The 121,896-nt window shown below is 32.5% G+C and overlaps 19 protein-coding genes across 30 annotated transcripts in view; 7 read left to right on the forward strand and 12 right to left on the reverse strand.

Moving 5' to 3' along the window:
• The window catches only part of LOC108469068 (GDSL esterase/lipase EXL3-like), a 3,509-nt gene extending 1,568 nt beyond the window's left edge, over nucleotides 1–1,941 (reverse strand). Inside the window, exons 1-4 of one of the 2 annotated variants that reach the window (XM_017769964.2) lie at nucleotides 1,592–1,941; nucleotides 766–896; nucleotides 438–671; nucleotides 1–182 (exon numbers count right to left, since the gene is read on the reverse strand). The exon at nucleotides 1–182 is cut by the window's left edge and continues 80 nt beyond it. In XM_017769964.2, the coding sequence (XP_017625453.1) occupies nucleotides 1–182; nucleotides 438–671; nucleotides 766–896; nucleotides 1,592–1,865 (821 nt within the window). In that variant the 5' untranslated portion in view covers nucleotides 1,866–1,941. The remainder of the gene's footprint in view (nucleotides 183–437; nucleotides 672–765; nucleotides 897–1,591) is intronic. The other variant, XM_053023271.1, reaches the window with a different exon arrangement.
• An 8,463-nt stretch (nucleotides 1,942–10,404) lies between these two features.
• On the forward strand, nucleotides 10,405–11,465 carry LOC108486333 (heavy metal-associated isoprenylated plant protein 27). Its single transcript, XM_017790337.2, has 2 exons — nucleotides 10,405–10,804; nucleotides 10,889–11,465. Exons 1-2 carry the CDS (start codon nucleotides 10,724–10,726, stop codon nucleotides 11,273–11,275), a joined length of 468 nt encoding a protein of 155 aa, XP_017645826.1. The 5' UTR covers nucleotides 10,405–10,723; the 3' UTR covers nucleotides 11,276–11,465.
• A 1,295-nt stretch (nucleotides 11,466–12,760) lies between these two features.
• On the forward strand, nucleotides 12,761–15,958 carry LOC108489663 (uncharacterized). The gene is made up of 3 exons (XM_017794349.2): nucleotides 12,761–13,142; nucleotides 14,555–14,900; nucleotides 15,014–15,958. Exons 1-3 carry the CDS (start codon nucleotides 13,062–13,064, stop codon nucleotides 15,562–15,564), a joined length of 978 nt encoding a protein of 325 aa, XP_017649838.1. The 5' UTR covers nucleotides 12,761–13,061; the 3' UTR covers nucleotides 15,565–15,958.
• A 391-nt stretch (nucleotides 15,959–16,349) lies between these two features.
• LOC108489670 (rac-like GTP-binding protein RHO1) lies at nucleotides 16,350–20,021 on the reverse strand. The gene is made up of 7 exons (XM_017794358.2): nucleotides 19,577–20,021; nucleotides 18,249–18,336; nucleotides 18,052–18,161; nucleotides 17,874–17,937; nucleotides 17,240–17,304; nucleotides 16,888–16,953; nucleotides 16,350–16,811 (listed from the first exon to the last, which is right to left on the reverse strand). The coding sequence occupies exons 1-7, from the start codon at nucleotides 19,679–19,681 to the stop codon at nucleotides 16,719–16,721; spliced, it is 591 nt and encodes a 196-aa protein (XP_017649847.1). The 5' UTR covers nucleotides 19,682–20,021; the 3' UTR covers nucleotides 16,350–16,718.
• A 304-nt stretch (nucleotides 20,022–20,325) lies between these two features.
• Nucleotides 20,326–24,407, reverse strand: LOC128285586 (protein ALTERED PHOSPHATE STARVATION RESPONSE 1). The gene is made up of 4 exons (XM_053023276.1): nucleotides 23,479–24,407; nucleotides 23,238–23,407; nucleotides 22,926–23,149; nucleotides 20,326–21,426 (listed from the first exon to the last, which is right to left on the reverse strand). The coding sequence occupies exons 1-4, from the start codon at nucleotides 24,104–24,106 to the stop codon at nucleotides 20,658–20,660; spliced, it is 1,791 nt and encodes a 596-aa protein (XP_052879236.1). The 5' UTR covers nucleotides 24,107–24,407; the 3' UTR covers nucleotides 20,326–20,657.
• A 4,926-nt stretch (nucleotides 24,408–29,333) lies between these two features.
• On the forward strand, nucleotides 29,334–32,914 carry LOC108489681 (probable L-ascorbate peroxidase 3). Its single transcript, XM_017794381.2, has 9 exons — nucleotides 29,334–29,647; nucleotides 29,718–29,842; nucleotides 29,940–29,989; nucleotides 30,088–30,153; nucleotides 30,270–30,318; nucleotides 30,552–30,634; nucleotides 31,053–31,132; nucleotides 31,910–32,015; nucleotides 32,090–32,914. The coding sequence occupies exons 1-9, from the start codon at nucleotides 29,535–29,537 to the stop codon at nucleotides 32,321–32,323; spliced, it is 906 nt and encodes a 301-aa protein (XP_017649870.1). The 5' UTR covers nucleotides 29,334–29,534; the 3' UTR covers nucleotides 32,324–32,914.
• LOC108489188 (proteasome subunit alpha type-7-like) lies at nucleotides 32,588–35,183 on the reverse strand. The gene is made up of 3 exons (XM_017793568.2): nucleotides 34,865–35,183; nucleotides 34,173–34,587; nucleotides 32,588–32,949 (listed from the first exon to the last, which is right to left on the reverse strand). Exons 1-3 carry the CDS (start codon nucleotides 35,035–35,037, stop codon nucleotides 32,788–32,790), a joined length of 750 nt encoding a protein of 249 aa, XP_017649057.1. The 5' UTR covers nucleotides 35,038–35,183; the 3' UTR covers nucleotides 32,588–32,787.
• Nucleotides 35,184–35,811: 628 nt separating this feature from the next.
• Nucleotides 35,812–42,557, reverse strand: LOC108471699 (histidine kinase 1-like). Of its 3 annotated transcripts, none has more exons than XM_017773293.2 (13): nucleotides 42,179–42,557; nucleotides 41,010–41,246; nucleotides 39,320–40,117; nucleotides 38,998–39,245; nucleotides 38,760–38,919; nucleotides 38,555–38,681; nucleotides 38,389–38,478; nucleotides 38,119–38,313; nucleotides 37,966–38,035; nucleotides 37,850–37,892; nucleotides 37,615–37,755; nucleotides 36,432–37,493; nucleotides 35,812–36,355 (listed from the first exon to the last, which is right to left on the reverse strand). In XM_017773293.2, exons 1-13 carry the CDS (start codon nucleotides 42,470–42,472, stop codon nucleotides 36,137–36,139), a joined length of 3,684 nt encoding a protein of 1,227 aa, XP_017628782.1. In that variant the 5' UTR covers nucleotides 42,473–42,557; the 3' UTR covers nucleotides 35,812–36,136. The 3 variants fall into 3 exon arrangements, with proteins under 3 accessions (XP_017628782.1, XP_017628775.1, XP_017628769.1); XM_017773286.2 differs by having other exon boundaries at nucleotides 41,004–41,246; XM_017773280.2 differs by having other exon boundaries at nucleotides 39,320–40,120; nucleotides 41,004–41,246.
• Nucleotides 42,558–49,627: 7,070 nt separating this feature from the next.
• Nucleotides 49,628–53,786, reverse strand: LOC108451348 (protein EARLY-RESPONSIVE TO DEHYDRATION 7, chloroplastic). Its single transcript, XM_017749072.2, has 4 exons — nucleotides 52,653–53,786; nucleotides 51,717–51,883; nucleotides 50,521–50,605; nucleotides 49,628–50,207 (listed from the first exon to the last, which is right to left on the reverse strand). The coding sequence occupies exons 1-4, from the start codon at nucleotides 53,741–53,743 to the stop codon at nucleotides 50,018–50,020; spliced, it is 1,533 nt and encodes a 510-aa protein (XP_017604561.1). The 5' UTR covers nucleotides 53,744–53,786; the 3' UTR covers nucleotides 49,628–50,017.
• Nucleotides 53,787–55,014: 1,228 nt separating this feature from the next.
• On the reverse strand, nucleotides 55,015–63,277 carry LOC108481262 (alpha-mannosidase). Its single transcript, XM_017784422.2, has 28 exons — nucleotides 62,918–63,277; nucleotides 62,742–62,825; nucleotides 62,573–62,661; nucleotides 62,308–62,482; nucleotides 62,105–62,224; nucleotides 61,953–62,036; nucleotides 61,796–61,867; nucleotides 61,594–61,707; nucleotides 61,374–61,474; nucleotides 61,193–61,286; nucleotides 60,937–61,104; nucleotides 60,757–60,846; nucleotides 60,618–60,683; nucleotides 60,477–60,533; nucleotides 60,169–60,388; nucleotides 59,956–60,086; nucleotides 59,806–59,871; nucleotides 59,661–59,720; nucleotides 59,467–59,586; nucleotides 59,221–59,340; nucleotides 58,373–58,438; nucleotides 58,102–58,214; nucleotides 57,914–57,998; nucleotides 57,711–57,821; nucleotides 57,535–57,630; nucleotides 56,681–56,728; nucleotides 56,461–56,529; nucleotides 55,015–55,262 (listed from the first exon to the last, which is right to left on the reverse strand). The coding sequence occupies exons 1-28, from the start codon at nucleotides 63,128–63,130 to the stop codon at nucleotides 55,071–55,073; spliced, it is 3,024 nt and encodes a 1,007-aa protein (XP_017639911.1). The 5' UTR covers nucleotides 63,131–63,277; the 3' UTR covers nucleotides 55,015–55,070.
• Nucleotides 63,278–65,281: 2,004 nt separating this feature from the next.
• On the reverse strand, nucleotides 65,282–69,294 carry LOC108465495 (26S proteasome non-ATPase regulatory subunit 4 homolog). Of its 5 annotated transcripts, none has more exons than XM_017765856.2 (11): nucleotides 68,957–69,294; nucleotides 68,725–68,838; nucleotides 68,466–68,571; nucleotides 67,778–67,892; nucleotides 67,447–67,656; nucleotides 67,049–67,349; nucleotides 66,723–66,822; nucleotides 66,272–66,375; nucleotides 66,101–66,169; nucleotides 65,581–65,662; nucleotides 65,282–65,473 (listed from the first exon to the last, which is right to left on the reverse strand). In XM_017765856.2, exons 1-10 carry the CDS (start codon nucleotides 68,966–68,968, stop codon nucleotides 65,609–65,611), a joined length of 1,185 nt encoding a protein of 394 aa, XP_017621345.2. In that variant the 5' UTR covers nucleotides 68,969–69,294; the 3' UTR covers nucleotides 65,282–65,473; nucleotides 65,581–65,608. The 5 variants fall into 5 exon arrangements, with proteins under 5 accessions (XP_017621345.2, XP_052879261.1, XP_017621415.2 ...); XM_053023301.1 differs by having other exon boundaries at nucleotides 65,282–65,486; nucleotides 66,723–66,873; nucleotides 68,957–69,271; XM_017765926.2 differs by having other exon boundaries at nucleotides 65,282–65,486; nucleotides 68,957–69,270.
• A 378-nt stretch (nucleotides 69,295–69,672) lies between these two features.
• On the reverse strand, nucleotides 69,673–73,061 carry LOC108456509 (receptor homology region, transmembrane domain- and RING domain-containing protein 1). The gene is made up of 6 exons (XM_017755072.2): nucleotides 72,725–73,061; nucleotides 72,379–72,606; nucleotides 71,883–72,269; nucleotides 71,350–71,447; nucleotides 70,169–70,237; nucleotides 69,673–70,068 (listed from the first exon to the last, which is right to left on the reverse strand). Exons 1-5 carry the CDS (start codon nucleotides 72,846–72,848, stop codon nucleotides 70,214–70,216), a joined length of 861 nt encoding a protein of 286 aa, XP_017610561.1. The 5' UTR covers nucleotides 72,849–73,061; the 3' UTR covers nucleotides 69,673–70,068; nucleotides 70,169–70,213.
• On the forward strand, nucleotides 73,030–77,262 carry LOC108456499 (rRNA (cytosine-C(5))-methyltransferase NOP2C). Of its 2 annotated transcripts, none has more exons than XM_017755063.2 (10): nucleotides 73,030–73,209; nucleotides 73,297–73,441; nucleotides 74,368–74,458; nucleotides 74,785–74,982; nucleotides 75,055–75,293; nucleotides 75,401–75,532; nucleotides 75,677–75,744; nucleotides 75,857–75,918; nucleotides 76,051–76,189; nucleotides 76,272–77,262. In XM_017755063.2, the coding sequence occupies exons 1-9, from the start codon at nucleotides 73,097–73,099 to the stop codon at nucleotides 76,182–76,184; spliced, it is 1,182 nt and encodes a 393-aa protein (XP_017610552.1). In that variant the 5' UTR covers nucleotides 73,030–73,096; the 3' UTR covers nucleotides 76,185–76,189; nucleotides 76,272–77,262. The 2 variants fall into 2 exon arrangements, with proteins under 2 accessions (XP_017610552.1, XP_052879266.1); XM_053023306.1 differs by having other exon boundaries at nucleotides 76,292–77,262.
• Nucleotides 77,263–79,142: 1,880 nt separating this feature from the next.
• On the forward strand, nucleotides 79,143–82,425 carry LOC108485605 (protein NUCLEAR FUSION DEFECTIVE 4-like). The gene is made up of 3 exons (XM_017789467.2): nucleotides 79,143–79,550; nucleotides 80,699–81,516; nucleotides 81,916–82,425. Exons 1-3 carry the CDS (start codon nucleotides 79,224–79,226, stop codon nucleotides 82,400–82,402), a joined length of 1,632 nt encoding a protein of 543 aa, XP_017644956.1. The 5' UTR covers nucleotides 79,143–79,223; the 3' UTR covers nucleotides 82,403–82,425.
• A 1,182-nt stretch (nucleotides 82,426–83,607) lies between these two features.
• On the forward strand, nucleotides 83,608–86,852 carry LOC108481925 (calmodulin-lysine N-methyltransferase). Of its 2 annotated transcripts, none has more exons than XM_017785014.2 (7): nucleotides 83,608–83,851; nucleotides 83,937–84,090; nucleotides 84,322–84,401; nucleotides 85,261–85,321; nucleotides 85,474–85,589; nucleotides 85,712–85,844; nucleotides 86,242–86,852. In XM_017785014.2, the coding sequence occupies exons 1-7, from the start codon at nucleotides 83,752–83,754 to the stop codon at nucleotides 86,519–86,521; spliced, it is 924 nt and encodes a 307-aa protein (XP_017640503.1). In that variant the 5' UTR covers nucleotides 83,608–83,751; the 3' UTR covers nucleotides 86,522–86,852. The 2 variants fall into 2 exon arrangements, with proteins under 2 accessions (XP_017640503.1, XP_017640497.1); XM_017785008.2 differs by having other exon boundaries at nucleotides 83,616–83,851; nucleotides 83,934–84,090.
• A 1,182-nt stretch (nucleotides 86,853–88,034) lies between these two features.
• LOC108470492 (thaumatin-like protein 1b) lies at nucleotides 88,035–90,377 on the reverse strand. Its single transcript, XM_017771823.2, has 4 exons — nucleotides 90,242–90,377; nucleotides 90,091–90,157; nucleotides 89,318–90,008; nucleotides 88,035–88,561 (listed from the first exon to the last, which is right to left on the reverse strand). Exons 1-4 carry the CDS (start codon nucleotides 90,326–90,328, stop codon nucleotides 88,438–88,440), a joined length of 969 nt encoding a protein of 322 aa, XP_017627312.2. The 5' UTR covers nucleotides 90,329–90,377; the 3' UTR covers nucleotides 88,035–88,437.
• An 8,526-nt stretch (nucleotides 90,378–98,903) lies between these two features.
• LOC108481463 (chaperone protein dnaJ 11, chloroplastic-like) lies at nucleotides 98,904–99,738 on the reverse strand. Its single transcript, XM_053023315.1, has one exon. The coding sequence runs from the start codon at nucleotides 99,677–99,679 to the stop codon at nucleotides 99,218–99,220; it is 462 nt and encodes a 153-aa protein (XP_052879275.1). The 5' UTR covers nucleotides 99,680–99,738; the 3' UTR covers nucleotides 98,904–99,217.
• Nucleotides 99,739–107,987: 8,249 nt separating this feature from the next.
• LOC108483948 (transcription factor bHLH121-like) lies at nucleotides 107,988–110,889 on the forward strand. Of its 3 annotated transcripts, none has more exons than XM_053023325.1 (5): nucleotides 107,988–108,036; nucleotides 108,416–108,546; nucleotides 109,436–109,563; nucleotides 109,669–110,136; nucleotides 110,215–110,889. In XM_053023325.1, exons 2-5 carry the CDS (start codon nucleotides 108,429–108,431, stop codon nucleotides 110,260–110,262), a joined length of 762 nt encoding a protein of 253 aa, XP_052879285.1. In that variant the 5' UTR covers nucleotides 107,988–108,036; nucleotides 108,416–108,428; the 3' UTR covers nucleotides 110,263–110,889. The 3 variants fall into 3 exon arrangements, with proteins under 3 accessions (XP_052879285.1, XP_052879279.1, XP_052879286.1); XM_053023319.1 differs by having other exon boundaries at nucleotides 107,992–108,216; XM_053023326.1 differs by having other exon boundaries at nucleotides 107,992–108,216; nucleotides 108,416–108,537.
• A 406-nt stretch (nucleotides 110,890–111,295) lies between these two features.
• Nucleotides 111,296–116,617, reverse strand: LOC108479348 (calcium-dependent protein kinase 28-like). The gene is made up of 12 exons (XM_017781924.2): nucleotides 116,026–116,617; nucleotides 114,848–114,978; nucleotides 114,678–114,719; nucleotides 114,481–114,592; nucleotides 114,314–114,392; nucleotides 113,983–114,152; nucleotides 113,266–113,392; nucleotides 112,964–113,079; nucleotides 112,766–112,873; nucleotides 112,617–112,679; nucleotides 112,363–112,536; nucleotides 111,296–111,738 (listed from the first exon to the last, which is right to left on the reverse strand). The coding sequence occupies exons 1-12, from the start codon at nucleotides 116,362–116,364 to the stop codon at nucleotides 111,574–111,576; spliced, it is 1,626 nt and encodes a 541-aa protein (XP_017637413.1). The 5' UTR covers nucleotides 116,365–116,617; the 3' UTR covers nucleotides 111,296–111,573.
• Between the last annotated feature and the right edge of the window lie 5,279 nt (nucleotides 116,618–121,896).

Here is a 121,896-nt window from a genome sequence, read left to right on the forward strand (position 1 = left end):
TAAACAGCTTTAAGAGAATCTATCACACCAGAGAGCTTGGCATTGTAGGCAATTGCCAATTGGTTCTCAGCCTCATAGCAATCCCTGTTTTTGCCTCCACCTATGGTTCTTTGAGATGGCACACACCCTATTGGTGGCAACCCCAACAACCCTATTCTTCTTGCTCCTAATCCATATAAGTCCTGCAACATAAACCACCCATGGTTTTAGCTTCAAATTTTTGGCCCCTAGCTCATACAATCAAAGCTTAAGACTTCATGTATGTATGTAGGTATGCATGTATGTATGTATGTAGGTCTTGCATATGCAGGTCCTGCAAGATTTTCCCACGGTTTTAGCTTCACATTTAATGCCTCTGGCTCATACAATCAAAGCTTAAAACTTCATATGTATGTATGTATGTATGTATGTATGTATGTATGTATGTATGTATGTACCTGCAAGAACTGATTAGCATAGCGGGCGTTGAACTCTGCATAACCATTGATATCATAATGAGGTCTCCTAAACGGAGTAGAAAAATAAGTATTTGAAATATCATTACTGCCAGTACACACTATATATATAGCTTCTGAAATTATAGTTGCAGCTCTCTCTTCACCCACTCCTCCTTTTATCTTCTTTATACATTCCTTGAACAGCTCTAACTGACCCGACATCGGTATTACATTCTGCAAACATCAAAAAACAATGAGATCCATACGTATACGTATATGTATACATATACGAACACGCACATGTACGTGTATGTGTGTATGTATATACCGCGGTTTTTGCAGTGAGAGGATCATATCCTGCAGCACCAGAGGCAAAACTAACACCAGTAAGGAGATCTTGTAGCTGTGTTTTTGGATCAAGATAAGCAGGTACCAATCCCTTAACACCAAATTCTTCAGCTGCAAATAGAAATATTATTTTTTAGTCCCTGACAATTGTAAACACTAAGCTGTTAAAGTACCATGGAGGCAGGGGTTTGATTGAATTTTGCCTCATCTACTCGAGATGGGCAAATTAATTCTTGTAAGTTAGAATAAAGAGTAAATTGGTTATTTTGTTAAAAATTCTATCTATTTTTACTGCTATAAACTGGTCCATGTATGTAATCACATGTAACAATCTAATTATTCCATCAGTCATGCCAGTTTTAAACAGTAGAAATAGATGCAATTTTTAACAGAAATGATCAATTTGCTCTTTAATCTAATATACAGGGACTACTTTGCTCTTTTTTTGAATAAAGGGGCAAAATGTGAATTGATTCCTAGTACAAGGACCTCTATGATACTTTTTCCAACACTAAACACATACATATGCAAATCAGGGTATTATTTGGATACTCTTCAGGGTTGGTCGGTTTCTTCGAAGTGTCGTTCGTTACACTACTCATTCGAACTCCTCAACAATTGAAGATATTGTCTCCTGGGGAGGGTTTTGTCTTCACTATGGTTCTCGGCATAGCATGGGAGACAAAACCCTCCCTGGGAACAATAACTTTAGTAGTTGGAGGTCAAGTCAGTTGTACAATTGATGACATTTCAAAGACTTCTCTCAAAGAAACCGATCAACCCTCAACAAATATACTTGTTTTTACCTATAAGATCAGAAGGAACTCTGCCATTCGAGAACCGTCCAGTCGGTCCATCCTTGAAATCTCTACCGTAAGGTAAGAAATTGCCTTTAGCTATAGTTGGGAGATTGTTGTTGTTACCTGGATCAACAATTGAATCACCAAACACAAAAACTGCAGATACAGTTACATTCTTAGGCAATACCAAAGCTGTTTCATTTACATGACAATTTAGAACCATAAAAAGGAACAAGATGATGGTCCAAAAACATGTTTGAAATTGAGATAAAAAACCCATTGATTTTTTCTATCTTGTGGTTCCATAATCTCACTTCTGAATTTATAGAGGCAATTTCTATGGCAACCATTTCTTAGCTTGCTTATATGCTATCATGGTAGTTGTAGATAATAATGTGATATCATTTATTACAAAATACCATCTGCAAAATTATGGAAGATATTTTTTAATATCCTTTTAGCTTTTACCTTTATTTGCTTCCATAAGTATGGAAAATGTAATTATAACTAGACTTCATTATTATCCGGTTAGACCTCAATAAAATTTTAGGTTCATTTTTTAAGTATTAGTCAGACTCGATCTAAGAAATAGTCTTGAAATTTTATAAAAATATATATTAGTATATGATAAAATTACATTTTAATCTAAAAAGTGGTAAATTTTAATTTAATTCTTTAAAAACTATAAAGCTATATCTATATTTTGGACATGAAAATTTGAAGAAAAATAAAAGAAGTATGATGGTGAAGTAGGGGACAGGGTGTTATTTGTCAATGTCTAATTTAGAAACATCAACCAATAATAATAGCATTAAACTCAACCCCCAACCAATCTCAAAGTAGTGTATGCTTATGTTTAACATTTGACTTGTTGGCTGCTGGGATTTTCTGCTTTATTATTATTATTATTATTATTATTATTATTATTATACATAAAAAAATGAAAAATATTACTTGGATCTGGATTTTTGAATTTTGATCTACTTATATATATATGAAATTATTATAGATATAATTTCAGTGATAAAGAAAGTAAATCTTTCTAGCTTTCTTTTAACACATTAATATATATATATATATATATATATATTAATTTTTAGGTTGAGTTGATTGAGTTTTAATTTGATTGGTATGGGTATTATTGTCAGTACAGGAGGACATGGATTCGAGTGTGTCAAAACACATTATCTTTCTATAAAAGGAGGGTTGGTGAGGGGTTATGGGTAATTAAAGACATTATGTTCTCTTAAAAAGAGCAGACATGATCAACCCTAAAATGAGATGTTTATTAAAATTAAACCAAAGATGAATCTAGAGGGAGCAAGCAAGCAGAACTTGGCCCTTATAATAAAAGTTAATATATGATAAAATTATACATTGACTCTTCAAAAATGAAAAGATTTTATTTAGTCCCTAAAAAATTAATAAAACTATAAATTAATACAAGACAAAATTACATATTCACCTCACAAAATTTTTTATTTAATAGTAAATATAATAATTTGATCCAAAAATATAAAATCTTTCACCAATTATTATGATTTTAAATGTCAATAAATATCCATAAATGTAAAAAAGTTAATTCTAGCTTCTTCTTCTTCTTTTCTTATTGAACTAGTGTTCGATGGTATCGGTATTATTGTTAGTGTAAAAAGATGTGAGTTCGAGTGCGTTGAAACATATTATCCTCCTATTTAAGAATTGAGGAGGAGTTATGAATAATTCTAAATATTATATCACAAAAGCAGATATAATAAAAAATTAATGTTAAAAAAAAAGTATATGAACAAAATTAAAATTAAAATTAAAACACAACTCATTGAAAACTATCTAACCAAAATTTTGGAAAAAGTGATGATATTAAATTCAAACAGCTTTATTGATTATTACATCTTAATTAGTATTTAATGATATCTTAAATATAAAATTAGACACCTCAACTAACTTGATTCGGACTAAACTGTACAAAAGACAAACATTTATATTTTTGCATTTTCATGCATATGGGCGAAATCGAAAAATTTTTTGGGTTGAAATTAAAATAGAATTTTTACGATAGTAAAATATAATTTTATCATTTTAATAGCCTCTATCTTTATAATTTTTAAAGGATTAAATCAAATTTTTATTATTTTTAGGGTAAAATATAATTTTACTTTTACTAATTTAAAATTTTAAAAATTTCAAAAGATCTAAATAAAAAATTTACCATTTTAGGATACCGGGCCTACCGGCCCCCTGGTTTCACCCTTGTCAATGCATAAAAGAAAATTTCTTTAAGATTCTATTCTGTCAGATAGTAATCTCAAACTTGTTAATTTTATCATAAGATTTAGTAATTTTATTAAAACTAACAAATTTATGGTCTAAAAACGCATTAAATACAAAGTCCCCTAATTTTTGAGTATATTTATTGTAGTTAGTGAGTTTATTATAGATTAATGTATTTGAGAGGTCCCTATATTATAAAGACGGATTAATTTAGTCCTCTATTATTAAATAGATCGATTTAGTCTCTATAATATTAAAAAAATTAAATAAGTTTAAATTGTAATATAGTTAACATTTATTGTATAAAAATGCCTTGAATTTTTTTCAATTATGGTTCAAATCCAAATAAAACATTTCATTTATAAAATCAGGTGCGAGCAATGGCAATGGCCCCGGCCACCCCTAAAATATAAAATTTCACCTTTAGTCGTTTTATAATTTAAAAAATTTTAAATTAGTATATAATAAAATTACACTTTGGCCCCCAAGAATGAGAAAAAATTGATTTAATCTATTAAAAATTATAAAGATATAGGTTATTAAAATTCACCAATTTCACTTTTTCCATCATAAAAACATACAACTTTATTCTGCCCCCCAAAAAAAAAATTCTGGCTCTGCCCCTGTATAGAACCATAATTTTTTTTTAAAAGAAAATATTAACTCGTTAAACAATAAATGGTATTTTTTATACAATAAATATTAATTCTATTTCAACTCGGTCTTATTTAGTTCTTTTTAATAATATAAGGACTAAATTGATCTATTTAACAATAGAGAGAATAATTTGATTAAATCCCTATAATAGTGAGACCTCTCATGTACATTTACTTTTTATTATATCTTACTAATGGACGTCGAGTCGAATAGTAAGAAGCTTGATACCTTTAAGCAAAATCTCAAGTTCGAGCCATATAGATGTAAAACCAATACTAAGAGAATTTATCCTATTTAAAAATTTGACTTAATTAGATTTTAAATTTAATCGGAATCTAATATAAAATTACTAAATATATATCCTAATTGATTAGACCTTGAATCCATTTACTTTTTTTTCTTCTCATTATTACTCAAAACCTGGCCCATTTATAGAAGTTGGACCATAGTAAGCAAGAGTGAAGCACTGTATCAAAAATTAAGATGAGACTTTGACTCGATCAAACATTAATTTTTAAGCTTGAGACATAATAAAAATATTCAAAGTTGATTAAACTTATTCATTACATTTTATATTTAAACTCGATTGTATTTAAGTTCAAGTTCATTCGTAACTTAAGTTTTTCAATTTTTTTATCAAAATAATATTAAATAATTAAAAAACTACAAAAATGGTATAGGATTTAAATCATTTACGAAAATGGGATACTTTCCTTAGTAATATTGGGTGCCGTCAACTTGTCAGGCAGCACCATCCTAAATTTAACCCAATCATATGCAAATCATTCTTGGGGAAGGAAAAAATATTTTTACAGTGGTGCCGCTTGATACATTGGTGACACCAATATGATTTTTTTAAAAATACATGTATTTTTTATTTTACACATGATAAAAAATACACATTACAAAAAAATTTATAATGTTGCCAACACATTAGCGGCACTGTTTAATTTTTTTACAAATAATGAAAGTCTACCAAGTAAAAAAAAAAGTAGAAAAAAAAAAAACAAAGGTCAAACACTTTGTTTTGGATATTATTTAGATATTTTCGAGGGTTGGTTGGTTTCTTCAAAGTGTCATTCGTTGGACTACTCAATTGAACTTTTCAACAATCGAATGTATTGTCTCCTAGGGAGGGTTTTGTCCCCACTATGGTTCTTGGCAGAACATGGGAGACAAAACTTTCCCCCGAAAATAATAACTATGGTCATTAGGGGTCAAGTCAGTTGCCCAACCGACGACACTTCAAAGACTTCTCTCAAAGGAACTAATCAACCCTCAACAAATATACTTATTTTTACCTATAAAATCAGAAGGAACCTTGTCATTCGAGAACTGTCCAGTCAGTTCATCTTTGAGATCTCGACCGTAAGGTAAGAAATTGCCTTTAGCTATGGTTGGGAGATTGTTGTTGTTACCTGGATCAACAATTGAATCACCAAACACAAAAACGGCAGTTACAGTTACATTCTTAGGCAATACCAAAGCTGCTTCATTTACATGACAATTTAGAACCATAAAAAGGAACAAGATGATGGTCCAAAAACATGTTTGAAATTGAGATAAAAAACCCATTGTTGTTTTCTATTTCGTGGATACATAATCTCATTTCTAAATTTATAGAGGCAATTTCTTGGCTTGCTTATATGCTGTCATGGTGGTTGTGGATAATAATGTGATATCATTTATTATATAGCTGCACATCATCATTATCTATTGGGCCTCAATAAAATTTTAAGTTCGTTTCTTAAGCATGGGCATGATTCGGTCCAAAAAATGAGACTAAAATTTTGTTAAATTCGACTTAGATAAAAATACTAAAATTCGAGTCTGGTTCTACCGTATTATTTTTTTTATATAAAATAAATTTAAAAAATATAATAAATCAAATACACTAAAATATTAAAATAAATTTTTCCAAACAAATTGAAAATAAATTTAAAAATTATTTTTACTTAAATAATAGCAAAATTAACAATAAAATAAGATTTATTCAATATCTAAATAATAACAAAAAATAGTAGCAATATAATAGCAAAATGACACAAAAACAACAACAAAAACAGTGAAAGCAACAATTTTTTTTTTTTGCAAATTTAGGCTGGGCCCAAACAAAAAAAAAGCTTACCCAAGGCCTGTCCCATTTAGAAAATGGGTTTATATTTTTGTCTCAACCCTTTCACTTTTTAATCGGACTTTCGGTCCGAATCGGGTGACTCGACCCGTAATTAAGTCTAATTATAATAGATTCATAGAGCAATTAACAAATAATTCCACTAAGTTCTAAGCTTGGGTTTAAGTGTTACAAGGCCGAAGTTAGAAATTTGCTTTAAGAGCCAAAAATGAATCATAAATTTTACGGAGATCAAAAAACAATTTTATTATCATATTAATTTATAATTTCATAAAATTTAAAGAGATTAAAAGACATATTTACCATCTTTGGGAAGCCAAGACCATTGCTTGTTCCCTTATCTACGCCCATGTATATGAGCATGCATGTGGCATGAGCATGGAGCAAGGGACTGGCCAACCTAAAGTTTGACCCATTAAATTTTATAAGGTTATTTGTTAGTATAACATAAAATTACAGTTTAGTCTCAAAATGATAAAATTTTAATTTAATTTTTAAGAATTATAAAACTATAATCCAATAAAATAGTGAAATTCTATTTTAACTTTCATAAAATCATGTAATTTAATTTTGGCCCTAATTTCACCATTGGTATAGAAGATTTATAAAGATTATATCTCTTATCTGTGCTTTTGATCAGAGGGGGCTGGCAGAGGACCCGACCTCCTTAAAATGGAAAAGTGTTGTTTAGGTCCTTTAGAAATTTTTAAAATTTTAATTTAATAAATGTGAAATTACACTTTGGCTCTTCTAAAATTATAAAAATTTAATTTAATTCTTTAAAACTACAAAGATATAGACTATTAAAAATTAAAATTTCATTTCAGCCACTGAAAAAAGTTTCTAGCTTCACCCCTACATCTAACATGGATATTTAAAAAAAAAAAAAAAGGGTTGGAATGACATAGTGAGTATTATGGTGAAGTAGGGACAGGGGGTTATTTGTCAATGTCTAAATACCAACTTTATATTAATTTAGGAACATGTTAACCAATAATAATAGCGGAAATTTATTGAAATCAAATCAGCGATGAATCTAGAGGGACAAAAGTTAATATATGATAAAATTATATATTAACTCTTCAAAAATGAAAAATATTTTATTTAATCCCTTCAAAAAATGATAAAACTATAAATTAATAGAAAATAAAATTATACATCCACCTCACAATTTTTTTTATTTAATAATAAATATACTAAGTTTACCCATGCCCATAATAAGATGATAAATTGCTAAATGTATTTTAATTTGAAGGTTCAAATTGAGTGTAATTATTGATTTTATTGATTTCAATATATATATATTTAATAATTTAACTATAAATTGTATCATATCTGCTCTTTTTGACATAATGTTTAGAATTATTCAAAATTCCTCCTCAACCCATAAATAGGAAGATAATGTGCTTTAGTGCACTCGAATCCACGTCCTCTTGTATTGCCAAAAATGTACATGTCAATCGAGTTATGACTCAATCGGCATTTTATATATATATTAATTGAATATAATTATAGTTAATTATAATCTTGAATAAAACTATCTTTATTGATCATTACATCATAATTAGTATTTAATAAAATCATAAATATAAAAGTACACCCTCACCTAACTTTATTTTGGACTAAATTGTAGAAAAGATCAACATTAATGTAATAAAAAGAATTAAATAAGCCTAAATTGTAATAAAATTAACATTTATTGTATAACAATGTCTTGAAATTTTTTTTCAATTCTAGTTCAATTCGAACAAAATGCTTTATTTATAGTACCATGAAAATTTTAAAAATATTAATTTTGTTAAACAATAAATGGTTTTTTCAAACAATAATTGTTAATTCTATTTCAACCGGGTCTTATTTAGTTCTTTTTAATAGCATAAGGACTAAATTGATCTATTTAATAATAGAGAGAATAATTTGATTAAATCTTATAATAAAGAGACCTCTCATATACACTCACCTTTTATTATATCTTAATAATGGACATTGAGTCGAATGTTGAGAAGCTTGATACCATTAAGCAAAATATCGAGTTCGAGTTATATAGATGAAGAAAACAATATTAAGAGAATTTATCTCAATTACAAATTTGACTTAATTCGATTCTAAATTTAATCGGATTCAATGCTATAACTAAATATTAGAAGATGTGACTAATATATATCCTAATTGGACCTTGAATCCATTAACTTTTTTCCTATTAGTATTACTCAAAACCCAACCCATTCATAGAAGCACCATACCAAAAATTTAGATGAGATTGTCTCGATATTCAACTTGATCAATCATTAATTTTTAAGCTTGAGACATAATGAAAATACTCAAAGGTGATTAAGCTCATTGATCAAATTGTATACTTAAACTCGATTGTATTCAAGTTCAAGTTTATTCATACTTTAAGTTCTTTAGGTTTTTTTTTTCATTGAAATAATATAAAAAATTAATTAATTACGAAAATAGTATAGGAACTAAATTATTTTAAAAATGGAATGTTCTCTACAGTAATATTGGGTGCCGCCAACTTGTCAGTAGAGGTGTGCATGGGCAGGGTCGGACCCAGGCAAAATTTTAGGCACGTTTTCTAGGCTCGAGACCAGCCCAGCCTAAAATATGGGTCTAAAAATTTGTCCAAGCCCGACCCGAAATAAAATTGTTAAGCCCGAGCCCTGCCCGAGCCTATATTAATTTTTTTAGCTTATTTCATTAAATAAAAAATTTTAAAATATAATAAATCAAATATATTTAAAAACATAAAAACTAACATTAAAACAATAAACAAATAAAAAATGAGACTAAAACAATTCTTAAAACAATATACAAATTGAAAATATAATAAAAAGTGGTTATATTAAAATTAAAAATAAAATGTAAATATGATTAAAAATAAAAATATATATATTTAGTATATAATTCGGGTCGGGGCGGGCCCTGGCCAAAAAAGGTTTACCAAAGGCTTGGCCCGTTTTTCAAACGGGCCTCATTTTTTTGCCTAAACTCATATTTCGAGCCTATATTTTTACCCGAACCCTCCCATTTTTCAGGCAAGCCTTCGGGCCTAGCCAGGTAGCCCGGCTCATGCACACCTCTACTTGTCAGGCAGCACCACCCTAAATTCAACCCAATCATATGCCAATTATTCTCGAAGGAGGAAAAAAATAATTTTTAAATGGTGTCACTTGACACATTGGCAGCATCAGTATGATTTTTTTTAAAATATATGTATTTTCGATTTTATACATAATAAAAAAACACACATTACAAAAAAAATCGTAGTGCCATCTGATATACTAGCGGTATTGGTTTGATTTTTATAAAAAACAATAAAAATCTACCACGTAAAACAAACCCTCTTTTTCTCTCTTTTGGGTTTGGAGTTACAGGGAGTTACAGAGAGTTACAACAGATGATCTTTAAAAAAATGAAATTGGTATCACTAACATGTCAGGTGATATTATAAAATTTTTTTATCATGTATTTTTAAAAAAATTATATTGGTGCCGTTAATGTGTCTGGGGACACCACATAAAAGATTATTTTTTTGTCCCTGAGAATGATCGACATATGATTGAGTTGAATTTAAGGTGGTGCCACATGATAGGTTGACCATACTCGATATTATTGCAAAAAAACACTTCAATCTTCGTAAATAATTTAGATCCTATATCATTTTTGTAATTAATTATTTTTTTATATTAGGCTAATCAAATAAGAACAAACTCTGTATACATACTATTTCTCAGTCCATAATTCTAACTGAGAACTTTACCCAAAAATAAACATCTACTTCATTCAATAATTGTAAGTAAAGCTAAGCAGTTCATATTGTTAAACTAGAAAGTTCCAAATCTGCCGATCAAGTTTACAGACTCCTGTGGCAAAACTTTTATATATATATAATAACATGGTGGCTCTAAAGGCAATCGAAGTAACCAGAAGATCCCAGGTTCATCTTTCTTCTCATAATCAATCATAAGCCCCAGATTCCGTTAAAAACCTCAAGAAAACGATTTCTTCCACCATATCTTTCACTACAAATATAAGCACACGTCGTAAATTTTTAGCATTCAAATGCTTTAATGGGTTTCCTTGATTCTGTCTTTGAATTCTTCGACTGTGATTGGCCAAGCCATAAAAAGCTCAAAAAGAAGCCACTCCAGGTCTGCCATGGCGATTCAACTTCAACTTTCTACTTCTTCTTTTTAAATTTTTTTTGTTAAAATATTCGTTTTTATTTTTTGCAGACAGTGGAGATAAAAGTGAAGATGGACTGCGAAGGATGCGAAAGGAAGGTGAAAAAATCAGTGCAAGGCATGAAAGGGGTGACGCAAGTGGAGGTGAACCCTAAACAAAGCAAGCTCACGGTGGTGGGTTACGTGGATCCCGATAAGGTATTAGACCGGGTCAGGCATCGGACGGGGAAGAAGGTGGAGTTTTGGCCTTACGTGCCTTACGATGTGGTGCCGCACCCTTACGCACCGGGGGCGTATGATAAGAAAGCGCCGCCTGGGTATGTGCGGAATGTGGTAGGAGATCCTCAGGCCGGTGAGTTGGCCAGGGCTACCTCCTTTGAAGTGAAGTACACTACCGCGTTTAGCGATGAGAACCCAAATGCCTGTGTCATCATGTGAAATATTATGAACCTCACCATTGTATATGGTTGTGCTTTTTTTAATCTTACTTTTTGGACGAGTTTTTATTTATTTATTTAATCTTTGTACATTATTATTAGTGTGCTTTTGTTAGGAAAATGTTGGATCCCGCTTTGCATTTTGTATATTATATTAGAAAACGAAAATATATTTTTGGTATATTTTATTATTATCGATACCATGTTGGAATTGTGGTGGTTTGTGATGGTTTATATAATGGATGAGGAGTCGTAAAAGATAGTATATTCGGGTTTTCTAATAGGTTTGAGCACGAGAAGTGAGAAAGTGATGGTTGAGGGTATGAGTATAGATAAAGATTCATTTTCTTGGTCTCGAATAGGGATAGCAATGGAATGAGATGAATAATACTAAATTTACTATTTTCTATATTAGATTTTTATCTTTTTAATAGTTTATATATATAAGGATAAAATGGTAATTTTATATAGTGAAACAGGTTAAGATGGGGCAAATAACATGTTAAGACAATAGATAAATGTAATGTACGGATGACAGATATTTATCATTGTCACGAGTGTAGTCCCAGTACGTGTTTGTCATGTTATAGGTTTACAAGGTAAAGGACTTGCAAAGTCTTGGCCTCACAACTTCTTTACTAGCTTCTACCTCGCAAGCCTATAACATGGATTAGTAACATCTAAAAATAGAGAAATAACATTATGTCAAATTAAAGTATAAAAACTAAATACCAAATTTGAGCATAGTAAAATAACCGTACCATATTTGGACCTTTGATTTTGTATACAACTTGTTATATTAACAAGTTGTTACAATACAACAAATGAAAAGTTTGGACCCACAAGATCCAAAACACTCGGCATAACCAATTGTATACAAGAGAACAAATCAATTAGTAAGGCAAGCAGTTGTCAACTGCATTATTAGAAGGTGTTCTGTTGCTCAACCAACAAACTGATCACTAGTTAGATCAATGAACCAACAATATCAATCAAACACACAGACAAACAACAACAACAAAAATCGAACATTCTGAAATATCATAGATATCTTAAGTACACCTTCCTCTCTTTAAACTTCTCACTCATTGCATTTAAGCTTAATTTCCTTGCTTTTATCTTCTACCACATATGTGCGGAATTAATTATTGTCTAGAAATATAAATTTTCACACATTATTATGTACTTATTATGAAAGAACATAGTTAAACTAAGTTTGGTCCAGTAAACACAATTAAAACATAATATAAAATAATATAGATAAATAATAGGGCATTTTAAAATTTATATATATATAAATTATTTAAAAAATTATAATATGAGGAACAAGAAATCTTATCCATTAGACGGTTCAATTACGGTAGTAAATGAGAATAGTTTCTCTCTTGTTTCCAAACAACCTCCTAAAACGCTTTACCTAAAAACGCCGTCGTTTCACCGCTAATTTCCCTAAAGAAGGGGTCAAATTCCCTATAAATACCCCTCTTGGCCGTTTCCTTCACGTTTTGGATCCAAAAAGCCTCCCCTTCTCTCTTCGATTAGATCTAGAAAAGAGCGTCTTCTCTCTTCAAACCCTAATCTGTGAATCGTCCCTCTTTTAATTAGCTTTTTTCTTTTTCAAATATTTTTCGGGTTTTGGCGGGATAAATTCGGGGTTTTCATTAATATCGCCCAAAGATTTTAGAGTTAAAAATTATTATTTTTTTTCCGTTTCTTGATCCGATCCCGATCTTATTCGAGCTAGGGTTACGTTTTTCCGTTTATTGTTGTTGTTGGTGAATCAACAGATGTCTCGGTGTTTTCCGTATCCTCCACCGGGGTACGTAAAGAACGGAATCCGCGATGAGGCACTAATTGAATCGATTAAGGTTTGTTGAGCAAAATCCCTCAATCGGGTTCAATGTATTGTTGGGTTTTTTTACCCCTTTTTGCTCGACTACTACTGCTGTGTAATTCGATTCCCTCGGTAGCTTTGCTTTTTGATTGTATAGCGAAAGGACCAGAAAGTTTGTATCAGAGAGTTCTAAATTCTGATTAAGATGTTTACTGTTATGTTATGGATATGAAAGCTGTAAAAAGATTGTATAAATGATCGAGAGAAATTTCTTATGTAACCGTTCCCTTAGCGCACTGGCTGTGTGTTGGTTTTCTGGGTTTCTTGTAAAATAAACGGAGATCTTTTAGTGAGTTAAGGTTTAACTATTGAGAAAATGAACCCAAATTATTCAAGAAACAAAGTGATGCTGATTGTTTATTATTAGTTCAGTATCAATAAAGGAACTCTGTGAATGTGTAATGAAGTATATTTATATTTGGGTGTGCAATTGTATGGAAGTTCTACTGAAGCTTAAATTTGAAACTGTGAAGATATAAGCTAGAATTTTGTGAAATTGTGTTTTGCACATGGTGGAATGTTGCTTGAAAATGAAACCTAGCTTGTGCTAAAGCTGCATGTAAATTTAAACTGGAGACTGGAACAAAAAATCATGCAAGTTATATAATGGGAATCATTTAACAGATTATGAAGCTTATATCTTCAATGAGTTTTTTATTCATTAGTAACAGTGAAAGAGTCCCTCTTTCACTTCGATTTGTTCTTGCTGCACATTGGTTCTAGGCCTGCTTGTGTTCTTTCACTACAGTTTAGCTTCTTCCTTTGTATTAGCTAGAATCTAGTGGAATTGCATTTTGCCCATGGTGAAATGTTGCTTGAACATGAAACCTAACTTGTACCAAAGCTGCATGTAAATTTACTCTGGAGAATGGAACAAAGAATCATGCAAGTTATATAATAGGAAATATCATTTAATGGATCATGAAGCTTACATCTTCTGACTTTCTTTTTAATTAGTAACATTGAAAGAGGGACACTTTAACTTCAATTTGTTCTTGCTGCACATTGGTTCTAGGTCTGCTTGTGTTCTTTCACTAGTGGTTAGCTTCTTTGTATTGGCTTCCCCTGTGTGCTCATAAACTAACACTTGCTCTTGTAATTTGAAAATGAAACCTAGCTTGTACTAAAGCTCCATGTTAATTTGCACTGGAGAATTGAACAAAGAATCATGCAACTTATATAATGGAATCATTTAATATACTGTGAAGCTTACATCTTTGATGAGTGTATTTTTTAGCAACAGTGAAGGAGGGACAACCTCACTTGTATTTGTTCTTGTTGCACATTTGTTCTCTGCCTGCTTGTGTTCTTTTGCTACTGTTTAGCTTCTTTGTATTGGCTTCCCCTTTGTGGTCATAAACTGACACTTTGTCTTGTAATTTGAAGATTAAGAGAGAAGAAGAGAAGGCCAAGAAGGAAAGGAAGAAAGAAAAGAAGGAGAAGAAAGAGAAAAAACGGGAGAAGAAAGAAAGAGATAAGTCTCGGGACAGTGGTGAAGCTGAAAGTAAAAAGCGTGGTCATAAGAAAAGGCATAAAGACGAGAGGAGCAAAGAAGATCAAAAAGGAGGAGACCGTCAAAAGAAAAGAGAGAACGAAGTGGAATGTTTTGAGAAGAGTACGCTTACTGAAGAACATGGTCAGGCGGTTGGACCACAGAACTCTTCCGATAGCACCCTTAACAGCAGTAAAAGACAGAAGCTGAGCTCGCCTCCCGACAGTGGGCAAAATCCTGGTGAGTGTGTTTGTATCTCTTCCTTTCCTGAGGGAGGCTGTTTACTTGTTGGGTTTGTTTGCTTCACATGGGCACTGATGTTGTGTATTCAAATTGTTATTATTAATGTGAAGGAAGCATTATCCGGATCCGATTGCCTTCCCAAAGGCATAAAGATCCTGAAGTGCTACCCAGCAAGGAACAGCCTTGCTCTACCTCAGGAAACACTGATGAGGCCTTTGTTCAACGGGTGCATGAGCATGCTCCTAGACCAGGCAAAGAACTGGAAGAACAACCTTGTTCGACTTCAGATATTAAACGCCCGGAGCTAACTTTCAAGCTCGGCAAAGAAAAAGCTTGCTCCTCTTCTCTCACGTCAGAAACTCTTGCTCATAATGCCAAGGTGCCAACGCTGTCAAACTTGTGTACCACTTGCCCTCCGAAATTAGCTTTACAATTCAAAAACCTTGTGGAGGATTGGGTTATGCCTACACTGCAAAGCGAGTCAACCAGTTCTGGCGATGATGACTGGCTGGTTCAGAAGAAGCAAAACCTCAACACTGAGGTTAAAACCCACAAAGATGGAAATCTTAACTCTAACCAAATGAGCTCGACAACTTGGCCACGTGCTTGCTTCTTGCCCGAGGCCGATATATACGCATTACCATTCACGGTACCGTTCTGAACTATATTTTGCACATGAGAAAAAGGCATGCAAAGTGTGAGAAACTAGAAAAAAAATAGTGGTTAATTTTAGTTCATGGTGCTGAAAGTGTGAAGGGTTTGTTGCCAGCATTTCAGCTCCTTAATTTCGTTTTAATGTTGGGAATTAGGACCCCCAATTTGAGGAGAGGATAAATTTTGTGCGGCGACCCCTTAGAAAAAAGTAAAAAAAGATGGCTACTGAGGGCTTTTTCTTTTTAAACCATTATTGGTGAAAAAAGAGAAAGAGGTTATTGATGTATTACAAAATTCAATTCTTTCTAGTAATATGGGTATCGCTCTTTGTTCATATGATCATGTTGAACTTAATTTCCTATTTTCTTGCAATTCATCGGGGCTTTTGTGCTTATGGTGAATATGATGCTAGTGAAATTGAATAGTTTTTTTATTAATATGACTAAATTAGTGTTATTTTATTTTGAAATTAAAATAAAAATTCATGTTTTAAATTGTGTATTAAAACAAAGAATAAAAATTTTAAATATGGATTTAATAAAAATAAGGATCATTTCTTGTTCACATTAGTTTTAGTTTTGATAATTTTCTAAAATACTTAGGATTGTTACAAGTTAATATATATGTATATAATTCAAAAACTAAAATAAATCTAATTGCCAAATTAAATTAATCCTAACAAAAGAAATTAGGTTTACGAAATATGCAATATGAAAATGACTTACACGAAAAGGATGATTAAAAAGAGGCATCAAAACAATCATACAACACACTGGTACTGGTGCCTGATGATTGTGCTTATAAATAGGCATAAACAGATCATATATATGCAGCAGATGAAAGGGACTTGTTTCAATCCAAAACGAACGATTTACAATAAACTGAGAATAGAAAAACGAAAAACACGAACATAAATCGATACAAAACGATCAAATTAAAGACTGCCCGAGCAGTTCCCTAACTAACATCGATCTATTTCATTTCGAACAATTAGAGATGACAAAGGAGTTGCAATAACATAATATACTACTGAACCATAAGATGCTTCGCGATGATCCTTGGTTGTGTCGGTTTGGGAGATCAAAATCCGGGGTACTTCTAATTTCTTCGAGTGCAAGAAAAGAAAGGGAAAGAACGGGGTTCTACATTTTCTGTTTCTACTCACATTATCGAGCATGGTTTATTCTTCTTTTTCTTCTGTTTAGGAGGTTGAAGAACGATTTTAATGGCTGAATCGAAAACCGACTTCACGTTCTGTAGTAAAATTGATAAATACCGTTAGTATAAAGCGTATTCTGTTATATGTACAGTTTATGAAAACAATAGATACCTGCTGTGACTTTGCACTGCATTCGATATAAGCGGGTGCATCAATCTGCTTCCTCAGTTCCTCTCCCTTGCGGATTCGGGAAGAAAAAAGGGTTAGTTTTAACAGAATATTTCTGGAAAAGTATGGTAAAAATACCATGGAGACCTTTATATTAGGGGTTGAATTACATTTTGCCCCTTTTACTCAAAAAATGGACAAATTAGTCCTTATACAATAGATCAAAGAACAAACTGACTTAATTCCATTCATTTTTACACGTGAACTGCCTGGAAAAAATGCAATTTGACTCCTACTGCAGGGAACTCCGTGTTATTTTTACCGGAAAAAAATGGATTAATACGAAGATTGTTACCTGAGCTGCAGAAATCGGCACAGCTCCAGGATGATCATTAAGGTACTGCTTATCGTCCCGGAGATCTAGTTTGTTCGGAAACAAAAATAAAAAAAAGAATGAACACTACAACGCACGTATAAACATGAGTATTCATGGACCATTACTCAACAATTCACTAAAATTTGCAGCACAAAACTATCGAGAACCGTTATAAGACTAATATCCTTCCTGTTGGTAAAAGTACCATAGAGGCCGTTGTACTAGGAGTCATTGCATTTTACCTCCTCTACTAAAAAAAGGATAAATTAATCCTTATATCTTAGATTAAAAAGCAAGCTAGTCCTTTCTATTAAAAATTTTATCCATTTTTATTGTTAAAAACTAATGTAACTAATAGAATAACCAAATAGTTAAACATGACATGCTACGTATACCTCATGCTGTCGTATAAGGACTAGTTTTAATAATAAAAATGAATGGAATTTTTAACAAAATCACCAGTTTGCTCTTTGATTGAACCTAAAGGGACTAAATTGCTCTTTTTTTGGTGGGGAGACAAAATGCAATCAAACTCTTAATATAAGAGCCTTTACCCCTTCCTGTTGCACGACCTTCAGAAGGGAGTTAAAGTGCACTTAATGTTTTCACCTACCAAGCTTAGTTCCAACAAGAACAATCAGAACGCCGGGGGCGTAATGGTTTAACTCCGGAATCCACTGCAAAGAAAACCAAGAAGACAATTATCAGGGAACAATAAATCGAAAGTCAGTATCCAAAAGCACTCCTCTTTGTTTGAAATTTTATATATCTGCATTGCCTTGTAGCCTAACCTTTTTAGAAACATTTTCGTAACTCGCCTTACTAATGAGGGAAAACGCCAATATGAACACATCAGCCCCACGATAACTCAAGGGTCTTAATCGGTTATAATCCTCTTGTCCTGTTGTCCGGAATTACAAACCGAGAATCACCGAATAGGACTGAAAATCTCCACAATGGTTCTAATAACGAAAAAAGTGCAAAGTACCTGCAGTATCCCACAACCCGAGATTAACAGTACTCCCGTTGACAACAACATTCGCACTGAAATTGTCGAAAACGGTTGGCACATAATCCTGTTTTACACCATAACGAAGAAATGTAAGAAAAAGGGTAAACATATCCTTGGTATATCACAGAAAAATCTTATAACAGATTATGAATCAAAAGTATAAAAAAGAGAGAACATTCATATTGTTTACTATCAAAGATCCGAATTCAGTACACTGTAAAGCCGAAAAAGTTTGACAAGGTTTTCTCAAACCGAATTCACTAATAAAATCAGCTCAACAAACATATCTTTTGGCCTAAGACCCCTCTATCCGGTAGCTACATTGGACTTGACCTAAACCCGGAGTTTAGCCGAATTAGACCCTTAAAGGGCAAGCTCTCCTAATGGTATTTTCTGCACTCGAATATCCTCATTTAGTCCAAAAATCAGACAACAAAACATTACCTTTCAAGACCCCCTATCCGGTAGCTACATTGGTCTTAATAAACCCGAAGTTTAGCCAAATTAGACCCTTACGAAAGCAAGCTCTCCTAGTGGTATTTTCAATCAAGACTCCCCCTATCTGGTAGCTACATTGAACTTAACTAAACCCGGAGTTTAGCCGAATTAGACCCTTAAGAAAGCAAGCTCTCCTACCAGTATTTTCTCCACTCAAAAATCGAAATCCTTTTCATTCAATCCAATAAGTTTAGGGAGCTCAACAAATATTTACAACACAACAATTGCATACGAAAAACCAATCTTTAATCCTCATTTAATCCAAAATCTGACAACAAAACATCACCTTTCAAGACCACCACTAAACCCGAAGTTTAGCCGAATTAGATCCTTAAGAAAACAAGCTCTCCTAGGGTTATTTTCTCTGCTCGAAAATCGAAATCCTTTTCACTCGATCCAACAGGTCTTGGGAACTAAACAAACATATCTTTTGGTCTAAGACTCGTCTATCCGGTAGCTACTTTGGACTTGACTAAACCCGGAGTTTAGCCAAATCAAACCCTTAAGAAAACAAGCTCTCCTAGCGTTATTTTCTCCTCAAAAATCGATTTTTTTTCACTCTATCCATCAAGTATTGAGAGTTCAACAAACGTTTACAACACAAGACTTGCATAGACACACACACAGAAACTTCAATCATAGAATCCTCATTCAATCCAAAATAAAACAACAAATAGAAAATTCCTACCCAATTCATAGAAACTAGTTCATACTAAAAACCCAAACTATAATTTTTCTTAAAATAACATAGTAACAATTAAAAAGAACAAAACATTAAATTACCAAAAAAAAGGGAAAAAAAATACCGTGGGGAAACTGTTGCTGGTGTAGGAAATCAGCAAACAAGTTTTACCAACAGCACCATCACCAACAGTCACGCATTTTATAAACCTTGCAGCGCTGCCACTCATTTTCTTCTTCTTTTTTTATTTTTAATGTTTTTTTTTTTAATTTTTAATGAAAAGATTAGCCTCAGATCTTAACACCTGAGGACCAAATTTCGAAATCCCTAATAAAATTATTCCTTTTTTTCTTTAATTAAGAAACGGCATTGCATATTCTTTTCACCGATTAACAGTAAAGGGAAGGAAAAAAAATGTTGAAGGAAACCCTAAAATTGAAAAATTAGAGAGAAAGGGGCAAAATTTTCGTTTTTGATTTTGATTATTTAGGACCGGGAAAAACATGCCGTTTGAATCGTTCATGGAGCTAACCAATCTTCTCCAACTAATTTCATTTTTTCCCCTGAATTTGTTTGGGTTAAATTGCAGAAGAAGTCCTCAATTTATGGTTAATTTTATTTCAAAATGTTCTAATTAAAGGTTTTTCTTTTTTATATATAAAAAATTCTTAAATCTCTTTGGACTTTTAGAAAAATTGTAATTTTAAACCCTCAAAATTTTTTTTTTTCAACTTGTAAACAAAATTTCCCACTAGATATGGATTTGCTTGTCAGAGCTTAATGTAATTACTGAATGCCGAAGGTGGCATAAAAGAAAACATTGTATTTCACTGAGAGGAACCATATAAACACATCCACATATAAAAAAGAAGATTTCGAGAAGGAGCCAAGCTTAGATCTCTCAAAAGCAAGCATAGCCCTTTTTCTGTAAAAAAGAGAACGAAGGCGGAAGCAAAGACGGAGGAGGAAAAGAATAAACACGAGAAGTCGCCGGCGAGTGTAACACGAGCAATGACAAAAATTTCAAAGCATTTCACACTTTTCCTAAAAGAAAAACAAGGTATACAATTCTACCTTCCTAATTGAATGCCATCTCGAAGCCCTAACACTACACCATTGCCTCTTTAAAAATGTCATTTAGAAGAGTTTGCATAAAGCTATACACAAAAACAGGTTCGTAATAGCATCGTTTTCCGCCTCGGTTTTTAAGGGAGAATTCTCTTGACATCGTGCTCTTGTTCGATACTCTTGGCTTGGTTGTATACGGATTCAAACGCTTGCATGCATACGCTCGAAAACCCTACCATTGCTTGAAACACATGCGGAAACCCCATTTGAAGGTTGTTCAAAGTCATTGCTCGTGTTACGCTCACCGACTTCTCATGCTTACTCTTCTCTTCCTCCGCTTTGGCTCTCGATAAGTCCACTTTTGTTTTCTTTTCTGCAATGGGGTCTTTGTTTGTTTCCAGTACAGAAAAAGGGCTGTACTTACTTTCGAGTGATCTAAGTTCAGCTGCCTTCTTCTCGAAGTCTTTAAACGCGGAATCTGCCTTCTTCTTTTGCTTATACTCCTCGGCTTGTTGAACTACGATGGCATGGATTACCGTCAAGAAGCTCTTGATTCCCTCAGACGCTACTTTATCCGGAATCCTATCGACTGCAAGATGCCACTCTTCGCAAAAAGAGTAAATTTTCGATTCTTGACTGGTTCTTAAAAGCGGGTTTTTGCTGAACTGGAAAAGGCTAAGCCGAAGCCAACCAGCAAGGGACTGAATGTAGTCTCGTTGAGCTTTGACTAAGTTGCAGAAAGACAAATGCCATTGCTGGACTTCGAGTTCGAGCTGGAGAGTTGATTGCCGGTGAATCTCGGATGTCGGCTCGTTAGAAGGGATGAAATTAAGGTACTTGAGTTGTTGAACTATGTGTGTGTGAACTTGGTGGATCTCATACATGCTTCTCCACATGCACATCAATCTGCATAACAAGCAAATAACATAGCATTATGCTTTGCAAAAGCACTTTTCAACCGCCAGGCTAAACTAGCGATAGCCAAATTCTTAGTTTTGAAAATTTGCAGTAAAACTACCTCTCCAGTCCCTCTCAATTTCAATATTGAGCAAATTGGTCCTTCTCAAAAAAATCAAAGCAATTAAGGACAATTAGTCTTGAGGTTAATGTTTTTTCCTGTCAATTGTACATAATTTCAATTAATTTAATAACAAATTTAGCTCTCAAAGTTTAGACATTTTATCAATGTGGTCCTGATTTAACAAATTTAGCCAGCAACATTTATATAAATGTGTAAATGTTGAGATTAAATTGGTTGAACTTCTTAAAATCAAGAACAAATTGACAAAACATGTAAACATTAAAGACTAAATTTATTGTTATACTAATCAAAATTATGTACAATTAATGAAATACATTAACATTATAACTAATTGTCCTTAGCTGCTCACTTTCAAATTGACAAGGACTAAATAGCTCTGATTTTTTTTTAAAAAAGGACCAATTTGCTCAATTTCAAAATTGAGCAGGGACCGGAAAATTTTTTTTGCCACAAACTGTGTACATTTAGGACCATAGGATTCCCTTCAAAGAGCCTAAAAAATAAAGGAATCAATAAAAGATTAAGGTTTAACTCTGCATTAGAGACCCCACTAGCCTATATAAGGATAAATGGTCCATTATCCCCTCAACCTCAAAACACAAGCAAAAGACAATAAGCAGCAGTAAAAGCAGTCAAAAGTAAATTCCATGTTAAGGCCATTTTAGCAAGCACTAGGCTTTGACTTTTTAGGCTCTTTTTTTTTTTTTTTATCTTTACTGCCATTGATAGTAACCATCCAAACTTTTGCACTGAATCCTGAATCTGCATTGCACATGCCTTAACAGTACAGTCCAAAACAAAACCCCATATGATTCAAAGTGAAACAGCATAGCATGCCTATGGGTCCCAAATGTGCCACAAGCTTGTCTTCAACTAGCAAAAAAAAAAAATGCAATGCAACACAGTCACATGGGAAGGAAGGAAGACTGTAAAAGTATTATGGAAGTCCTTGTACTAGAAATCGAATTTCATTTTACTTTCTCTATTCAAAAAATATGAGCAAATTAGTCCCTATCAAAGAACAAGCTAGTCCTATTTTTAATAATAGAAATGGATTAAATTTTTAACAGTCTTTGACTTATAGAGATAAAACGCAATTTGACTCCTAGCGCAGGGGCTTCCAAATGTGTCTTTCACCTATACCCCCAATGCAAAAGGAAGACAGTAAAAGTACCATGAAGGGACGGTAGATCAATTTTAGCAATAGAAATGGATGAATTTTTTACAGAAAAATGCAGTTTGCTCTATGAACTATCGTACATGCACTAATTTGCTCATTTTTTAGTAAAGGGGTAAATGCAATTTGACTTCTAGTACAAGGACCAACATAATAATTTAACCAAAGAAAGACTAAGTGACTAACCCCTTTACAAGCTCAAGTAATTGAGGGTAAAGCTCAGATTCTCTGAGTTTAATGATTTCAGCTGATGTAGTTTCAATAGCTTGTGAAGCAACCATCATTTGGGATTCTAATTTTTCAACTTCTTTCTTTGTTTTCTCAGTTTTCATATACTCAGCTCTCTTCACTTCAAGTTTCCTCATATGTGCCACTTTCTTCTCATGTTCTATCTTTATAGCCTCAGCATTCTAAAACCAAAGAAAAGGCCAATAAATTTGAAGAGGGCGTAATTGAAAAAAAACTAAAACTTGCATGCACTTAAAAAAAATTGAGTACCTTGACTTCCTGGTATAGTTTCTTCTCCCAAGCATATAACCTCTCTATGGTGGAACAATGGCTAGTATTTCCTGTATGTCCAACAATGGTGTTTTCCACTATTTTGGGGCTCCAATTCCATGTCCATGTTGTTGGCGTTAAGTTACAGGCATAGTTATTATACCCTTTGCCTATAAGGGACCAAATTGTTAAAAGTATAAAACAGTGAGGCAATGAAGCAAAGATCTGTATATTTCTATACCTGAAAGATTGGGATTTGAAGCTTCTAACAGTAATGAAAGATGGCTACCGGCATCAGCAGCTTTAAGGAAATATTCATCAACTTCTTTAACAATCTCCACTAGTTCTTTACTGTTCCTACAAACAACCATGGCTAGCTCACTACCACTCGAAGGCGGCGTTACCGCTTTTGCAGCTCCAGTAACGGCGGTGACAGCCGTTTCGGATGTAGAAGTAGCAGCTTCCCACTCTTCTTCAGTGACTGAACGAGAAGCAGTAGTGGCTGCTTGTGCGAATGGATCCCAAAAATCCCAGCTACTAGATGGTGGTGGTGGTGGAGGAGGAGGAAGAGCAGGGGAAGCAGTGGTGGTTGTACCCGATGTCCAAGTGTCTGAACCAGGACTCATCGGCGGCTGCTGTGGCGGCGGAGGCGGTGGTGGTGCCGGCACCGGAGGTGGACGGTGTAAAGTGGTTTCATTGTTTGAAAATTGAACCAGAGCTGAACCAGTACCTCGTAAAGAACGAAGATACATCGAATGTGAAGCTGATAATGCTTGTCTAGCTATAACTAATTGTTTTATATATCTCTTCCTTGCTTTACAACGGGAAACAGATTCTTCTCTATCAATCCTTGAATACCAACACCCCATTTTTTTTCTTCTTTCCTTCAAAATCTAAAATTTTCCAGGAAAATTTAAACCAAACAGCTAAAAAAGGAAACTGCTTTACAAAAAGAGAAAAGAAAAATGGGGTTTCAATGTTGTTTCTTTTTTACTTTGTCAAAAGCTTTGCTGCTTTCATTAATGGCAGAGGATTCTTTCATCTTCAAAGAAACAATCTTTGACAGCAAAAATTTGCAGTTTTTTTTTTAAACAAAGACAAAAAAAAACCAGCATTGAACAAAGAGCCATGAAAATGCATATTGTATTGCAGTTTAATGACGAAATTACCCTCTTGAAATGTACTTTTAATTGTTTTTCTTATTAAATACCACCTTGAACATGCAGCAGAGAGCACAAAGCTGCAAACAATTCTGATAATTATTATTTATTTAGTATAATTGGCTAGTTGATGATGTACGGGCATGGATGCTAGATTTGGAAACTTATGAGGGTGTTTATGTCATTTAACTACTTTCAACGGCCACTGAGTAGCTTGAGTTGGACATGGGAAAACTTAAAAAAGGATTTAAATCATATATAAAACTAGTACAGGGCGAAGCATAAAATTTTAAAACACCACAAATTAAATTGTAATTTTATATTTTTAAAATATTAAATTAAATTTTATTATTTTTAAAAGGGTTAAAGCGTAATTTTATTTTTTTTTTTTTTTTAAGGAGTCGAGGCTACTGTCAATCTCTTAACTACGCCCATGAGTTAATATAATTTTTCAGCCACGCTTTAGTTTAATTAATTTTGGATTAAATAATTAAAATTTAAGGATTATAATATTGTCTATTTAAAATTTAATTTCCACTTTTTATTTTTTAAAATAATTTCTCTATTTTTGAATTTAAAATTTAAGTTCAATTATTAATACTATTAAAATTCTTCATTAAAGTTATTGGTGTGGAATTCTAAATTAAAAAATTAATCACTCGATAATCATGTCACAAAAAATTAATAATGTTAGTTGTTCTTTAAATTTATGTCAGCATTTTAATTAAAATAAAATATTTAGATTAACTAATGATATTATAGACATTGAAGGACCAAATTATATAAAAATTCAATTATAAAGATCAAATCTCAAATCTTAACATAGTATAGGGACCAAAATTGGAATCAGACTATTTTATATAATTAGAAGGTAGAGGAACCAAAGTTAAAATTAACCATTATTGTTTAAGAATCTATACTACTGCATATAAAAGGATGTAGTAGTATAGATAAAAGCAGAGGGACCGAAATTGAATATTGACCATTATTGTTAAGAATATATATATATATATAAAAGCAAGCTAGGTGTCAAAGAAGGAATATGTAATAGTATAGATAGTGGTAGTAAATTTTAGGTTAAATATTCTCCAAGTACATGTACTTTTAATATATTGGGAATTTAGTCCTTTTAATTTTTAAAATTTCAAATTCAAGTCTAATTGTCAACAATATTAAAATTTATTGTCAAATTTACCAGTGTGATATTTTGAAATAGAAAAGAATACTAATTTGATAGCCGTGTAATAAAAATTGACTTGTAATGAATATGAATTTAATAGAAGAATTTTAGCGATATTCACAATTGGACTTTAAATTTTGAAAATTAAAAGTAAAAAACTAAAATTCTTAAAATAAAAAATAAAAGAATAAAATTTCAAAATAAGAAGAATATATAGATTTTGAGCATGTTTTAACTTAACATGAATTTCTTCGATCATAAGATTCAATCTCGAAACGAGAGGTCAAACTTTAATGAATTGTTAAAACATTTAATCCATTTACTTTTATTTCAAGGAATTTAGATTTTGATCAATAAGTCATTAAAATTTGATCTCTCGTTTCGAGATTGAATCTGGTGATTGAAGAAATTCATATTGGAATAACTTGCTCTTAAAACGGGCTTAACCTGACTTGATTCTATTTACATTTTAGATAAACAACGCTCAAAGTTCTAAACTATTAATAAGTTTATGCTTTGTGTCACTTAATTTTAAAAAGTTACAAAATGGTCAATGAATTATTTGAAAGTTTCTATTTAAGTCACTAAATTATTAAGTATTTAAACGTCGCGTTTAAAGTTGTTTCATAAATAATAAAAAAAAACTAAATTGTAAAATAAAAAAGAAATAAAAGTTTTCTATTGGTGTAAGTAGTGCAAACATAAAAGATCACACAACAATAATTTTAACAACCCGAGAATTTAAACAAAAACTTTTAAATAGTTCAATAGTATTTTGTAGCATTTTGAAGTTAGGTGACTAAAACGTAAACTTACTAATAATTTAATGACTATGAATATAATTTATCTTTATATTTTCAGGGTAAACTATATTTGTAATCACTCAACTATACTTTTTTAATCACCCAACTAATTTTTAATGTTTTTATTTTTATATTAAACAACTAATGATTTAAAAATAAAATTAAATAAATTTTTATAATTTTCATAATTAAATAATAAAAAATAAACCACATTTTTAATACCATAAAATCCAAACATACACATATTTACATAACCAAAGCAGATTTTCAAATTTAAACAAGCAATGAAAAAAAACCCAAGATTCTAGAAAAGGCATTAAAATGGTAAAATTATTTAAATAGTTTTAGTAGTGTTTTTTTAGGGAAATGTGACAGTGGAATTAAGTGGAATGAAGACAAGCAGAGAGGGGAACATAAAACATTACATGTCAATGTCAGAATCAAGCTAACTGGTAAAGAAAGAATATCATACTCTTGGGACAACATTGCCCTTGTCATAGTTTCAGAATTACCGAGAAAAGAAGGGCAAAGACAGGCAAGTTGTATTCTAAACTGTAAAGTGAATAGTACTATATAAAGAAGTAGGTGTACCAGGGTTGAGTTAGTCATTTCCACCATACACATGGGTCTTCACAGTTCACACTCTTATCAAACCAATCCATATCTTTCTTGGGTTACTACTAATTTCTATGTGCAGCGATTCAACGGCTGACCAAACTCTGCTTCTTTTTTTTTTTTTTTTAGTTTTTATATTATGAATATTAATCATATTCGGATTTTATAGTTGTCCCTTTCGATAATATTATCTTTAAATTTTAAATTTACTTTTTTGCATTGAAAACGTAATGTGTCTTACAGTTATACTCAATCACTTGATATCAAATTCCACTTTATTCATTCTAACTTATCTATTATATACGAATAAAAGATAATATTTGATAAAATTAAATGATAATATTTCAATAAATATATTTTGAATTGATTTTTTTTTTATTATTTTATAAAGTGAGTGTAAGATGGGAATAGTTCTGATAATGGGCCGAGTCAATTGTCTAGATTTGAAGGTCCGTTCAAAAAGTGTAACGGTTTAAATAAAAATATATGCCCAAAAAATAAGCTTTGTTTTTTATATAGGTTAGGCATCAGGTAGGATTTTCTTGGTCTGGGCACAACCTGGACCTGCCCGAATCAGCCTAATTTTTTTTTTTGTTGGCATTTCGTTATTATATTGCTACTATTGTTATTGTTTGGAACTATTGTTTTATTGTTAATTTTGCTACTATTTTAGAGGCATTTGCTTGCTAAGTTGCAACTATATTATTTTTATTTAAGTATAATGACTTTTTTTTAATGTATTTTCAATTTGTTGGGGACATTTATCTTAATATTTTTAGTGTATTTGATATATTATATTTTTTAATATTTATTTTTATATAAAAAATAATCTAATTTTTTTAATACGGACGAACTAAGTCGAGTTCAGGTTTAGTATTTTTAATTAGCGTCAGGCTTAGGTAAAATTTGAAGCCCATTTTAACATACCTATAATTTTACATTAGCTTGACCCATGATTAAAACTAGATAGGAAGGAATCAGAATGAATATTTTTAATGACGGGTATGAAATAGTTGTTATAATTCATCTCATGAATTGAATTAGGCCTAAACATGATTATTAATACACTTTATACTTGCTTAACCTTGGTTCGATCAGGAATATGACGAAAAAATTTGCCCAGGCTCACCGATATATATATATTATTTATTAAAATCTTATTTTGATGTTTAAATTAGAGTAGCATTATACAGGGTGAACTGCACCCAATGTCTTTAAACTATTAGTAAGTTTACATATCAGTTACTTAACTTCAAAAAGTTATAAAATGATCACTAAACTATTTGAAAGTTTTCATTTAAGTCACTGAACTATTTAAAAATTTTTATTTTTAAGTCACTGGGTTGTTATTTTTTTAAATCCAACTAGTAAGCTCCAAGTATCGATTTGCCAATCGGTATGGTAGATTGGTACTCATCAATGAGTAGAAGAACATATATTAGATCCAAATTGTTTTGAAGATCAGTGTTGGTGATTAAAGAAGAAAGCTGTTTGAATTTTTATTGTTTGCAGATTCATTATGTTTAAAGCTATTTCATAAAATAAAAAAAAACGAATCGTAGAAAAGAAATAGGAAAGCTTTTGATTTGGGTAGGAACAAATAAGGCATACCACAACAATTTTGATAGCCCATTGACTTAAATAAAAACTTTTAAATTGTTCAGTGACCATTTTGTAATATTTTGAAGTTGAGTGACCAAAATATTAACTTACTAATAGTTTAGTAATCTTGAGTGTAGTTTACCCTATTATATATTACTATAGCTTTAACTCTTATGTGTTATAAATTACATAATATATAAAATTAATATAATATAAAATATTAAAAATTTAAAAAATAGATCGGTTGAGCTCATGCATTGAATGTTCAAGCTCGAGCCTGACTCATATTTTAAACGTATCTAATCTTTCGCCTAAACTCACTTTTTGAGCATAATATTTTTTTCTCAAACCCTCAAAAATTTCGAATAAGCCTTTGAGTTTGATAGATAGCCCGACTCATGAATAGGTCTACTTGACCTATCCCGCTAAATAAAATTATCATTTTACCCGTGCACATAATTATTAAAATGGAAAAAATGTAATAATATATTATATAAAAACTCGTTTAATTTTTTGAAAAATATTAAAAATAACTAAGAAAATTTAAATTGAAAGGAAACAAATATAAACAATTATTTTACAGAAATAACTCGCAACACAAACAAATTCTAACAAATTAAGATAGAAGGATTAACTCTTCAATTTTTTTAAAGTACAAGGATGACATCCAAATTATACCTTTATTTTTTCTTTCTGAAAGAAAAAGTACCTAGTACCTTACTTGGCCTTTTCCCCCATATTCTTTCCTTAGCTTACAAAAAACCAACTCCTCAATCCATCCTTTAATTTTGATTCTTTCTTAACATAATCCCTTCCACTTACTTTGCATATAAAAACCCAAACCCAAACCTCTATTTTCCTCACCAATCTCCTTTTAGCTTGCCAAACATCTTCTTCTTCTGAGATATATATATATATATATATAAGCTTTGCTACAATGGCTGCCCCAGTAATGGACCCACAATACTTGAAAGAGATCGAAAAGGCTCGTCGAGACCTTCGTGCTCTTATCTCTAGCAACCAATGCGCCCCCATTATGCTTCGCTTGGCGTATGTTATTATATATATGCTTGTGTATTCATTTTTGGGGGTTGGTGTTAACTGTTATTGTTTTTTGAAGGTGGCACGATGCTGGAACTTACGATGCTAAAACCAAGACAGGGGGACCTAATGGTTCTATCAGACATGGTGATGAGTTACAACATGCTGCAAACAGTGGTCTCAAAAAAGCTGTTGATCTTTGTGGTTGGATTTTTTTGATATAATTTTAACTGCTTTGGTTTTTTTTTTTTTTTTTTTTGATCTTTCTTGTCTTCTAACTGTATGTATGTATGACAAGCAGAACAAGTAAAGGAAAGGCATCCTCAAATTACATACGCAGACCTTTACCAGGTATGTTTTAGTTATGTTCTCTTTTTTTTCTTTAATCATGTTTTAACATACACAAACACACTTTAGCTTTTATGATCAATTTTTTTTTGCATTTACAGCTTGCTGGAGTGGTTGCTGTTGAGGTCACCGGAGGTCCTACTATTGACTTTGTTCCAGGCAGGAAGGTATGTATGTATGTATGTATGTATGTATGTGGTCATGACTTGAGCTCCGAAAACCAACTCTAATTATCATATGTTAGGTAAATTAGTAACATGTTTCATCTTTGTGAATATGTCAGGATTCAATGGCATCTCCTGAAGAAGGGCGCCTGCCTGATGCCAATCAAGGTTTTTCTTATTCCATTGCTTCTAATTTAGTTTTGAGATTTTCTTCATTTCATCCTTGTATAAATCATGCAAGTTCGCACCCGTGTAAGTAAGAAAAAATCATGACCATGCATTAGCATTAATAACTTAGCTGTCCAAAGGTTCTAACTTCCAAATTTATGGGGGAGCTAACATATATATAATATATACAGACACACAGTTGCCCTTTTTTGAATGAGTTTAGTTTGTTGCAGGTGCAAAACATCTAAGGGACATCTTCTATAGGATGGGCCTGTCTGACAAGGACATTGTGGCACTTTCTGGGGGACATACATTGGTACCTTGTCTATATAGTTGAACATAGTAATTACGGGATCGGATTGTATTTTACTTTCTCTATTTAAAAATTGGGTAAATTAATCTCTATACGTCAGATTAAAAAAGTAAATTGGTTCTTCTGTTAAAAATTTCATCAATTTCTATTGTTAAAAACTAGTCCACAGCATGAGGTGCACATGGCACGTTACGTATTATTGCCTAGTTATTCCGTTAGCCACAACAGTTTTTAACAGTAGAAATTGACGAAGTTTTTAACAAAAATGACCAATTTGCTCTTATAATTAATGTGAAAGGATTAATTTACCTATTTTTTAATAGAAGAAACAAAATACAATATAACTCCTAGTAGAATCTTGATAGTACTTTTACTTAATCACTTGTTTAGAAATAAAAATTTTGTGTTCTGGATTTTGTAGGGAAGAGCACATCCTGAAAGATCAGGTTTTAAGGGTGCTTGGACAAAGGAACCTTTGAAGTTTGACAATTCATACTACAAGTAAGTAATTAATACTTGGTTTCAACTTTCAAGTGAATAGATATGATGAATGTATTTATCATCATGACTTGATTAAATCAAGTTTCTATACTATTAAATGAATCAATTTAATTTTTGTATTATTAAAAGAATAAAATTTAATTAAATTAAGTAAAAGTATCATAGAAGTTTTTGTACTAGAAGTCGATTACATTTGCTTTCTCTACTTCTAAAATAGATATATTAGTCTCTATATGTTAGATTAAAGAGCAAATTGGTCCTTTTGTTAACAATTTAATCTATTTTTACTGTTAAAAACCGGTCCCTATATGCTAGCATGAGGTACACGTGACCACGTGTCATTGTTTGGATATTCTATTAGCCACGCCAATTTTTAACAGTACAAATGGGTGACATTTTTAACAGAAAGGACTAGATTGCTCTTTAGTCTAACGCACGGAGACTAATTTGCCCATTTTTTTAGTAGAGGGGACAAAATGTAATATGACTCCTATGACAAGGGCCTCCATGGTGCCTTTACCAGTCAAATTGAAATAGAATTTATATTTATTGTTTAAAAAATATCATTTGTTGTTTAACAAGGTAAAAGTTTTTATAATTTTATAAATAAAATCTTTTATTTAGAATTAAACTGCAACTGAAAAAAATAATTTTTAAGACAATTTTTATACAATAGATGTTAAATATATTACAATTTAAATTTATTTGATTCTTTTAATAGTAGATTAATTTGATCCAAACCCTAAAATATAATAATCTAATATTATCTGTAACAAGGGAACTACTGAACAACGAGTCGGATCCCGAATTGTTAAAACTTCGAACAGACAAGGCTCTTGTGGAAGATCCCAAGTTCAAGCGCTACGTGGAGCTCTACGCGAAGGTAAGTCGGCAATTCAATTGCTTTATATCTTACTTGTTTCACGAGAAACTTAAAGTGTTGTTTTTAAATGACAGGATGAGGATGCTTTTTTTAGAGATTATGCAGCCTCGCATAAGAAATTATCTGAATTAGGGTTCATTTCACCACCATCAAAGCTATCTTTGAAGGTAGCTTTGGTATTTGTTATTGCAATTGTGGCAATTCTCAGTCACTACGAAGGTCACTTCTCATGGAATGAATTGAGTTCACAGTTCCAAAAGAGGTTCAATTTGACTGATTTGGCCTCAAAATTTCAAAAGAGAATGTAGATAAAATATCCTTCAATTAGATGGAATAAAAGCACAAATTTGTTGTGCCTAAAAGAAACAATTGGTTTTTTCAATTGTGGAAGATGCATAAGAAATAAATAAAATGGGAATAAATATTATAATTTGAGTTCATTTTTATTTTTATTTAAGTTATTCTTCTGTTTTTATGTTATTTTTATTTTATTCAATGATGATATATCATATTATTATTCATCAATGATGATGCATGAAACTTAAATCATAATAAAAGAGGCCAAATTCCTCTTTTTAACCTTAAAACCTTTTTGCAAGATTCATATTTGCATATTATCTGAATGTGATTGATACCTGCTTAAACTGAAACAACTAAAAAGCAAATAAAATGCCAACAATGGCAAATGAAACTTCAATTTCAGAAATTAAGCAGTCAGACCAGAAAAGAAAAAAGAAAGAAACAAATGATAGCTTAAACAGTTGATGCTTCATCATTTTTCCTTTGGAGGGGCCTTCTTTGCAGCCTCAGCTGCTTCCTTCTCTGCCTCGATCTCGGCTGCAATGGCATCGATTTCAGCTTCTTCAAGCTGCCGAAGACCATGTTCCTTCGTCATCACAGCAACTTCGATGTTCTTTCCCCCACTCTCAACAACCTACAAGGATGAGAAACACGTAAAGACAACCGGACATTGTTTTCTCGTATAACATACACCCTTTTAACGCATTAGCTAGCCATAATCAACTGCAGGTAAATCTGATGTTGGAACGTATTATTTGACGGTAAAACTACCGTGGAGGCTACTGTACTAAAAGTCAGATTGCATTTTGCCCCCTCCACTCGAAAAATGAACAAATTAATTCCTATACGTTAAATTAAAGAGAAAGTTGGTCATTTAAAAATTTCATCCATTTATAATTAATTAAAACTAATTTGATTAATAGAATAATCAGATAGTGACACATGATATACCACGTTTTTATAGTAAAAATGGATGAATTTTTAATAGAAGAATCAGTTTGCTCTTTGATCTAATGTATAAGGACTAATTTGCCTATTTTCTAAATAGAGAGGGCAAAATGTAATCTGAATTCTAATATAAGGGCCTCCATGGTACTTATACCATTACTTGACCTATGCAGACAAGTGTATGATTTCACCATGGAAGTCCTTATTGCAATCATGCCTTCGAGTAGCAAGGCAATGGAAGAAACAATTACTACATAATATCACACAAACAATATGCAAAAATATTTTACCATAGGTGTTTGAAATAAAGAACTAACACAATATATACTTTATCTGAAAACATAAATATAATCAATGTTCGAATTGCAAGTTCTTTTTTTTTTGCTCCGCTTCAAGATGCACAGGTCGTTAAGCTGTATCATCTCTGCAAAGGTTAAGAGTCCATGCAAGGAAAAGTTTACAAGTTAAAAGATAGATTTAATTTGGTAACAGTATCATGAAGGCTCCTGTACTAAGGGTTGAATTGCACTTTATCCCCTCTACTAAAAAAATGGGTAAATTAATAACTATATGGTAGATCAAGCAAACTGATTATTTTGTTAAAAGTTCCATCTATTTCTAATATTAAAAACTGATTCCTATTCGCTAGCATGAGGGACACGAGGCACGCCACGTGTCACATTTGGTTATAAAGCCACGCCAATTTTTAATCATATAAATCGATAGAATTTTTAACAAAAAGGACCAATAGGGATTAATTTGACCATTTTTTAAGTAGAGGAAGTAAAATTACTTTTACCATTTAATTCATATTTCTTTGGATTCAACAAGACAAATAAATACCGGACGGCAAACAATGGAAAACAAAATAAAATTTACACACATGAAGAACCAACAAATGGAACTTACCTCAAGCAATGCACGAATTGCAAGCTTAATGGTTTCTTGCCCAGAAGTTTCCTTATAGTTCTTCTCTAGAAACTCTCGTATCGAGTTCGAGTTTCTCCCAGTTGCATTAGCTTTCCAAGCTGAAAATGTCCCTGATGGATCAGTTTGATATAGTGCCGGTACACCGCTATATGGATCAAAGCCAACGATCAGAGTTGAGAGACCAAATGGTCTAACACCTCCACTTTGAGTATACTTCTGCTGAAGACCCGCAATGTAACGAGTAATATACTCGACGGTAACCGGATCTTCAACAGTCAGCCTATGGCTTTGACATTCGATCCGAGCCCTGTTGATGAGGACACGAGCATCGGCTTTGAGTCCAGCACATGCCAATGCAATATGATCATCCAAATTCACAATCTTCTTAACCGATCTACACAATAGCAAGCAGTAAAATGAGTAAAAAAAGCCCAATTTGAGGAAATTCAAAACCTCTAGTGTTCTCATTGCATGATTTTAGCATAAAATTCCTAAAAAAACAGTGTTCATAAATAACCCAATATAATCTATTAGTTCCGATTCCAAATCATAGAACCCTAACCCTAAATTTCAACTTGAACAAAAATTAAGCAGAAAGGATCAATTTTTGAGAGAGATAAAAAGGGAAAAATGAAATAGAAGGGGTAATAAAGCAAAGAGATGAATATAACCGTGAGTCCTGGAGTTTGGCGGCGGATTTTTTCTCGACGCCTAGAACGACGATGTCGGTGCCGCGTACGCCAACGGCGGCGTTACCTTTACGAACGGCTTCGAGGGCGTATTCCACCTGGAATAAATGGCCGTCCGGCGAGAACACGGTAATCGCTCTGTCGTATCTTGCCATTTTTCTTCTATTCCTTAGGATTTGCTTATGCTATTACTGAGTCTGATGAAGCTTTTTGCTCTTTGAGCGTCAACTTAAGCTAAAGCCCAACAACTAATAAAGGTTAATTTCACTAAATATCCTCAAACTATGACTTAAATTTTAAATTGGTCCCAAATCTCAAAACTTTGAAATTGAATTGTTAAAATAATAGTTAGATTATTTAATTAAATATCAATTTAAAATTTGAGCCCTAATTTGAGAATAATATTTTTTTTTATTTTTGAAAAAGTGAACAAAAGGTTTGTAAAGGAAACACAAATAAAAATTATTTTTGATATATTATTGATATACCTAAATTTATGAGTTCATTTAATCAGTTTATGATCCGATAAGTCTACACTTCTGATTAATTAGACACCTTAAGAGTTAAGATGTTTGCGAGTATAAGACCTCATGAGCTCAAACTGATAGAATCACACACTTGACACAGATAGATATTTGCTATTATTACGTCACACATATTCGTTCTTCAAACATGATAGCCCATATCTATGACGACAAGATATTATTAAGTCGACTAAATTTGAGGGAGTCCAAAACTAATGTACGGGCAACACGTGACACATTAGGAACTATCAAAAATAGCCCCCAGCACCGAATTAAAAACCTAAGACTCTCATTTCTCTAGCACTCTCAACTCTTTCTTATCCTCTCCAATTCCTTTCCAATTCCAATGTCCCAATCATCTTAATTTTTTTTTACGTCTTTCGACTCATCGAGAGAATCGTTAGATATTTACAATCTTCTCCTTATATTAATAATTAATGCGGTAAACATATATTTGGTCCGAATCTCCAAAGTGAACCCAAAATAATCGCATTATTCTTATTAGCCTTTGGGCTTTAATATATACAGTTATCACATTAACTAAGAACAAACTAAGCCGAAAGTTAGACTATAAATTAAAAATAAAAAATAAAAATAAAACCAGTTCCCAACTGAAGATTTTAAACAACAAAACTGGTTATAATCCTATGTATAGCAGACATTATTAAAACTTCTTGTTCTTGTTGTGTTTTCTTTTTCCTCAAGAAACTGCCATGGCATGCATAAACATTCAAGGTGATGACTGTTTAGTAAGTGAAAGAATGGTGGACACCATCAACTTGTAATCAATTGGCTTTGTTAAATAAGCATCCATGCCTACTTTCAAGCATTTTTCTTTATCTGATGACATAGCATGAGCCGTCAAAGCAACGATCGGAATATGCCAACCCGTTCTTTCTTCCAATTTTCTTATCGCTTTTGTCGCCTCGTATCCGTCCATCATTGGCATCTGTAAAAGAAAAGACAGAACATGATTGAATGTTATGCAGTTTGATTTGAAAAATGAAGCATTTTTTTTTTCTTACTTGGCAATCCATTAAGATCAAATCATATGGTGGAGAATCACATATCTCTGTTTCCACTTGGTTGTTTCTATGTTCGTTGTCATTATCGAGCACGGAATTGAGGGCTTCGACCGCTTGTACTCCATCTCCTACCGCGATTACTACAGCTCCCATTTTTTCGAGCATGATGGTTGCTACTCTTTGGAGAACTGGTGTATCTTCCGCTAGGAGTATCCGTAAACCTTGGAGAGATTTGGGTTCGTTTGTTATTCTGTCTTTAGCATTGCTTCTTACCGAAGGTTGTTCTGGGGAATCGGGATTTTCGGGTTTGATGTCTTCGGTGTTATGCAACTTTGGTCTGGTATTGCATTGATCTAAGCCTAATCGCGTGAACTCGACTAGGCAGTTCCTAAGTGTCGATGGACTGGATTTTAGTATGGTTCCTTCTCTCGATTCCTCTCTGATATGGACCGAACTTATAGAGCTAGCACCAGCTGTTTCATCGGAATCATCAGAGCTGCATGTCTCGAACTGAGTTGAATCGATTTCAAGACATTCGTGAGAATCACCTTCTTTTGATGTACCTTTCGTTCCATTCGGACTTCGGTTTTGAGGCTCAACATAGCTTTCTTTTATGACAGCTTCCAAAATATGTAGCATTTTGGCCTTATATAATGGCTTATTAACCATCAATATATGTCCTTTCCTACGGAGTTCCATCTTTATAGCATTGGACGTATCGTGATTCAGCATCCACGCGAATTTCACAAGGCCCGAGAATTTATCGAGGAAATTAAGCTGTTCTTTCCATATGTTGGTGCTCAAATCGAGCAACCCGAGATCGACAACTATGATGTAAACCGAGTTCTTCATCTCTTGTAAGCTTTGTACTTTGGACCTCATAGGTTCAGTCAGTGAATAATGAGTGTCGAAACCAGAATCAAGAGTTCGGGCATGGAATAGTTCATGGAGGATTTGTGTTAGTTCATTCCATTCCGATGCTTCCAATGTCGGGACTCCGTTTTTCGATAGCCATTTCAACATTGTCATTCTACCCATGCTACCATGTAATGCAAGGATTACCTGCATTCATATTTGCTTCGATCTCAAGCCGGTTTTCGAGCACTTTATGATAAAAAAAAAACTCTATGTACTAACGTAAAAGCTGTAAAGTCGAGTACTGAGATAATCAAACTTTACTCACAGCTACACTGTGCTTCGAGAAATCGATTCGTCCTTGTTGTTCTACGCTATCTGCAGGGGTACTAAGGAGCAAAAATAGTCTCATTAGAGTTCCGGGACCGTTCTTTTTAACAACCTTGATTTCTCCTCCCATTTTGTTAACCTGTCATCGATAATACGAGTGAAAGAACGATGTCAAATGGTAATGAAAATTTGTAATGGAATACGAAACTTGTTTGTCAAGGAACTTCATTTACCAAGGTTCTCACGATGCACAGTCCGAGACCGGTGCCACCATGCCTGAAAAGACCAAAAGTGCATTACATTTCTTAATCAGCTCGTTAAAATACTATTTTTTTCTCAAAGTACTTACGTTCGAGTTGTTGAAGGATCAGCTTGCTCAAAGCTTTCGAACACCGATTCCCATTTGCTCCGGTCAATTCCTGCAGATCATGGAGGATAAATTAGTTCAAGCTAAGCTACGTCGAAATTGAACCCTTTTTCCCTTTTCACCAAAGAATCATACCACAGCCCGTGTCATCGACTTCGAACCAAAGAATCATTTTGTTGTCTTTCTTGCCAGCCTTCTTCGTATGGTTTCCGTGTTGTTTCAACTTTGTCTTTAATGCAGACAACGGTTTCTTCTGATCAGGAGAAAACTTCCCGGAATCACTACACACATTCGGGTTCTCACACCATCCGCGGAGTACGATATGTCCCGCTGCAAACCATTCGAAAACAGTTAAGTTCTGCTCAAGTGTAACAGTTTCATCATCGAAATAAATGTTCATCTTACATGTTGTGAACTTGATGGAATTGCTTATTAAGTTAGCAAAAACTTGAACAACTCTAGCCGAATCTCCTCGAACTACTTTCGGAATATCATCTGTTTACGAAATTTTAATGTAACATAATTTGTATAAACATAAACCGATAATCATACATTTCGTTTTAAGTCATACCAGAGAGATCCAGAACTGTTTCCACATTATGGTTAATGCATTGAACAGAGAACATGTCAACAAGTCCTTCAAGTTCCCGTCCCAAATCGAACTCAGCTTCTTCCAACACCAATTTTCCCGATTCAACCTACAAAATGTAAACATCGTCCTCAATTTTACGAACTTTTTAAGCTTATATTCTTATTAGTTTGTCTTTGAATCTTACCTTGCTTAGATCCAATATGTTGTTAAGAAGCCGGAGTAAAGCCGTTGAGCATTTACGAATCTGAGTAACCATTGCGTATTGCTCGTTCGTAAGGCAATCATCGCAGATAAGAATGTCCAACAATCCGATGACAGCAGCCATAGGCGTTCTTAATTCATGACTGTTAAAACACAAAAGATACATTAACATGCATGCAAGGCAATAATGTCAAATGAACTGAAAAACCGAAATCAGTTACCTCATGTTCGCGAGGAATTGGCTTTTGTAATTACTTGAAGCTTCAGCTCTTCTTCTTGCATCGAGATGACTTATTAACTCAGCTCGGAGTTTCATTTCTTTGGAAACTCCATTCGTAAGTATCAAAATGCAAACACATCCAATAACTAAGATACATACAGATGCTGATATCAATATAACCAATGTTTTCAATGCCCTTTCATCAACTTTCCCCATTATATACTTTCTCGGAATTATAATAACCCCGACCTGCACCGGCAACATAAACGGTTAGTTTCGATGTTCGGGTTAATCGGAAAAGACGGGATAGTTTCGGAACTTACCATAGGTAACCTTGTTAAGTTGAGAAAAAACGAATCAATGTAATAATGTTGACCCCCAAGGTTAGCTTTTTCAACATGAACCACATGGCCAGGTGGGAACTTATTGCCATAAGCTTCTTGCAACCATTGAGCTCCCATTCGTATCACACGGTCGTCGGAGTCGACGGCCATCATTAGTTTCGGCCCTTTCGTCGTGTTTTTTAACAAAGGAGCATTAGTTGATGTCGCTAACAAGTAACCTTGTTGTGAAGTCAAATATATATACCCACTATGTACTTCAACCAGTTCTTTCATCAACTGTCCTACACTAAAAAGAGCGGTCGTAACACCGACAACAGCCACGATATTCGTATTCGTAGCGTCCCAAACCGGCAAAGCAGCCGAAAGCAACGGTGAATCGGTGTATTTACTAACCGAGACATGCCATGAAGCTACCCCATCGGGCACTTGAGACGGGCCTGCTATGTTGATAAGATCATCCGGTGGGATTTGTGAAGGCTTTCCTTTCTTTTCACCCGTCACAGGATCGAGCGGTTGGCGGTACCATATCGCCGAGACATTTCCGTGGATGAATTGATCGTTCCAACCTTTTCGGGACGATAACATCTCGTTATGGTACGATTCGGTGGAGCTGATCGAATAGTTTGCGAGATCGGAATAGATGTAGAATGTGTTGTTGCTTCTATGGTCCCTATGGAATGCTTGTACAAATCCATTTTTGTAGTTTATGGTTATGGCATTTAGAGCTTTACGGCTTGCAAATAGTGCCCATGTTATGTCTTTCATCATTTCATACAGCTGCTAAGATTGCAATAAATCAACAAAAACAAAACAAAAAATGGTTAAATTTTTTTCATGAACAAAGTTTATAATGAAGAAAATGAAGTTTTGGTCAAATTCTAAACAAGGTCCCTATATATGTAATTTTAGCGGATTTAGTCTCTCTATTATGGTTTGATCATTTCTAGTGTATTTTCAGTCCTGAAATTAACTTTTTTTTTTGGTTGATTTTGTGAAATAATTTGATTTGGATTATTTTTAAGCATTAATTGAGGTGATATATAAAAAAAAAATGTATATATCACGTCATCATATGCTGGGGCAGATGGTGATAGGAGCCCAGGGGCGTTTGCTCTCCAAAAGTTTTGAAAATTTTCATTAGAGCTCTTAATTTTTAAAAAATTCCATTTAAACCCCCAAAAGTTTTGAAACTTTTTATTAAGCCTTCCAAAATTTTAAGTAGACCCCTCAAAATTTTGGTGAATTTTCATTAAGCTCCAAAATTTTTAAAATTTTAAGTAGACCTACCAGAATTTTTAAAAAAATCTCAAAATCCCCCAACTTAAAAAAATTAATTAGACCCCTTTAAAATTTTGTAAATTCTCATTAACCCTCCAAAATTTTCAAAAGTTTTAAAAAGTTCTCATAAAATCTTCTTCCAAGTTTTTGAAAATTGTAATCAGCTCCCCTCCCCCTCCCCAAAACTTAATACCAAAATTTGCAAAACTTAATACCATGCGTCAAACTACTAAAAAAAACTAAGGAAAAAAAAGTTGATCTCAGGACCGAAAACCACATTTCGAAAAGTAAAAACTATAACAGAAGGACTAAATTTGCAAAAAAAAAACGTATAATAGGAGGAGCTTTTATAGAATTTGACCATTGAAGTTTTATAAGGATGAACCTCAACTTGTTCTGCCTGGTTGGTGGGTTTACTGTAGCGCCTAATTACATATTCAGACAACTTGACTTGAGCTGTAGTAATTTCCGAGGTAGAATTCAAGATGTTCCACATCCTTAAGATTGGTCTTTGAAGAAGCTCATAACGAAGACCAAATGCCAATGTGTTTAATGATTTTGTTGTGTAAACCTTTGTGAAATGCCAGGTTAGAACTGTTAGCAGCCCAATCAAAATAGCTAGCATCACCTGGAAAAAAAAAACATTTAATAGAGGGATTAAACCTATAATTTGACCCTTAGTTTTGGGCACGGGTGAGCTGAAAAGAAGCCATATTTGTTCCAAAAAGAAAGCTTCAATGAGCCAAGTAATAAATGAACTATGTTTTGATTAACTTATAAAAGTAGAAGAAATGACTTTTGTCAAATTATAGGACTACATCTCTAATTAGAGTATATCAGAGGGACCAAAACCATAATTTAACCCCTGGTTTTAGCTATGGATGAGCTTGAAGAAAAGCAATATTTGTTAAAATAAAACTTCAATCTAATGAGTAAGACACTAAAGGGATAAACCAATGATATTATAAAAGTAGAAAAACCAAATTATGCTAAATTATAGACACTAAATTAAAGATACTAAAGGGATTAACTAATGAAATTATAAAGGTAGAGGAAAAGAATTATTGCAAATTAGAGGGACTAATTCCAAAATTAGAGCATAATAGAAGGGCCAAAATCAAAATTTGACCCTGGTTTTAACCATGGATGACCAAACTACTATTTGATTGGAATTCTAACGATATTTTGATTAACTAAAGGAAAAGAATCATGCCAAATTATAAACACAATCCCAAATTTGAGCATAACAGAGGGACCAAAACCAGAATTTGACCCTCTAGTTTCAGCCATGGATGAGCAAAATACTATTTGATTGGAATTCTAACGATATTTTGATCAACTAAAGGAAAAGAATCATGCCAAATTATAAGCACAACCCCAAAGTTGAGCATAACAGAGGGACCAAAATCAGAATTTGACCCTCTAGTTTCAGCCATGGATGAGCTGAGAAAAAGAAGCCATTTTTGTTCAAAAAAAAAAAAAAACTTAAATCCAAACAAAATGACTGAAATTCTCAACCGAATAACGACAAGGGAGAGTTTCATGTTCATGTTCACTAACCATGATAGCAAGCCGAGCAACAAAGACACTGTAATAAGACGACAAGCAATGACCACCACCACCGCCACCACCGCTACCACCACCACCGTACTGAAACTCTTCCCTTTCAACATCCCTATGTAAAATCCTACGACCACGTGTGGCGGCTGTTTTTTTCCCACACGTTGAAGAAGAAACAACAAACTCTGAAATCCCATGTAATAGTTTCCTCAATGGCGTAGTGTCCATTGATGAAGCTAAAAGAATCGGTGAACTTTCAGAACTACTACTGCTTTCAAATGGTTTTTCTGCCATTTACTTTTCATGGAGTTTTATGCACATATACAGCAAGATCTTATGTTCTTGATTGTGTGTGAATGTGTTTTTGTAATGTGTGTTGGCACTTGTGTTTGTGTTTTATTCTCGGTTTAATTATGGATTCGATCCCTGTACTATTTTTGGAGTTTTTCGAAATTAGTTCATTCATTTGTCTGATTTAAAATGGTTAAAATTTGCCATAAGCCTCTATATTTTTATTTTTAGGAATTCGGTCATTCTAGTTTTTAGATTTTGAAATTTAATTCTAATTGTTAACACCGTTAAAATCATTCTATTAAATTCTGGGCATGGGTTGAGGGACTATAAGTAGTTCTAAGCATTGTATTAAAAAAGAGCAAATATGATCAAAACTTCTAATAAAATTATTCGGAAAAAAAATTTCTTGAAAGGCTCAAATTAAAAGTAGAGGATAAAATGTCAAAAATCCTAAGAGCATAGGGACTGAGAGAACAATTGAAACTTTATTTGTTGGAAGTGGGTGTGTGTTTTTAATGCACTGCTTAATTGTGTCATTTCCCACTTTTTCAAGGCATTGCACAAAGACAATGCAATTTTTCCTAAGTGGAGCTTTGTGGTGTGTTTTTATTCCTCATCCAAGAACATATTTGCCACATTTTTTTTCAACTCTTTTTTGTGATTAATTCTGTCATATCCGAGGTCCGACTCGATATAATAAAAGGAAATCCTAAATTTCAAAATGAGGGGTTCCTTCTTCAGCCTCCAATTTTTCTTTAAAACAAAAGGATATCGTTTTCCTCTTACTTTTAGAGCTCTATTTTTACTTATTCGATAAGATAGGAACAAATTATTATATAATTAATAAAATAAAAACGATCTGATCTGAAATTCAACTCGATATAATAAAAGGAAACCCTAAACTTCAAAGTGAAGGGGCTCCTTCTTCAACCTCCAATTTTTCTCTAAAAAAGAGGATATCATTTTTTTTTTGATTTTTGGGACCTCTATTTTTACTCCGTTAATTCTTTGTAACAATAAATTCTATTATCTTACGATGATTTTCAAAATTAAAACTCATGCAAACAGTTTTTTTTTTATCAAATAATTTTTTAAAAACGATGGATTATATTCCGATTTTTTTATCTGTTTGTGCTTTGTATTTACATATATTTATAATTTTATTGTATTTGTAAGAGTTAATTGCACCAAATATTTCCAAAATATAATTCTCATTCTAAATTGACTCTTAAACTTTAAAGCATTTTAATTACATCTTCAATCTTGTTCTGTGATGTGTGAGTTGACAATAATTTGCTTCTGTTAGGAGTGTGTAAGTCAATTATAAATATATCAAAAAATTTCTTGAAAAAATACGGATACAAAAATATAATGTTTTAAAAATTTTAAAAATATATTTATGTTTATCACTAACACCAAAATTCAAATAATATATGTTTGAGTCAATTGTAAATGTGTTAAAAAAATTTTCTAATTTCATTCCTTTCAAAGTTGATCATGGGCTGGGTCGAGTTGAGGAAAAAATTTAGGTCTATTTTTTAGGCTCGGGCCCAACTTGGCTCGAAAAATAAGTCTAATTCTTTTTCCAAACCTAACCCAAATGAAAATGTTAAACTTGAGGCCAGCCGGATCCGCTCGTATTTTTTTTGTATAAAAAAAAAATTAAAAAATATAATACATCAAATATAGTAAAATTATTAAAATACATATTTTCTAATAAATTAAAAAATCTTTATACTTAAATAATATTAAGATAGATGCAACTTAGCGAACAAATGCATCTAAAATAATAATAGAATTAATATTAAAACAAGAGTTATACAACATCCAAACAATAACACCAAAATATTAATAATATAATAGCAAAACAACATTTTTTTTTTTTTAGTCAAAATCTATTTTATAGACTTATACTTTTATTTAAATCTTCTCATTTTTCGAGCAGGCCTCATAGACGCATGATAAGTCTAACTGTTCATACCTCACTGAACCGGGTCGGGTGACAAGTAATTAGTCAATTGTTGGAAAATTGGGACCATGAATTTCATGATTAATTGGAGAGTGACTGGGGTTTCAAAATTAGGCCTTTCGGTGGTGGTGATATGATTAGGCTAGCTAGGAAAGAACCATAAGAATAGAACCTAATTAAGGGGGTTGACTAAATATATATATATAATAAAAATGGATTAAGTAATATTTAGTTCTTAAAGTTAGCAAGTTTTTCAATTTGGTTGTAGAAATTTTTTAAATCTATGTTAGTTTTGGAATTTAACAAAATTTTCTAATTTGATCTTTGAAGATATCATTAAAGTGTAATGATGTGATAGAAATTGTGTTATGCAATTACTTAAAATTTTAAAAGATTTATATAAAATTAAAAAAATATAAAAAAATAAAGTGATTATATGATGCAATTTCATAGTATGGAAAATTCAAATTCAGGAACTAAATTGAAAAAATTATAAAGTTACTTGCCAAATTCAAAATCTAAATATTAGTTAAACCCTAAAAAGTAATTTCATCATTTTAATTCACATCATCATACATTTTTATATGAAAAAAAATCATACCAACATGCATGAACCTATGAAGTGTGAACAAATATTTGCAATTTATTCATTTTTTTTCACTAAATAAAGAATTTCGTAATCATGTTTATAAAACAAATTTGTGAGTGAAACTGCAATATTTTATTTATTTTTGGTCACATTATGCAAATAATCCCTACCTTATGTGTTTGTTATGGATTTTTAAATCTTTGTATTCTTATTTGTTTAATTTTAATATTTGTGTCGCTCGAATTCTGAAATTTCAATTGTGATCCTAATGGCAACAAGATAAAATAATCTAACATTTTTGTGAATATTTTATGAAAGTAACAAGTTTGACATGTATTGAGATTTTCACATAATACCTAAAAAAATGTCACATCATTTTATTTAACATTTTTAATAATAGCCACTAGGGTTAGGATCACAATTTTAGAATTAAAAACTAAAATTAACCAAATCGGAGTATAAAGATTAAATCCGTAATAAACACGTAATATTTAATGGTGTCAATTATTTAGATTAACTAAACACTATAAAGTATAGAATCAAATTATACCAAATTAGAGCATTACAAGTTTGTCATGGATTTAATCGCATACTTTAATTTAGTCAATTTTAATCCTTGTACTATTTAAATTTTAAAATTTCTATCATGACCTTAATAACAACTGTTAGTGACATTTTTTATAAGGATAATGTGAAAACAAACAAGATTTTCACATAATACCCACTAAAATATTAATAAATTTTTTTAATCATTTTTAACTATCGCCATTAAGATCAATGTTCAGATTTCAGAACTTGAAAAGTATAGATACTAAAATTAATCCAATTAAGGTATAAACATTAAATATACAACAAACACATAGTACAAAGCAAAAACGAATATGAGGAGGGTAAGCAAGAGCCCTAACTCCCCTCAAATGAAAATTTACTATTTAAGTCCCTAAAAGATGATTAGAATATTAAAAATTAATTTATAGTATAATGACATTTTGATCCTTTAAAATGACGAAGATAATAAATTAATACATTATAAAATTATATTTTGATCTCCCAAAATCTTATTATTTAATTCGATTCTCTAAAAATTCTAGATTTACCCCTATACAAAGTATAACAACTATTTACACATATGGAAAATTGAATCTATTGAATACCATTTAAAAAAATATTACTTATTCAAACCAATTGAGTTAAACCTGAATTCATCATATATAATACTTTAAAGACAAAGTTGGGGTAGGTGATCCTTTACCCATTTGTCATTAATCCATTGAAGATTAAAAGACTTAAAATTTTGAAGGGGCGGCTTAAAAGTTAGTAATATAAACCCTAAAAGAAAACAAAAAAAAAAGGGGGGTATGGGCGTGCAAATGCTTTTGAATTTGCTTGATTGGGAAGGGTTTTATCAATTATCATCCTCTAGAACTCATGCATTGTGACTCCACCTCACTAATCCATCATCCCAATTAAACATAAAAATATTTGGCTAACTTCATTTTTCACCTTTAAAGCAACATATCTATTGGTGTATGTGCCAATAAGTCTCCAACACTGTTCTTTATATTGCCTTAGCTAAAAGGATAAACACAAGCAGCTAAAAATAACAATATATATATATATATACACACACATGCATTATCATCTTTTCAATTTCCCTAAACCTTTTATTAAAATCGAGAAGTTAGTTCCTTCAATTTGTTAGAATTTGATTATCATAGTTTATGAAAAATGAAAAACTAGTGTTCACTTGTTAGTAAACAAGTGAACTATTTGTTGTTTTTTTTGCATATAAAATATTAAACTGTTGACCTCTAGAACAGTGATTTAATGACAAGTTCTAACATTATCAAGGGTGGAGGGACTCCCAATGGAAAATTTCTCTATTAGCCTTTCTAATTTTTAAAAAATTATAATTTAATATAATGGTAAAATTACACTATGTCCCTTAAAATTCTTTTATTAGTTTTTACTCCTAAAACTATTTTCTGACTTTGCTCTTGAACATTATACTCAATTGGACTAATTTCTCAAATATTATAAAATATAAAAATAAAATTTTAACAAATAAAACTAACTTGTTAATTTTCGTAAAAGGATAAGAATTTATAAATACACCCATATAGGTTTGAGGCAACGTAAGGAAGCACCTTGTTCTTTTCTTATACTAAATTTTTTAGGGTACTAGCATCCTTTTATTCTACTATGGTCTCTATTTTCCTATGGTCACCCTTTTCATATACTATAGAGAAGAGGGGAAAAAAAGATGGATTTTATTAAATAATATCCAAGATAATCATTTTTCTATGCACAAAAAGAAGATATAGTTTAACTAAAGTAAAATCCTTTTATGTCTTTATATTCTTTAATCACTTTAAAAGCTTATAGAAGAGATAGACATGGTTTGGCCATATTTTGATAGGTATTATACAATGGGTTTGAAATCTCCAAAGAATCAATTGGAGATTGAAATATCTTTTGGGTAAGATTGTGATGCTAACAGCTCTGGAAGCATTTACAATATATAGGGTCATTTCACTATTTTTTGATACAGTTTCAGTGTTTATACATTGTCAGTACATTAAATATTTTTATTTTATTTTATTTTATAATAAAGTAAATGCATATGTTGTGAAGAATCAGACAAAGAATCAACTAGCTATGTTTTGCACTAAAAAGATGGGATTGGGGGAGTAATTATAAAGGCAATTGAGGATTGGCTGGTTTCAACAATAGAAGAGTATTTGATTCGTTTACTTGGACTTGGAAACAAAGCTTAATGGCACCATATGAAAAGTTAGTGGAATAGATTTAAAGCAGAAGATTAAATAAAATACTTTCTTCAAATTCACAATTCAAAACCTTCCACGTAGGTTAGGGTCACACTGTCAATACATTCTTTATTAAAGATATAAATAAAGAACCGGTACTCACAAGTTATTTGACTTTATCTCAAAAAGATTTCAAATTCAATTCATTAATTATTAAGATTCTATCGATTAAGTTGAATTCGAGTACCATAATGCTTGATTCGAAAAACTCGTGAACCTAATCAAATTTTTTATTTTAATATATTTTTATATTATGAAATTATATTTCTACTTTTATTATATAAAGACAGTCTAAATTTAATTAAATTTAAATTAAAAAAATTGATAAATAAACTTAATTGAATTTAAATTCAAACTTAAACTTAAAACAAAAATACTTAATCAAGCTCTAACTTGCCACTACTCGAAAATTGACTTCACTCACCACTCATCAAACCACACTTTCCACGAATCAAAAACCAAAAGGATAATATAGGCATTATAGTAAATAGCAAGGAACGGGACGTATTTTCCCAAGTGGACCAAATGTGGTGTGCGCATGGCTGGCTTTTGGGGTCCACCATTCACATTTGTGTAGTTGGATGTGGCCCTCTCTCATTATGGATTTGGGGTCCAGGATTGGGAAGCATTTGGTGTCTCACAATGGAAGCTACATCTGTCAAAATTCTATATGAACTCGAAAATTTTCAATCAACATATTTGACAGGTGGTATATTGAATCAAATTAATTTATTTATAATTAAATGAATTAATTTAATTCATGTAGTATTAAAAAATTTAAATAATATTAAAATTTAAAAGAGTTAATTTTATGGTTTTGTTTGAATCTTTTAAATAGCATGTAGATTAATCTGATTTATTTAATAAATAAAGAATTGATTTAATTTAATTTAATTTTATAAGAGAAAATTGAAGACGTACTCTCACTAAAAGTTTTCATTCATTCGTATAAATTTGATTAAAGTGTAAAAGTATTTTAATTTCAATAAAAAATTATAAATTAATAAATGAAATTTAACTATCAAACTTAAAAATAACTTAGATAAAAATTGCAATACTTAATATGACACGAGTTTATTTGACTTTATCCCAAAACCAATTAAATCAGACATCCAATTTAAAGGAGTTTATTTGACACGAGTTTATTATTTCTTAAATGGTAATTGGATGGTATAGTTGAAACCAAAGAAGGGGAGATGAGAGTTGAGAGTTGAGACTATAATTGTTAATTAAGTGGGTGAATTTAAATAATGTTAATATAGGTTTTAAATTTTTTTAATTATTCAAGGTTGAGGAACATGTTTTTTGAGTTGTGTCATTATAAGTTTGGATAATTTCGTGTTACTTGTTCAAGTCATTTCGAGTTCAAGTTGTTCTAAGTGAGTTCAAATCATTTTGATTTAAGTCAATTTGAGTACGAAGTGTTGACTTTTAGAATCAAATTGAGATAAAACGTGTTTGAATTTGGGTTGAATAGGTAAAATTTAGAATTCAAGTTAATTGAACTGAATTTTCAAGTTCGGGTTAAAATTGAAAACTATACATATATAGTCTCCATAGTACATGTAAAATACAGGAATCAGAATAATAAAGCAAGATAAGCATTCTTTAGTAAATGGTGTTCTTTTTCTGACTGATGCAACAACGAATGGTCTTTTCATACCTATATACCTAACTATATTATATATATAGTGCAGATATTTTCCTTTACCATCAAAACCAAACACCAGCAAAAAGGTTGAAGGAAACCTAGGATAGAGATAATGATGTTTAACTAAATTGCATTGCCTGTAGGCATATGTAATTGACAAAAGAAATCCACAGAAAACAAATATCACTATCACACTATCATTGAAGAGAGATTATAACCAAAGACTAGCTATGGCACATGATAATGCCTAGAAGATCCTAATAAATTGGGTTCATCTCTAACCTAGTGCATTCAAGGGTGAATCTGATGATTTTTCAAATCTTCATAACTTATCATTACTACAACCAGACTAAAGCCTTCTAATTCTTGCCACTAATAGAGAAAATATGTACAAATATTATAAATAAGCAACAACAGGTATTGATAATATGTGAAGCTTAGGGAGATAGGGATTATAGCCAGTTTTCTTGTTAACTTACAAATTTGAAGAATGGGTATTTGAAAGCAATTACTTCTTTCCCTTTGCCTTTGCCTCTTCAACGGTAGCCTTAGCAGCAGCCTTGGCTAGCACGGTAGCTTTAAAAGAATTTTTGGGATTTAGTGCCTTTCGGATTTTAAATGCAGCCCATGCTGTTCCCACAGCATGCCCTGCAGCATCAAGCCCTTCGCTAGCTGCCTCAGCTGCTTTTTCTCCATACCTGCAGAAAGGATAAGCTCTAAATTCGTGTCTCTTTCTTAATTGGCAAGAGAGTTCAGTGTAAGAGAAGAGACTTTGTATAAAATTGTCCTTAAAGCAAGGGCATAGCTCCCTGTGTGTGGGAGTGTTTGAGTGCATGGACCTATGCGTTAGGCATAATGAGCAGAGTAGAACTCCTATTGTTATTGCCAATAAAAAACTTAAGTAAATTCTCAGAGGCAAATGGATGACAGCACTCTTTGAACCAGGTTTACATCCAAATACAAACTTCTGTTGCTTGTCCATTAATCCATTAATATACGTTATGAGCTTACTTTTGGTTGACAAATTCAGTCGTCACAGTGGATGATGTTGACATCACGTTTTTCCCAGCTGCTTCAACAGCATCACAAATTTTATCTGCTCACAAGGAAATAGTACTACAAATTAATAGGAGGGATCTGAATACTGCTTGAAATTGGCCACATAGAGGTCACATATCTACCAATCAGAAGCATTGCATTTGCTCCCCAAATACCCAAAATTTGATGCCACAAAAGTTGCTAGTTTAATAAGATAAATCAGCAAATCTAACCCAGATAGGAATGGCATGAAATGGCAATAAATTTGTTCACCATGGAGTGATAACAGAGTCATAAAGTAGCTCACCAACAAGGAAACTCAAAACAAATTCCATCATTCAAAGGCAACAGGGACTTAATTCATCGGCATATAAAGAAGCTCAATCACCTATATGGTATCTGAGAGGCCTCTAAAGATCATAATGTGGTTCTGGGGGTACAAACTCGTTAGTAACCCAACCAACCCAACAAATTATCAACTTCACCGTTCAATTCAAACACACAAACACAAAGATATACGAACACAAGTTTCTGTCATATTCCTCTAGGTATGGTCCAAACAAGCACATTTAATCACCCACATAAACAAAACAGATATAGCATTGACCCTACAATGAACAAATGGTTAAAAAGTTAGCTCATAAGATATTTGACGTAAACGAAATGCAAATTTCATGAATAGATAATACAATACAAATTAGGGTGCAAAGGGATAGGAACCCCAACGCATTTGGATATCTCAAGCCTAAGTGGTATGGTTAATTGGAGTCTGGACCTATAGGTAACAGCCTATGGAGCCTGAGATCAAATTATTCTATACCATCCAGTGCATTCAACTCCACCTGAAGACAAGAAATCATAAAAACAGATATCCTTAAGCTTGTATCACATACCGCACGCCTAGAAACACCAACCTAGCAATCTACTTTCCATTTTCTCGACATCAGTTACTACAAAGGAGCAGTAGTGCTTTTGGGACATAAAAATCTAACACAGCCGTAGAAGAACCTAAATTGCAATCCAGCTGCCATGTTTATTAATTAAACTCCATGCATAAGCACACAAATCAAATATTCATTATACTTTAGTAAATTGCACAAGGATGAATAGCATTCTAAAATGATGCAGCTGCGCATGGAAAATAAGGTGAAGACAGGTGAATGACATACCAAATCCATCCAGGGTAGCAATAACCATTTCTCCGGGTAGGAGCTTAAAAATTTTCTTTCCCAATTTTGAGTTTGCAACTGAGCTCGAGAAATATCCAGAAACTTTCACAGCCCCGGACAGAAGCCCTTTAGCTACTTTGTGTGTCACTGTTGTCACCTTCTTAACCCTGTATGTATAGTTAAACAAAATTATCAAGCAGTGTTTGCTACAGAATTAGACCTAAAAGCCAAAGAAAAAGAACTAACTGGTACCATTATTATCCATGCTACTCGGTTAAATCACAAGAAAAACTTATGAAGTAAAATTCTTCTGAACAAATTTGTATTTCAGTTCCATTTCCATTAGAAAATTCCATTTCTGTCAAGCATAGAACTTGAAAGAGAAAACGCGCAAGGGGTCATCACTCATCACCTAGTTTTATACAAATGGTACGAAAGAATTTCCACTTTTGCCTTCCCGTCTTAAGGAACAGAACACAGCAGTTTCAACTTTCTATCAACACTAATGTCATTGTTGTGCTCTGTTTCCTAAACACACACATAATGCAAATGTAATTATATGCCAAATTTATCAATAACCTTTATCTTGCTACCATATTGGGAGCATAAATATATACTACCCATGCAATTGAAGCCTTGTGATTATCCCAAATGCAGACAAGCTAATTGTTTCTAAATTCAATTGATATTGTTACCTCATTAGCTACTGCATTTCATAAGAATGAAAAAGAAACCAAATGCCACCCGGGCCCGTGGTATAGTGGCAAAGGACTTCCATTGAAATGAATGAAGTCCCGGTTGATAGGTTCGACCTCTAGACACCCTCTATCCCTCCCATTATCGAAAACAAAAGGAAAAAAGGAAGAAGAAGAAGAAGAGGAAGAAATGAAAACATAAAAAAGTAACATCATAAATCAAAGTCAACAGTTTCCTAACCTCTGTATCCTCTTCAATGTCTCCGGACTAATCTCAGCATCCTTCTCGGCAGGAGTCATTCTGGTCTTCAATACCTCATTCCCTCTATTCAGCCTATCTATTGTCACATCCCCACACCACAATATCCCCTTGATCAACTGCCCTGATCCAGCCGCAATCATCTTAGCCGCTTTCCCACTATATTCCTCCACATTAGGCGCCAGCGTGGTCCAATATGCCGCGCATTTCCCCTCCATCGCTTCTTTCTTGCTTCCGGAATTCAAATCCTCCGGCGACGTATTCTTCGCGGCAGACACCGCTCCATCCAAAACCTCCTCCCCTTTTTCATTTACTTTCTGCACCGTAAAAAAACTATAACATTGCAATATAACATCGAACTGCGACAACAAATCTTCCTGTCCTTTCGAAGCTATCGTCAAACCGTAACTAAGCAAATCAGAGCCATCGTCATCGGATTTCTTAACCTTCCTATCACCGTCCTCAATTGAATCCGCTTCCTTAGGAAACTGAAGCGAGAAGAAATAATGAGAATCATCAAGTTTAACCGACGTTCCCTGTTTCGTTATCGGCCATTGGATTTCATCAGCCACGCGCGCGAGTACAGCTACGATTTCGTTATCCTGCCAGAGACGGATCACGCTGAACTCGCCGCAAGCAAGCTCGACGCTGTACGATTTGTCGATCAAATGCACGATGGCGCCAGGGATTTTGATTAAAACTTCCTCCACAGCTTCAGGTGGAGCCGTTGGCGCTAAAGGAGGAGAAGGATCTGAGTAACCGTTATGGCCGCTAACGGAATATTCAAAAGACGGTGCGGTTGGCGCAAAAGACGGATCTGAGTAACCGTTATGGTGACTAACGGAATATTGAAAAGACTCAGCCGTTGGTGCAAAAGACGGAGCTGAGTGGTCGTTACGGTGTCTAACGGAATATTGAGGATAGTCCGGGAAAAGGTTATCGACGAAATCATGCTTGTCGATGGTAGGGTAAAGATTATTGGACGAAGAAGAAGAGTATTGAGGGATACCGGGGTTTGTTTGGATCAGTTCCGGGTAAAGGGAGCTTCTCCGGGTCGGGTATTGAGAATCCATTTTCCTTTCTGTTTGGGAAGAGAGAAGATGAGAGGGAATTTTTGGGAGGGAATAAATGAAGAAGAAATAAATATATATTGGATAATTAGACATGTGGCGATCATTGATTGGTGATTTTGACAGTTAAATTGTGTCCGATATCCCGCGCAAGTATACTAATATTAAGATTTAGATTTACTTTTGGTATAATTATGGTTTTAGTCCTCTATAATGTTTGTGTTTTCATAAAGCATTGGAAGTTTTCACCACATTGAAAAATAAAATTTTCAAAATTTAAACGTGTTTCGTATTTTTTTAAATGTTGAATAACAAAAATAGATTAAAAATTAAAATTATTATATTCAAATTTTATCCAAATTATTTTCAATATTTATAAATTCAAATTGTACGATTATCAAATGATATAATTATATTCCAAACTTCAAAAATATATTTAAAAAATATTCAATGAAAAATTTGCTAATAAATTTTTATACAATACATCGATTCAAGAAAATAAACCTTAAGCTCAAAGTAATTAATATTCAAGCTTTATGAATATTCAACTGACACATAACGTTTGAGTAACAAGTAACTATTAATCTCAATAACGGTACGTGACATAAGTCAAAAGGTAAGATTAACAAAAATGCTAGAGGTATCTATTCTCCTATCAATCACATGTAAGAGACAAATTGACCCTCATGCACAAGGGGTGGCGGCAAGAAAGGTTGGCAGGGGCCTTGCCCTTAAAATGGTAAATTTATGTTTTGACATTTTAAAATTTATAAAGTTTTAGTTAATATATTGTAAAATTGTACTATGTCCCAAAACGATAAATTTTGATTTAATTTTTAAAAAATTATAAAGATATAAGCTATTAAAATGGAGAAATTACATTTTAACTCTCATAAAATTATATGACTTAATTTCATCTCCTTCCTGAAAAATTTTCTAACTTCACCCCTAGCACAAACCACAATCTCAAAATATGCTTATATCAATACATCTACATGCTTCCCTTTATAATTTTCATTGCAACCATTTTCAACAATCTTTTTATCTTACACGAGATTCGAACGCTTGAAGCTCAAGACACAACATTTAACTAATTCTTATTTTAAAAATCTAAAAAGTTAATTGATTATATCGATATTGTTGCTAATGCTGGAAAATATGGTTTCGAGTGCGTTAAAACGCATTACCCTCTTATTTAAGGGTTGGGGAGGGGTTATGGGTAAATCTAAACATTATATTAAAAATAGCAGATACGATAAGAGCCTATAATGAGATTAATGTTAATTTATTGAAAATTTTTATTTGAAAGTGATGAATGCATATATGCTTATTAAAATTTCAATAAGAAAGTACGGATTTCCATAGGACCAAGCTCCACAATGAGAGTTGAAGTATTAACAGGACCTCCTCTAATAGGAGAAGAAGGTTGTTTTCCATTGTCACCTTCTACTTTCCATGATAATTTCTTCATCTCTGATTTCACTTGATTTGTTGTTAAGCTCATTTCTTGTACTTCCTTTATCTGAAAAAGTAAATAAATAAACCCAATATAAAGCTCAAATTATGTTAGTTCAAAAATGGTTATATAGAGAGAGGAGTGAAGTCGGAAAATTATTTTAGGACGTCAAAAATGAATTATAAATTATTAGAAGTGAATATTGCAGTTTTACCGCTATTTTAATTTGAATTTCATAAAATTTAAAGGGATTGAAAGGTAGTTTTACTATTTTGTGGGCCAAGGCACCTATTTGCTTTTGTCTATACGCACTTAACGGTGGAGCCAAAAATTTTTGTTGAGAGGTCTAAATTAAATTGTATATTTTTATGATAGTAAAAATATAATTTCATCATTTTAGTAGTCTATATCTTTATATTTTTAAAGGGTTAAATCAAATTTTTATTATTTTTGAGAGCCAAAGAGTAATTTTACTATTACTAATTTAAAATTTTATAAATTGTAAAGGGCTTAAATTAAAATTTTACCATTTTAAGGGGTTGGATCTCGACTAAGCTTCACCACTATACTCCTATACGGGCAGAGAGGCCCTCCCAATATGATAAATTTGCTCCTTCTAACTCTTTTAAAATTTATTAAATTACAAATAAATATAATGGTAAAATTATACTTTACCTCCTCAAAAGTTTATTATTTAATTTTGGCTCCTTTAAATAATATTTTAGCTTGGCCTCGGTGTGTGTGAGAGAGAAAATTTTCAAAAAATTCTAGTGAAGAGTGAGTCCTCAAAGTATTAATATTATACAAATCAAGTCTTTTTGTCAATCTAACCAACTTAGATGTTAAATATTAGCTCAAATTGACATCGAGCATATTTAAAACACATGAAATCAATTGTAAATACATGCATTTACTGCATAGACAACTTAGATATGACATGTTAAAATGAAATCACTCCTAAATTTTATTGGCACTTATCTGTTTTCCTTTTAACACGTCAAATTTTAGCTGCATAGGCGGTAGATACACACGTATTTACAATTTGATCCACATGTTTTAAATATACTCAACGTTAGATTTGAACTAACATTTAATGTCCAAGTTGATGGCTATATTGACAAAATGACTTATTAATACGATATTGATACTTTGAGAACTTAATTAAGATATTTTAAAGTTTAAAAGTAAAATCATAGTTTGTGGATATATGATATAATTAACCCTAAGAGTATATGTACATGTGTGTATATGAAGCTTTACATACCGTTCTTCCATTGAACATCTTCTTTAGCTCAACTTTTGCTAGTTGTGAATATGTAGAATCTTCAGCCTCCTAATAAAAAACATTCACAATAATCACAAGAAATAGCCATATAGTCAATATATTTCTTGTAATTTCACATTTTCTTTAGTAAAAACCCGATTTAAAAAATGTTCGGGTGAAGAATTTTAAAAAATCGGATCGAGATATTCGAGTTACTTACTTCGTATAAATGTGCTAAACGAAGGAGTGCAGTTCCATCACTCAATTCCTGCAAAAACAGAAAAGAAAAAGCTATTTTTAGAGGGAAGAAAAAAGAGCTGTTTTAAGTAGAGAATTACATGTTAAAAAAGGGGTGAAAGTGTCTAATAGGTCCCTCTATTATTGAGATTTTATCAATTTAGTCCTTATACTAATAAATATGTCAATTTAATCCTTGTCCTATTAAAAAGAAAATCAAAAAGCACAAATTTTGATAAAGTTAACATTTTACTATTTAAAATTATAATTTGTTATTCAACAAAGTTAGTATTTTTAAAGTTTTATTATTCTATAAATGAAATCATTTGTTTGGAGTTGAATTGCAAATGAAAAATCAAATATTCTCATTTGATTCTTTTTTATTAGTACAAAGATTAAATTGATCTATTTAATTAACATTATAAAAATCGGACCGATAATCAAACCGATTAGTTTATTGGTTCCTGATCCAATTGTTATAAACTAAAAATTTCAAAAATTCTGAAAAAATTAAAAAATATTTAAATAAATAATAATGTAAATATAAGCATTCATTTTATAAATTATAGCAATAAAATTAAATATTTAAACTAGCTTAAATCTGGTCAAATGGCTTTTTAATTGATTTTTTTTACCCAGTTCAATCGGTTCTGCATCGGCTCACTCCTTTGGTTTTATAGTACCGGTTGAACCACTGATTTCTGGTTCAACTGGTTGATTTAGTTCGATTCTAACAACCATGCATTTAATAATAAAAGATCTAATTTAATTATATCTCTGTAATAGAGAGGCCTATCATGGACTTTCACCTTAAAAAAGAGTTCGAAAAACTGTCACCTGAAGAGTGATTAAAGCAACATTGAGTGGCAAAGTATAGCCTGGATCCATGGCAGTTGCTTTTGTCAAATGGGATGATTTCCAGGTCTCCATGTTCTAAATGATCAATCATTTGTATACACAGTTATGGTTTTTCCTAGACATCTATTTGTGACACATTCAAGTTACAATGTTACCTCATATGTGAAGGCTAAAAGGACCGGCGAGTAAACTTCTTGACCAGTCGTACGACGCCAACGTGCGCCTTCCCCTTTCCGGTCGATACTAACGTAGTAATTCCCTCGAATCTGAGCCAAAGACAGGATATCAAATCATTCAAGTATGGATTTTCATTAGAAACGATATGAACTAGCATTGCAGTTACAGTTAAGAAGTGTACCGTAAGTCCCTCGCATGTGTTGCCTACACATACGCTTTCGTCAAGGGCTTCGCCTACCCCTCGGGAATCGTCGTAGAGCATCCGCCTAAAGCAAAGTGTGTTCAGCAGGTTCACATTGCCATACATGGATATGTGTTGGATACAAATATCGATTACGGGTATTTTAAGAAGCTAAATGTAAAGGAAACCTGTGAAGCATTAGTTCTATTTCTCCGTCTTTAATACTCGATCCTCCTGTGGCACGATCAACCAACACGGATAGTTCCGATTTCTTATCCACAATGTAAATTCCGAGGTTAATCTAGAAAAAAAGTGCTTCAAGACATCAATATGTACCATGAAAACCTATAAATACACATATAACGGTATACGCTACGAACTCTTAAGGACGACGAGTTCTCAAACTCCTCAATGATGTGAAGAATTTTTGGAATCGTAAACTAGAACCGAGAAAATTACCGGATAATAGTTCCCTGCTATAGGTTGAGTAACCGTTAAGTTCCAATCTTCTCTGAAATCTCGAACCTGAAATGGAACTGTGATGTTTTACATTTCGAGTTGGTACTATAATAGCCATAAGACTAAATGCTTAAATTGGAGCTCAACCTTTTAGAGGTTGCTCACATAAGGATCAAACTATTCAAAATGGTCATATAGAGGCCTAACTTTCACAAAAGTGTTAACAAGAAAACAAAACCTTTTAAAATAGTCAAATAAGAGTCAAGTGTTTTCGAACATACTCAAATAAAGGCCAAACCTTTCAAAAGTGCTCATAGAAGGGCTTCTCAAATATCGTATAACAGATTTTAAATTATGTTTTTATTTCTTTATTTTCTTTTCAAGCAATATATATACGAGCTTCTTAAATGTCTTATATCAGGTTTCAAATTATGTCTTTCTTACTTTCTTTTATTTTCAAGCAATATCTAATTCAACTATTATGTATTTTATTCTAAACAGGTTAACATTTTCCTAATTTTACCATAAGTCATTTTACCATAAACTAACTTGAAGTGCGTGAAAAGCCCTTAGTTGAACACTTTTGTAAATGTTAAGTCCTTATATGACAATTTTAAAAGGTTTGACCCTTACGCGAGCAAGTATTGAAAGGTTGAACCCTAATTTGAGCCTAGCCATAATGCAAGTAGAAACATCAATATATAAGAACGGCACAACGTGTCCGAGATCAAAACCGAACCAACATCAAGAAACATTATGATTTGTTGATATCTATACTATGCTAACTTGACATTGAAGCTAACTCAACTTCATGTATCTTCAAAGAGAAGGAATGTTTCAGAAATTACCCGTTTTAGAAAGTCTCTGCCATTCGAATCAGTAAAAAACTCTTTGTTCGTAACCATATTTGCTGTCAGCTGAGTAATAATTTCTTTTCCGACACCATCATCTAAGGGGATCGGACCAATCTTCAAACACACACACACACACACACACACACACACACGTTCACCAGAGCCATTGATAACACAGTTCGAGGAAAAAAGAGAACATATAGGTAATTAAGATTCGACTTCGTTTTAGATTTGCCTTACGGTGAATTCGATTTCAGCATGCTCTTTGTCTTTGTAAAGCCTGGTGACCTGGTAGATCCATTCATTAAATTGTTGGTAAACCTCGTCGACTAGAGGTCCACGAGTGACATTCAATGACACCTGCAGGGGAACAAGGTTTTGATGAGAGGCTTGTTATATGCTCGGAAGATGACAATGTTCAATGAGAGACTTACCGATCGTGAAATAACAGTTGGAGATTCTCCGTCAGGCTGGAATATGTATGCACCAGAAGCCTGTAACATTTAAGCAGGCTCTTACAAGTTACGACCTCGTTGTGATCACACTTATATACGAAATCCAAGTGCTGTGATTGCTTACCTGAAAATCAGAACCACCCGAACTCGAACCATACCATAGGTAACTTTGCTGTAGTGGTACATCTACCTGGTGAAATTGGAAAACAAAGATTAAAACATACCCAAAACTGGGACTTAAATGATCATTGTTTGGAAATTACAAACAACTTACTCCAGTTCGAGAATTATACATCCGTTGGAGTTGGCCGGAACTTGTAGAAAAAGACATCTTGAGATTTCCCTGTCCAATTTCAATTGTCCCTTCTTGTGGCATTGCCGAGACCATTCCAACCGTGCCTCGTCCTACACCGTAAAAGGATCAAACATATCGAATACAAATTTTCCTTCGTATATAAGCTTTGAGACTTCAACAAGGGTCCAGTACCTTTTTTGGTTCCTTTAGAAATGAAGTAAGTATTCCAGCCGAGTGCCGGTATAGATACTTGAAAAAGAAGCCAGTACTTCGGAACCGAATCCGACGACAGTCCCAAGTAAGCCTTTGTGTAGAACTCCCTTACATCTATTGTAACATTATCCAAAGCTATATATTGTGTATCAATGTTATTACCAGAGGAATCTTGGACAACAAGATTCGTGTCGTTAACCTGTAAATGGTTTGAGACAGGACCTAAAAGTTACACCATATACTAAATCAACAAAAACCCGAAAGACATCAAATGTTAGCTAGCTCACTGGTATTCTAACGATATCGGTACGGTTCCATGCAAGAGAATTATATACCACCACCACCTGAAAGTGACCATTTCCGAATGGTGAACGAAAATTAAAAAAAAAAAAAAATCGTAACGGAAACGAAAAATACACAAAAATTACCAAGCTTTTCCCTTGTGGAATGTCCTGTTCTGTTGGTGGACAGTAACTGATGTTGACCAATTGGCACTGTTAGAAATGGTGTCAGACCAACAAGGATATGCACAATATAAGGAGACATTAACAGCTCTTAATGGCTTACTTGGCTAAATATATTTCCCGATTCTTCGCATTTATCTCCGGAATTGTTCTTAGTTAAGCACGAGAGAGCAGAAGATACAACAGTTTCGGCCTGTGAATGCAACAAATTTTTCGATTTTCAATGATAAAACCCGGAAATCTCCTAAAACGGGTTGAAGTATAGAGGAAGTTGGCTGTCAACCTCAGTTACTCCTATCGCAAGGCGTTTTGAGTAGTCATTAGTTGTGTGTTGTTTAGCAGTACCGGTGATGGCATCATGGTGTTGTGCAATACCTAAAGCATCTCCCAAACTAAAAGTATTGGAACCATTGGATCTCCTTCCTACCGAGAATTCGAGTTGTCTCGCTGCCTGTTCTAAGAATACAGAAAAATCAGCTCGATTTTACCATTAACTACAGGTTGTTCAGTTTTTCATCTCGTTAGTTTGATGACATTACCAAATAATATCCACTAAGCTTACGAACAAATCGTTTAAAGGCCGGCCGACTTGTGAAATATCCGGTCCAATAAGCATTTTGACTGTCTGCATAACTGCCATGCATCATCAAACAAGCGTACGTGTATTAGATCAGCCTAAGCAAACTCGAAAACAAATGGTCAAGCAAATGAAGTGCTTACGGGAAATAGTCATCAGTTTTAAGCGGCCACGTTTCATTTGCGGCATTTTTTGCATCGGTATATATGGATGGTGTAGAATACAATGCGTTCACTCTGCCATCCTAAGAAAAGGAAGCACAAATGAATAGTATTGTACACATTGAGGGTAAATTCGAGCTCACAAGCTACAATTTCAAAATAAAATTAGCAATTAAAAATCGATTTCATCGTGTGAAACTACCTTGTTAACATAGTGAATAAATTTGTCCATCTGTCTGAACCATGTTTCAGCATATTGATATTGGAAATCATCTCCCATTGTCCACATTATATGGTTCGTCCTCGTCACGTTGGCCTAATCGGAAAGAACGAAAAATAAAAACTGATAGTCAAGCTCCTAACTTGAGAAACAAGAAACCCGAAAAACGGAACGAACAGTTTACTTGGATCATTGCAGCATTAATGAAGTCGTTAACCCGCTGTTCAACATTGTAATCGAATAGAAGAGGATTGTCCTGCAGGCATAGAAAATAATACACAACAAACACGAACAACGGTCAATACAAAGACCACATAACTCTTTGTTAAACATTGTCGTACCTGGACAGGCGCAGAATCATCATCCACTTCAAAATGGAAACCGGTCGGAGGACTATAATGAATGGGAAAAGCATTCGCGAAAATCTGCAGGGTGACCAACAAGTTAATACAAGAAGTAAAATGTTATAACTACAGGATTTTCGATTCCGAACCTGAGATGAAGAACCGAATGTATTGGACCCTTGCCATATAACCTCGAGAGACTTATCGTTCTTCCGTTGAGCTCTATCTTGATAATCAATCCTTGCAAAATGCATTGAATCAAAGCCAACCTGTAGGAAACAATGTACCAAAATGTGCCATTTATTCAAATTAAACTCAGTTTTGAGTCGGTTAAATTGATTGAATTATGCACCTCAGCACCGAGTAGGTAACTTTGCACAGCAGAATGACCAAAAGGATCGATTTGCCATCCGGCACGAGGAACATTGTTGAATTGCTCCTTTATCGCACGATGGCCTAAAGTCGTTTGATCGATCATGTCTATATAATGTGTTGCAGCTTCATCATGCATACACCAACCACCATTACTGCATATACAATCCCCAATAAGCCAGTTTCTGTATATATGCAATAATCAAACCTTAGAAGACATCAAGTTGCTCGGTAACCAAACATACACGAATTCCAGTCGACCAGCATCCACAAGTTCTTTCACTTGTTCTTGTATTTCTGAACTTTGTTCCGTCCACCATCGTTGGAAAAATGCCTGTATAAATTCATATCGGACTTTATTATTACACGAACATGAACATGACTGGACCCAAGACTAGAAAAATGACCATTTACCATCTCGGCAAACACGAATTTCCTATTCGGATCACGAAGCAATGCATCGACGACCGAATCGAGCACATTCTGTACACAAGCACCCTGCATACACAAATCACTTAAAAAAAACCATCAAACATAACAGAGCTCATTGTCATTAAGTAATATTAACATAAACATGGTGAGAACCGAACCTGAATGCTGTTGTTTGATCCAACATAATACTGATCAATAGTCTTTAACCAGCCAACATCATCATGCGAATGCGGGACCAAATGAACGTTTAGTTTCCCCGGAACAATCCTGGCTCCGGTATCGTACTTCGCGTACACCGTTCCGGCATTAAAACAAACAACAACGACAACAGCAAGAACAACATAAACTGTAAAAATCTCATGTTTTCTCATTGTTATCACTGGTAATAATAATAACCCAGTTTTGTCAATTGTTGTTATTGTTCCATTTATAAACCTTCAACAGACAATACCAAGGACATCATAAATGGCAGTAATAAAAGGACAAACAAACTATGTTCTGGCATGTTGGTGGCTGGCGGGCCGGCCAACGCTCAATATTTGTATTTTTGGGAAGTTTTTTAATGGGGATTAAAGTAAATGGATTTTTTAACTATAAACTGATGCCACACTACACGATATTAATATTAGCGTAAATTACACTCAAAATCATTAAATTAGTAAATTTACGTTTTAGTCACGTAACTTTAAAAAATTATAAACTGTCATTAAATTATTCGAAAATTTTAATTTAAATCATTGAACTATTTAAAAATTTTTATCTCAATAATTGGGTTATTAATTCTTTTTTTTTTAAAAGTTCAACTAGCGAGCTCCAAACGACGATTAAATAATTGATATGATAGATCAATACTCATCGATAAGTAGAAGAATAAATCTTAGATCTAAGTCAATCTGACGATCGGTGTTGGAGATTAGAGAAAAAAATTATTTGAATTTTAATTCGTAGATTCATGATATTCAAAATTGTTTCATGAAAAAAAACTGAACTACAGAAGAGAAGGGGAAGAAGAGCTTTCGATTAGTACAGACAGTGCGAACAGATAAGGTCGTACAATAATAATTTTAATAACCTAATGATTTAAATAAAATTTTTTGAATAATTCAATAATTATTTTATAATTTTTTAAAATTAAGTGACTAAAACGTAAATTTATTAATTATTTAGTGATTTAAGCGTAGTTTAATTTTACTTTTTAACTACAACTGATGATGCCACACAGTACACAATATTTATATTAAATAGCGGATTCCGAGGATAATGGCGTGTCTGTCACTGAAGATCCTGGCCGTTGAATGTTATCATATATGTGAATCCAAGGGTTGGAAATGGAAGAAGACTAAGCACAACAATGAGTAGGGGTGCAAGCATTTGAGCTAGAAGAACCTAAGTATAATCCGTGAATGTTTGAAGGTTAAAATATCTTTAAATCCTTGTAGTCTTTGTAAATTTAAAGTTTAGTCCTTTTACTTTTATTTTTAGAGATTTAGTCTATATATTTTTTAGATTTCAAAATTCAAATCTAATCGTTAACTCCAAATTAAAATTCTTCCTCAAATTCATTACTCACTTTGTGGCAATTTAAAATAATAATAAAGTTGTATTGTAGATGAATTTAATATAAAAATTTTAACGACACTAACAATTGGATTCGTATTTTTATTCTTTTTATAAGATAAAATTATAGTTTAACTGCACAAAAATTTATAATTTAATTCTAACTACCTAAAAAGATTTTTTAAATTTGCTCGTGCGTAAACCCGGTATATGAACACCTCTACCTCAATTAATTTAGTAAACCTAATTAAAAAATTCTATCAAATTTAATGTAGTCGCCATCTTTGAAAGCTTAAACGACAAATGGAGCAACGCCTCTCTCTTGTCAATTTATGTACGTAAGAAACATCGACACCAAGGATAAGATTTAAGGGTCTTATTTAAAAAAAAAAAACCTAAGGGTAAAAAAAGAAAAAACTAAAATTAAATTAAAAATTTTTTTATTTACTTTTTTTCGTTTGAGTGTAACGTCGCGATTTCTAGTTTTTATTTTTTTTAATATAATATCTGAAACTGCTTATAACCTCTTCTCAATATTTAAATAAGAGGATAATACGTTTCAATACCCTCGAATTTATATCCTCTTATACTGGCAAGAATACTTTTACAAATTAAACTAAGAGTCAATCAACAAAATCATTAATATTTTGCTTTTTATGATTATTTTTTATTGCATTATGATTTGGTTTGGAGGTTTAACCAATTGGAAAAGTGTGAGATTTGGATAAGGAATCACTGCATAATCGTGAGATTGTTTGGGTCAAGCAGTCAACGCATGTATCACTCGATTTCTTAATAAGCTTGGTTTGCTTCAGCACTATGATTTCTTAATAATCAAGGGATTGAGGGTTTCTGGAAATTTTGGATTTTAGATTGTTCAGCCTTTGGGGGGATTTTTTTTTCTAAATTTAACATAACATCATTGGTTTCCATATAAAATAACATAACACCCAGAAAAATGTTGATTTCACTGCAAATAAGTTGTATGATAATATAGTAAAATCTGTACTAGAACAATATATATATATATAATATTACTGGAAACATGAATGAGATGCATTTCAATGAAAATAACATATGTTTTTACAAAGGCCTTCAAAAACGAAATAATAACCATCAACATCCATCCTGGTGGTAACCATGAAGAGCTTCCATATCTGCACAACAAATCTAATTATATATATAAAAAGAAAACAATTAAATCTAGCATGTATTGATAACCGCTATGTATCATGAACCATGCAAAATCGAATTATAGCACAACCTGAAAGAAAAACGAATCCAAACAAACATCACTTATTGTCTTCCTCCTTTGGTGCCTTATCCTCATCTTGCTTCTGCTGGGGCTGAAAGGGTAGTAGCATAAACATCAACAGAAAGTAATGAGAAACAATTTTGATATAAAATGCGCACATTGGTGTATCTGTTAGATATCTGATAAGGCCAATGAGGCCTTGGCATTATAGGCAACGGCTGAATAACTGGGACTTTGAGGCCCAGGTTCGACTACCGCATTGTGTAAATCATGTGTGGATATTAGTTTGATTGCACTCTTTAAAGCTTGATAGACAAGAAATATCTTGAGAACCTTATTGTTCAATCTAATGGTAAGGCTATACACAAATGGGGTAGTCCCCACCGACGCTAGTTTGAAGGGGTATGAATACCGAGGAGCAAAGTATTAAATACAACCATGAACCACCATGAACTGCAAAAATAATCCTCCGATCCCTACTATAAATCATTTTAATATTTTATCCTGCTACTAAGTTCAATGAGCTCACCTCAGATTGGCTTTGCATGGAAGCAAGCACCTCCTTAACTGAAGGATCGTTTGGATCTACCCCAGGAAGCTGCACAAGGAATAATTTAGCATTAAACGATCTTTTATTTTCTGAACTCAGAACTTGGGTGTAAGGACGAAAGAAGATAAACAGAAAATGCAGCAGACATACCGATGCAAGGATGGAGGATACAAATGACTGGTCTGCCAATAACTTACTCATGTCTGCCTGACTAGATGAATCTTTTGCACTGTCTTGCACGGATAATTGAAGAGCTGAGAGAATTGGAAATACATAAGATTAAATCAGCATTCATGGCGAAAGGAATTAATACAGACATATCTCAGGTCTGACTTGCATCAACAAGTTTCTGAGATGAAAAACAACTAATTTTGGAGGGTGATTTAACTTGCATAGAAAGCTACAAATAGTATGAACTTGTAACTCGTAATCATTCAAACAACCTAAAGTGACCTGAGGACACGCTTTGGTCATTGTTGACCATCAACTGCAATCAGCAAAATATGCATACAAATAATTTTTTCCTAACACCTTTATGTCTGGTTTTTCTCACAAAGAAAGGAATAGTTGTTACAAATATGCAACGACTCGGTACACTTACCTAATGCCAGCTCTGGATCCTCAGCAGCTGCATCTGACATCTCAGTATCCTGTAAATCCTGGCTAGAGGCAGGCTCATCCATCGACATTGCAAAAGCCTGCTGTAGTAACGTATTGTCATCATCCGGTAACAGACTTGAGGTCAGTTGTATCTCGACATGAAAGAGCAAGGGTCAATCATGTCTTTTTATGGAATAATTGTCCCCCCCGAAGCCACTATCCTATTGAACCAAGTAATAACGAGACACAAAACAATACTACCCTTCTATAAAAACATCCACTCACAAAAAGAACAGCAAAATTAAATGGGAATAAAACCATACTAACCAAAAATTCATTTTTCTTATTATCAGCTTCTGAATCTCCCTCACTAGCACGTTCTGTCATCGTTGCATCCTGTTCTTCCCCACCCTTTTCTTGTTTCGATGACTCTTCTGCCGCCTTTTTAGCAGCAGCTTCTTGCCTGGCTCTCTCCTCTTCCATTGAAACTCTGAGAGCAAGGGCCAGTTCAGGATCAAGGTTGGGATCCACACCGAACTCAAAACCGGAGATGCCACCAGCTGCAGCTGCTGCTGCCGAAGCTGCAAAACCACTTCCACCTTCCCCATCCCCAGTGAAGATGGGTGTACTGCCATGGATACAGTAAATATCCAGCTTCAGCAAAAACATCACAATTACGAGTAATTAGCACGCTGGAAAGACAAAAAATCACCTAAATCACTAACCTTAGAAGTACATCGGAAAGAGCATTAGGACCAGCAGGAATATGAACGATGTGACTAGTATCATTATTGTTAACAGCAGCAAGAAGCGCTTCGAGCTTCTCTGTCTTCCCTTCATCATCTTCACCGAAATTTACAATATCAAGCGTTACACTGTTCTTTTTCAACTTCTTTCCAATCATCTCCAATGTCTTCTTCTCATGTTTGACAGGGCTGCAGGAAAAAAAACCATACCTCATTTTTTACAACCAAAATATTGAAAAAAAAAATTTCTCTGTTAATGTAAAAAATGGCAATAACAAAAAAAAAAAAAAACAAAACAATACAAAAAAACCTTCCAGCAAAGACAATAATCCTTTGCTGCTGCTTTTTATTTTGCCGATGCTTAAGCGCCAATTGAGCCACTTGAATCCCAGCTGCCAAGTTCATTTCACCACCTATTTCTAAGCCTAGATTATGATAAGAAAAAGCTCCAATTTAGCAACTTTTATTACAATACAATGTTAACAAAACTATAATATATATATATATCGGGGAGGGATCCACTTACACACAATTTCATAACTCTTGATACGATTAATATTTTAACAATCCTACTCAAGGGCGAAGCCAGAAAATTAACTTCGGGGGGCCAAAATGCAATTTTACCATTATACTAATTAGTAATTTCATAAATTTCAAAGGGATTAAAAGGCATATTTACCATTTTTGGGGCAGCCAAGGCCACTGCCTGCCCCCCTTTTCTATGCTCCTGATCCTACTGTTTAATTTATCAAAATAATTATACTTGTTATGCATGTAATTTTAAGATCGATATGATAACTCTATTATATCTATCTAGAATATTATCTTTATTAATATATTAATTTACTCAAAATTAGACATGCATGATCTACGGGAATGAAATATAAAATATGAGAATTAGATTGTTAAAATATTAATAGTACAAAGGTGTACAGATCCTCCCTATTTATATATATATATATATATATATTATGGCTAAAGCAAGCTAAGAAACGAACCGTGCATGCAAGCTAAGATTTTGCCAAGATCACTTGTGGGAGTGACCAAAACACGAACACCTTTGCCTGCCATTGTTAAAACTCCCACTGTATTCTCTGGATTAGACTGTTAAAAACCCTCTAATTCAATAAAAGCTCAAACCTTTTTTTTCTTCCATAATCAACTAAAACCCTAAATTTCACATGCAATAAACAAATCAACATACATTTTTTTAGCAAAATTCAAATTGATTCCTTTTTTTTTTTAAATCCGGTCTACCTGAGTTTTAGCTCCACAAATAAGGTTAACAGCATCGGCCTGAGCCTGAAATCGAGAAGGACCGTAATCACCATTCCGCATCCACTCCGAATTATCAATACAGATCATCGTTGCCTGCGAATGCACAAAAATTAAGAATTTAAGATAAAGAAAAGCAATTTTAATCGAAAGAAAAATTGGAAGAATTGGAATTTGGGAAGAGAAATGGAAATTGGGATTTTAGGGGGTTTACCTCGAGCACCATGGTGAAAATGGAGGAGGGATCGAGAGAGAAAGAGAAAAATTTTGGGTTTACAAGTTTGGTACTTTACTTGAATTGAAGGAGATGGATGATTAGAAAACGACAAAGTATTGATCTGAATGAACAATTGCTGTTTGTATATATATATATATATATATAGGCTACGAGAAGGTAGAGTATAGAAGAGGTAAGCTTACAATGAAGCATTGACACGAGTAATGTAAGCAATTCCTAAAGAAAATTGAGACGAGTCAGGAATTCAGATTTAGATCATTTTCAGTTTGAGGTTAAATTCTTTCTGAAATGGTTTAGGTTTTTAACTAATTAAGATTTTAATTCTTGAACGGAGTCTTTTCGAATTTAAATCGGTTTAACATGTATAAATCTAGAAATGAAAACCATTTATGCTAATTCATGGTTTTCAATTAGGGTATCAATCGAACTCGAACATTATAATACTCAATTCGAATAACTTTTGAACCTAATCGGTTTTCTTATTTTAATATATTTTTATATTATAAAATTATATTTTACCCTTATTATACTTAATTAAAGCTCGAATTCAAGTTTAAGTATGAAAATCAATAAACGAATTCAAACTGAAAAATTAATGTTCGATTAACCTCAAGATGAACCGAACTCGAGCTTGCAACTATTTGAGTTGTATTACACCCCTACTTTGAATTCCTAGCAAGCATATCTTTAAATTTTGGCAATAATGAACCATTGAATTGATTGATTGCATCTTTATTGTTTCATGCTTTACATGGAAATGACTATTTTGCTACAACACTAGTATCAATACATCATCCAACCAGGGAACTTTTCTTCATAAATCACCCATTTTGGACCAAACGAGAAAGTAACCATGTACGAGAACATCATTCATACAGGGAAGACTGTTCGGTTTTTGACCCTTTCGGTTGAAAATTATACACCACAATGCCAGCGAATCATTTTGAAGCCGGAGAGTAAATACAATGGCCAGACATTAAACGGCTGCATCAGCGTTTCCCAAATGTTTTGTGCATGATTTTGAAGAGACCAAGGGTGCAGAAACACACTTCTGATAGGGATGGCCATTGCAAGGAGAAAGCGGCACACTGAAACATTAACATTAGGAAGAAAACAAAATAGAAATTAGACCTACGTGTGAGTTTTATAGATTTCAAATGATCCATTTGAGAGATGTTTGCTTCATACCCAAATTTGAAGACCAAGCCAAAAGATCATGTTCGATTATTGAATCTACACTCGGCTGCCCCGCTTGATCTGTCAAATGAAGATAAAGAGATTTCAGTGGCAATAAGGTCCGTCGGTTCAAGGTTCTTATTTTTGTAATAAAGGTGAGAAATGTAGACAAAACGGCCATTCGAGTCATGTTTTCCATCACCAAATGCCATCATGTCACAATAAGGCCTAGTTCTAGCAAAGTAAACAATAAGGTAAGCCAGGGCTTATCTTTGCAATAGAGGAGAGAAATGTAGCCAAAATATGTCTTCATTAGATGCTACAAGGATAATAAGACCAGCCATTCGAGTGATGTTTTTCACCACCAATGGCACGTCAGAATAGGCCTAGTTCTAGCGAAGTAAACAATAAGGTACGGTATGTCGGGTCAAGATCCTTATCTTTGCAACGAAGGAGAGAAATGTAGACAAAATATGTCTTCATGATATGGTACAAAGGTAATAAGACTGGCCATTCTAGTATCGTTTGCCACCACCAAAATGCCATCATGTCACGATTAGCCCAAGTAAACATTAACAGGGAAATTTAATCTCATTGCAATTAATATCTCTCAACTGCTAGATTAAGAAGCAAAGTCGGACTTTCTACTATCTCGTATTGCTAAGAATGAATCACCTAAACCAAAACACAAAGGCGTACTGTAGGCTGGCCTTGTGATGCTTTTAGCAGAATGTAGGGATTGCCATGCTTTTATCATTTATATGTACTTTCACCATACGGAAATTTGCAAAGTTCTCTAATGCGTGACAAGCTATTGAGATTTGTGCAAATGTCATTACTAGTAATTACCCTAACGGATTTCTGAAAATAAATAAACTATTCCCCTAACCTTCATTGGAAACTTCTACTCATATGATTAGTTAATTGAATGCTCACAGGCCTTGGTATGACCGTGAAATCCGAGAGAATAACCAAGAATCCAGCATAGAAGTTACCAATGATCATATCTCAGTATTACGACAAAAAATGGTAATATGTGCAACGGGTCAGTTCATTTTGATCTAACAAGAACCACTATATAAGTTCTTACAATAGCTTAAAGCTCAGCTTACACTAAAAATAGAAGCATGCCTGTTATGCTGTAACTCTACAAATCAAATACGAACTCAGAAATAATGCCTTTGATCACTAACCTCGGAAAATGCAAATTTGGTTGTCATATCGAGTTTGCATACAGGGCAAAACGTTCCCCACTTAGTCAGCCATGACTCCACACAGCTTGAATGAAAATCTGCAGCAAAATTCATGATCATTAACTAATATCTACAAACAACAAGATCTTGAATAGAAATGATCGGGGAAACAAGCTTTGAATATTGTGTTCATTTATCTGTAAAGTGCAAACAGCAACATCATCTCTCTTTCCGGACTCGTAAAACTTTGGAGTCAAATCAAGGTCCGACTAAAATGATCAAATAAGTACATGGGTTCAGAACAAGGGTGCCTTTAAACAACTAATGATCCAAGCTTAATGTGCTAAACAATTTCATCAAGCTAAGTCTTTTCCATATATCAAATTTGTGAAAATTTCGTAGTTCCTAGGCTAAAAGTCATATATATCCTCCACTTTCTACATTTAAAACACTTACTTTCCGATCTCACAAAAATCAAGCTACAATGTAATATAAAAGGCTCGATATTGATCCAAAGGCGAAAAAAGTCCTACCATGTTGACAAGGAAGCACTTTAAGAAGCTCCCCGTCATTATAATCCTCGAGGCAAATCGCACAAGTTTCACCGGCAATACCCGAACGAGCCGAGCCAAACACAAAACGGGGAAGAGCTTCAACCATTTTACTATCCACACTTCTCACTAAACTCCTTCGTTGCCAATTCAACAAGCTTCTAGGAGCAACAAAGGCAATCACCAAGAAAGCTGCTATAACAACAAGTGATAGGAAACAAATAGAAAAAACAGTCCATGCTTTCCCATTCAATGGTGGGTAAATACAGCATTCCCCATTTTCACCTTTAGCCTGATCTTTTAAAAATTCACCAGCAGATTTAGAAACAAAAACAGCTAGCACTTTGATTCCTTTAGGTTTCACCATCACTTCAAAACAACAAACAAAAATCCCCAATTTAATAATCTTCTAAAAGTTCACTAAAACAACTTAAATTCAATTCAATTCAATTCAAACCCAAAGAGGAAATTTACTTACTGTATACTAAATTGTTACTATATTTATCATCGTAAACAATTGCAGCAGAAAAACCCTTATTTTGAGCGTTTCGGATTTTCTCCTCGAAAGAACAATCCCCTCTAATTATCAAAGCAAGTCTTATAGAATCACTTTGATTAGATCCGAATCCGTTTCGGAGCGGACTACAAGCATCCAATGGATCCGCCACTTCAAGAGCACCGCAAACGCCCGTGTTATTCCCAATAGCTAAACACCAAAAAAAAAAAAGCTTATTAAAGTTCGATTTTTTGCAAAGTTTAAGCTTTTGTGAAGTTTTCCCGCAGTTTCCCGGTAAACAAACAGTATAAGGAAGAAGGAAAGTTACCGAATTTGGCGGGAAGGTCCGGCAAGGAAATTGATAAGGGCTTAAAAACAATGGTAGATGAAGCTAATTCACTGAAATAAGCAATAAATAACAATGAAAAAATCCCAAACAAAGCTTCTCTCATCTCTAATTGCTATCCCCCCCCCCCCCCTTCTTTTTTTTTTTTTTTTTTGAAGCTTTTAATTTTCAGATTTTCTGATAACACAGTGAAGTAATAATAAAAAATAAGAGTCTTGTGGAAGGTACTATCCTTGGGTAACAAACGCCGTCGTTTTATCAACAGATGTGACGGCTAAAAAAAGGGGTTTATATAAAAATATACATATATACAGTTCGTTTAAGGCCCTCTTCACGAACTTGTTTGATTCAATAATGGAGGAACCTTCAAAATCGCCATTGCCCGAAGCTTTCCTTAGCTTTCTTCAAGCAAATGGGATCGACCCATCAATTTATATAGCCTCTGATTCAACCCCTCGTTACCTAAGGCAAGTTTCATAAACTTATTTCATCTTTTTGGCTGGAGTTTGTGGGTTGTTTTTGAATTTCATTTGTTTTTTATTGTGTAAAAAAAGATTGAAACCAGGGAGTGAAGCTGAAATTGAAGGAATTGAAGCTGAGATAAAGTGTAAGCTTGAGAAAGTGAATTGGTTACCTGGTTTTTATTCTCTTCCACCTGATATTTTGATTGCCAATTCAAAATCATACTTGGATGGGAAGGTGAGGAATTTAGTAATTTACGTTAAATACTTGTGCTGATATTTTTAGCTTAAAGTTCCATTGATTGATTGAACCTTGACATCTGTTTCTTCCTTTTTATTCTGAAAATGTTGATAAGGCCTGGAATTTTTGTCTCTTGTTTTAAACGATGGTGTTTATGTATTCCTTCTTATCCTAGAGAAACTGTTTTAAAAGATGGTTGTAGCTTATAATTTGAAGTTTGGGTCTTTAGGGTGTGTTTGGTAGAGTAGAAAAAAAGGGAAAGATAGAAAAATAGAGAGGAGAAGTGGAGAGAAAATAAATTTTGAATGTGTTTGGTAGGTAAGAAAAGTGAGAAGGAAAATAGAAGAGATGGTTATTTTCTATCCTAATACATTAAAACAAATCATTCCAAATTAGTTAAAAGTATCATGGAGGCCCTAGGAATCAAATTGCATTTTGCCCCTTCTACTAAAAAAATGGTAAATCAAACAGCAAAACAATAGAAATGGGGAGAATTTTTAACAAAAAGACCAATTTGCTCTTTGATATAATGTACAGTGGCTAATTTGCTCTTTTTTTTTAGTAGAGGGAGCAAAATGCAATTTGACTCTTAGTATAGAGCCTCCATGGTACTTTTAGCTTCCAAATTGTGATGATAAGAGGAGAGAAAATGAGGGATGCACTTAAGTTAGTTTCAATATGATGCATTTTTCAAGAATTTCTTTTTTTTGCCTCTCATTTCTTTCAACTCTATCAAGTAATAAATCTAAAGAAAATTATCTTTCAATTTCTCTGATTTTTTTTACTAAGCACGCCTATGAAAAGAAAATTTTTGTTTGTTCTTTATGTTAATTTTAGGCATGTTGTTCGGATTATGAAGCATTTACTCTTTCATATCTTTCGATATTCATTTTTTGTTTCGATTTGCATTTTTGGTGTTTCAGATTTATGGAATTGATGCTGCTTCTGGTGCTGCTGTGTCAGTCTTGAATATTTCACCAGGGGACCATGTGCTCGATCTCTGTGCTGCTCCCGGTAATCAATCATTTTTTCCCGTTATTATGTATAATCAACTGGTCCAGCACATGCGTTCATATACACCTCTAGTGTAAGAGGAATGGTAAGGTTGATAAAGTCCTGATCAAACCTTAAAATGCAATCTATTCTCAAAGGGATCATCCTGATATCAAGTCTTGGATGAGATTTATATCTGTGTTACTGTTCACAGTTCTTAGATTGCTCGTTTGAATGTTACTGAAAATTATATGTATTTTGCCGGGATCGAATTCTTGATTGATTTCACTGATTCAGCTTTGTATAGAGAGTTTTTGCCGAACTTATTTCTTGTGTATGTCCTTCAGGTGCTAAACTTTGTATGATGTTGGATCTTCTTGGTGGTTCGGGTTCTGTAACTGGTGTTGATGTTGCACGACATCGGTTAGCAGCTTGTCGAACGATGTTGCAAAAATATTCCTTGGGTGATCGGTGCCGACTATTTGTTGCTGATGGGACAACATTTTCTCTTGCTCCTTTGAGGGTCGATTCCCGTTCTAGATCATGTAATAAATCTGCTAATTTTTTTCGAGAACTCGACATACATGTCTGTCTGCTTTGACGTGTTCCTCGAACAGGCGAATCTTCGTTCGAGGAAAAGGATGAAAGATTTAGGGAATGGACTTCTAGGAGACCATGGAAAGAAAGGAAAAGAGCTGCAAAAGCACGGGAAACCATGTCTTTACAATCGGTTACAATGAGTGAAAACCCTGAACTTATCTTTTACGGACGGCATTCCGGAGTAGTCGGTCTCAGTAAAAACAAACTGTATAAAACCATGTCCGATCTTGAAGTTTCAAGCTGCAGTTATGACAAGGTGAAGTCGTATTTAATTTTAAATCATCTCAGAAATCGACTTTTCTTCTTTTATGTTTTATCTGATGCGAAGGCAAACTAATCGGTGCCGTGCTTACAACGTATCAGGTACTCGTGGATGCAGAATGTACGCATGATGGATCGGTTAAACATATCCAAAAGTTTGAAAATTGGGGATGGACAACTCTTCAACGCCGTGTATTGGATGCCGTGAGAACAGATAGCTTAACTCTACTTCAGGCAATGCCATTTTTCCATCATGATTTATATACATATATATATTGTTCGCACGGTTTTGTTTCTTCATGTAGTTCCTTTACCGTTTTGCGATTCTCTAAATATTTTCGCCTTTGTTTTTGGTCTTTTTTATTTGTTTTCTCACAGTTAAAACTTCTAAGGAATGGTTTTAGACTGCTGAAAGTCGGGGGGTTGCTGGTTTACAGCACTTGCAGGTGTGTTTCGTTGGCATCTCTTGCGTCGTGTAAACATATAGCACACACACTCACATAAAAAGATGCACAGCAATGTTCTGATTACCTCTTTTTACCTTTTTCCGTTAATTAGTTTGACAGTTGCTCAGAACGAAGACATAGTAGAGCAGTTCTTGAAGGAAAACACTTCTGCAGGTAGTATAAACTCTCCTACAAGACAAAGAGTGTCGTTTAAATTCTTATTATTGATGTTTAAATGAGCCTTTTGTCATATTTCTCCTTCATTCTCACGTTCTAAGAGATATATATTGCCTTCGGGTTGATTAGAACTACAGGAAATAAACGAAGCAGAAGAGTGGCCCTGTAAAAGTGGGAGGATACCAAAGACATTACGATTCGATCCCTTGACATCACAAACTAGTGGACTTTTTGTAGCTAAGTTCACAAAACTCGCCGCTTAATTAAGGTTTGTTCATTTTAGGTCTCTAAAAGATGGAAGTAGCCGCATTTTTGCCGGATAATTGTAGCTTACGTTGCATTACTTACAGATTTACATTCTGGGGTGCAGAGAATCGTCTCTTCGTTGCTGCACTTCAACCTCAGATCTCGGCTGTTGCCTGTTTCACTACTTTTGGTAACACTGGTTTTTTTATTGATGATCAAAAAATTTTGTATTTTGATTGTTTGTTTTAGTATAGTTATAAAAATGATCCCAATTTAATTACAGAATTTATCGTTACTACCTTTCTTTACCTCATTGCAAGCATGTTGGATTCCATCTTGTAGATGTTATATACATATGCAATTCTCTACATTTATTAGTGAGTACTCGAAACTTCTTCATCACACGAGTATGACAGACACCTTAGCTCCAGTATCATGTGGCCTTAGGCTCAACGTCCTTACGTCAACTTATGTCTAAGTTATATGTATAAGCAACTTTTTCTAATGTGTAACGTTGATTTTCTTACATTTATTGATGAGTACTCGAAACTTGTCGGTTACATGAGCATGACAGAGACTTTAGCTCCGGTATCATGTGGCCTTAAGCTCAAAACTTCCGTCCTTACATCAACGAATGTCTAAGTTTTATGTATATGCAACTTTTTCTAATGTGTAACACTGATTTTCTTACATTTATTGACGAGTACTCGAAACTTGTCCGTTACATGAGCATGACAGAGACTTTAGCTCCGGTATCATGTGGCCTTAGGCTCAAAACTTCCATCCTTACGTCAAGGTATGTCTAAGTTATATGTACATGCAACTTTTTCTAATGTGTAACGCTGACTTTCCTACCTTTATTAAAGAGTACCCGAAACTTGTCCGTCCGTTGCATGAGGATGGAAGAGATTTTAGCTCCGGCATCTTGCCGTCCTAGACTCAAAACTTACGTCTTTACATCAACATATGTCTAAGTTGTCAACTTTATGACTCTTCTTGATTAAGTGTTTACTCATGCAAAAGCACTACATGAGTAGTTTGAAACTGTGCCTATGCCTCTTGGTTTAATTCAAATTGTGGATTCGGATTTTGAAATTACAATCCGATACGGATTAGAACAAATTCGGATAGATATTCTAGGTATTCATTATCTAAATCCGCATTACTATCCAAAATGCTTATAATTTTGACTTAATATTTATATAAAATGAATTTCAGTGTTTTTGAATTCGAATTTTTACAAATTTGAATATCGTAAAATTTTAATTTAAATAATTAAAAAAATGAAGATACTCAAGTAGTTGATATTCCTATATTGGAAACCGCGGTCAACCTTCATATTTGATTTGCCTTCGGCTGCTTTGCTTTAAGATGGTATTAAGTGAAATGGACGCTCATCGATGTGGGATTGGATCGCCAGACCAATTTGCTTTCTATTCTTATCAACATTTTGGGGCCTGATTTTGACATGCCAAATTTTTTATTCATCTAACTTGAATCAGCGGCTACCATAGAATACTTGTAGGTCTAATTTGGTTTTAGACCCTCTACTATGTTGAAATTTAGAATCTAATCTCTCTATTTTAATTATAAAATAATATTTTTAATAGGTTTAAATTGAAAACACATGGTTAAATGGTTTAACTTCCTTTTTAGCCCTTAATTCTATTTAATCTTTTTTAGTTCCTTGATTAAATAATTTTTTTTACATTTTTGGCCCTTCCAAAAATTCATTTTAAGCCATTTTAACAAATAAATTTTAATATTTCTCTCTCCCCCCAATTTTTTAATTTTATCTTGGCCCAGTATAGAATTCTTAACAATTTGCATGTCAATCGAGTGTCTTAAGACTATTTACAAAAAGAAAAGAAAAAGAAATTATTTCATCATTTTCGAAGTAGCATCTAATGTCAATGAAGCCTTGACATTAGGAGCAAAAATTAAGACTCTAGATCTTGAGTACACAAATATAAGTCCGACCATGTGAACATGTGAGTTTTAATTCGGATCATTTTTTATTTCGTCTGTCTATTAAAACGAATTGATTTTACTTTATAGTTTGCTTGAGTATGTATTTGTGTTTACACATTTTTTTTGTACTTGTAGAAGTCCTTTATTACAAAAAGAAAAGAATAGAAGCTAATCAATTTGAACCTTCTAATAACATTACAAAATTAGAGAAATCAATTTATGTCCGATTAAAGTAGAAATATTAAATCTCAAAATTCTACATAATATAGGGACTAAAATCGGAATTAGACCAATAATTATATATTGTATATTAGCAATTTACATAAGCTGGCGGCTTCGTTTTTTCGCTTTTAAATTTGGATGCTTAAAACAGGGGCGGATCCGCCGTAATATGCGCCGGTGGCCCCCAAAATTTCTGAAATTTTCACTAGGCCCTTAAAAATTTTGAAACTTTTCAATTAAGCTCCTTCAGATTTCTTTTTAGTAAAATTCTCATTATGCTGTCAATTTTTAAAAAAAAAAAAACTAATTAGATTCCTCAATTTTTTTAAGCTCTCATTAAACCCAATTAATTTTTGGATAAATTAAACTAGTAATTACCCAACTATAAAAAGTTTAAAAATAGTCACCCAACTATCATTCCAATTTAAAAAGCTACCGCCGTTAGCCACCTGGTGACCAAAAAAGGTAAAATTGAATAGTTTGGTAATTAAAAAAGAAATTAACTAATAGTTAGGTGATCATTTTGTAACTTTTCATAATTTGATGATCAAAAAAGAAATTTACTAATAATTGAGTGACTATTAATGTAGTTTACCCTCAACTTTTAGAAATTTTAAATAGGTTCCTTCAAAAATTAATACAAATCCACGCTGATAATGAAGCGTCCTGGCTCCAATGGTGGGATTTTAAAACCAAGGTATAAACAGCAGCCGCCTGTTTCATAATCAAGCTATAACAAAAACTATATATATACATACATATATATATACAGCAATGGTCAAATACCAATATTATTTCCATAAAACTCATCTACATCAATATTTTTTTCGTATCTATTACTTTCTTTGTAATTTCTTTCACAAATGGGTCCTTTCTTTTCACTTTCCTGTGCCGGAAAATGGCTTGGACTGGTGGCTGCTATTTGGGTTCAGGCCATTTGCGGCAACAACTATACATTTGCCAATTACTCCGATGCATTGAAATCGCTTATGTCCCTTACTCAGCTGCAGCTCAACAACCTTTCTGTCGCTAAAGACGTCGGCAAGGCTTTTGGGCTCGTTGCCGGGTTTGCTTCCGATTGTTTACCGACGTCGGTTTTACTTATTATCGGATCGGTCGAAGGGTTCATAGGATATGGAGCTCAATGGCTTGTTGTTAGCCAGCGAATTCATCCACTTCCATACTGGCAGGTAAGGTTCTTTTGATATACAATGCTTACGTTATAAACGTAAATGTGATACTTGTATTTGCATGATATTCAAATTTGATTAGATTAAATTCGGTAATTATTAAGTAGAGTTTGAATTTTTGAATCGGATTTTAATATTTTATTTGAATGGTTTATGAGCTTAATTGATTTTTTTAATTTATTATACTAAATTATATTTTTATTGTTATTATCTTAAAAGAGCTTAAATATAAATGAATGTAATTTAGTCAATTTAAATTTGAGTACAAAATCAATAATTTGATGTTCAATTAAGCTCGAATTGAATATTGAATTCTGAATTTCGAGTAGAGCTCAAGTTGGATTATCTTGATTACACCCGTTAATGTTACATATATTCTTGAAAGGGTTAACATATATATAAAGTTAATTGCATTAGGGTCCTCAAACTATGGTTTAAATTTCAAATTAATCTCCAAACTTTAGAACTTTATAATTGAGTTCTCAAAGTATCAGTATTGTATATAATATGTTATTTTACCAACCTAGTCATTAACTTGAGCATTAAATGTTTGTTTAATTTTTGTATGATAAAAAAATATATAGCTCTCAAAGATAGACAAAGTGAGAACTTTTTTGGGGTGTTAGATTTGAATTATAAATTTTCAAGAGAGCTAAAATATAATTTTATCTCTTAATGTGAAATTTTACAATTTCTTGATGGATTAAACTATACACGTTTCATTTTTGAAGGGGTCAAATTTGAATTTTAAAATTTAGTGGGGTTAAAATGAAAAATTACCTTTGGATTAACTTAAAGTTTTGCAAGTTTTAAAGGAAGTAAAGGAATAAATTTACCATGCCCCTATTTTCCTTTTTTTTTTTTTTACATATCATGTCCAAACTGACCATACAATAATATGCACATTTTTGTAATTTGATCCACGTGCTTTAAATATAATTATCGTCATATCCAGCTAGTTTTTAATGCTAAAATAGATTGCTATGCTAACAGAAAGACCTGATTGATGCAATATTGATATCTTGAGGACTCAATTAGAAAAAAAATTTAAGTTCATGGATTAATTTAGAATTTGATCAGTAGTTTAGGGATGCTTTATGAAATTAACTTGATTTTAACACATATGAGCTTATATGGTCAATTTGCAGATGTGTATGTTTCTATGTATGGGAGGCAATAGCACTACATGGATGAACACTGCAGTTCTGGTTACTTGTATGCGAAACTTCCCGAAAAATCGAGGCCCGGTCTCGGGGATCCTTAAGGGCTATGTCGGACTCAGTACCGCAATCTTCACGGATATATGCACAGCTCTGTTTTCTTCGGACCCTTCAACGTTTCTCTTCATTCTTGCCGTTGTTCCGGCCATCGTTTGTCTTACCGCTACATTTTTCCTCCACGAAATCCCAACCCCGACTTCCAACCCGAGCGAACTCCGGCAAGAAACGCTGTATTTCCACGTCTTCAATGGCATTGCTATCATATTAGCCGTCTATTTATTGGCCTTTGATATCACCGGCAATCACGGCCGGGTTTTATCGTTGGCATTTGCGGTAGGACTCCTTGTCCTACTAGCAACTCCATTGAGTGTACCATTGTATTCGTTCATATCTAAACCATTGTCCGATTCAGATATCGAGCGGCCGATGAAAGTGTCGTTGTTAGCGGACCAACCAAAGACGACGACAACAACAACAACAGGTGTTGAGCTGCAGTATCTCGAACGAAAACGACCGTCGATCGGGGAAGATCATACGATCGTCGAGATGATACGAACATTTGATTTTTGGGTATTGTTCGTCTCGTTTCTTTGCGGTGTCGGAACCGGGATGTGTGTGATGAACAACATGGGACAAATGGGGATAGCTCTTGGCTACTTGGATGTCTCCATTTTCATCTCTCTTACAAGCATTTGGGGTTTCTTCGGACGCATTGCTTCGGGTTTAATATCAGAATACTATATCTGGTAATAAATTTTCTCTTCTCTCCTTAATTTGGCAAAATTAAACTTATTATATAATTTTTTTATTTCTATAAAACTTATTATATATTTTAATTCTATAAATATTTTTATTTAGTTTGCTATAATATCTTAATTTTATAAGATTTTATTTTATATTTGATTTAAAGAACAATTTTTTTGTCACTCAATTCTTTAATTTTGTTATCTTTCTTTATTATTGGCCGACTAACATAATAACTTTTAAAATTAATATAATAGTAATTTTAATTTTTAATTTTTATATTTTATATCAATTTATTCTCTATGCAAAATATAATATAATTTTTTTGACATTAAAATTTATAATTTTATCTGGATGACTGAATAAAACAAATTTGATTTATTTTTTCCCTTATTGTATAGGAAATTTGGAACACCAAGGCCACTATGGAACGCAGCATCACAAGTTCTAATGGCGATCGGCTATATCGCCATGGCCTTAGCCCTACCCGGCTCACTATACATCGGCTCTATCCTGGTCGGAATATGTTATGGGGTTCGCCTGACAATTACAGTTCCAGTTGCCTCAGAGCTGTTTGGTCTGAAGTACTATGGTCTTTTGTACAACATCCTTATCCTCAACCTTCCTTTAGGTTCCTTCCTTTTCTCTGGTTTGCTTGCTGGGTATTTATATGATGCACAAGCCACCGTCGTTGACGGCGGAGGTAACACTTGTGTTGGGGCTCAATGTTATTGCCTTGTGTTTGTGATTATGGCTTTAACATGTGTTGTTGGGTTGGGATTGGATGTTTTGCTGGCTGTTAGGACAAGAAATGTTTATGTTAGGATTCATGAAAGTAAACGAGCCATTGCTGTATCTGCAACAGATTGTTCTTCAGCAAAATATTGATTGAATCTTGGGTTATTTATTTATTTGGGACTTGAATCTTAAAATATATTTTAAGGTTCTGTATATTTAGTATATTTAAAATTTATTTGATGTAATTTTATTTTTAAGAATTTATTTTTTATTTTTGATTTAAAAAATTAAATTCGATTGTTATTAAAAAAAACTTAGTAGTAATATAAAAAAATTAAAGATGAAAACACCGATTAAAACTTCTCATGCAGGGGTGCGCGGGACGGGGGCTGACTCCCCTAAATTCGGAAATTAAACTTTTGGTCCTTTAAATTTTATAAAATTTTAAGTTAGTACACAATAAAATTACACTTTGATCCTCAAAATATAAAATTTTGATATAACCATTTAAAAATTATAAATGTATAAGCTATTAAAATGGTAAAATTACACTTGAACATCATAACATTATACAACTTAATTCTAGATTCCCAAAAATTTCTCTCTTCATGATAAAATAATTTTTTATTTTGGAATAGTGTTTTTACAAAAGTTGATATAAGTATTTTTTTAAATCGAACTAGTTAATATTATTAACTATTTAAATTAACTAATGACATTATAAAAGTAAAGAAACTAAATTTATAAAAGTTGTAAAATTTCAGGACCAAGTTGAAAAAAATATCAAGCTGAGGGACTAAAATTGCTATATTGCATGATTTAATTAATAACCAAAAGGTTGATCGATTACACTCGTTGGTGAATAATATATTAATCTATTTTTGTTTTGGTCACTCATATTTTAAAAACTTTCAATTTTATCACAAACATAGAAGGTTTTGGCCACTCCTTTGTTAAATTGTTAATGGTAAACTACGCTTAAGATCACTAAATTTATAGTAAGTTTATATTTTAGTTACTTAATTTTAAAAAGTTACGAAATGATCATTAAACTATTTGAAAGTTTTCATTTAAGTCACTAGGCTGTTAAAATTATTATTGTATGGCCTTCACTATTCGCACCACTTACATCAATCGAAATTTCCCGTTATCCTTCTCTTCTAAAGTTTAATTTTTTTATAAAATAACTTTAAATATCACAAATTTACCAACAAAAATCTAAACAATTTTTTCTCCGATCTCCGTCACTTACCATTAAATCAGAAATCACTAACCATACTTTTTTTAAAAGAACAAATATAACAGCTCACTTAAATGAAATGCCTCTTTCTTAATTAGCATAATAGAAAATTTAATCCTCAATTTTTAACCATTTTATCATTTTGGTCCTTATTTGACCGAACCCAATCTCAAACCAGCTGTCACCAGAATCTAATCTGCTTTTCCCTCAAAGGCCGTCTCTCAGGCTTTACCGAGGAGATCAAATTGAACGAAGTTTAATGGAAACGAACAGTAACAGTGCAAGTTCAAAGCCTTCAGCTTCTTCATTAAGATGGAGAATCCTTAGTCGAGCTGTTCTTCATCGTGCCAAAAATCCAGGTACCCTTTTCAATCCACTGATCTCAATTTGTTTATAATGGCATTGTTTTAGCTTTGTTCACTGATTTTAATCATCGTGTAGAAGATGAATCGCAATTGGGCATGAAGCTCATTTCCAGAAAAGCAGCAAAAGGATTCAACTTGATACAGTGTCAACTGCTAAATCATGATCACGAGTCTAGAGATGCCCAGTTTTGCTACACCTTGCCCACTCAAGGATGTCCCAAGCTTGTTTTAACGTGAGTTTTCATAGACTCGATACCCTTTTTGTTTTTCTAGTTTCTTTTCGACATTTCTTCGAACACTTGGTGGAATGAGCAGTCAATGGTTTTGGTTTCATAAAAACCAATTTTATCTTTAGTTAAAAAGTGGAGCATTTTTGTTTCCTGACTTGCTTAGTATTGATGCTCAAGCTTCAATGGAAGTGTTGTAACATTAATCCTGTTTGTTGTCTTTGGAACTTAATGCAGTCAAAGATTGAATAATAATGCAGACCTCACTGACTTTGAGATTTGTAATAGACATAACATTGACAATACTGGGATTGTCTGTAAGTTACTTTTACCCATTGTTTATCAATTTCAAGTTTTTTCCTCTGATGTTTGTTTCCATGTCTTGTTGAGGGTTAGTTGGCTCCTTCAGGAGAAGTATTCGAAATGTCATCTGCCAGACAGTCGACTGGACCCCCAACAACAGAAGTTATTATCCTTCAGGAAAGGTTTTGTCTCCTGTGCTCTGTCGAGAGCCAACATGCCGTGAGCGGCTGCCTTGAGGGCCTAGTTCACAGAGTTAGGAGCGCTCTCGACCATACGTGGATATACAACCACCCACCATGGTGACGTGAGCGTCTCGCCCTTGATGGGGTTCATACTTGGCATATAGGTCACTTATTGAGGAATATGGTACCACTTGAGACACTCATGTCCCCTTGGTGTTTGGCCGTACATCCACATACAACCGAGGGCACTCCTGGCTCTGTGAATCAAGCCCTCAGGGCAATCGCTTACCGCACACTGACTCCCGGTAGAGCATGGGAGACAAAACCTTCCCCAGAGGACAACTTTCAATTGTTGGGGGACCAATTCGGCTAGCTGGCAGAACGACACTTCGAAGACTTCTCCCGAAGGAGTCGACCCCCCTTCAACATGTCTATCTTTATCGAGTAAGATTTGTGTCTGGTTCGCTGCAAGGTGGATTGATACTTTCTAACTTATTGAAACCAACAGAACTTCTTAAACAAATTTCACTATGTCTGTTATTATGGCCATGAGTTAATTTCTTATTGTAACTCTGATTGTATGTTATGTATCTTATTAGTCACTAATATGTATCTTATAAGTTAATTTCAAGTAGTAGTTGTCTTTCTTAATTAAACTGTTTCTTTTCTCATTTGAAATGTTCTTATACAGGTCAGTGGCCATCTGAAGATGTCCTTGCCTATTATTGCTTATCACATGCAGACATGTTCAGGTTCGTAAGTAGGGTTAATCTCCTTTAATAAAATTGCTCGAGCTTGAGAACCAGGATGGTACCATGATTTGGCTGCTTCTGCTGATCTGCGAGCTATTCCGTATTCCTTTTCACTTGGATGATGTTTCTGCATTCTAATTCTAATATGCCAGGTCTAAAAGAGTTATTGAGCTCGGATCAGGTTATGGCTTAGCTGGCTTAACCATTGCAGCAACCACAGAGGCATTAGAAGTAGTAATTTCAGATGGAAATCCTCAAGTGGTCGATTGTATCCTTTTGACTTCATCATATATACCTTGTTATATATGGAGGAAACAGCTTTCCCTGCAATTCCTTTTCTTTCATTCCTATTCACTTTGAATATATGTCTTGAGGTTCCTTAACATGAAGATATTCTGCATAATATTAACACAAACTCTGGAGCATTTGGTGAAACAAGAGTGAAGCCCATGAAATTGCACTGGAATGAGAAAGAAGTTTCAAATCTCTCACACACTTTCGACGTCATCGTTGCAAGTGATTGGTAAGGCCTATTACTGGCTCATGTTATGAATAACAAATGCATCAGCAAAAATACCATAGAGGCCCCTGTACTAGGAATTATGACTTGATTTTATAATTGATCTAGTGTTGTGGACGATGTAAGCAGTCAATCAATTGAGACTACTTATAGTCCGCTAACTAGGGGAAAGAAAAGCCTCTGTTATGAGTTGAAGGCAAAAAGGTTAGGTTCGTTCGGACGGAAGCAAACCTCACACGAACCTATTCTTGTGACCTCAATCTTGAGGCTGAAAGAAACCTAGCAGGGACAGGTTATGGAATATCTGGACCATTAGAGGCATGTAGTATTGCAAATTTCTCACTTTAATGGTGCGCTTATCTTCTGCCTTATTCTTAGCTTAATATCTGATTTTCAACAGCACCTTTTTCAAGGAATTCCACAAAGATCTTGCTCAAGTAACAGAGCTCTTGTTGAAAAAACCAGGACCCTCTGAAGCTATACTTTTCAGCCCAAAAAGAGGTAACTCATTAGATAAGTTTCTGGAGGAAATCAAGGACAATGGCTTGCTTTTCAGCATAACAGAGATCTACGACACGGAAATATGGAATCGTCATCAACAGTTCATGAATGGAGATGAGTCATGGCCTGGATATGAAAAAGATCATTGTTACCCATTGTTAATAAGAATTACGAGATAAACTACAACAACTGGCATTCATCCCATGATCATCTGCCCACTGTTCTTGGGAATCTTTCCTTGCTGGTTGACCCATGTCATGTGCAGGTATGAGTAGTATAGTTGTTATCTTTTAAGACAGCAAGATTCACATGTACATGCACTTTCCATATCAACTTCAATTGCTATTTTTGCCATTTTATTATGTTGGGAATGGAAAGAACATGGTGATGTTTTAATTTTTTAATTTATCCTTATCATAGTGACTTCCCTTTTAAATGAAGCATGGATGAATGCACCGAAACTCTGCATGGAATATTCCTTCTCTGAGCAATAAAGTTAAGGATAAATTACATTAGTAGTCACTTAATTATTAGTAAATTTCTTTTTTGTCACTTAACTATTAAAAGTTATAAAATAGTTACTAAACTGATGTTAGTAAATATCTTTTTTGGTCACCAAACTATGAAAAGTTACAAAATAATTATTCTTTGTCTTTTATGAAAAGTTACAAAAATGATCACCCAACTGTTCAATTTTGTCTTTTCTGGTCACTAGTACTAACGTTGACTATTTTTAAAATTGACATAATAACAACTTTAACCCTTAACATTTATACATTGTATCAATTTAATTTTGATTCTAAAAATCTAACTTTCAATATTTACATATTGTGAAATTTGGTCTTTTGTAGGTTTTTTACCATTTCACTTAAAAGCTAAAAGAAACAAATTTATTAACAAAATTTGATTGAAAATATACAAAACATATCTAAAAATTCAATATAATGATTTTCATCTTTTCTCTTTCTTTTAAAATTAACCCTCAATTTCACAAAAAAGAAATTACGAAACAGAGATCAAATTACATAATGTGTAAATGTTGAGCGTTAAATTTTATTAGAATCAAGACTAAGTTCACATAATTTATAAATATCGAGAGTTAAAAATTGTCATAAGCCAATTTTAAAAGTTGCTATCATTAGCTTGCAGCTAGTGACAAAAAAAAATTAAATTAAATAATTGGGTAATCAAAAAATAAATTCACTAATAGTTGGGTAATTATTAGTGTACTTTTACCCATATAAATTTTATTCTCTAGACTTGATAATTAGGTCCATTTTGGTACATACACTTTTTTTTATACTTAAACGATTAAGTCTATTTTGATCCCTAAACTTGATAAATATAAAAATGGGTAAACTACAAAAAGTTACTTTTGTTTGCCTCTGATTATATTTTAGTCATTTACGTTATCGTTTTGTTACGAAGTGGTCACTCTACCTTTAAATTCCGTTACTTCTCTAGCGGCAATCCTTTAAATGCCAACTTAAATATCTAGTTACTGAAATGAAAATAAATTTTTAATTAAATAAATTTAATTTAAACTGCCATGTACGACATCCAAATTAGTATTTAAAACCCATTTGAACCGTTTAACTCAACTAAAAAATTCAGATCAGATGCAATAAATTATTTAATAATGAACATTTGGTAAAATAATTGAAAGCTTGTGACGGCCAAACCCACACCATATATCTTAAACTAAACAAATCATTAAATAATTGCATTTCTTAAAGAACAAATAGAGACAAATGAACTCATCTCCTTTGGCATTAGTAGGCTACGGTAACAAAACATTAACCTTAGCCATAGCCAACTAATCATTGTCTTTTTCCTGCAATTTATGTCTAATAATCGATTGAAAAATATGCCTCTATCTTGCCTGCCTCTAATAATGTCTGATATATATGTTTTCTATCTTTTGTACTTATATATTACACTGGTTTTCTAGTTGGAAAGAAAATGCAGGCCGGTGATTATGTGATATCATTGGATGGTTTTAGATTGTGTGGCCAACTGTTGATCTTCACTCGGTTTCCGATTAGTTTGCAAATAGTTGAGGTCCTGAATGTTGTCGGTTGGCAGCTCGGCATTGTTAAAAGAGATGCCAGAACTGCCATATTATGGCCAAACTGGTTATGACACCGACAATGAGAGCTGATGAAGTAGACCGGGAACTAGCTGAGACATCGACCGCCATGGGATCGGAGGTCTTGAGACTGCAACAACCATAAATCAACATCAGTGGCAAAATAAGTTCGATGTGATGATGATTGGGAGGTGCTCATAAATGGTGTATACGGCATATGCAGTTGCAGCATGGGACAGTGCTGAGACTTAGATTTTGGAAGTGTATATGAAGATGAACATTAAAAAAAAAAAAAGTAAGTAAAAGTACCATGAAGGCCACTATAATAGGAGTCAGATCGTATTTTGTCGCCTTTACTCAAAAAAATAGGGAAAGTAGTCCATGTACATTAGTTCATAGAGCAAACTGGTCCTTTTCTTTAAAAACTTCATCCATTTTTACGGTTAAAAACGGAGGTGTCTGACAGAATAATTAAATAGTTACATGTAGCATGCCACATGAATGAGGTACAAGGACCAGTTTTTAACATTAGAAATGGATGAAATTTTAACAAAAAAACTAATTTACTCTTTGATCTAATGTATAGACACTAATTTACTCATTTTTAAGTGATCTAATGTATAGACACTAATTTACTCATTTTTAAGTAAAAAGAACAAAACGCAATCCGACTTCTAATATAATGGCTTTCATAGTTCTTTTACTAAAAAGGTACATGAAGGCCATCTTGGGACTAAACAATGTATGGTCCCCCCCCCATATGGCTCCCAATACCAAACCATAAGAATGGGGAAATTTCAACTGACAGATATGGATTGACCATGATTTGTTTAGTAGCTGATCAACTAAATCATAATAGCTAAGGGGTTTGCAATGCAATTATTACCTTGCGGAAGGTGTAGTAGGGCAGAAAGTAATGACATAATCAGCACCAGCGCAAGTAAAGGTACTGGTTCCATCGTCATAAGCATAGCTATAAGCAGTAGGACATGCTGTCTTGAAGAATTTCGAGTACGAGCTCGGCTTACACGTATTGGGAGTCGAATAAGCGCCACTGCAACAATATTTCGGGTCGCCGAAAGCATTGCATGCACTATTACAAGCCACTCCTTCACTCCCATCGACAACTTTAAGTTCCAAAGGGCAGTTACTGTTCAATTCCGCATCACATCCGGCTGAACTACAATTACCTCCTTTACCACCATGTGGAGATACCATCATTGGTAAATTGTATCCATCCACAAGGCTAACGTCATAAAAATCCAATCCCGAAGCTCCGTTCAATGTAAACTCCGCAAGGGTTGCAGGAGGGATAGCACCAGCACCAGAGCATTCTATCGTAGACGAACCGCAGTCTCCAGTGAGACAAGTGAATTTGCCAGAAGAGTCTTGGGTACAAAGAGTTCGACCCCATAACCGACCTGACCAAGATGTCGGAACATCGATAGATTTCGATTCTCCTTGTTGAAGAACAAAACCTGTAGGTGAAAGTGGTGGGATTCCAGCACTTGACAACACTCCTGGCCAAACTGTATAGCTGCATTTGTTTATGATGGTAAACGTCGACGAACGAGCACCTGTAATAAAACCAGATTAAAACCAACAACAGGAGCAAAAACAACAACGACGAGAAATGAACTCGGCGAAATGATTTATGACCTGAGAATAGTTGAAGGAAGACGAACATAACCAATACAATCGTAAGTTGCAGAGCAGCCATTGGAAACTATATTTGCAAACACTTTGGTGAGTACTAAGAGTGTTGCATATATATATATAGAAAGTAAATCTAATGTTGATGTGTGGGTACCATGTGATGATATGGGCAGTGGGGCAGAGCAAAGAAGCATGTATGATGAGGCACATGCTCAACCTGCAAACATTTGCAGTCGGCCATTGCTGTCCAAGTAATTCTTTTTCTTTGCTTAGGAAAACCAAAACAAATTGTCGCTATAAAGCTGACATATATATATATATATATAATAGTAGAATACATCAATGATGAAATAGGCTTTTGGAAGTATTGATGAGGTACATTGGGATTTCTGCATATTTGAGGTTGCAGAAAGGACATCAGGTTTGCAATTTGAGGCCATGATTTTGATAGGTAATTTGAACATATTCAAGAAGCTATGAGTCTCATATTTTTAACCAATGGCAGTCAACTTATATGTGCAAGTTGTCGAGGGTAATCACCAAGCAAGTTATACAAGGAGTTGACAGGGATGATTATTGTGGGTCAAATTACGGTTTTGGTCCTTTTACCATGCTCAAGTTAGAGATTTGGTTCTACCTGAACTTTTTCTATGTGCCTCGCCACCATACGCAACATATACTTTAATTTGACATAATTTAGTTTGGCTCCCCAAAATTTTGAAAATTTTTCAAAGTTTTATCAGAGTTTTGAAATTTTTAATTAGGTCTCTCTATTTTTTTTTTTGAGGTTCTCATTGCTCCTCTCAAAAAAATTTAAAAACTAATTAAACCCTTCATAATTTTTAGAAAATTCTTCAATGCCCCTCAAAATTTTTTAAAAATTTTAATAGACCCTTAAATTTTTTGAAGTATTTAACTAACCCCCTCCCAATCTTAATGGCATGTTCCCCATTGATTTAGTTTTTTTATTATCTTTTATAATGTCATTGGTTAGTCCAAATAGTTTATTAATTATTTCGATTAAAATACAGATGTATTTTTTTTTAAAATTACCCTTTCTAACATTTTATATATACATCAACATAATAATTTGAAAAGAATTCTCGTAAGAAAATTCAGATCAAAATTTTAGTCTAAGCTATTTATTTCATAAAAATAGAATGATAAAATTACACTAAATTAAATTATAAGGACTAACTTCATAATAAAGGAAATATGGCCATCATTGTGCAACTTGTCAATATTTTAAACTTGTTGGGTATAAATCTTGATTGGATTAAGGCTGCAAAACATCATTATCTAGCTCCATTATGCTCAACTCAACATAGGATCTAGCTGAGGCAAGTTGGTGAGCTTTGTTCAGCTCACTTGACCTTCATTTAGGATTTTACTTGTTGATTCACATGAAGTGTTAGCATAAAGGAATTTTGGCCCTATATATATATATATATATATATATATATATATACCTTTACTAACACATACAAGCAAGCAACTTGACTGCAGTGGTCAATTGGGGGGTTTTATTTATTATTTGCTAAACAGTTGACTACTTGTGAGGAAACAGAGGTCAATGTCAAAAGATCATGCGAACGCCTCCGTGGCCTTACACCAGCCGTGAAGTTCTAAGGCAAATGGTGAAGGATTAGACTTGTTTGAGATTGGGTTATTTATTCAAATTTGGAGGATTATTGTGAAATTTGAAAGGGCTTAGATAAAAATGTTAGTTTTAATAATGGGTTTCAGTTAGATCTGTTTGAGTTTGGTTATTCGTATGGGCCCGAAGGCTTGTACAAAATTTGAGAGGGTATAGACAAAAATATTAGGCCCGAAAAATGGATTTAGGCAAAAAAATTAAGCTCGTTTAAAATATGGGCCAGGCTTGGACTTGAATATTCAATGCCCAAGCTCGACCCGACTTGTTTTTAAGTTTATAATAGTTTATATTTTGTTATTTATATATATATTATGTAATTTAGAACACATTAAAAATTAAACTTATACTAAATATATAATACTACGTAATATAAACATTAAAATAATGTTAAGATAACTATATAAAACTTTTAATAAATAAAAAATATTAAATATTAAAATAATATAATATAAATAATTTTTTAAAAAAATGGGCGAGCCTAAAATGAGCTTGGGTTAGTCTTTTGTAAATATGGGCGGGTTTTAGCAAAATTTTAGGCCCATATTTCAAGTTGGGCGAGGCTTGGACAAGCATAAAGTATATTAATATTATGCTTAGGCTCACCCCTACCCGACCCATGAGCACATCTAGTTTGAGCACATAGGCATAGACCAGCTTCCTCAATGGCAAATTTATCATTTAGGCCTTTAAAGTTTTATAAAATTACAAAATAATATTATAAGAAAATTGTATTTTAGTCCTTAGAAATTTATAATTTGTTTTGCCCCTAACCAATTCTCTAGCTACGCCTTTTTGGAACAAAAAAAAAAGTAGACCCATTTAAAATATAGAACAAGCTCAAGTTCAAATTAAAAGCTCGAGCCTGATATGACCCAATTTTCTTTTAAGTTTAAAATTGGCTACTTTTTTTCTTTTGTTTTAAATTTTTTTATGTTTAAGAATTTAATAAAAGAAAAATATATAATGGCCATAAAACATATATATTTAATAAATATTAAATAAAAATTAAAATATTTTAAAAATTAGAATTAAAATGTTCGAATCTTAAAATTTTTGAGTTAAACATTTACAAATATAAAATTTGAGATTTATATTTCGATGCAAGGCCTCAATCTTTCGTAGCCCATAAACATCTTCATCCTCGTTAGGCCAGATCCAATATACTTTGGGCTTCTTGTTAAAGTGTGTCTAATGCTTCATAATGGGCCTTGTAGGCTGTAGCATTGCTTCGGCTGGTTCTTGGCTGTCCGGTACATGGAGGCCAATGTAGCATGGGAGAACTAGACCTATAAATTCGGAATCCAATCCGTAATAGTTTGAACAAGTAACTTAAAATGACTTGAGTTTGATATGACTCGACAAAAAGGTTTGATAGGTAAATATGTATGACTATAACACAAAATTAACTAAATTTAGAATGATTGACCTTAAAATAAATATACAAGATAACACGATTTAAACAGAACTTGAATGATAAACTTTAAAATCGATCTCAAACTCAATTGATCCAATTCAGATTCATCAATCCAAGACTAACTCCATCCGTCCATAGTTTATTAAGCCTTTGTGGAAAGATCTTCCAAGATGCTGAAGATAAACTTGATGAGCAATCGCATGTTTGCTGTGTTGTTGAAAGCAATCGAATTATGTTATGCTAACCAAATAAATCTTTGACACTTTGGGTAATTAGCGGCCACCTCAGACACTGCCCTACGCCCATTCACGGCTTGAACTTTCATCGGACTTTCTCAGAGGATTCTTACAAACACCTTGCAAGCATCCACTCGGAGAAGCTGGGAAACATAGCCCAAGTTGGGTTCTCAAGCCGAAAAGACATTTTTACCGAACACGGTAGCAGGGATGATTGCTGTGCGACATTGAACACAAGGTCTTTACCAATTATACCGAAGCTCGCAAGTGGTTTCAACGTGGTTCAATCACATTTAAAAGCACGTGTTGAGCATTATCCTTGACTCTAAATGACGATTATCCAATAATAAAAATCTATTAAGTAATGATTTTCACTATAAAAGATATAAATAACTCAACTCCACTACCTTCTTCTCCAAGACAGAAAAAAAAAAAAGTAATGTTATATTGTCAAAAATAACCCCCATGAACACATATTTATCATTTCAACTCCAAATTTAGTATCCAGTCTTTTATATTCGAGTTTCATCATGATCAAATATCATGAGTGGGTTTTCTCCGAGGGCGAAATTAGAATGGCTGGCAGTGTCTCGGTCTCTCTTAAAATAGAAAAATTTTCATTTAAACTTTTCAAAAATTTTAAAATTTTAAATTAATATAAAACACGATAAATGAATAATTGGAAAAATCAAACAAAAATCGAACAAAACTCATCCATAATGTACTCACACGTTAAAAATAAAGACCTAAACATTACAATTACAAATTATGAAATTCGAACATGAATATTCAAAAACCGAAAACCGAGCCAATTAAGAAAATTATGTGGACCATTAACCAACTACTTAGGACCACGTTCTAGAATCAATAATCTAGAAATGTCAATTCGGAGTCTATCTTCCAGCCGCCCAGTTTGAATTTAAGGTACAACAATACATATCTAAATTTTCTGCCTTCTAGAAAACGGGTTCAATCCCGCCAAACAGGACCAAAATGTAAAAAATAAAAAAAGAGCTTTAATTTTGAAATTCAGCAAATTTATTTCTTTTAAAAAAATTAATTATTTTTTAAATTTTAAAAGTGAACAACTAAGAACAATTAATCAAGAAGTTAATGTTTTCCATCAATTGTACATATTTTTTTTATTGGTATAATGATAAATTTAGCTCTCAAAATTTACACATTCTATTAATTTGGTCCTGATTTAACAATGTTATCCTGCAACATTTGTGCAAATGTTGAGATTAAATTTGTTTAACTTTTTTAGAATCAAGGTCAAAATGACAAATATGTAAGCATCGAATGCTAAATTTATTACTATATCAATCAAAATTATGTACAACTGACGGAAGACATTAACGTCGTGATTAATTGTCCTTAGTTGCTCACTTTCAAATTTGATGAGGATTAAATTGCTCTAATTTTTTGAGAGGGACCAACTTGCTCAATTTTGAAATTGAGAGGACTGAAGAGATCTTTTTACCTTAACAAATTGGACTAAATTCATTTCGTTGATATAAATTTTTCTTATATTGGAAGGAGTATATTTAAGAAAGAATCCACATCGGTATTTTAATCAAAATAATTAATCGTATTTAACTACTTGAGCTAACTAATAATATTATAAAAATGGGATAATATAATTTTTTACCCTTGAACTTGGTAATTAGGTTCACTTTGGCACCTATACTTTTGTTTGACTCACTTAGGCACTTGAACTTGACAATTAGGTCCATTTTAGTCCCTGAACTTGAAGAGTGCCACATCATCCTTTGAAAATTAATATATATATAAATTTTTAGGTGATGATATGTTATAATCTTAGAGTGTCACGTTTAGTATTTTAATAACTAGGTTGGTGGTTGAACATGTCAAACTATCGATTCCTAATTTAACCAGTTCAACTGGTTCGATTGTCAGATCGACAATAAATATTTTTTATTAAACCGACTCAATCTATTCAATTGTCAATTTGTGTCACGACTTTCAAATTTTACCAATTTCAAGCAATTTTTAAGTCAATCGATTCAACCCATTTGTTTAAACTATTACATCAATCTGTTCTCTATCCATCCAATCCTATTCTATTCCAGTGGCATTATTCACATCATCAAATCTTTACATAATTCAAATCCAGAGACCAAAATGAATTTAGTTGCCAAATTCAATTACTAAAGTGGACAAAAAAAAATACATGTACCAAAGTGAATCTAATTCCCAAGTTCAAGGGCAAAAAAATACATTATCCCTATAAAAATTGAGAAACTAAATTAAACTAGATTAAAATATAGAGATTAACTATAATAAAGGGACTAAAACCAAAATTCAGCCAAAATTAAAGGAATGTTGTCCTGGAAATTATATGGGGCACATAAAGTGTACGAGCTTAATAGTCTTTGATAGAGTGCTATTTTAGAAGGTGAAGCCAATCAAGAAGACTTTATTGATAGTCAAATAAGTTCTATTAACACCATATTCTAGAATCAATAATCTAGATGTTTTGGAGGGGTTTTTTTGTAAATAAAAAAATTAAAACAATGCCTGCCGACTACTTTGAATTTAAAGTACATTAGTATAATTATTTCTTATTTTTTATATAGTTTTTTTTTTCTATTTTTTAGTTAGATTGGTACGAGTATTATTATCAGTATAGGAGTTCGAGTGTACTAAAGCGTATTATCCTCCTATTTATGGGTTTGGGAGGGGTTATGGGTAATTCTAAGCATTGTGTCAAAAAGAGCAGATATGATCCGAACATATGATAAGATTGTTAAAAAAAATAATTTAAGTTTCATCATACATAATTGTGATATATGGACGAGAATGGCTAGTCTCTTAAACATGGAAATTTATGTTATAGTCCTTTTGAAAGATATAAATTATATGGTAAAATTGTATTTTAGCTTTAAAATAAATTAAATTCTTGTAGAAAATGTAAAGTTATAAGCTAATATAATGGTAATTTCGTATTTCGATACTCACAAAAATTTATAACTCAAATTGGGTCCCTCTAGAAAAATTTATAGCTTCACTCTCGATGCAATGTGTGGGTTTCCAATTTCATCATGCGCATATGCCATGTATGGATTTTTCCTTTCGGATTCTTCTCGATTCTTTGTTCATTGTGTTTTGTATTGATTTGATTTGATTCTATGTTGTAATTGTTCGGACATATATTTGTAGTTACATTGTACTTGTGAATATATTCTATTTGTTTTCGGGGAAAAATTAGACATTATTTTGATACGCCTTTTGTATGGATAATTTACATATTAATTCAAATATATATTTTTAATACGCTAAATTTAAATTGTTCATACAGTAGGTGAAAATGTGTCTAAAATTTGATACATGTGTTTTAAATATCCGAACTAGCATTTAAACCCAAATTGGCAACTAGGCTAATAAAAGGAATTGATTGATATCGATCTTTTTGAGGACTTAATTAAAAATTTTTGAAATTTGGGGATGTGTGATGCAATTAAAACTTTTTAAATTCAAGATTAATTTGAAAACTACTTTTGTTGACATTTTAGGCCCAAGAAACTGTCCATAATTTTTAATTTTTCCACCAAAAAGAAAAATAGTTTAACAAAAAATCGACATCTTCCAATTCCTTGTCAAAATTATCTGCTGGAAAATAGAATGAATCAAAAAGCTTCTAAAATATAATATGGGATTAATTGTCCTAGAGTCCTCTTACAATGGTCTAGATTTCAATTTGATAACCAAACTTCAAAACATTGTAGTTGAGTCCTCAAAGTATTGATATTATATCAATCAAGTCATGTTTTAGCCTAGTTGTCAACTTGGGCATTGGACACAAGCAAATTTAAAACACATGGATCAAATTTTAAATACATATTGTACCTACTGCAATTGCAACCCGTGTAGATAGTACCCTTAAAACTTAAGCGGGTTATTTTTTTTCATTTTTTTCAATTTTTTTTATCACATCGGATACAAGCTATCAATGTGATAGGTGCATATATGTTTGAAATTCATTATATGTTCTAATTATATCTACCTTTTCTTTTAAATAATGCCTGGAACTACTTATAGTTCACCCCAACCTATAAATAGGGGATAATGCGCTTCAGTGTATTTGAATTCACATCCTCATGCATTAGCAACAATGCCCATGCCAATCGAACTAATACTCAATCGACCAAATTAAAAGAAATTAAATTGAACTATTTAAAAAGCACAATATTTTTATTTAAAATAATAATTAAACTATTCAGTTACATACCTACCACTAGGGGTGTTCAAACGGTCGATTCGGTTAATACCCAAACCGAATTACTCGAAATGTAAAAATCTGTAACCATTAACCGAGTCAAAGTTTTTTTCAAATACATTAACCGAATCGAAATTTATGTCTTTTTTTTTTGTTAAAATAAGTATAAAACATATAAAAAAATACATTACTAATGTTCATTCTCTTTGTTTTTAATAGTTCAAAAAACTTTAAATGGAGGTAAAAACAACAAATAAGACATTAGAAACACTACCTAAGTCTTGAAAATTAACAACCAAACACTATATTATATATAAAATATATTATTTATTTTGGTTAATTACTTGATTTCGAACGGAATTATCCAATAATCGAAATTTTAAAAAACTATTAACCAACTTCTAACTAAACTAAATTCAACTACTGACTGATTAATCGAATTAGATCAACTTGATCGGTTAATTCAATTTTAACTATGTATGAAATATTAATATGACATATTTATATATTAGGTCCCAATATTATTTTTCCTTCTAGAAGAAAGCGGTGGCAATATGGTTCCAAGCTAATGAAATGGTCCCAAAAATTTTGTGGTATCCTGTACCATTCCCATTAAATTGAAGATCTTTTTGGTCTCATGCATGTTCCCAATTGCGGCTAAGATCATCTATAAACCAATCATCATTTATTTATTTATTTTATTATTAGAGGTGTTGATGAGACGAGCAGTTTATTTAATTCGTTATTTCGATTCATTAAATTTGAATTATTTTGATATAATTTATTTAAAATTAATAAATTTTAAAAATATATTAATATTTATATATTTTATAGTTAAAATTAAATAAATGCTTTTTATTTTTTAAAGAGTAAAACTTTCTATTTAAGTCCGATTCAATCTATTAACATATTAAGTTGAGATCACTCATTTTAATTTTAAAAATAAATTATTGTTAAATTTATGAGTTTAAGAACACGCCATGTGTCATTGTATTAAATTTTGAATTCGAGTTTAAGGTTCAAGATTCGAGGATTTGAAGTTAATAGTTTAATATTTGAGTTCGAAATTCAGGGTCAAGATACTAGGTTTGAAGTTTAGGGTTAAGAATTCAGGGTTTAACATAAAAAAATAAAATTATATATCAATAACATGATAAAATTACTGAAATATTATTAAATTATTAAAAAAATCATAGCTAGTCTTATTTCTAATAATAAGCAGAATTTCATTCACACACAATTTAATAAATCATGGTCTAAATAGTAGTATTTAATTAACAAAGAAAAGCTTAATTTCGATCTTTAATAACTGTAAAAAGTACAACGGTTTCTCAGAGTCTGCTTCCTAAATATCAGCCAAAGCACAACAAAGGCCGACAAAAAAGAGTACGTGGCACAATAAACGACTCTAATTTCCCCCGCTAAACTCGCCGGTCGTTTTTTTTTTGCCGTCGTTAGTAAATCAGCTTTTTTTTTATATATATATATGTATTTGACTGATTAACTGTACAGATTTATGGAAGTTTAAAAATCGTTGATGAGTTCAACTTCCAAACTCGGTAGCGTGAATGAGTCGACTCGGTTTACCAGCACTGATCGGTCTCCCAACTCCTCCCTCTATATCCTGAAACCCTAGAAACCGAAGTCAACGGCCGTTGGTTTCTCCATACAAGCTTACTATCGTAAACGGCTCGTTTTTGTGGATCCGATAAGGTACTGTACGCCGCGTGGATCTTCATGAACTCGTGCGCCGACGAATCTTTCCTATCGATTGCCGCCACGTCTGGATGGCAAACTCTAGCCAATCGGCGGTACGCCGATTTGATTTCCTCGTTCGAAGCACCGACGGGAATCCCTAGAACTTCGTACAACGACGTGCACGTCGCCATTCCTTGACGGCTTAGGTAACCGTTCGTCGATCCTTTCTGTTGTTGCGAAGTGTAAGTAGCGGCGGAGCGAGGTGGCCGGAATTTGGAGCGGGAAGTAGACGGCGGAGAAATCGGGGAAACGGAAAGAGAGGTTGAGATATAAAGAGAAGAGAGCATCGTATGATTCGGTTATCAGAGTTGCTATGTTTCGAGAAACAATTGGATGGCAAGGGATATAAATAGCGACCAAAGAGTGTTTTTCTTTAAAATAAAAAATAAAAAATATAACTATATGTACGAATAATTATAAAATAAAATCAATTTTAATTTAAAACAAAATATAACTAATAAAGTTTAAATTGTATCATAAATTTATTTTAATGGGCCTTTTATAGATAAATTTATAAGTTTATTATGTATTAATTTATAATTGTATTATTTTAAGGGACTAAATAATTTTTTTCCATTTTTAAGAGGGATTGAATTGAAATTTTTTACAGGTTAAAGTTTAATTTTACTATATTAATTTATAATTTTTTATTTATAAAAAATCGAATTGGAAATTTTTCATTGAGAGTTTCCTTGCGAGTAAAAACTATCTATGACAATTATATATGGTTGAATTGGAGACCTACATCAACAAACCTAGAGCCTCGACTTTTGCCAAAGTTGAAATTTTATTTTATTTATCGATTGAATATAGTTCAGTTGACATCATTACTATTGTAATGAATAAGAGAACGTAAGTTCGAGCATATTTATACGTGTATTATTTTCAGATATAGGGACTATGAGCAATACTGGGAAGTGTAAAAAAAATAGATAAATTACAAAACTATACATAACTTTTATACAACATGTAATGTCATACATAAACTTTAGTTTTATCGATTTTATACACGGAATTTTGATTTGATTTAATTTTAAAAATCACTAATAATATTATCGAATCGATATCATTTTTGTTGGATATTACATACACAAGCAACCATATCAATCCAACATGAAAATAAATATATATGCTCGTTTTCTTTAAATATATATAACTGAATCAAAATCAAAATATTATATATACATACTGAACGACAATACAAATTATGTATAGTTGCATCAAATAAAATAAAAATATTAAATTCCACATTATCCATAAAATATTTACACAAAAAAAGATTTATTTTTTTATTTTATTTTGTTTTATTTTTCCAAATTTTAACTACGGTTATTTGGGTGACGGCGAATAAGTCCAACGCTTATCCGATTTGTGGTGGTCAAGTTTTGGCTATGAGTCAGCCACTGAACTCTGCCGTTTTCAATTTCTTCGTGCTTATCAAGATTTTTCTTTTTCCCTTACTTGTTTTATGTAATTAATATATATGGATAACAATTCAAAATAGAATTACTTTGGCCGATTCAGTCTTAGTTTGATTGCATGAATATTGTTGTCAATATAAGAGGACGTAGGTTCAAGTGTACTAAAACGTGTTATCTTCCTATTTAAAGGTTGTGAAGGGGTATGGGTAATTCTAGATATTATGTAAAAAAAAAAAAAACAGATATGATCAAAACCCATAATAAAATTGTTCAAAAAATTGTTTAAGTATTTTTGATCTTGAGATAAATATTAATAGAAGATTTAAATATAAGTTTTGTCATTATATCAATGGTTTAATTTATATATATTTCGTATTGATGTAGATGTATATGTTTATTTGAAGTAATAAGTATTACATTATTATAATACAAATAGACTGTTTGATAATCATAAAGTAGAATTAAATTATTACAAAAAAAGGATTAAGAGTTTATTAGACCGATCATAGGTCGAGTTTTTGTAAGCCTATTTTTTAGGTTCGGGCTTGACTCGGCTCAAAAAATGGGCTTAAAATTCTATCCAAATTCAGCCTACTCGTATTAAGTTTTTTAGTATATTTTAAAAATATAATACATCAAATACACTAAAAACATTCCCCAAAAATGAAAAAACTAATATAGCTGCAAATTAACAAGCAAATGCCTTTAAAATAATAGCAAAATTACCAACAAAACAGAAGTTATACAATATCCGAACAACAACAAAATAATAAAAAAAACAACAACAACGAAATGGTGGCAAAACAACTGATTCGAGTCCAAACTAATTTTTTGAATGTATATTTTTTGTCCAAACTCTCTCATTTTTCAGATGAACTTTTGAGTTTAGACGTATGACCCAATTTATGATTAGACCTAGAACTAATATATTCTAACCTAAATCGACGAATTAAACTAACTGGAGTACAACTTACACATAACAACAACTTAGGATGAAAACTCGAACATGGATGTTGCCTCTATCAAAAAAAAGGGTAGTAGCATGAAGTTTAATCATCTAAAATTTAATTTTTTTTTCCTTAAAAAATGTAATGCAAACTTATTTTGTATAGAATAATTTTAATTTTTATTGTTTTTAGCATTTTCCTTGGTAGAAGGGATACAAGATTTTTAATTTTAATTTTAATTTTAATTTTAATTTTATTATTGGTTATAAATGTGTTTCAGTGTGATTGAACAAGATGAGGGGTTCATATCCTATCCAAAAATGGGATATTTCAAGAAGGATATTTATGCATTGCATGTAGCCCACCGGCACTTGTTATTGCAAATTAACAAATTTTTTTTTATATTTAAAAAAACAATATTGAATGTTATTTGTCAATTTGGTGGAGTAGACTCGGATTGAAATGGTCGGTCAAATAAAAAATTAATCGATATATCAATTCGAAAAAAAGAGATTAAATCTTGTTAATTCTAATTTTTCAAGTATTTTGATATAACAAAAAGTATATTAAAAATTCACTACTTAAATCTGTAAAAATTGTTTATAAGTCTTTAAAATTAATTTCAAAGTGTTGGGCAAAATAAATTGTTAAAAAGCCTTGAATTAACTTATTTTTTTAATGAGTTTTTAAAGTCTGAAGGATTTCTACCGATACTTAGGTGGACAAGTATCAATAGAACTCAAGATGAAAAAACCTTGAAAAAGATACAGAATTCTACTAGTAGAACTGAGACTTCTATTAGTAGAGTGCACTCTAGTAAATAAGGTAGTTTTGACTTGGGATTTCTATCGATACCCTGGTCTATTCGATCGATACCTTGAGGACTTCTACTGAAACAAGTAAAGTCAATAGCCAAAGTTCAGCATCTCCTGCACTTCTATCGATACCTTGAGGACTTATACCGAAACAAGTCAAGTCAATGGTTAAAGTTCAGCATCCCCTGCACTTCTACTGATACTCTGATGGGTTCTACTGATACCAAATGAAACCTTCAGAATTCTACGGATATAACGAAGCTGCAGGCTGCATTTAGTGCTTGTTTTTATGGCTGCAACGACTCCATTTTGTCTCTAATGGATACAAACATCCACAAGGTTGATAGAGGACTTAAATACAAGGTAAGGCTCCCCATTGAAGTCAAGAAAGACAAGAAACAAGTACCTAACCTCCAAGAACTGAAATTTTCAATCTTTCTCAATATTTTACTGAATATTTCTTATACACACTTGTGGGTTAAGTTTTCTATCATTCTTTCAAATGTTGTAACTTTGTATGAGACTGTTTAATTGTTGATTATCTACCTTTTAGAGGTATCGTCTTATTCATCATTATTTTTCTCTCATTTGTGAGGTGTTATTTAAGGTTTAACAGTATCCTTAAATGTTCAAATCTAGTGGATTGGGGAAGTGCTTAGTTGAGAAAAGCTAAGGTAGTGGATGTAAGCAATTGAGGCCGAACCATTATAAATGCTTGAGTCGTTTTACTTTTACCCTTTCCCGAAAATGTTTTAATACACCAATTTAACCCCCATCTTGGTGCATTTCGATCTCAACAAATCGGTACGGATCAAATTAGAAATTCGATTGAACTGATTGAGTTGGATTTTATTAATATTTTTATAAAATTTTAAATAATTTATTTAATCAAATCACCAATCGACTGAATTAATCACATTAATCAAATTAAAAATTAATTATTTGACAAATTCGACCACTAATGCAATTACAAAAATATTGATTTTTGTTTTATGGATTTTGCATTAATCCATTTTAAATGAGAGTTTTTGTGGGTGAATTGAAATTATGATGTTGCTTCCTCACAATAATTTTAAAATTAATATTTAAACCCTTCTATTTTACGTATTCTTTTTATATTTTTATCATTATTATTTTTATATATTTAATATATATAACAATATGTTATATTATATTTATGAATACTGTAGGCTTTTTATATAAATAATTTAAAATATTAATTAATTATAAAAATAGTTTGAAGAAAAAATTATATATGGAAATGACTTGTTTGCTACAGTATTTGTTGGTGCAGCCTAATCAATTAGCGGCACCACTCCCCTTTTCTCACTAATCATGACTCAATTATCAATGTTTAAAGAAAATAATTTTTTAGTGGTGCCGCCTGACACAGTGGCATCACTGAATTAAAGTATGATTATATAAAACATTTAGGGATTTTATGAAGCAATTATCCTTTTTAGATTGGCTAAAAAAAGGGGGTGTCGCCTGACAAAATGACAACATCAAATTTTAGTGTAATTATATAAAACATTCAAGGACTTGATGAAGCAATTATCCTTTTTATATTGGCTGAAAAGTATACCACCTCACAGTATGGCAGTATGGCGATACCAAATTAATGGTTTTCAACTTTTGATCTATTTGCATGTTAGGTCTGTCTCCTTTTGAAATTTAATTTAAATAGCTCTTAAAAGTATAAGAATAATAAAAATAAATTATTCTCATTTTTTATTTAAAAAATTATATAAAATTCTTATTTAAATTACCCAAATATATCTCTCAAAAGAGAAATCGCATTTTATTGATCAATCAGAATATTTACAAAGCTTCTCCTGAGTCTTTATTTATAGGCATAAGAAGTATAGATGAAGTAGAGATCTACTTCTAATGACTGTTAGAATTTAAAGTATATCAAAATTTATCTTGATTTTGATGGACATCCACTTAATAATATATTCATAACATCTCGAGTTTATCTAAATTTTTTATTTTATCCCTATAGCATATTTGAATTTAGATAAATTTGAAGAATTTGAAGAATTTTTTAAGGGATATATTTGAGCAATTTAAATAAGAATGTTATATAGCTTTTTTTAAAAATTTTATTGTTTTTAAAAAATGAGAATAATTTATTATTATTATTATTATATTTGGTGTTGTCATACTATGAGGCGACACCCCTTTTTTCAACCAATCTAAAAAGGGTAATTGTTTCATCAAGTCCCTAAACGTATTATATAATCACACTTCAGTCCAGTGTCGCCACTATGTCAGGTAGCACCATTAATTTTTTTTTTTAAACACTGATGGTTGGGACATGATCAAGGGTGGTACTGCTGGTTGGTCAAGCGACATCGATGAGTATTGTAACAAACGGGTCATTTTCGCATATAATTTTTCTTCCAGGTTATTTTCATAATTAATTAATATTTTACGTTATTTTTATAAAAAGCCCACTATGTAAGATGGAGTAGCCGATTGAGCCTTAGCTTAGTTAAAATCGTTGCTATTTTAACGATTAAAGGACGTGAATTTGAGCACGATTAAACATAAATTTTCTTTCGATTTAAAGGTTTGGGGTATAGATAAATGTAGACATTGTATAAAAAAGATGGAGTAACGTGAATGAAACGGTCTAGAAAATTTATTTAAGAGTAGTGATAAAAAAAAAAAAAACCCTCCTACTAAAAAAGATGGAGTGATATAAAATGAAAATAAATAAAACAATGTCCGCCTCGCTTCATTTTAAACGAAAGATTTTTCTTTTCTTATAAAATTAATATCTACCTCGCTTCATTGCAATCCCGAATTACTATGTAACCAAAGTTAAAAAAGTAGAAAATTTTGTTGTCTTTGGGGTCACTATCAATTTGATTATATATGAATTACTATTGTTATAATATTGTAATAATTATGAGTTTGGACGAATTACATTTAAGATTATTAAAAAAATTATGAAATATTCATTGAATTATTCGAAAGTTTTCATTCAAATCATTGAACCATTTGAAAGTTTTTATTTTAAGTCTTTAGCTAGGGAGTTCCAAACGACGATTCAACAATGAACATACCTTGAATACAAGTCGATATGACGATCAGTGTCAGAAATAGGAGAATAAAATTGTTTGGATTTTGGTTCACAGATTCATAGTGTTTATAATTGTTTTCATGAAAAAAAAAACTAAAATGTTGAATAGAAGGGGAATGAGAGTTTTCAATTGGTGTAAACGGTGTGAGTAGAGAAAGTCATACAACAACGATTTTAACAACTCGATGACTTACATAATAATTTTCGAATAGTTCAATAATGTTTTTTTATAACTTCTTGAAATTAAACGATCAAAACATAAATTCACTAATTGTTTCATGACCTTAAGTTTACCATTCATATGTAAAACATATGTTTGTTATAAATTTGTCATTTTTTTTTAACATTAATCTTATTATAAGTTCATATAATATCTGTTCTTTTTGATATAATACCTAAAACTACTCATAACTTATCATCAACTCGTAAATAAGAAAATAATGTGTTTCAGCGCACTCAAATCTACATCCTTCTCTACAAACAACAATATCAATCTCAATCAATTTGAAATTCAATCGGGTTTATTTTTTACGTGGCTCCAATAATGTGAAAAAAGCAAATGCATGATGTAACATATAATTAATATTAAAATAAACTATAATTTATTATAAAATATATAATTATGACAGCGCCTCAATTGGAATAGCTTGAAAAAACACAGTGAAAAATCACTAATTACATGTGATGTGATTTGGTCGGCTACTTTTCAAAAATATTAATATAAAATAATTCTGAATTACTAAATGATTGTTTTTTTATTTTATTTTAAAATTGCGTTTTAAGAAAACCAAAATTATGGACATTTTTCCCATGTTTTTCAATTATTTTGAGAGGAAGGTTTAAATATATTAGGCACATGTGGATAAAAATAAATAAATTCGGTGAAATTAAAATAATAATTTTATCGTGTATTAATTTATAATTTCATCAATTTTAAGAGATTAAACAGGATTTTTTTTCATATTTTGAAAGTCAAAATGTAATTTTATTATAAATTAGCTTATAATTTTCTTTTAAAAGGATTAAACAAAAAAATTCTAATTTTGGGTCGACCAAAACCCCTGCCTACCCCGACCTCAGAATAATATTAAAAAAGTCATATCCATTACAGATAATACTGAATTAGTTTTTTTAATTATATAAATAATATAAAAATTAGTATTTGATACATTATCAACGAGAAATTATTTTATGAACATTTCCCATTACATCATTCATTGTCATTTTCTAACTATTTAATACATTTTAACAATTTTTTTCACGTTATTGATACATAATTTTGGTAATTTTTTTACTCCTAAACTCGAACCTCGAACCCTAAAGAATTCAAGTTTGAGATTCAAAGTAAAAAAAAAAGTCAAAATTAAGAAAAAAAATGACTGAAACATTATTAAATAAATTACAAAGGAATCACAAATAATGTGATGGAAAAGGTCTATAAAATAATTTCTCGTCAAATTTGAAAGCAAAGTATGTCCTTATCAACATAGTTACTAAATTCTCCAAAAACTATAATTTAATCAAAGACTTATTGTACCAATTTAATAAAATCTAGTCATCCTTTGATAATTTTCAAACAAATCTATTAAACAATTACGAATCAATTTTGACAATTCTATTCAATTCAGTCCAAAAAAAGCTAATCAGCACTTTTTCGGTTTGTATATATTAATGTTGTACAATTAATTACATTCACAAAAATGATGAATTTTCAATAATGGTGACTCCAAGATTCAAACTTGGTTCAAATGTTGAGAAAGAAGTCCACCGTCACTCTTTCTAACCACTTGTTGGTATACATTTTAACTAGGGGTGATATCAGTTCGATTTGGCTAGGTTCTTTAGTGTTTGAAAAAAATTCAATGTCTTTTTATAAATATTTCTAAAGAATAACAATTTTCAAGAATTTTTAAATTATTTTCACTATTAAATGAAAAATAGAATTCAATTCGGTTTCGCGTAACTATAATTTTTGAATTTACATTTCCTAAACCGTGCAAACACCTCGACTCGAGTTGATTTTCAATTTTTAAGGCTTGACGTTAAGTTTAACACATTAAATTTAAATCATCTATGTATTACATACATGTATTTGCAATTTAATTATGTTTTAAATATGCTCAGATTAGATATTATATTGTATTTAACACCTAATTTGACAATTTAACAGACCAAATGCTCAAACTGATATAATACCCACATTCTAAGGATATAATTAGAACATTTCGAAATTAGAGACCAATTAAAAATCTGAACAATAGCTTGAGGACATTAAGTGAATTATCCTAAATCTTAATTTAATAAAATAAAAATCAGACAGGACCAGGAACCGGTTCGAGTTCGACACGTGGTCCAGGTTCGTCTGTCGTGGTATCCACTTTATTCCATTTTTACGATTTTTTTTATTCTCAAAAAACTCAAAATTCATCGATTTTTTTTTTTTTAAATTTCGATCATCAACTTCAATCTACACAAGAATCATCAATGGAAACCCAATGATTTCTCTGAAGCTATTGCAGCAGATTTTGGAATTTTAAACCCTGATCCAAGGTTTTTTTTTTAAATTTTTTTTAAGATTATTTTGTTTAATTTTGTGTCCTTTTCTGTTTATCTCGCTGTTGAATTTTCATTCGTTATTGTTTATGAATTTGTTTTAATTAAATGAAAGTGACTACCAGTTTTTTTTTTTTTTCTTTTGCTTTTTTGTGGGTTATTTGTTGATGTTAATGGTTTATTGTTTATTTTGCAGACAAAGGCTAGAAATGGAAGCTGAGGATCCGATAGCTGCAAGGAAAGTTCAAAAGGCTGACCGTGAAAAACTGAGGAGGGATAGATTGACTGAGCAGTTTCTTGAATTGGGAAACACACTTGGTAACGTATGTATGTGAACTACCAAATGCTAAAGTTCAATGTCATGTCATATATATATTTATATGTATGTATGTATGTTTATGACTGCTTGTCTGATGCATTAGAAAGTTAGATATAGTTGTATTGAATGCAAGCAGTTTACATGGTTATTAACAGAAAAAATCGTGTTCGGGTTTGGAATGTCTTGTAATTTGTTTCATGTTTTGAGCATTCATTCATGTATGTATGTATGTATGTATACGAACTATCAGATTCTAAGTTAAATGCGCAGTCATTCATGTCTGTATGTATGTGTGTATGTTTATGGATGCTTGTCTGATGCATTCGGAAGTTAGATATCATTGTATTGATGCTAGCAGTTTACTCGGCTATTAACATGAACGATCGTGTTCAAGTTCCAAGCTGCTGGTAATTTGTAAATGTCTTGTAATTTGTTTCATGTTTTGAGCATTATGAATGCTTTGTCTGATGCATAAGAGAATTAGATATCGTTGTGTTGATGCAAGTAGTTTACGTGGGCATTAACAAGAATTATCATGTTCGAGTTTGGAATATCGGTGAATATCTTGTAATTTGTTTCATGTTTTGAGAACATAATACGTAAACGAGTTAAACGTTTAAAAGTATTGCTTACAGGAGTGAATAGAACCGATTCGTGAAGTGCGGAAATGTCTAAGGATGTCACAGTGAGTTAGGAGTTAGGAGTTAGGACCTTGATTGCAGCTTTTGTTTCGTTTTTCCTCTGATCTAGACCGATATCTACTCCCTCTTTCTTCCGAAAACATTGGTTTTATTATAGTTGGATAGACGTATTCAAACTTGCTTTACCTAAACTTGTTCTGCGTGTTTGAATTTTCTGATCTTGCTAATTCCTGATGCTCTTTTTTTGCTAATGCAGACCCGGATAGGCCTAAGAACGAGAAAGCAACCGTACTTGTCGGCACAATCCAAATGCTAAAGGATTTAACTGCAGAAGTCAACAGGCTAAAAGCTGAGCGTTCATCACTAGCCGAAGAATCACGTGAGGTGACATTGTTTTAATATTGAAACCCATAGATTACAGCCCCCCCAAGTTCCTATTGTCGCTTACTCATTTTTTTTTTTTTTTGTGTGTGTGTGTTTCCGAAACAGCTGACTCAAGAGAACAATGAGCTGAGAGAAGAAAAGGCTTCTGTGAAAGCTAATATCGAAAACCTAACTGTTCAGTATCAGCAAAGACGTATGATGGTGTTTCCTTGGACCGGTATTGACTTTTCAAGTGTCATGGCTCCACCTTATCCATATCCAGTTCCGTTGCCTGTCACTACAGGCCCAATCATAATGCATCCCTCACTGCAACCATATCCGTTTTTCGGAAATCATAACCCAGGTGCTATTAACAATCCCTGTTCAACGTTCATGCCATATTCAACCACGACAAGCAACCCTCTGATCGAACAGCCATCATCCCAATATACATCATCGTACCACACTTCTGGTAAAAGGGATTCCAAAAGCAAATCGGCGGATCACCAAAGAGGAAGTAATAGAGAGAGTAATGGTTCCAACAACGTAAGGACGAAAGTCGAACTGAAAAATCCCGGATCATCAACAAATGAGGTTCGGTTTATCATTCCACAACGCATGTTATAACATAACGGATGCTGAAAACTAATATCATCCGAATGTCATATGTAGGATTTATCTGCCAGAAAAAAGAAAGGCAAGGAAAAAAAAAAAGGATAGAACAAATGGTTGCTCGTTGAACTGGTACTCTTCGTCTCAAGATCTTAAAGATAGTTCTTCTAACAGTGTGAATGATGTTTCGAAGTCCAACAAGTGAAACAATTCTTGTGCATTCACTTTTCCGGTGATTTCGGTTGCTTGCACATCAAGGTAACATGTTTATACTATGATACACCTTTACTAGGATTACATTTTACCTCATTTACTCAAAATGGGCAAATTAGTCCATGCACGTGAAATCAAAAAGTAAATTAGCCTTTTTGTTAAAAATTCTATCTATTTCTACTATTAAAATCTGGTCATTGTATGTCAGCACGAGGTACACGTGGCACTATCATGTTATTCCGTCAACTATGTCGGTTTTTAACAATATAAATGGATGAAATTTTTAATAAAAAGGATTGATTTGCTTTTTGATTTCACGTGCGTGAACTAATTTGCCTATTTTTTGTGAAGTGGCAAAATACGATCTGACTATTAATATAGGGCCGTCCATGGGTATTTTTACCCCAAATGGCATTTGGACAACATTTCTATATATGACTTGAAATTTGTAATTAATTGACTATGTAAATTTCACTTGGTTAAAATGTGCCGCAAGTCCATGTACTTTTAGAAAATTAGAAATTTAATCTTCATATTTTTATTTTATGGAATTTAGTCTCTTTGCTTTTAAGAACCAAGAACTCCAGTTTCGAACTCAAGTAGAATATTGAAGCGAAATTTAGGTACCAAATTGGAAAAAAAAGCCAAGTACCAAAGTGAATATTAATGCCAAGCTCAGGTACCAAATAATATTCTGACCCTTTTTAATTGTTTCTATTGGGATGATTGAAGCAAGTACAAGCAGATTAAGTTAAAAGCGTCAACACTGCAATTATTGCAGTAATAGTTTTGTTAGTTGTGGAGGACTCATTAATTATTTAGATTAATTAATGACATTGTAAAGTAGAGGATCAAAATCATAATTTTAGCATGAGAGAGACCAAAACCATAATTTAACTTTAAAGGTTAGTGTAAACAAGACAGTAAATTGGGATGCACCATATTCTTCATTGATAAATTATTTTATAGTCACATATAGGCATAACAAGATTATACCCAACCAAAGAAAATGTACATAGAATGACCATATACATAGAGCTTCCCACAACCAGAGCCAACATCGAACAAATCTCGAAGTCGAAAAGGGTCCTACAATGCTTGACGACCAGTAGAAGTAGACACGCTCGGGGTCCGGTACAGATACCAGGCAAGCACAAAAATCGGGGAAATGCTCCATTTTTCTTGCTCTCGTTTTCATTTTTTAATCTACAACTTCTGAGTATTCCGATTACCGGATGGACTAGATACGTTCCGTGAACCCATGCTTGCAGTTCGTAAAAGCCGTCGGAATTCTGAAAGGCTTATTTTTCCATCTTTGTCAATGTCGGCCTCCTCAAGTAAAGGGTCGATGGAACCTCTTAATCCCGTGTGCTACAAAATGATTGCACAGTGCAAGTAAGAGAACATAACTATTACGGGGTGAAAGTATTATGGAAGTCTTTATACTAGGAGTCAAATTATATTTTGCTCCTACTAATAAAACGGGCAAATTAATCCCTTATGTTAGTTCAAATAGCATATTTTTCATTTCTATTAAAATTTTAATCCATGCTGACGAAAATTAGATAGTGATACGTGGCATGCCATATGTTCATGCTGATGTACAATGACCAATTTTTAACAGTAAAAATGAGTGAAATTAAAATAGGACCAATTTGCTCTTGGATTCGACATATATGCACTAATTTGTCCATTTTTTGAATAGAGGGGGTAAAATGTATTTCAACTCCTATTACAAGGACCTCTATGAAACTTTTACCCTATTATGATGGTATCATTCTTTGTAAAATGTTTCAATATTAAAACACTTCTGCAAGCAATAATCTCGGCTTCCTGAACACTAGGATGCCCTAAATATGTGAATTCGAGTTTGAATATGTTATACTATAGAATCTATCGTTCACTTATTGTCACAAGAGTGCCAAATTAACGGTTTCTTTGTTCGTTTATTTTCAGAAAAACAAAGAACATCAAGACCAAAACATGAACACTTACCATTCGTAGTTCCTCCGGAGTTATATATCCATCTCTATCTACATCAAATTTCTCGAAAGCAGCCTGTAACCGCATTTGCCACTTATCGCAATCATGTTCTTCCATTTGATTCACATGTAGTGCAGCTGCAACAAACTCGGTGAAATCAACAAGTCCATCCGTGTTGCTATCAATCTGTGACAAAACAATCAAACTGCTAAAGGAACAGAAAAGAACGAATGACCTTAGATGACGAAAGGGAAACTTTTACTCACCGCTTGAAGAATCTCAAGGACGCGTGAATCCTTTAGCTTCCAAGGAAGATCTTTAGCAAGGGCCTGCACTGAAACCATCCTATTAGGGACAAAAACAAAGAAGTTTTGTGCAACCTAATAGATGTTAGGCACACGATAGAAATGTTCACCTGTCTCATCTCTTCGAGACTTATAGAACCGTTCTTATCCACATCGATTGCATCAAATTGGTCCCGAAGATCGGCTATCTCTTCTTCATTAAGTGTGCTAGCCAATGCCTACAGGGTAATAACCATTATATATAACCTCTTACGTGCCTATAAAATAATCCAGCAATGTTTCAAGAGGAAGAAATTCTTATGTTTTACCCTCAGAGCAAACTGCTTCAATCGACTATACTTCACGAACTGCCGGAGATTACTCAAAACTGATATATCAACGGGAATATCAGATGCATTTCCTCCTTCCCTAACCCATTGGTGTGCTGGAGAAGTTGAAACCAGTCAGATATTCTAGAAATAATAGGAGGATAAGATCATAACGCGATACAAGAATTACTTAAATGGGTAATAGCAAGCTCAGCATGTAAGATTCACTTCCTTTGAGCTAGAAAACTTGAAAAAAAAATGAAAAAAGTGATAATTTACTAAGAGATGATGTAAACACATACATAGGGCCTGAGCTGCTGTCAATCTAGCCCGAGGATCCTTCACCAATATCTTCTTCAAAAAGTCTTTAGCGTCGTTGCTAATTGTTGGCCATGGTTTTCGACGGAAATCAGGCTTGTTCTTCAAAACCTATGTGTTATAGACACATTATATAACAAATTTAATATAAGACATCTTAGGGTAAAAGCACCAAGGGATCCTTGCACTAGAAGTTAAATTGTATTTTGCCCCTTCAACTCAAAAAATGGGCAAATTAGTTCTTGTACGTTAGATAAAAGAGCAAATTGATCATTTCTATTAAAAACTTTATCTATTTGTAATATTAAAAGTTGGCATGGCTGATGAAATAATCAAACAGTGACACATGACGTGCCATGTGTATCTTATGCTAACGTATAGAGACTAATTTTTAATAGTAGAAATGGATGGAATTTTGAAAAAGACTAATTTGCTCTTTTATCTAACACATTCAAGGACTAATTTGCCTATTTTTGCGTAGAGGGGATAAAATACAATCCGTCTCCTAGTATAGGAGCCTCCATGGTACTTTTACCCACATCCTAGATACACATTGCCAAGTGAATTTCATAGGATAAAGCATGGTGCAAAAACATGCATGGCACCGATGTAATATTGTGTCTACATATGTTAATAATAAAATAAAATGACTAAACCCGTAATGAGAAAATTGAGGCCCGTGATATGAAAATGTACCACACCTCCTTAAATATACCATCCTCAGTCTTATCCCAAAAGGGACGCTTCCCACAGAGCAAAATGTAGGTAATTACACCGATACTCCATACATCTGATTCAGGCCCTGACCTTCTTTTTAATACTTCAGGAGCAACATAATAGGCACTGCCAACAATATCTCGAAACCTCTTCCCTGCATTTAGTTTTAGTTTAGGATTGTATTGCTCGGGTGTTTTGTGTACGAGGATTATAACATTAGCAAGTTGAACTGAAACTAAACATAACACACAATATATTGATAATGGAACCTCGTAATGTTAAAAAGCTTACTTTAATCAAGCAAATGCTACTCACCGGGTTTGATAAAGTCCGACAAACCGAAATCTGTAGCCTTCAGAGGCGAGTCTGGACGTGTTGACTTAAATAGGAAATTCTACAGGCAAGAAAAAACAAGAGAAACTGTAAGTAAGCAGCATGACATGAAGTTTACGAGTAAGCCATGTTAATGTACTTGAGCATACCTCCGGTTTCATGTCACGGTGCACTAAGCCATGCAAATGACACTCGGCCGCAACTTTGAGCATTTGCCGTACTACTACTGCAGCATCTTTTTCACTATATCGGCTATCTTTTCTGATAGAAGATGGGAAGAATAAGTTACTACAGGCTGTTTAAACTATTGAAAAATCAAGGGAAAGAAAGTACTACATATACTTACTTGGCCAAAATCCGGTCCAACAATTCTCCACCCTCGCATAACCTAGAATCATAGAACACCAACACATGATAGAGTCAATATATGAAGCACGGATCAAGGTCGAACATGAGTTCCAAGGGAGGAAAAAGAAAAGAAAAACGAGAAAAAGGAGATGAGCTTATAGAACTTACTCCATAACAATATACACATAGGAATCATCCTCGAATGCATTATAAAATTGAACCACATTTTCATGGCCTTTCAAGGCTTTCAATATCTTGACTTCTCGCTTGACATCCTCGACAGCAATTGGAAGAATCATCTGCACCCGAAACAGGAATCTAAAATAAGAAAAAAGTCTCCACTTCGAGATGGAAATGAAACGAATCTAATTCATCTAAGGAAATGAAACCTCATACATGATGTATGACAATATATGAAAGTAAAAAAACACCTCTCCACTCGTCTAATATCATTCCGAGAACTTCTAAATACCGCACCATGAAAACATTTCGAGATGGAAAAAGCAGTAAGGAAAGCAACACCTCACCATGAAAGCACAGCTAAAGAGAGACTGAAGTTATCAAATTTTAGATTAGTTAGTTTAGTGTAACTACTAACTACTACATCAATCTGATTCAGTGATAGTTACAACTACAAAATATATGCATATTAAAGGTTGCAGCTTCACATTGAAGCTTCAATCAACTTCAATTACTGCAAATTTGTAAATTACACAAGCTTTGGTAAAAGTATCATGGAGGCCCCTATACAAGAAGTCAAATTGCAAAAAAAAAGGTAAATTAATCCTTTTACTTAAATAAAAGAGCAAATTAGTCATTTCTCAAAGATGGATAAATCAGTCCGTTAAATAAATGAGCAAATTAATCTTTTCTGTTAAAAATTTCATCCATATGTTCCGTACAAGACCAGTTTTTAACCGTAGACATGGATGAAACCTTTAATCTAACTTACAAGAATTAATTTACCCGCTTTTTAAGTTACTTTTAGTACAAGTTTTAGTACAAGTTACTTTTAGCCACAAGTTTGCCATACCTCCAAGAGCTTAAAACTGTACTAATATTGTCAAGCCAAAGAAACAGTAGATCCAAAATCTCATAGTTCAATGAATTTTTCCCATAGTCATGCTTCATATCCAATACATAGCAAAATTAATATATACATACACAGACATATATACGTATATAATTAATAAGGAATTGAAACCCCACCACTATGTAAATAACTCTAATCCAAAAATCCCAAAAAAATCCCACCTTGAATTTGAAAAAGAGAATGAAATAACTAACCCCAAGATCCCAGAAGCACAAATCAAGCAAAGGATTTAAAATTAATACTTAAAAATTACCTTATTTTTATCAATTTTCTTAACAGCAACACGATCCCCATTCACCTTGTCTATAGCAACATAAGTGTAACCAAATTGACCATGTCCCAACAATTTCCCAATCGTATAACGCTGATCAAAATCCTTATCGTACCCAAAATCCGTACGTTTACCCCATGGGATGATCCCACTTTGTTTCTTCGGTTTCTGTTTGTTTTTCAGTGGCTGAGAACACCTCACCTGTTGATTATTTGGCTTTTGAGACTCTTTTTCAGCATTTGTGGCTGTTTTACGGTGGTGGGCGGTGGTGTTTCCGCTTGAACCACCACTGACTTTGGTGGCGGAGAGACAAGCTCCCATGGTTTATGAGAAGAAGAAGAAGAAGAAGATATGAAAAGGGAGTTAGATTTTCTTTAGACAGAATTCAACATGAAACGGAAAAATTGAAATAAATAGCTACGTGGGAAACTTGTTTAAGCTTCAAAAAAGAAGAAGAAAAATGAAAGGAAATGGGAGAGGAAACAATGGGGAAGAAGGGAAGAAGGTGAGGGATGATGATTGTATTGCCATGGTCAAAAGAGACTTTTTCTTTTTTGTTAAGTTATTTATTTTTTGTGTGCTAACTATAAAAAAAAAAATTAGTTGATTTTTTTCCTCCAACAAGAATTTCATTGAGATGTTATTCATTACAATTAAAATTTGTAAAATTCATTAGATTAGAGGTAAACAAAATTGAATTGATTCGAATTTGAGAATCGAGTTAAATTTCACTCGAAAATATTAAGTTATCGTTGATTTAAAAATTATGAATTTTCATTGACTCAAAAAAGCCTCCCTCAAAGGAAGAGTTGTCCCGAATCGGCGAATTACAAACAATGACTTGCAAGAGAGATCTAAACGACAAGGGTCGGAGAAAAGAAGAAAATGAGATAGTTATCGTCGACCAAAGCAATGTTGCTGCCACCCCAAACGGCTATGGTTAGGAAAGCTTTTACAATTTATCCTCTCTGTAATAGTCGCCCTATATAACAATATTTCACTATAACAATCAAGTTTGTTATAGAACCGATATTTTATATTTTATTTTTACCATTTGTAAAATTTTTCATCTATACTAGTGTTGAGGGAACTTTCGACTCCTTCGACAAAAATCTTCGAATTGTCGTCCAAACCCCCAACAACGATTGGTATTATCCAAAGTAGTTAATATTGTACTGATGGGTTGATTATTTTTATCCTGGTATTGATACATATTGGTACTGGCATATTTCGATGTACCGTTTTGGATTTATCAATGTTTTAAAATATTTTTCACACACACATATATATATTGTCTAATTTTTAATTTCTTAATAAATTATATATTATTTTAATAAAATAAATAAATTATATATTATATTCATGTAAATATATCTCAATTACATTCATATAAATATATTTATATGTAATATAAGTTATAAAATTATTTATATAACTTCAATAATTTAATTTAGTGTATTTTAATTTTAAATATAATTATAGAAAAATTAAAATGGTTAAAATAAAAAATTTATAAATTAATTTTTAAAAATTAAAATTTTGTATCAACCGGTATGGACTAATACGTACCGGTATAAGTCGACATTGACCGAACAGGTCAAAACACATCAAAATTCTGACCGAAACAAAACATTGACTACCTAGTATCAAATTAGGACTGGAACGGTACATAACGACCGACGTGACGGGTACCAATATGGTACCGACTACCATGGTATTATCCCCAGCAGAGTTTTATCTCCCACCTCCGCTAAAAACCTTGAAGGGCTCACGAAAGAGAAGTGTCTCAATTGGTGGAGATACAACCAACAAGGCTGTCGAGATAAATGTGAGTATAGTGCATAATATTAATTATGTAAATCATTTGCGTATGAGAGCCTCGAATAGGGGAGATCATTTGTTTTTTTCAGTCAATTTGGTCATTTTTTGATTAAACCAATTTATCTTACTATAATCTACAAAAGTTGACCCGACCGTATTAAAGCTCAAGAACCGACTTTAGTTACCAAGCTTGAACAATATATATTATTTTAAATAATTTAAAAAAAATTGATAATTGACAGAAATAATCAACAAAACCAAATCCATAACAGAAAAAAAACCACCCAATCCCCTTTTCAGTTTTAACTAAAAATTGCTCTCCTCTGTACTCGAACCAAAGCCTAAGGGATATAAGACACTTAATTGAAGCCAAACTCAGGTACTAAATTGAATATATAAGCTAAACTTTATAACAAAAAGTATATTAACCCATTTTGTTTTTCCAAGTCAATCATATTTTAACGTGTTGAAATTATAGTTGCTAATGTATATATCTCTTATGTCATATCATGTCATAATCTCCACTTTCAAAAGCGGTGAAGGTTAATAAGGAAAAAAAAAAAACCAATTTTCTGACTTTTTCAACCAATTAAATTTCATTGTTTCAATTACAAAATTGCCCAAAGCCCTTTTTTGATATTTCACCAATGTGAAACAAATCTTTGTAAAAGATTAAATATATTAAGCTGAAAAAACCCACAACAAATTTTTTTTTTTTTTTCGAAAGTTTATTAAATATTTGAGTGGATTTAAATAAAAATATTATGTTCGAGAAATGGGTTTGAGTAAAAAAATTAATTTTATTTAAAAGACAGATTAAATTTTAGATTTTAATATTCAAAGTTAGAATTTAATTTGACTTGACTTGTTTCCGATTTTTATATTACGTCGTTGATATTTTTATTTATATATTATGTAAATTATATATCAGATGTATGATTGTTATATCTATATTCTATGAGTTCGTGTCTTGTGTGTTGAGAGTTTTGCCTAAGGAGGGTTACTTTGTAAGCTAATACATTTGTGAGCCCAAGATTTTGAGAACTTGAATGATCGGGATCACTTGTGTGACATAGATGGGTCATCCGTCATTTACACGTTAAATATATTCATTTATTAGACACAATTGTTCATATTGAAGACCTACCTATAAGGGTATTGTTAGAGGGTTGGCAAAGGGCCCGACTCTCTTAAAATGGGAAATCTCTTTGTTTTTTTTTTGTCCTTTAAAAATTATATTTTAAGTTAGTATATGATAAAATTACATTTTGACTTTCTAAAATAATAAAATTTTGATTTGACCCTCTAAAAAATTAAAAAGATATAAACTATTAAAATGATAAATGTTTTCTTTAGCTCTCATAAAAATATATAAATTAATTTTGGCCCCCTAAAAAAATATTTTAGCTTTGCCCTTACCTATTTGGGACAGCTTATGACAATAGTACACTCGTAGACAGCCTAATTTGTTGGGAGTTTGAGATCAATATGCATGTAACATGTGACATACTGTAAATAATAAACACATGTCCCTTTTTTTTTTAAATATTTATTTTGCAGGATATTCATCAATCTTTTATCCCTACTTGTGAAATTTAAAAACTCCGCTAACAGTGTACCAAATAATTTCCTATAAACAAATATTATATATATATATATATATATATATTATACATTATTGTAATTTTTCACAAATGAGAAGTCAAAGGAGACTTGGTCTTCTACTAATATTTTGAATACACTAGAAAAATCTCACTGGTCTAAAATAAGATAAATATATATTGTAATTATTTGATTAATTTGAGGGTATTTATCCATTTTTTTCTTGACCTTGTCTGAATTAAGCAAATAAAAAGGATCAACCTGAATTAAAAAAAAACAAAAACATAAATAGGAACAAAAGTCATGTTTTTTTAGTGGTTTGAGTAAGTAAAACTCAGTAGTTAGCAGTTAGAACATAGATTTCATTTAAATATAAAATTAGATAAAATTAAAATTCTTCAATTAAGGAAACAACAAACTTTTTTATCACGAAAACTTAATTATTTTTTAATTAAGATTTTTGTTTACGCAAATAATCTTGACTGTCATCGATAGAAATGGTTAAATTCTTCTACTAGTCCTTATATTTTGTGTATGTTTTTTGGATTTAGTCTTTATTTTTTTTTTATATTTTGAAATTTAAATCATGACCAAACGGTAAGTTAAGTTCTATTATTTTTCAAAATTTTATGTAGCAAACAAATTATCACATATATAATACTGTGTTAGCTTGTTATTTTTACTCAATACAAACAAAAAGGTTGGCTAGTAGATTTAATGTTGTCTTTTGAGTTAGGATTGAAATTTCAAAATTTTGAAAATATAGGGACTAGAATTGATCAAATTGGAGAATTTAGACTAATTTACAACTCACCATAGTATAAGACTAATAGTAGAACTTAACCAAACGGATTTAATTGTTATGATTTGAGTCATGACTAAAATTTCAAAATAGAAAAACGTAAAAGGACTAAAATTAACTAGTTCAAGAAGTAGAGAGAATAAAATCGATTCTTTTTTTTTTAAAGCTATCTAAAATTGATCAAATCATAGTATATGGGTCACTTATGGGCCACTATGCTACCACTCCTAAGCACAAATGCTTACATTTCCCTGATAGATGGTTGTGTATCACGCATGGTTTGTTACGACAAGGTGCTCCCACTCTACTGAACCTGCTATCTCTTCAAGCAACTTCAAGCACCCAAACTCTCGTTATGGTCAAGAAACAAAGTCTCGACCAAGGACAATACCAACCCATTGAGAGGTTCATTAACACCAGATAAATGATACTTTGAAGACTTCTTTAGAATGAGTCAACCTCTCTTCAACAAGCATCTAAAAACCTTTCTATACATTATCGAAATATTGCCTTCTTTTATGCAAGACTAGCCAAAATAGCTTATAGAAATTTGATGTCTTCTTTATGGTATATTAGGCTTGTGTTAATGTCAGCTACATAGACCAGATGCAACTAAAGTCTCAATTAAGCTAGCATTTGGGACACATTTGGTTGGCATCTTTTGACTGAAAAATTTTGATTTCTTTATGCACATCTTTGATGATTTTTAGCAACACTTTATCAAAGGCAAATCACGAAGAAGATCAAGTCAAACAAGCATGTTTTTGAAGATTTTTAATGTAATCGAGTTCTTTTTTTAAAAAAAAAATTTATTTTCTAGTAAAATTGTATACCAAAAAATTCTGATAATTCTATTCCTCATTGAAGACTCCATCAAATCGTATTCAAAGAGACAGACTTGTTATAGTTACGAGATTGAGAAAACACTTATCTTGTTCGTGTGAATTATTTATCCCAGTGTAGAATTGTTGTAAGCAAGTTATTCTTTTTGCTCATTTTGCAATTAAGCTTTCAAAGGGTAAAGTACCAGTGGAACGAGCGATCTAGATTATATATACGAGTGAAGTTGCAATTTAGTGACTATGTTAAACTTAAATCCGGTCTTGTACAATGAGATTTATAGTAAATTACTCTATAGATAAGACATCGCCGTATAACAAAACTTAAATGCCCATCTCTTATTTTTATATGATTAGTTAATAAGGGCCTCCTCCTGAAAAAAAGAAAAAGAAAAATTGCTATGCAACCCTTAAGAAATGTTTAAATTATAAATTATTATATAATCAAATCGCACTTCCTTAAAAATGAAAAAAAATATGTTAAGTCTCTTTAAAAATAATATTATTATAAATTAATTAATACATAATAAAATTGTATTTTAACCTCTTAAAATTTATAATTTAATTTCACCCCAATAAAAATTTCCAGATTCACTCCAGAATTCAATTGCTTGTTTTGTCTAATGGCCAATTTATTGACTTTTCTAATGTTGATGGGCCTTAATGACTACTTATTATGTAAGGTAATATCATCACTAACCAGAAAGTTGAATTTTTTTAATATGGGGGACTAATATGAGATTAAGAACATGCATTTATATATTAAATTAATTAAGATTAAAAATATAG

The sequence above is a fragment of the Gossypium arboreum genome, chromosome 2, assembly GCF_025698485.1.
Source record: "Gossypium arboreum isolate Shixiya-1 chromosome 2, ASM2569848v2, whole genome shotgun sequence".
In the NCBI taxonomy this organism is placed as follows: Eukaryota; Viridiplantae; Streptophyta; class Magnoliopsida; order Malvales; family Malvaceae; genus Gossypium; species Gossypium arboreum.

What these genes read in the sequence shown, in the direction of transcription:
- LOC108481925 (XM_017785008.2), top strand. Translation starts at nt 83,752, where the DNA reads ATGGAAACGAACAGTAACAGTGCAAGTTCAAAGCCTTCAGCTTCTTCA. An exon ending in TGACAATACTGGGATTGTCT is followed by an intron (nt 84,402 to 85,260) that starts GTAAGTTACTTT and finishes GTTCTTATACAG; the next exon opens with GTCAGTGGCCATCTGAAGAT. An exon ending in TCACATGCAGACATGTTCAG is followed by an intron (nt 85,322 to 85,473) that starts GTTCGTAAGTAG and finishes CTAATATGCCAG; the next exon opens with GTCTAAAAGAGTTATTGAGC.
- LOC108479348 (XM_017781924.2), bottom strand. Translation starts at nt 116,364, where the DNA reads ATGGGAGCTTGTCTCTCCGCCACCAAAGTCAGTGGTGGTTCAAGCGGA. An exon ending in TATGTGTATATTGTTATGGA is followed by an intron (nt 114,720 to 114,847) that starts GTAAGTTCTATA and finishes CTATGATTCTAG; the next exon opens with GTTATGCGAGGGTGGAGAAT. An exon ending in TCCTTGAGATTCTTCAAGCG is followed by an intron (nt 112,537 to 112,616) that starts GTGAGTAAAAGT and finishes GTTTTGTCACAG; the next exon opens with ATTGATAGCAACACGGATGG.
- LOC108486333 (XM_017790337.2), top strand. Translation starts at nt 10,724, where the DNA reads ATGGGTTTCCTTGATTCTGTCTTTGAATTCTTCGACTGTGATTGGCCA. An exon ending in TCAAAAAGAAGCCACTCCAG is followed by an intron (nt 10,805 to 10,888) that starts GTCTGCCATGGC and finishes TATTTTTTGCAG; the next exon opens with ACAGTGGAGATAAAAGTGAA.
- LOC108456509 (XM_017755072.2), bottom strand. Translation starts at nt 72,848, where the DNA reads ATGAGAGAAGCTTTGTTTGGGATTTTTTCATTGTTATTTATTGCTTAT. An exon ending in GGACCTTCCCGCCAAATTCG is followed by an intron (nt 72,607 to 72,724) that starts GTAACTTTCCTT and finishes TTTGGTGTTTAG; the next exon opens with CTATTGGGAATAACACGGGC. An exon ending in AGTGCTTCCTTGTCAACATG is followed by an intron (nt 71,448 to 71,882) that starts GTAGGACTTTTT and finishes ATTTTGCTGCAG; the next exon opens with ATTTTCATTCAAGCTGTGTG.
- LOC108470492 (XM_017771823.2), bottom strand. Translation starts at nt 90,328, where the DNA reads ATGGCCGACTGCAAATGTTTGCAGGTTGAGCATGTGCCTCATCATACA. An exon ending in CTTCCTTCAACTATTCTCAG is followed by an intron (nt 90,009 to 90,090) that starts GTCATAAATCAT and finishes GTTTTATTACAG; the next exon opens with GTGCTCGTTCGTCGACGTTT. An exon ending in CCTACTACACCTTCCGCAAG is followed by an intron (nt 88,562 to 89,317) that starts GTAATAATTGCA and finishes TGGTTGTTGCAG; the next exon opens with TCTCAAGACCTCCGATCCCA.
- LOC108485605 (XM_017789467.2), top strand. Translation starts at nt 79,224, where the DNA reads ATGGGTCCTTTCTTTTCACTTTCCTGTGCCGGAAAATGGCTTGGACTG. An exon ending in ATCCACTTCCATACTGGCAG is followed by an intron (nt 79,551 to 80,698) that starts GTAAGGTTCTTT and finishes GTCAATTTGCAG; the next exon opens with ATGTGTATGTTTCTATGTAT. An exon ending in ATATCAGAATACTATATCTG is followed by an intron (nt 81,517 to 81,915) that starts GTAATAAATTTT and finishes CTTATTGTATAG; the next exon opens with GAAATTTGGAACACCAAGGC.
- LOC108481262 (XM_017784422.2), bottom strand. Translation starts at nt 63,130, where the DNA reads ATGAGAAAACATGAGATTTTTACAGTTTATGTTGTTCTTGCTGTTGTC. An exon ending in CCGATATCGTTAGAATACCA is followed by an intron (nt 60,389 to 60,476) that starts GTGAGCTAGCTA and finishes AACCATTTACAG; the next exon opens with GTTAACGACACGAATCTTGT. An exon ending in GCAGAGACTTTCTAAAACGG is followed by an intron (nt 58,439 to 59,220) that starts GTAATTTCTGAA and finishes GTTCCATTTCAG; the next exon opens with GTTCGAGATTTCAGAGAAGA.
- LOC108471699 (XM_017773280.2), bottom strand. Translation starts at nt 42,472, where the DNA reads ATGGCAGAAAAACCATTTGAAAGCAGTAGTAGTTCTGAAAGTTCACCG. An exon ending in ACCAGGCAGAACAAGTTGAG is followed by an intron (nt 40,121 to 41,003) that starts GTTCATCCTTAT and finishes TTGCAATCTTAG; the next exon opens with CAGCTGTATGAAATGATGAA. An exon ending in AACAGTTCTGGATCTCTCTG is followed by an intron (nt 38,479 to 38,554) that starts GTATGACTTAAA and finishes TTTCGTAAACAG; the next exon opens with ATGATATTCCGAAAGTAGTT.
- LOC108489681 (XM_017794381.2), top strand. Translation starts at nt 29,535, where the DNA reads ATGGCTGCCCCAGTAATGGACCCACAATACTTGAAAGAGATCGAAAAG. An exon ending in ACTTTGTTCCAGGCAGGAAG is followed by an intron (nt 30,154 to 30,269) that starts GTATGTATGTAT and finishes TGAATATGTCAG; the next exon opens with GATTCAATGGCATCTCCTGA. An exon ending in CCTGCCTGATGCCAATCAAG is followed by an intron (nt 30,319 to 30,551) that starts GTTTTTCTTATT and finishes AGTTTGTTGCAG; the next exon opens with GTGCAAAACATCTAAGGGAC.
- LOC108456499 (XM_017755063.2), top strand. Translation starts at nt 73,097, where the DNA reads ATGGAGGAACCTTCAAAATCGCCATTGCCCGAAGCTTTCCTTAGCTTT. An exon ending in CGATCTCTGTGCTGCTCCCG is followed by an intron (nt 74,459 to 74,784) that starts GTAATCAATCAT and finishes TATGTCCTTCAG; the next exon opens with GTGCTAAACTTTGTATGATG. An exon ending in CGATTCCCGTTCTAGATCAT is followed by an intron (nt 74,983 to 75,054) that starts GTAATAAATCTG and finishes TTCCTCGAACAG; the next exon opens with GCGAATCTTCGTTCGAGGAA.
- LOC108489663 (XM_017794349.2), top strand. Translation starts at nt 13,062, where the DNA reads ATGTCTCGGTGTTTTCCGTATCCTCCACCGGGGTACGTAAAGAACGGA. An exon ending in CACTAATTGAATCGATTAAG is followed by an intron (nt 13,143 to 14,554) that starts GTTTGTTGAGCA and finishes TGTAATTTGAAG; the next exon opens with ATTAAGAGAGAAGAAGAGAA. An exon ending in CGACAGTGGGCAAAATCCTG is followed by an intron (nt 14,901 to 15,013) that starts GTGAGTGTGTTT and finishes ATTAATGTGAAG; the next exon opens with GAAGCATTATCCGGATCCGA.
- LOC108465495 (XM_053023301.1), bottom strand. An exon ending in ATTATTGTCTTTGCTGGAAG is followed by an intron (nt 67,657 to 67,777) that starts GTTTTTTTGTAT and finishes TTTTTCCTGCAG; the next exon opens with CCCTGTCAAACATGAGAAGA. An exon ending in ATAAGAAAAATGAATTTTTG is followed by an intron (nt 66,874 to 67,048) that starts GTTAGTATGGTT and finishes TTTCATGTCGAG; the next exon opens with ATACAACTGACCTCAAGTCT.
- LOC108489670 (XM_017794358.2), bottom strand. Translation starts at nt 19,681, where the DNA reads ATGAGTGGCAGCGCTGCAAGGTTTATAAAATGCGTGACTGTTGGTGAT. An exon ending in CGGGTTGTGGGATACTGCAG is followed by an intron (nt 18,162 to 18,248) that starts GTACTTTGCACT and finishes TCCGGACAACAG; the next exon opens with GACAAGAGGATTATAACCGA. An exon ending in TCTTGTTGGAACTAAGCTTG is followed by an intron (nt 17,305 to 17,873) that starts GTAGGTGAAAAC and finishes CGAACAAACTAG; the next exon opens with ATCTCCGGGACGATAAGCAG.
- LOC108483948 (XM_053023325.1), top strand. Translation starts at nt 108,429, where the DNA reads ATGGAAGCTGAGGATCCGATAGCTGCAAGGAAAGTTCAAAAGGCTGAC. An exon ending in TAGCCGAAGAATCACGTGAG is followed by an intron (nt 109,564 to 109,668) that starts GTGACATTGTTT and finishes TTTCCGAAACAG; the next exon opens with CTGACTCAAGAGAACAATGA. An exon ending in CCGGATCATCAACAAATGAG is followed by an intron (nt 110,137 to 110,214) that starts GTTCGGTTTATC and finishes TGTCATATGTAG; the next exon opens with GATTTATCTGCCAGAAAAAA.
- LOC108481463 (XM_053023315.1), bottom strand. Translation starts at nt 99,679, where the DNA reads ATGCTCTCTTCTCTTTATATCTCAACCTCTCTTTCCGTTTCCCCGATT.
- LOC108489188 (XM_017793568.2), bottom strand. Translation starts at nt 35,037, where the DNA reads ATGGCAAGATACGACAGAGCGATTACCGTGTTCTCGCCGGACGGCCAT. An exon ending in GCCAAACTCCAGGACTCACG is followed by an intron (nt 34,588 to 34,864) that starts GTTATATTCATC and finishes GCTATTGTGTAG; the next exon opens with ATCGGTTAAGAAGATTGTGA. An exon ending in CAATTCGTGCATTGCTTGAG is followed by an intron (nt 32,950 to 34,172) that starts GTAAGTTCCATT and finishes TCATCCTTGTAG; the next exon opens with GTTGTTGAGAGTGGGGGAAA.
- LOC108451348 (XM_017749072.2), bottom strand. Translation starts at nt 53,743, where the DNA reads ATGGATTCTCAATACCCGACCCGGAGAAGCTCCCTTTACCCGGAACTG. An exon ending in ACATTGAAGAGGATACAGAG is followed by an intron (nt 51,884 to 52,652) that starts GTTAGGAAACTG and finishes CTATACATACAG; the next exon opens with GGTTAAGAAGGTGACAACAG. An exon ending in TGCTACCCTGGATGGATTTG is followed by an intron (nt 50,606 to 51,716) that starts GTATGTCATTCA and finishes CCTTGTGAGCAG; the next exon opens with ATAAAATTTGTGATGCTGTT.
- LOC128285586 (XM_053023276.1), bottom strand. Translation starts at nt 24,106, where the DNA reads ATGGGGTGTTGGTATTCAAGGATTGATAGAGAAGAATCTGTTTCCCGT. An exon ending in AACTATACCAGGAAGTCAAG is followed by an intron (nt 23,150 to 23,237) that starts GTACTCAATTTT and finishes CTTTGGTTTTAG; the next exon opens with AATGCTGAGGCTATAAAGAT. An exon ending in TTACTTGAGCTTGTAAAGGG is followed by an intron (nt 21,427 to 22,925) that starts GTTAGTCACTTA and finishes CTTGTTATGCAG; the next exon opens with ATTGATGTGCATGTGGAGAA.